Source organism: Pezoporus flaviventris, unplaced genomic scaffold (genome assembly GCF_033815535.1).
Source record: "Pezoporus flaviventris isolate CSIRO_AGI_PZ_B2104156 unplaced genomic scaffold, CSIRO_AGI_Pfla_v1 ptg000050l, whole genome shotgun sequence".
Taxonomy (NCBI): domain Eukaryota; kingdom Metazoa; phylum Chordata; class Aves; order Psittaciformes; family Psittacidae; genus Pezoporus; species Pezoporus flaviventris.
In genome coordinates this window covers 1,813,714-1,957,892 of record NW_026892598.1, presented here as the reverse complement: position 1 = coordinate 1,957,892, position 144,179 = coordinate 1,813,714, and the positions used below count along the sequence as shown (strand labels likewise).

The 144,179-nt window shown below is 39.1% G+C and overlaps 2 protein-coding genes and 1 non-coding gene across 4 annotated transcripts; 2 read left to right on the top strand and 1 right to left on the bottom strand.

Annotated features, from left to right (window-relative positions):
- The first annotated feature begins 43,898 nt into the window (after positions 1-43,898).
- Positions 43,899-115,104, top strand: SRFBP1 (serum response factor binding protein 1). Its single transcript, XM_061468686.1, has 8 exons — positions 43,899-44,116; positions 70,870-70,958; positions 71,904-71,976; positions 91,947-92,018; positions 111,294-111,375; positions 112,540-113,269; positions 113,561-113,598; positions 114,332-115,104. The coding sequence occupies exons 1-8, from the start codon at positions 44,087-44,089 to the stop codon at positions 114,517-114,519; spliced, it is 1,302 nt and encodes a 433-aa protein (XP_061324670.1). The 5' UTR covers positions 43,899-44,086; the 3' UTR covers positions 114,520-115,104.
- Positions 115,105-120,234: 5,130 nt separating this feature from the next.
- LOC133277162 (5S ribosomal RNA) lies at positions 120,235-120,353 on the top strand. Its single transcript, XR_009746097.1, has one exon. It is a non-coding gene; the product is annotated as a 5S ribosomal RNA (ribosomal RNA).
- An 899-nt stretch (positions 120,354-121,252) lies between these two features.
- On the bottom strand, positions 121,253-135,000 carry LOX (lysyl oxidase). Of its 2 annotated transcripts, XM_061468684.1 has the most exons (7): positions 133,678-134,999; positions 133,107-133,215; positions 131,673-131,810; positions 129,344-129,500; positions 126,848-126,943; positions 126,575-126,690; positions 121,253-125,068 (listed from the first exon to the last, which is right to left on the bottom strand). In XM_061468684.1, the coding sequence occupies exons 1-7, from the start codon at positions 134,396-134,398 to the stop codon at positions 125,062-125,064; spliced, it is 1,344 nt and encodes a 447-aa protein (XP_061324668.1). In that variant the 5' UTR covers positions 134,399-134,999; the 3' UTR covers positions 121,253-125,061. The 2 variants fall into 2 exon arrangements, with proteins under 2 accessions (XP_061324668.1, XP_061324669.1); XM_061468685.1 differs by lacking the exon at positions 121,253-125,068 and having other exon boundaries at positions 126,224-126,690; positions 133,678-135,000.
- Between the last annotated feature and the right edge of the window lie 9,179 nt (positions 135,001-144,179).

The window sequence follows — 144,179 nt, the reverse complement described above, 5'->3', positions numbered from 1 at the left end:
AATATCCCTAAGTAACTGGACGTGCTGCCAACGCTGGCTTAGCACTGTACCACAAGCAATTCCTCTTGTCATAAACTAGAGGATACCTATAGTGATGGTAATAAATTAAAATATAATCCTTCAGATGTCTGTTATTTTTCAGATCTCCCTGCGAGGCTGTTTATACAGAGTTCAAACAGAAGCTCTTTAACAGCACTGATATCAACAGCACTGATATCCTTTATGTACACTGGAAAGACAGAAAGCTTGGTCCTCTTCAATTGTCATTAGTCTGCATTTGATTTAGTGTTCAAGTTAATAGTGTTTTATAATTATTTAATTTAAATTAATGAAGTAGTTATACTTTTTTAGAAAACTTAGGGAAATGCTAATGTAGCCTCATTCCTTCACATTAAGTTGAAATTATTTTAATATTAATCAATGCTTATTTGTGCTACAAAAGTCTACTGTACATAGCATTAATGCAATAAACATTTTCAGATCTGCCAATGCAAAAATAGGCATCAGAGAGTTTTTGATACCTTTGTGATTCCCTAGACTCCTGACCAAACCAGATGACCGCTCCTGCAGAGATCACTTAGCATTCCACCAGCTTATAATGGGTACTCAGACAAAACCATCCTAACTTCTACCAGAAACAGCACTTTTCTGTGTTTCCTGTGACCAAAAGCCAAGACACTGGAAGGCCTTACTCTGAGCCAGACATAGATTCACCAGTGTTAGATGGAAGATCTGTTACTCCACCAAGCACCTTACCGCATCTTGGAAACACTACTGAGTGTTTCTCATCCATGCAAAAAAAAAAGGGATGAATATGTCCCTGTTATAAGCCAACAGAATTTGGCACTGGTACACTATAGTGTTCTTATATAATAGAATACAATGCTACCAATTTAAGTGCCCTATGTTAACCATTTGCCATCAGTTGAGATATTTCAAAATAGAAATAGAATGTACCACAAATAAAAGGAAGATATGCTACAGAGAAACTAGGACTCATTCTAATCTGATTTATATAGTATCAAGAGCAGGTGTAAACTCAGTGGAATTATACTAGTATAAAAGTGGCACAGAAGAGTAATTCAGTACGTTGTAAAGAACATACAGTAAACATTCAATGTAATTTGCCACATGATGAATGTACCAATACACTAAGGCAGAAGAACACAGAAAATTGGCTATATTTGGCTGAACTAGTACCAGAGCCAGATGAGGATGAAACAGAAAAATCAGTTCTGTGAACGCTGGGCCATTATAGCTTCCTCAGTAACATAATGACTGTAATCCACTCATGAATCAGTCATGAGTTGTACAAAAAGGCAGCTGAAACTGAGCCCACATCAGAAAATGGCATACAAAAACCAAAATCAAATACATTAACCTTCATAGCCTTTCAGATAAAGATCTGTTAATTTTACAACTGAACAAGAATTATGCAACCAACTACACCATAAACTATGCATGCATGACTTTTCACTGAATTGGCCCCACAGCAGAATGCTGAGGAGCACATTCCAAATTTCATGTATTTGTATATATTTATATATATATACAGTTCATATAAAAAGTTCAGCTACAATGAGCATACTCACTACTGTCTATGCAAACCCTTTTCTACATGGCACATAAAAAGGAGAGAAGCAAAACCAATGCAAAATCTACTAAAGACAAGGTTTTGAAAAAATAGGGTCAGTGAGACAGCAGAGCAGTAGCAACCATGCAATATAGTCAGTGACACTATCATGCAAAGTAGAAAGCAGCAGATAAAAATATCTGACGTGTTGAGCAAATTAGGAGAGCAAGGTTAATACCACCTGAAGATGCTGACAGTGTAATAAAGACAAAAGACTATCTTCAAGCCTAGTGCTGTTGAACACTGATAAAACAGCTAGGGTGAGCCTCTGCTCCAAGAAGTGCTTACAGTCCAGGGCAGTGACGATTTGCTGAAGAAAGAATACAGAATTGCTAAGGTCTTCTAAATGATTTTCAAGGATATAAAAACATAACAAATCTTGTTCTGCCATTGATAATACAGTTTATCAGCTAGTGAGAATACATGAAAAGTGAGGGCTTTAAAAAAATTTCTCAGATTAATTGTTAAATAATGTTACTACAAGGAAAAGGTATTCTAGATTGCATTACTTCAAGTAGGCTGAGAGGCTAGAGAAGGACATAAAGAAATGGTTTCGCTCTGGATAATGGAGTGTGAAAACATGATTAGGCCCAGTTTACACATGCAACTTCTCTTGCATGTGACCTTGTTCTTTGGGGTTTTTTTGAAAGTTATGTACAGAATTAGAACATCATGTTCATAGACTGCAAGAATCATGCATGCTGTAGGCATGAGGCATATTATTAACCTGCAAATCTGTCTGCATGTTATTCAAGCAATTGAGAGGTTTGACAAATCACTTCGGTGTGACATACTATACTTTGTTGCATGCTGGATTACAGCCAAAAATATTTTCTGTTGGTTTTTTTTTTTCAGTTATCTTTGACTTTCTCCACATATGGGACAACTTAATAGAAAGTTAAAAACCAGCTGGCTGTAATCTCCAGGAAATGCATCACTCCTCTGGTGCTGCATAATTAGTACCTTGCATTTGCTAGGCATTCCACAGGAAAATTAATTCAGCTCATCATCAGTGCATTGTTAGCGTGCCGATTCCCCCATCAAAACTTTCAGTAATGTTTTTTAATTTTCCTTCACATCTAGAGGGGTCCATCTCAACCAAAAAAAAACCTACAAGTCAATGCATATTTGTGGGAGAAAGGCAAATTCTTTGCTGCTACAGTTTTCACTGGTGAGAAGGCACTAAGGAATCTGTCAGTGTTTGGGTTTTTTTTAATCTTCTGCTGTGGAAAGTTAATATGTTAATCCTGCTTCATATTCATCTGTCAACAGGAAAGTAATTGAAATCCTGAATCTCCCCTGTCAGAATTCTCTGCTGCCAGGAGGACATGGGAGAGTAAATGGACAACAGACCAACAAGTTACCAAAGCAAGATATCTCTCTTCTGTCTCTGACAACCAGAAGCTCTGTTTTCATCAGTGGGAAAACCATATTTTCTTGTTTCGCCACTGGGAGTTTTCCCACCACAGTCTGCACAGTCAGACATCCTCTTATCAGTAATGGAGGTACATGTCAGTTGCTAGATATTTAGAGAAGGACAGATCACATCACAAGTGAGAAGTGAGGTTATAATACATGCATAAAAAAGCGATTAGGGTTTTTCATTTGATTTTAGAAAGATTATGTGCATTTTATTAAATAAGCTTCTCTGTTAACATTGATTCAGCATAGTGTAGTTTATGTGGATGGAACTGAGCCAATTTACAGCTGAGGACATGGCCAAATGGTTTTCCAGGTTCTCTCATTTCATGTGTCAGAGGGAAATGCTACTGTGTAAGCTGTCAGCTCAGACACCCCTTTGGTGGTGTCGCTAGAAATGTGAGTTGAACACTTCATGATAAACTCTGTGCAACTATGGTAAATCTGCTAATAAAACAGTAAAGTCAAGGTCATTTGAAGAGAAGAGTGACATTTATGGAAAGTTTTACATTTTATTAAAGAAGACAAAATTTGAGCTAAACAGGCATGACTAGAAGCACTAGATGCTAAATAATTCTGTGATTCGGAAACATGAATTAGCTGACACTTAAGGCAATGAACTGTTGAAGTTTTAATGTGATCCACTCTGCCTAGTGCCATTAATTAGAATTGCCAAGACTTCTCTCTCACGTCACATATGTCCATGCAACGACACCCAGCATGACATGGGAAATAACTAACTAATTGCAACTTCTTCTGAAATCTACTTTAACGTCTGTCAAAACTTTTCATAATTGTGATACTTACTTTCGGAAAATGAGTTATAGATGTTGATGAATAGGGCAGTGAAGTTCAGATTTGGGATTAACCTCTGATTTGAATCTACTATGTTGAGATATGATAAGAGCAAGATCCATGAAAATGGTGCACATATCATGGTGGCAGAGCAACAAGGCACAACATACTCATACATCCCTTCTATCAGCAATGGTACATTAACAGTATTTTTTGTCACATAATAATTATTGGGATGAAGGAAGCAATTAAAATATACAGTAATGGTTTTAAAATCTTCCTGAAAGATTTTAAATTTTTAACAGATGCTGACATGCATATTCCTCCTTAAAATTTTCTCAATGTTAAGAAGGGAAAATCAGGTTTGCATATTTGAAGCTAAGAGTACCTTATGTTATTCTGCATTTCAGCTTACACTTTGTTAATTTATTTTGACTAAAATAATGAAGTTTTATACATAATATCTAGCTTTCTCTCTGAAGTTTTAATTTTTTGAACCACTTTTATATTGTAACATAAATGTCAACTAAGATCTCATTTAATTCATTATTGTTCTCAGGAAATCTGCTTCTCTTTGAACTTTTGGTGTAATTTCAAGTAAATCAACACCCAATCCAAAGTAAGTGCTCTAAATCAGAAGTCACATAAAAACTACACAGCAGCTAGTTGTATTTATATGCTATACTATTGAGTTTGTGCTATAGTTATTGCGATATTAACCTTGTGCTCACCAACAGGGAAGGGCTCGTTGGAAATTTGACGCTCCAGGGCAGCCTTGGATGCAGCAATCATGAGATGGTCGAATTCGAGATCCTCAGGACAGTGAGAAGAGCGTGCAACAAGCTCACTGCCCTGGACTTCAAAAGAGCAGGCTTTGGCCTCTTCAGGAACCTGCTTAGGAAGGTTCCATGGGATACAGCCCTAGAGGGCAGGGGGGCCCAAGACTCTTGCTTGATATTCAAGGATCACCTGCTACAAGCTCAGGAGTGTTGCATCCCAACTAGAAGGAAGTGCAGCAGGAGGGCCAGGAGACCTCCTTGGATGGATAACGAGCTCCTGAGGAAAATTCAATTGAAAAAAGAGGCTTATAATAAGTGGAAGCAAGGACAGGCAGCATGGGAAGAGTACAGGGATGTTGTCCGGGAAGCTAGGGACCAGGTTAGGAAAGCTAAGGCCCAGTGAGAATTAAACTTGGCTAGGGGTATTAAGGATAACAGGAAGGGATTCTACAGGTACGTAGCAAATAAAAAACAGACAAGGGACAATGTAGGCCCCCTCTGGAAGCTCTTGGGAGAACTGGCTACAGGATTTGGAGAAGGTTGAGGTTCTGAATGACTTCTTTGCCTCCGTCTTCACTGGCAAAGGCTCTGACCGCACCACCCAGTCTTGGAAGGCAGACACAGGGACTGTGAGAATGAAGACCTTGGGCCCATTGTAGGAGAGGATCTGGTTTGAGACTGTCTTCAGAACCTGAATGTGCACAAGTCCAAGGGACCTGATGAAATCCATCTGTGGGTCCTGAAGGAGCTGGCAAATGAAGTTGCAAAGCCGCTGGCCATCATATTTGAAAAATCATGGCAGTCAGGTGAAGTTCCTGATGACTAGAAAAAAGGGAAATATAACCCCCATTTTCAAGAAGGGGAAAATGGATGACCCGGGGAATTACAGACCAGTCCGTCTCACCTCTGTGCCTGGCAAAATCTTGGAGCAGATTCTCCTGGAAGGAATGCTAAGGCACATGAAAACCAACTAGGTGCTTGGTGACAGCCAGCATGGCTTCACTAAGGGGAAATCCTGCCTGACCAATTTGGTGGCCTTCTATGATGGGGCTACAGAACTGATGGACAGGGGTAGAGCAGTTGATGTCATCTACCTGGACTTGTGTAAAGCGTTCGACGCTGTCCCACACGACATCCTTGTCTCTAAATTGGAGCGACATCAGTTTGATGGATGGACCAGTCGGTGGATAAAGAACTGGCTGGATGGCTGCATGCAAAGAGTTGTGGTCAATTGCTCAATGTCCAGCTGGACACCAGTAACAAGTGGTGTCCCTCAGGGGTCAGTGTTGGGACCGGTCTTGTTCAACATCTTTGCCGTTGACATGGACAGTGGGATTGAGTGCGCCCTCAGCAAGTTTGCTGATGACACCAAGCTGTGTGGTTCGGTTGATACCCTGGAGGGAAGGAATGCCATCCAGAGGGACCTTGACACAGTTGTGAGGTGGGCTGATGCCAACCTCATGAGGTTTAACCATGCTCAGACACCTGGGTCAGAGCAATCCCAGGCACAGCCACAGGTTGGGCAGAGAAGAGATTCAGAGCAGCCCTGAGGAGAAGGACTTGGGGGTGCTGGTAGATGAGAAAATGAACATGAGCAAGATTCAGCGTGTGCTTGCAGCCCAGAAAGCCAACCATATCCTGGGCTGCATCAAAAGGAGCGTGACCAGCAGGTCGAAGGAGGTGATCCTGCCCCTCTACTCTGCTCACCTGGAGTATTGTGTGCAGCTCTGGTGTCCTCAACATAAAAAGGACATGGAACTGTTGGAACAAGTCCAGAGGAGGGCCACGAGGATGATCAGGGGGCTGGAGCACCTCCTGTATGAAGATAGGCTGAGAAAGTTGGGACTGTTCAGCCTGGAGAAGAGAAGGCTGTGTGGAGACCTCATAGCAGCCTTCCAGTATCTGAAAGGGGCCTATAGGGATGCTGTAGAGGGACTCTTCATTAGGGACTGTAGAGACAGGACAAGGGGTAACGGGTTAAAACTTAAACAGGGGAAGTTTAGATTAGATATAAGGAGGAAATTCTTTCCTGTGAGGGTGGTGAGACACTGGAATGGGTTGCCCAGGAAGGTTGTGAATGCTTCATCCCTGGCGGTGTTCAAGACCAGGTTGGACGAGGCCTTGGGTGATATGGTTTAGCATGAGGTGTCCCTGCCCATGGCAGGGGGGTTGGAACCAGATGATCTAAAGGTCCTTTCCAACCCTAACCATTCTATGATTTTATGATTCTATGATCCTTCACAATATGGGCTACCTATTTATTTTTGAAAAATCTCTTTCTGGTTAATACAAAAGATAGGTTTATAAACACTGAAACATAATTTTGAAAAATGGCAGAGAATACTAATATAGCAGATTTTAAAACAGAGAACACCCATGAAAGTGAATGCATTATCTTCCATTTCCATTTTACAAGAGCAATTTTCCTAAAGGATAACAACATAAAAATATTAGCATTTTTCTTGCCTTTTTTTTCTTTTTATCATTGTGTTTGATGTCAGACTTTATGATATCAAGATTCTTCTCTTGAAAGCTTGTCTTCATGGTCTGATTATAATAAAACAAAAAAAAAACAAACAAACAAAAAACCCCCAACTTTTAAGCTTTTAAGTACGAGTCTGGAAAGATACTAACAAGTCCATTTTCTTATCAAAAACTCAGGTACGGGTGAAGTTAATTATATTTTCAGGTTTTGGATCAAATATTTAGGAGCTTCAGTTCCCTTGGTTCTATATGTTAATTCTTTTGTATATTGAAGATAAAGGCAAAATTCCATGTGACTTCAGTGAAGTATTAGAAAATCTCATATAAAGAGATTTTTTAAACTGCTGAAGCTCTACAAATAGCAATACAGAAGTACCTGCATGCTTATGTTAAATACATTGACATATATTAGTTTATATATTTTCCAAATATGTAAATATATCAAACTTTACGTTTGATAAACCATCTTGAATCTTATTATAAAAAAGTTTTTCACAACTGAAGTTAATAAAGTGCCAACATTTCTGGGGGGAAAAAAAAAAAATGCAGCATTTTCCCCCTCTGTAATTCTTAAGCATTTCTTATACCTGCCAAAACAGTACATGGACAGAAAAACATTTAAATTATTATACTCATAGAAAAAGAGTTTACTTTGCATTTTTATTATCATGAAGCAAAACCTAAGAAAATTACTTTAAACTGCAGCATTGCAGTAAGAAAGGTGTCCTGATTATTAAAATAAGACTGCTTTTAGCAGAGGGGAGTAAATGATGAATAGTGATTATCTTTTATCTTTTTTCTCTAGACATTAATCAGCCATTCTTTTATTTTTTTAACATCTCAGCACCATTGTTTCTTTTTTATTCAGTTGTTGAAAGTTTGACTTCTAGTTTTATTTCTGCATTTAAGAAATATATTGAATATTAATAATAACAGTATCAAGGAGGAGGTTATTGTTCACAGAAACAAATAGAATTTGTCCTAGACCAGCTTACATGCAGTCCTGTGTTTACGGCAAGAAGACCTACTTTGGCAGAATTCTGTTCAGAATGAAATGAATGGCATAAATCATAGTTACTACAGTAGGACCAAGTTTTGCCTAAAGTAACATCATATCTTTACAGTATTTTTCAAGTTTTCCAAGAGGACTTATCTTTAAAATAATTAAAGAAAAACTGCTAACAATTATTTAAGGAATAAAAATGTTTTCTTAAGAAATGATAGATGTTACCTGAAGGTATTGTTACAGAAAAGTAATGCCCTTATTAACCATTTTCTGCCCAATAAATCATTATAACTGTGAAATATCTATCATTAGCAAATGATTATTCATTTATTTTCTCACATACATGAAATTACTCAGTTTCACTGTAACTCTATTCCTGAATTTCACCACTATTCTCTGCCACTGAGTATATGTTCCATAACATTATTCTTGAAGTTCTAACATCAGAAAAGAATACGTTCAAGACCTTCTGTAATAATTTCATAAATTTACAGGTTATTGATTTTAGTATTGGATGTAGTTTGGAAATATGCTACTGCTAAACTTGTCCTAGATAATTTTCAATACCTTGATTTTTTCCAGTAAATTTGCATGGCAATCTACTGATCATATCATTGTGAACTTATTACACACCAGTGGATGGCTTATCTGAAAGCAGACAATACGTTTTTAAAAGAAGACAAGGAGTTCAATGTGCAGCTTTAGGTGTCACTTGATGGATGGGAGTAGCTAACATTTAGGAGGAATTCATCACTTCTAAGAAAAATGAGAAGGGTTTAATACCCTTCTTCCCTAAAAGCAAGAAAAGAAGTATGGAATAGAATGCCCTTATGCTGGGCTGTAGTTAAAGGTGAGAATTCTTGCGAAGTGCTCAATCCTAGAGCAAAACTGGGATCACAAGATAGCTTTTATATTCAGTGCTAAGTGTTCATATCTTAATTCACTGATTTACAGACTAATCCTTGATTCTATCACCTTTGCTGCCAATTTTTGAGCTTTGAGATTGAATTTGACTAATTGCTTCATTCTTCACTGAAACTGGTTGCATACAACTTGACAGCTTGATTAGAGATCCAGTGATTTGCTGGGTAGAAACACCATGCCATTGGACTGCATAAGTCCCAAGGGGCACGCTGGACAGAGCTTGGCAGTGCTCCATATTGAGCATTGCAAATTTTAAAGGATTGTATGTGTAAAGAAAATTATGTTTATGAGAACAAGCCTGTAGCACATTTCTACTTCTGGTTAGTCACCCATTCAAACACTTCTGTCACTGCTTCTGCAACAGAAAGGAGTATGCTGACAGCTGTATTTATCTACCAAACCTGCAAAAAGTTAGAATAAACATCATGAATTCAGTATTGGGCAGGAAAAACTTTGGTGTCCAAGAAGAACAGTAAAATTTAATGTAAAGTAGATTTTAAGATTTTCAGCTGAGAAAAAAAGAAGGTAACTACAATGAAAAAAAAAAATCAGTTACAGTAGAGCATCAAGTATTTAACTTCTTGATGATACAAATTATCAAGAAATTATCAATATACAAATTACATCTCCAGCCAACCAGCCACTGAAAATAAATTGTTAGGTATAAATAAACCCGTCTGAAACAGGTATTTAAAACTACATCTGCAATTCTTAGCACTGAAAAACTTCTTAGATTCTTGTTATTATAGAATCATAAAATTGTTTTGGTTGAAAAGGACCATAAGGTCATATAGTTCTAACCCCCTGCCATAGGCAGAGACCCCTCACACTAGACCATGGTGCCAAAGGCTTTGTCTTGCCTGGCCTTGAACACTGCCAAGGATGGAGCATTTACCACTGCTTTTGGCAACCTGTTCCAGTGCCTCACCACCCTCACAGTAAAGAACTTCATCCCTATATCTAACTTCCCCTATATGAACTTCCCCTGCTTTAGTTTAAACTCATTATCCCTGTCCTATCACTACAGTCTCTGATGAAGAGTCTCTTTCTTCTAAATATGTTGGTACTTGAGATGGCAGAGCAGACGTCCCAAAGCAGGTGTTGCACTGGAGAGGTGGCTCAGCCACTGGGACAGATTGTGTCCAGATCCATAACTACCAGACTCGCTGAAGAAAATGTGACTACCATCTGCCAAACGTGGGTCTGGATCTGAACTTCTAACTGAAGATATCGTTTTGCATCCATTGTCATGAAACCTATTCCACTATTACACATGCTTTTTCTAAGTCTACTTCTACTCCTTCCAATCTTCCCCTTTTGGGGTCTGACTGTGATCTTATTCTGTTTCTATTTATTCTTTTGAGCAGCACAAGTTCACTAGCTTCAGGGAAACTGAATTTGATTTATAGTAGTGGAGTTATATTAGACTTAAACCAATGATTTTGACATGATCATTTTCAGTGTTAGACTCATTTTGCAAAAAGCAGATTTTCCTTCCCTCTCCCCCATTTGCTGTCACTATGGCAATAAAATCCAATGAGTTTCTGTAACAGCATGAGCAGGGGCGGGAGTTGGGATGAAAATGTAGCCATAAAAATATTCCTCTTAGCAACAAATTAACTCTGAAGTCATATTACTATTTTATCTCCGTACATCTATCTTTTCTATGCTATCCTTCCCCCAGATTGTTAAAAATGCCTGGTTGCTATTTCTAAACCATTTGATGCATGAAACATTTTTGCTTTGGCACTTTGAAGATTGGGAAGTGCTGATTCAGAGTTCTCAGGCTAATAAATTCAGGTTTATCATTTACATTAGCTCTTTAAGGCACTGTTTTATTACTTCTCGTAATTACAGGAAAGCCCTAAGGGGACCTTGGGTGATATACACAGTATAAATACGAATATTGATTCAGTCAGTCAATCAGACAGGCATTATTTTATACTGTACATCTACATTTCAGTGCTCATCTTTAGCCAATGCAGATAAATAATGCAAAGGGAATTAGAACCATACATATAACTTCTGAATGGCAAGAATAGTCTGAAAATGTAGTACATAATAAACATGCACATGAGAGCAACTTATTAGTAAGATAACTAGTATTCTGGCTTCTGTAGTAATTCTCTCAATCATGCTATGAACTAGATGCCAAATACATTCCCTAGGGGCCAGCTATTCATTCCTTGGCTAAGCAGCAATATAAGTAACATTACTTTAAACATGGGCTGTTTCTCCTCTACTCTGTAACTATCCCACAGTGCTGCAACTGTAGTGAAAAGAGAGCTGGAGTTCAGCCAAAGAGTAATTTGCAAGCCAGTCAAGTGGGTATAACTGCACAGAGACAGGGTTTTTCTTTTTATGCTTTTTACCAAATTAAAGTTAAATACACCTGGTTTCTTAAAATTCCTTCTTTCACTCCTGTGAGCATATGTACTTCCAAGTGACTTTCTTATTTGCAGATCCAGAGATTGTGTAGGAAAATTCTGCATGGTGATAAACCAGCAAAAGATTCAAATGTATTCTTAACTTTATGCACAATCCCGCTTTATGGAATCAAACATTAAGCTTATTTTTGAGAGTGTTAGATGAGTTTGAAGTGAAATATACATGTATAAGTGCTTTGCTAGATCAGATACCAAGTTTTGACATTTCCACTGTTTTCTTGACAAGTAATTGACACTAAAATAAAAAAAAAAAAAAAGGTAAAAATATTGGTAATGGAATATCTTAAATCTGGTTAAATTCTGAATATTACAGTAACCATTCTACTATTCTGTGAATTCCGTTAATAAAAAGCACATCATTGAATTACATTTTCATTGACAGTATACTGAAATGCAAAGTACTCTTTGGAGAGGTCAATTATATTTCACTTTGTTCAATTAAATTGATTTGATTTCTGATTTGACAGTTGTCTCTCATGTCTTAACAACTAAGCCTGCTCAACTGTATCATAGTAGGCAGGCTTTAAAACTGACAGTCTAAAGAACAGAATGTGTATTTTCCATTCAAGCATACACATATTGGCAAATACACAACTCCTGAGATGCAAGATTTTCCAAGAAACATTCAAAGTTACATAGCTTCAGTACCAAAATTAACCTTAATTCTTGTAAATTTTTGTAGCAATTTATATAATTCATACTTTATATAATAGTTCATAACAAGGAGAATAATTCTGGAGACACTCCTATTTGCTTGCCAGAGCTGACCAATGGGTTACAATTCTCAAAATCCCTACAGCACCCAAGTGCAGTCTCAGGTATCCCAAAAACCAGCACTATTCTCCCTGAACACAATTGAAAACTGTCAGGTGTATAACAAATGAACATCATTATTAGCATCATAACTCCGCCAGGATGATTGAACACTGAATAATGCAGAACTATTGTGCATGAGTCTCATTTAAGTCTCCATTTATTAGATCCAGTCTGCCAAAGAACTATTTGCAAAGACTGTATAAACCATTTCTCGTCTGTTAGAAACATCTCTTTACTCATACATTGTTATGAGGAACATTGCAAGATTTCTAATTGCCAATTAGAAGGACAAAGGGTTGGGGGTGAAGGATGCTAGCATAGAAACTTTTCTGTATATCTATCATCCCAAATTTTGACTACTTTGGAAAAATACTCCCAGATTCTCACATCTCAGTTATTTGAAGTATTTAGAGACTTTACATATTCTTCTCCAAGTAAGGCTAGTGAAAATTGAAGATGTTCAAAGATGCAGCCTAGCATTTTATAGGATGAAACTGAAGTGCACCTCACTATGAGAGAAGAAGGCAGGCAGCCCTCTTGGAAACAGGTTATTGTAAGCTAACACCAAATAACACAGCAAGCTTTGTCAGAATGCCATGGTTTAAGCCCAGCCAGTAACTTGCTGAACCCATGACACAGCCTTGTTCACACTTTCTCTTTTTTTGCCTCACTTATAAGCTCTGGCAATTTGCCATGAGACAGTTTAAGAATTTACCCTTTCCTTTGTTTTTCTCTGCCCCTGTGTCTTGCCAGAAACAACAAAATTAACAGTCTGGATGAGGATCACATGGTCACAATGGTGGTAAGGAAGCTCTAGACCATGTCAGCCACCTCATTTTCTATCCTGACACTACACAGTCTGCTCACCTCTTCCACAGCTTCTCCCTCTGCATCTCAACCAGGAGCACCATGCCCTTCAGAGGAGGGCAAGCAATAGAGAATTCCTGAACCCCAAGACCTGGACAGCAATATTCTCCTTTCAGAGCTCTAGCTAGGTCAATGGCTCTGACATGTCAGGACAGCTTCTCTAGCTGGTGCTGCCATCATCCTGGCATATTATCACTGCACCACTGCACAGAGTTAAGAATCCCATGCTGTCTAAAGCAGAGTTTCTAGTGACTTTTACATCCACCCTCACTGCCAAAGTTGCTATTAGTTGTTCCTGCTTGCTGGAGTCCTGTTAACAAGATAATTGCTCCCACACAGCCAGTCATCAGTTAAAGTCTGAAGAAAGACTTTCCCTAATAAAGGTCCAGATGATCAGGAAACACCTAACTGAATCCATCAGATGCAGATTCACTGAGAAGAAATTAGAAGTCCAAATCTAAATGAAGCCAAAAGTAGTGGGGTGCAGCCTGGATCATGCCCCAGGTGCTTGCAGCCATGCTCAGCCTGGTACCTGCCTATCCTGCACACAATGCTGAGCCTTTAATGAGGGCCAAAGTTGCATGTGGGCTCCAGCAGAGCCCATGGTTCAGGGAGGTGCCTGCAGTGGCCTTTGTAGATAAGCAGCCTTGTGCAACTGCCCTGGGTTCAGCAGTACCTGTCATAGTCACTGCACCAGCTACTAAGGAGAAAAAATGACTGCTACTGCTGAACCCAGGACAGCAACTGTTGCCACTCTTTCTCACAGTTAGGCAGATGCAATTGAAGGCCATTTCCAAGATGGTCAGTCGTATGTTGGCTGCAGTATTATGCTTTCCAGGCAGCCACTCTGTCTCTACACAGAGGGCTGCAGTCCTGGACCTGGCCTGCTGCCCGCCTTCCTGTACAAGCAATACTGGTCCTGCTTCTCTATGTGCTCAGGCTTTTGCAGATACACCGCAGGAGGGCTCTGCCCATCCCTTCTCCCATCTCCTTCCTGTCTCGTTCCTGGCCATTTCCTTCCTACCATCCCTGGAGCTGGGCTGGCTATGTGGCAAACTGTCTACATGGCAAGTAAAAAAGTCAGATTATTTTATTACTTACTTAGTGAAGGATGGGATGGGATGATGTGGCTGGTATCAAAAGGAAGACAAAGAGGAGACAAAAGGAGTACCACCTTGGATTGTCAGATCTGTCTCATGGCATTACACTTGGGAGTCTCCTGCTTTCCTCTTACCCAAAGAGCATCTGCATTTTTCAACTCAGACCTGGCAAAAACTTCACTATTTTTTTATTACACCCAACATGGCTGTTCTGGGAAAAATATGCATGAAGCATGGAGAGTTAAACATTTGCCCCTTTTGCTCTGATCATGGTTACAGACAAATTTCCATGTTCCATACAGAAAAAAAGTAGTCAGTACTTTACCATGAATGTGGGATGCCCATTTAGGGATATATATCCTAAGGCATTCTTCTGCAAGAGGTTACTCATGCTTCTTTGTTTCTGATAAATAAGAAGGAATTACATTGGAATTTGCCTTGTTCTAAGTTTGGGAGAGAACTATCTATGTAGTGAATGGACAAATGAACAAACTGGGATGATGCATTCTATTTTAGTAAAATCTCTGCTTAAAAAAAAAAAAGTCTGCATAAAATATTTGTATACAATATTTATGCATAAGTCAAGTTTTAGTCATGATGACTTCTGATGCAAATCATCTGCTAACACTCTACAATGGCTACCAGAAATAGTAGATTAAGGTGGCATGACATAATACCGTTTGGGTAAATACATAATTAAAGGGCACTACAGATTGCAAGAATGTATAAATAAGCTTTAGCAGGTAACTGTGACCAATATACCCCCAGCAAAAGATTAATTGACAAATGATTTAATGCTGATTTTGTGAAGGGTTTTGTATATCAACTTGTGATGAACAAAATACTTGAACAAAATACAGCAAAGTTTCTCTTTTCAGGCTGCACAAAATTATGTCTCCTTCTTGTACATTTGTTACTTAACGTCTCCTTTCTAGAGATCTGATTATTTCTCAAGCCACAGACTTCATGCAGGTCTAGTGATTTTGCCAGATTGGTACATGTATAGCTTCTAATTAGATTCCAGTACAACTAAAACCTTTATAACCATTAACACTTGACAGACATCATTCTCTATAAACAGAAACATGTCAATGACCTGTAGCTTAAGAGCTGATATTGTCTAGGCAAGGTAACAGATTCAAGCATGTTCTTTGCCAGCAAACACACTAGCAGGCAGTGTCCATCTACCACTGATACTTTCAGTGTTTGAATAAAGCAGTCACCATGATTTTAATTGGAAAACACCACCTGTAAAACATCCATATTGCACTGAGGTAGCGGTATCATCATAGCTGGAAAGGGAAAATATGTCAAAACATAAACGCAGTTTCATGGTATGAAAGGCTTTCTCAAGGGTTATGTAATCTCAGAACATATGGAGAAAAAGTACTGCATTCATAATGAGGATCATCGTGTAACTCTTAGTTAGCACATCCACAGCTGTTATAGTCACTTCAATCTAAAATGTATACATTATCTCAAGGACTAAAAACTTTTCCATTGTTTTACTAGGTAAATTAAATTCAGGTGAAAAACATACTTTCTGCAAGACGAGAGGAGACAAGATGGACTCATTTCTACACGGATTTTAATTGGAATTGTCTCATCCGACCAGCTGCAAATAAAGAAATCTGGTCCCGATTACTTCTTTCTTTTCTTATTCTAACTTAATGGTGTTATTTTTAAATGTAAAATTAAAATGCAGTTTTGTTCCAGAAAGGAAATCTGTAAATACTGTTTTATCATGTTTCCCTAAATGCAAAGTACTCTTTTATTCTTTCTGACGAACACCAATAGTATAACCTATCTTAAATGCATTTTAAGCCAAAACAGGTTTGCTGCATAATTTGTATGCTGTAAAGTTACCATTCTGCAACTGAATTAGTCAATACCGAAGATGAAATAAAAACTTATTTGCAGATCTACATTACTCCAAACCACTTCCTGTAGTTTTAACTATGCACTTTTAGCAAACATTCAAGCCACCTTATTTCTGTAAATAAAGAGATAAACCTTGGAACACATGCAGATAAAAAAAAACACACTGATTTACCAAGGCTTAATTTAGAATAGAAGTATACTGAAAGCTACTCAAAATGGAGTAATAGTGATTTGTTCTATGTGGAGTTTCATTCAGTTACACAATTGTAACTTCTTATTTGAGTCAGGTTTATTCAGCAGAGAGCCCTACAATGTCTAATGGCAATTATGACTGCTGGAATCAAAAAAGCCCTGCGTGTTGAGCATAAAATATATCAGTGTTTGAAAACCATAAACAGATATGCAAAATCACCAACAATGAAAACTTATCCATCCATACTTCAGTTCAAACAGCTTGTACTCTACACTTCTCTTTGGGATACACAATCAAATTCACACTTCACTTGGGTAACCTGCAAGGTACCTCCCTGGGGCCTCCCTGCCTTCATTCAGAAGATGCATTTCAGCTCAGGCCTTCAACTTTTGCCTGTTTGTTCCAAGTCTCATGTCTTGCTGACTCTGACCTGCTGACTTGGGATACTGGCTTGGCCTCAGACATGCAACGCTTGTACTTCTCATTCAGCTCACGTTTTCACTTGTGGACTACCCACCATGGGTAAGTAACTATTTACAGAGTCATGTTGCCACAACAAGGTCAGAGTCTAGAAGAAGAAGACATCAAACCCCATAGCTTTGTAGGGAAAAAACTCCACAACTGTAATAAAGGTCAAATAATGCAAATGATAATGCAAATGAGATGAGCATCGATCACATCTTCACACAGATTCACACTTACCATTGCAGCACAAAATGTAACTACACTTATCACCCAATATAATTCCTATGGCTGACTGGAAAATAAGTTCATTTTTTTCTGCTGTGTCCTGGGTTCAGCAGTAGCAGTCATTTTTTCTCCTTCTTAGCAACTGGTGCAGTGCTGTGTTTTTGACTTTCAGCCTGGGAACAATGCTGATAACACCAATGTTTTTAGTTGTTGCTAAGTAATGTTTACTCTGACCAAGGACTTTGTGAGTCTCACGCTCTGCCAGGGAGGAGGGGAAGCAGAGACAGGCCACCTGACCCAAACTAGCCAAAGAGCTACCACAGCACATCATGCCCAGGATGTAGAACTGGGGGCAGTTACCCAGAAGGGCTAGTTCACTGCTTGGTCAGGCGGGGTATCAGTCGGCGGGTGGTGAGTGGTTGTAGTCTCTTCTCTTGTTGTTTCCCTTATCATTATTATTATTGGTGGTAGCAGCAGTGATTTGTGTTATACCTTAGTTACTGGACTGTTCTTATCTCAACCCATGGGAGTTAAATTCTTTCAGTTCTCCTCCCCATCCTTCTGGGGGGGGAGGGTTGAAGGGGGGAGTGAGAGAGAGACTGCGTGGTTCCGATTTATGACTGGGCTTAAACCACAACATCCTGTCATGAACTATTAAAATATTACAACAGGCTATGTAAGTAGGAAAGATACTGTTGTGTCTTATCAATTTTGACAGCTAATGCCAGGAAATATTTGGTTCCATGATACAGTTCTTATTACTTTCTTATTAATATAATTTTTTACCTTAATAAGCTCTCCTTGATCTCTCCCAAGGTCCCACCTCTAAACCTCTACAAAATATCAAATATCTAGGTGTTCCTGCTCCGGCAGGGGGATTGGACTAGATGATCTTTCGAGGTCCCTTCCAATCTCTAACATACTGTGATACTGTGATATTACTGTATGTAGTAAAAATGTAGCAAGAGTTTGCAGTGTTATGCCTTATTCAAACAGAAAGTTTTAACATGCTTCCATAGCCAATAGAGCTTTTTTGTAGAGGTCCTTAACTACAGTCTTTTGCTCCTTCCTCTTCCACATCCAGTCTGTTGCTCACTTTAAACTTCCTCAAAATTCAACATTTTTTGTAATAACTATGATTAAAACTCTTCTGCTAGATGTTGGTGCTCTTCTATAGCAATTGTACTGACACTTATTATTACATTTGTCCCTTTTCAGTGTAGAAAGTCACTGTCACAATCATCTTCCACATTTTCAAATCACAGAGCACCTTTTTTTTTTATCTGTTTATGGACTTCTTATCTCTTTATACAAGAGATATAATTTCTGACTTCTCATAAGCCCATCATCCTCAATTTCCTTCCTTGTTTGTTCTTCCCCAGTCACCTCACTATCTTATCAAAACTTCTTTGCCTGCTTAAGCCTTCATGACTTCTAACATATGGCTTCTACACCAATCCTAACCTACTGGAAAATGCTACCTCAGAGAAATGGGTGCAATAGTACATGTATGATCTATAACTGTCAGTGCATGACAACTAGCCATTAACACAATTCTGCATATTTGAAATATGCCAGATAGCAAATCTGTTCTTCAAATACCCAGAATAGTCAGCCTATTCTCCTGTACCTTGGAAACTGAGTAGGTGTCTTATTTTCTTCATTGCTGCTCTGGGTTATGTAGCTATTTCTTATATCTTGTGTAGATAGAAAAATCTTTGGAACAAGAAACGTACATTTTACTCATGTTGATAAAAGTAACATTTATTGTAGTCCTAAACAGAAACACCCCCTTGAAAGATACACTCTCCCCTGTGACACCCCCTTGTCTTGGGGAAAGAGCTTGCGTGCGCTTGTGAGGTTGGGAGCTATGCCGGGGGTGGCATATCGCTCCAGTAGGGTCTCCCATGCCAGACAGGTCCTAACTGAAGGGTCAGACAAAGTGTGTCCATGGGCAGGATGGGCTCACTAGCCTTTGGGAAACCATCCTAGGAGAAGGACAACTCTAACTTCAAACCCGGGCAGATGGAGCTTGTTTAGCCCTGTAAGGCCATCCATCTAAGAGAAGGATACTCTAACCAAACCTATGACCTGAGGACTTTGCTGTCACCGTCCAAGCTTGCTAGGCCCTGGCAGATAAACCTCAGGTGTAAAGGGTTGGGCCAGTTCCTCTCACACTGTGTCTCACCTAAAAAATCTACTGCGCAGGCCCAAAGGGCTTACCCATACTTGCAAAGCCCTGTAGCGACAGGTGAGGGATGAAATGGCAGGTGATAAGGCGCACTGGAAGCCGCAGACCCAACCCTGCATGCAGGCGGTTGACGACATTGGTCACTTGAGACTGACACAGGGGATGACAGTCTTGTTCAGCAATATCCTGAATGACCAAGCAGACTTTTTTTAAGGAGAGCACTGCTTGCTCCATATGGAGAGAGGCCTAAAAAAGGTGGCCTAACCACAGCTCATCTCCCCCTCCACATGGCTGGCTAGCCATGGCCAACAGGCATCTTCTGTTGCAGTTGATCAAAGACAAAGAGACAGAGGCATATAACTGCCTCCAAAGGTGTGTCCAGATTGACACTTGCATGTCAGAACATCAGAACCATGCTTGATACAGCGAACGGTGAGCATCCTGAGTACCATTCTGCGCTAATTGCCCACGAACTGTCACAACTCAACACGGCCATTGCTGTTCTCAGTGAAGTTCACCTTTATGAGGAAGGCAGCCTTAAAGAATGTGGTGCCTACTATACACTCTACTGGTCAGGCAAATCCAAAACTGAAAGTCATCTTTCTGCAGTTGGCTTCATGATTAAAAACTCCATTGTCTCTAAACTTGAAAATCTGCTGATAGGTCATTCCGATCTTATTATCTCCTTACGCCTTCCACTACACAATAAGCAACATGTTGTTCTTCTCAGCATATATGTTCCAACTCTGCAAGCTGACCCTGCAGAAAAAGACAAATTCTACACTGACCTGCGTTGCCTCTCCCAAAAGGTTCCTATATATGATAAGATCATAATCCTTGGTGACTTCAGCGCCCAAGTAGGTAAGAACAGAATGAAGCCTGAAAAGGAGTACTAGGCAAGCACAATGTTGGTAGCTGCAACGATAACGGTCACCTCTTGCTAGAGTTTTGGGCAGAGCAGCAGTTTACCATCACCAACACTATTTTCCAGCAGAAAGATGGCCTGAAGACAACCTGAATGCATCCGCAATCTAAACATTGGCACCTTATTGATTATGTCTTAGTGCGCCAGAGAAATGTTCACGATGTCTGTCACACCCGTATGATGCCTAGTGCAGAATCTCAAACAGACCACCGCCTTGTGTGTTGCAAACTTAACCTCTGCTTCAAGCCCAAATCTAAGAGGGGCGGCATTCCAAGGAGGAGGCTCAATGTTAATAAACTTCAAATAGCCACAGGGAGGGACAGCTTTCAGGCTAACCTTCAAACTAGGCTTGAAGACCATCTTGTAGATTCTTCTCCTGAAGTGCTTTGGCAACGTATTAAAAATAGCATCCTGCAGTCCTCTGAAGAATCCTTTTGATTCTCCTTAAAGAAAAACAAAGACTGGTTTTATGATGACAATCAGGAGCTCCAGGAATTGCTGACAAAGAAGAGATTTGCCCATCAAGCACACCTCACTCAGACATTTTGCCATGTAAGAAACGCAGACTTTCGTCTTGCATGCAGTAAACTGCAACAGAAACTTTGAGACATCCAGAACAAGTGGTGGCTCAACCTAGCAGAAAAGACTCAACTATGCACAGATTTGGGTGACCACAGAGGATTCTACGAGGCTCTGAAAGCAGTGTATGGGCCCATGTACCAGGTTCAAAGCCCCATACTTAGTGCAGATGGCCAAATGCTTCTTACAAATAAAATCTCCATCCTGAATCATTGGTCTGAACATTTTCAAACACTCTTTAGTGCTAACCGTGTAGTTCAAGGCACAGGAATCCAGCATATTTTACAACATCCGGTGAGAAATGAATTGGATATAGCTACTGAGATGGGAGAGACTCTTAAAGCTATACAGCAGGTGAAAACTGGCAAGGCAGCTGGCATTGATGGAATCCCACCTGAAATCTGGAAGCACGGAGGCCAAGCACTTCACGCTAAATTTCACGAGCTAGTTGTGCATGGTTGGGAACAAGGTAAATTACCATCAGGTTTTCGTGATGCAATTATCATCGCTCTGTATAAGAAAAAAGGTGTAAAGTCAGACTGCTCAAGCTACTGAGGTATAACTCTGCTCTCCATTGCTGGAAAAATCCTTGCAAGAATACTATTGAACAGATTAGTACCTGCTATCGCAGAAGAACTTTTACCTGAAAGTCAATGTTGTTTCAGAGCTAACAGAAGTACCACAGACATGTTATTTGTTCTCAGATAACTGCAAGAGAAGTGTAGAGAACAGAATAAGGGGCTCTATGTAACTTTCGTTGACATTACCAAAGCTTTTGACACTGTGAGCAGAAAAGGCCTGTGGCTGATCTTGGAACGATTAGGTTGTCCCCCCAAGTTCCTCAAAATGATTATTCTGTCACATGAGGAACAGCTCAGCCAAGTCAGATACGGAGATGCACTCTCTGAGCCCTTCCCAATAACCAATGGTGTGAAATAAGGTTGCATTCTCACACCAACTTTATTCACAATCTTCTTCAGCATGATGCTCCAAAGGGCTACAGTAGACCTCGATGAACAAAAAGGCATTTATATTTGATATCATACTGATGGGAGCCTATTCACTCTAAGGCGGCTGAAGGCCCACATTAGGACCCTAAATCACCTTGTCCATGAATTGCTTTTTGCTGATGATGACACCCTCATTGCCCACACAGAAGCAGCTCTGCAGCGCTTAACATCTTGCTTTGCGGAGGTGGCTGAGATTTTTGGGCGGGAAGTCAGCTTGAAGAAGACAGTAGTTCTTTACCAACCTGCACCACAAGATTACCATCATCCCCACATTACCATTGTTGAGTCAGAGCTTAAGTCAGTTCAGCAGTTCACTATCTGGGAAGCATTATTTCCTCAGATGACATGATCGACAAAGAGATAGACAACAGAATAGCAAAGGCATATAGAGCCTTCGGAAAACTCCGTAAGTCTGGTGCAATAAACACCTGAAGAAAAATACAAAGATTAGTGTCTATAGAGCCATTGTACTGTCTATTCTTTTATATGGGTCTGAATCCTGGGTTATCTACTGCCATTACCTGCGACTCCTCGAATGCTTTCATCAGCACTGCCTCTGTACAATTCTAAACATCCATTGGACTGACTATGTGTCAAATGTTACTGCCCTTGAACAGGCAGGGGTCACCAGTATCAAGGCCATATTGCTGAAATTGCAGCTGCACTGGGCAGGGCATGTCTCCAGGATGGAGGATCATCACCTCCCTAAGATTGTGTTTTATGGTGAACTTGCCACTGGCTGCCGCAAGAGAAGTGCCCCGGAGAGGAGATAGAAGGACTCCCTGAAACAATATCTCAGCCTTGACCATATTGACTACCATCAGTGGTCCATCTTGGCCTCCAATCGGGAAACTCGGAGACACAGCATACATAATGCCATTGACTCCTTTGAGAACACACGCAGAATTAGTCTCAAGGAGAAAAGACAATGTAGAAAGAATCATGCCTCATCTATACCACTCAAGGAGACCTTTCGCTGTGCTTTTTGCAACCAGATTTGCCTATCCCACATTGGCCTTTTTAGTCATCAGTGTGCTTGTAGAGAGTGTGGGTAAAGCCCTTGCAGAATCTCCATTCACGAAGCCAAGCCACCATCATTCACACAGATACACTGATTGTGATTATTTACTAGGGTCTTAGTTGAGATCTTCAAGCCTCTTTCATTTGCAGTGAGCTGAAAAGCAAAATTTAACACTCACTGTAAGTTCCTATGCTGGCTTTGGTCAGCATTTTGTTCTGCTATAGAGATCTGACGATTAAGCTGCTTTCAAACTTACATTTTCTATCTGAACCTCTGTAACAACTGCTATAAAATGACTCTTAGCAAACGTCAGGACAGTTTAACAAAATGTGAATTTGTTTTGATGGCCTCTTCTTCAGGATGAACAATGGCAAAATTGAAAAATTATTCTGTCTTAAGTTTCCCTGCTGATACGTTTCCTGTGGCTCACTCTTTCTTACCTTCTAAAATTAAATCATAGAAAGCAAGCTAAAATATAAATCTTTTATTCCAGAAGTGCATATATACTTTTTTAAAAAAGAACCCACCAATTCAAAAAAGTACATGCATTTACTGTCATTTATGTTACTCTGGTTCACTGTACCTCCTTTAACACTTATGCTTTATTACCCATGAAGCCAGTATGTTTTAGTCATGTCTACCCCCTGGGTAAAATTATATTTAATACTGCAACCATTTAATTTTTCACTATCCCCTTCAATTTAATTTAGATTTCACCTTGAATTTTTAATAATGTCTTCCCTTTTACTCATTTGTACTCAAATAAAGGCTGAAAGTTCATTGGCAATGTGATGTCATTTCTTGCCTTCTACCTTTGTTCTTTCATTTTAAACTACTTCACTTGGAGTTTTTTTTGTTGTTGGTGGTGGTGAGTTTGGTTTGGTTTTTTTTACTTTGAAACTGTTTAATATTATTTATTAAAGCTCTCTTTAGCTGGCAATTAATTCCTTGACTCAGGTTCTGGACAAACTGTTGTGGTTTAAACCCAGCCAGACAGCTCGTTCACTCACTTCCTCCCTTCTTGCCCTCCCCCTACTCCCGGAGGGATGGAGAGGAGAATCAAAAAGAATGCAACTCCCATGGGTTGAGATAAGAACAGTTTAGTAACTAAGGTATAACACAGATCACTACTGCTACCACCAATAATAATAATGATAAAGGAAATAACAAGAGAAGAGAATACAACACCTCAGCACCAGCCGACCAATAACTCGCCCCACCCCACCCTACAGAGCACCGACCCATACCTCGTCCAACCCCGCAGTGAATTAGCCCTTCCGGGTAACTCTCAGTTAAATCCCAGGCATGACGTGCTGTGGTATGGAATACTTCTTTGGTCAGTTTGGGTCAGATGTCCTGTCTCTGCTTCCTCCCGGCTTCCCCTCCTCCCCGGCAGAGCTCAGAGGCTCAGAAAATCCTTGGTCAGACTAAAACATCAGTGTTATCAGCTCTGTTCCCAGGCTGAAAGTTAAAACACAGCACTGCACCAGCTACTAAGGAGAAAAATGACTGCTACTGCTGAACCCAGGACACAAACACAGAAAGCTGATGTTCCAGAGTCTGTTTTCCCATTAGCTACTGAAAAGCCTTTTCTACATAATAGTCTTCCTTTTTATTATTTCCCATCAAAGTGAGAAAGCTTTATTTTAATGCAAAATGATGTTTGATGGTGTTTTGGTTAATATGTTTGCTTTTTGCAGTACTATTCTTAGTTTAAAAAAAAAAAAAAAAGAATGAAAGCATAAGGGGAACAATTTGTAGTGGATTTACCTTTTGTAGAAAGGTGTTCTTTGAAAGGAATGATACACTCATTAGATCCTCTGGATGACCATAAAGGTAAAACAAAGGCTGACTTGGTACCTCAGCTAAAAATGCCAAGAAACCTCTAAGATTAGTCAGAATTGAGCAATTCAAAATAAGAAGTAAAAGGCAATAATTCCTTCCCTGCATGAGTTTATTCCTCATGTAGCATATTCAGAATCTACTAACTCAGAGAAAACTGAATGGATTTATGTTCAAATTCATCAGCCAGAAGTGAAATATGCAATCACTAAGATACTACAATTATGTTCAAATAATTACAGGAATTTAAACTTTTCTAAACAAATTGCATGCAGATAGAGAGAAAAAAAAAAAAAAAGGTAGATATAACAGCAGGGGATTTTAATTTTCCAGTACCCATGAGATCATCAGCTATTTTTAAAGTAGTGTCTACTGGCAACGGTAATTAGTTAAAATTGACAAGGTATTCATTGTGGCATATTATGACAGGGAAGAATTTGTATCACACCTCTAATTTAGTACTTCAATATATTGTAATAAATTAGTTTCATCGCCTCAAAAGGATATTTACGTTTCCTCTCTTTTAATGTTTTGTAACTCTACCAGCTTTTCTAGTGCATCAATATTAGTTTTTCTATTTCTATACCATGAAGCTGTTTAGAGGAGTCTCTCTATAAAATAAAATGTACATCTCCTAACCACTGCCTTTATGACTTTTATCTCAATGAACAGCTACATGTCAGATTTCTTCCTGCTAAAGCAGAAAAATCTTGCTGCATAATTTCCCATTTACCTTGAAACACAAGAAATCTTTGCCACTTCAGAAGTACGCATTCCAGGTGTTGGGGGTTTGACTTATTGTTTGTTTGGGAATTATGCAGGTTTGATCTTTTTGCTTTTGCTGGTATTTCTTTTTGGTCCATCTCTGAGAGAGAGAGCAAAAAGAGTTTAGAGGCACATTAAAACTGGCTCAATATTTTACAATCTGTCCTTGTTTGAAGCTATTACTGACACATCATCAGAAACACTAGAGGCCTACCTAAGCTTTACACTAATGCCTCCTAGATGAAATGATTTTTTGAGATACAAAACAGCACAGACAGGCAGCCTAAGAGTAACTACAAGAGAATACTGCATTTAACTTTATTTTTTTTTAATTGGTTTATAAAGAAAAATGTGGTGTCTGACTTTGATCATTATGCACCAGTAGAGGTGGAAGTAAGAATTGTTCTTTCTTTCAACACTAGTCACAATCCCTATTAATGCAAACCCTGTGGAAGTGTTCCAAACCTTATAAATGCTATTTTTAGCTGAGCAATTGTTTGGTGTCCTTAGCTAAATCAGAAGCTCAGCAACACAGGAAATGTGCAATCAAGTGTTTAAGGAAGTTACTAAGACGTATAGACATGTTTTCTGTTTTTCGAAACTTTGAGCCCATAGAGCATGGATACATCTTTGTTCTGGGCCACATTTTTTATTTTTTTAAATAATTCTACAGCTTTCTATGAAAATTTCCACTTAAAAATCTTGATAAATAAAATTCATACCTGTAAAATCACAGTACCTAACATCAGAGAGTTTCTTTTTGGTCTACGCAATAGTGTAACCCAATTATAAAATAATTGGTTCAGTGGTACTTTGTATGATCATTAAATGCACAGGAACATAAATAGGTGGAAATCTCCTTTTGCCACTCATTTATCTTTTTACTCTTTCTTTACCATATCCTGCCAGTGTTTTTTTCCTGATGTCCACCCAGTAACAGGATATGCAAGGAAGCCCATATATCACCTTCAGGAGATTTACACTTAAGAGAAAAGGTTTGAAGTAAGGAAGTAAATCAAACCAACTCTTCTTTCTTCATCTGTGTTCAAAGACAACACCCAGAAATAGGAGATACAGTCTTGAAAGGGTCATCTTCTGATTAAGGCAAAGGACTGGAAGTTAACAAATTGCAATCTTTTCCCTAGCTCTGTCTCACATCCTTAAAAACCTCAGGATGTTTTTCCACATCTTAAAACAATGCCAATAATAACTAACAGCCTGAAAAAATACTACTGAGGCTTTATTCTTAAGAACAATGAAGTTTTTACCAGAAGGCAAAGAAGTAAACAACACTATCGTTTCACATGGAGTGGACTATAAACCATCACATCTAGTAGGATGACCACTTTTCCCTCTGGGAAATTGGGCCTCTCCCATTTTTAACAATTTTTGAAGTATCACTTCTCTGAGCAGAAAATGAGATGACCCTTCCCGATCTCCACAGGATTTTTGGTATTTTACAGCAGTAACACAGGATTATTGACTACTGCTAAAACCATTTAACCTTGTCCACTGCTGTTTACACCCTGTGCAGGTGACTTAATATCCAGTTGTTGGTATAGCTCTACACAGGACAGTATTGTCTTGCTTGCAAGACAATATTGTGAAAAAGAAAGTTGCACAGTGTGAATGTGTATAAACTGATAAATATTTGAGTGTAAAACTAGGCAGATGATATCTATGAACTGACTGGGCGGCAGCTCAGAATTTCATTACTCAGAATTCCATTCCTGAAAATGTCAGCTTCTAGTTAAAAACACTTTCAGACTAAGCAATTATAGAGGAAATGATGTCTACAAATGTTTCAAGATAATTCAAAAAAACTGAATTCTCTGTGTTGGGGCTGAGAGCAGAGGGAAGGGAAAGGAAAGGCTGTGATTCAGTGGTTTTGCATGATTATTGTTGACATGCAAAACTTTTCCATTCAGTGTAAGTACTCACAATGTTCATAGTACAAATATTTCTATAACACAAATTGTATGTAGCCTTTAGAAATAAGTTTCTTATTAATTTTTACTAGAAAGAACATGACTGATGTCAGATCACCAGTTTATACTCAGACGCTGGTGTTCTTGAAGGCTCTTCGATTCAGATTAAAAATTTACTAGAGCCTACCCAGCTCCATATGTTTACAGAATAAACAGTAGTTTAATTAATAAAGCTCATTGGGATTTTTCCACAGGAATGATTTTACCTAAAAACTGATTTTCTGATGTAAAGTCAAAATCAAGTATTTGACTGTGGGTCTCTCTGACTCATGTATTTTACAATGCACACAAAAAAGACATTCTTATTTTTGAAATAACAAAACATTAAATAGCATTTCCCAGGCACTATATTGCACGATGGAAATTATATATCAGGCTTCTATTCCATGTTGACCTAGACTCTCAAAATAACATTTCCCACAATGCAATATAAACTTCTCTCTCTCTCTCTCTGTTTGAACTGGCAGGTATTACATGAGAGAAAAATCTGAATTCAGTGTAGAAAGACCTGGAAAGCAGAAAGGACCCTGGATGCAAAGACATTGAGTAACATGTTCAAACTAGTCTTTTCTCCCCTTGTTGACTGCTGGAACACTGCAATGCCATCCTATACTGGTTTGAAAAAAAAACATAAATAAATCTGAGTGTCTATCTGAACTTCTGTTTGGACAAAACAGATCCTAGCCTCCATTAATCTTCCTTTACCAAATTTTGTGCATAGTATAGTCTTTTAACTCCTAGCATGGATTTCACTTTCTGTATTGGACCACACTGCAAATTCACCAACTTTGCTATCACTGAAATGCATTCTTAGTATCAGAGTATTTCATATTAGATTCCCAGTGTCAGAGTCCTTTCTCTTGGCAGCCCATGAGTGACCTGCAAGCATGCCCTGGAGAAATATCACCTTCACAGAACTCTAAGAAAAATTTGCACTCCTTTAGAAAGATATCCTATATAATTTTATTCTTGAACCCCACGAATATGTAAAGACTCTTTAGAATTTTGTGACAATACTTGTCCCTTTTTTTTTTTTTAATAAAATTCAGACACGTCAGTTTCACTAAATCTTTTTAAGAAACATGTGCCTAAAATGTTTCCTGAACACTTGATGAGATGGGAGATGGATAGCACTTTAAGTTCTTGTCAGTGAAACCTGGACCAATTCTAGCAAAGTGCCATGTCCTGACAGCTCTTTGAAACATCTTGGCTCTTCTGAGGTAAACACTCTTGAAAGAAGGATTGCTGCCCACTGAGTCTTGGTAAGTGATTTTCCTGTGAAGGTTGACTTAGTACAGATCAATAGACTGGCAGATTTATTTGCAGACTACAATCTCTAAAACATCTTTTGGAAACTGAGAATCATTTATCACCCTTTTTTACTGCCTTTCCTCCATCATAAAGTTGGCTAGAGCTTTTCCTGTGAGAAAAAAATGTAGAATAAAAGTGAGTGCGTATTCACACGTCTGGTGGTGCAAAAAGAAAACATTGCAGAGCACTGTTCTGACCACAGTTTCTCATTTTGGCAGCTCTATTTCACAGTGAGGCCCAGCCAGGGCAGGGAAATAAGGGAGTACAGAAAGTTCAAATGAGAACCAGATGTTAGGAAAGTGCTGAAACAACACTCAATGTCCCAACAGCTATTTGTTTCAGCACCCTGAATACCAGAAATGTCATGAAAACATATTATAATAAAGCATATATCATTATGGTGATGGAAATGAATTATAGAATCATAGAATAGTTAGGGTTAGAAAGGACTTTATGATCATGTAGTTCCAAGCCCCATGCCATAGGCAGGGACACCTCACACTAGAGCATAACACCCAAGGCTCTGTCCAATCTGGCCTTGAACACTGCCAGGGTCGGAGCACTCACAACTTCCTCGGGCAATCTGTTCCAGTGCCTCACAACCCTGACAGTAAAGAACTTCCTTCTGTATCTTAAAAAAACTTGAAATAGTATTCTATACTTAAATAATTATTTATGAGTGAACTAATTTATTATTTATGTAATTACATGCTAACCTAACAATACAGAACTAGGTAATACAATTTTGTAAGTTATTAGGCAGCAAATTCTTCTGTAATTAATAGCCAAAACCATAACTGAAATGAGAATCATCAAGTAAATGCTAACTTCCCAGCAGCTCCAGCAGAGTCTTTTTTGACTACTATTTTTTTAGTACCTGTAGAGTAAACTGAATGCCATAATAGTAAATCACTGATTATCATGAAGGCTTTTCTGAACTGGAACTCCAGTTTTACTTCAAAAGATGCAATAGAGACTGACCCAACTAAGGATACTCATACACCATTTTCATCTTTATAGGCAAGATAACTGCCATCTTTACTTAGATGAACACAGTGGTGTCTCCAGTGAGGATCTGAGAGTATATATAGCAAGACAGCTTTTCTATCACACTTATATATACTCCCTGCTCCATACAATATATGACTTTGGGAAGGTAAAATGCCCTATAGAATACTCACTCCTTAATCTTATTCCCTTGGAGGAGGTCTGTGTCATTTATGTGCCATCCAGATGATTGCAGGCGGTCAATTAGGCTGTCTAAGGGGTTTTCAAGGAGACTTCATCCAGTTATATTTTTCTGAAGGGAAGGCCACCTCAATCTCATTACTGCTTGCTATCATACCTTGTAAAACAGTCAAAAGGAGCAATAGAAGAAATATATTTCCTACCTTAGTTGAGCTGTATCCAAATATATATCTATTTCATATCTACATTCATATATTTATTACATTAGGTGAACTGTATTAGAGTATATATCTCACTACTTCATATATTACAAATCTTAAGTTTTGCCATCTTCTCTGCAGGAGTTAAGAGGCCTTTTCTAAAAAAGCTCACACATTTTTTAATCTCCTTTTAAACTAAATTTTTAAATTCTACTTTCTAACTTCAGCCGCTGTAATTTGATGTTGCAATTTTGCTTTCAGCTACTGCCCATCATGGCAAAAACATTCGTAATGACAAATCTCCTACAAAAGACTGCTGCAATGATCACTCTTGGACCAAGTAATTCAGAGTGAATCAGTGGTACTATTATTGTTAGTACAATTCTGTTCCTCACATTTCTTGTTCTGTTAAGAATTAGAGATTACAGATGTGAACTGGTGTTCACATCAAAACCTGAGTAGCAGTGGCTTGTACACAGAAGGATTGATTTTAAATAGTTTTTAAAATTCCAAAGTTCTACCTGTAATTTATTTTTATTTATGAGGATGTGAATACTAAAGTAACCTTTAGAAAAAACTTGGTGGACTTCTTAAAGAGAAGTTTTATGTTCCCAAGGAAGCACAGTAGTTAAGGATGTATATATAAAACTGCTTTCTACCAATATACAAACCTACAAATTCTTCATGAAAGAAAGCAGTTTTACAACTAGGTTCCTCCCTATTCATAAAAACTGTGAAATACACACTTAAGTCAAGATCCTATCTAAGCATTATATTATATTATATGCATGTGTATTTTATATGTATGAGCTTATATATTATATATAAATATTATACATCCTAAATAAACCAGAGCCTAAGTTTTGGAAGAACAGATGTTAAACTTGTAGTGCTAGTGAGTATTTACTTTCCAGACAAAGTTAAAACACCTGACTGGTTTCTCATAACTTTAAATAATATCAAGGATTTTGTGATTTAATTTAATTTTCAAAAAAGTATTTGTAGGTTTTTAATTTACTCAGATATTTCCTGGATCTCAGATATTAAACTCAGCTAAGAGAAAAGAAATCCAGGGCAGTAACATCACCTAATGATACACAAGTGTTAAGTGTTTTGTTGTCTTGAATAAGGGAACTCTTGTGATCTGAACATTTCTTCATCTTGGCCCCACTGTCAAGATTTCCCTTGAAGATTTAAAAAGAAGTATCTCTGCTTAAACAGTGTGAACTTTGAGAAAAATAGTGTGAACTTTTAGAAGGCTATCCCTTCTAGCAGTGCCAAGTACTTGAATAACTCCAGCAGTAGTCTTAATTTTCTATTAAATAAAAGGATTTCAGTATTGACATAAGATGGAGCGTGTGCTTATAAACACTTAAAATCTCCTTTGATCAGTAAATGTCTCCTTCCCAAAGGTGCTTCCAGGTTTTGGTGGTAGAAAGCAGACTATTTATATATTAGTAGGCAAAATTTGTGAGAACAACTATAATACATGATTAGATCTGACTGCTGAGTGATGTTTGAAGGCATTGCTCAGTGATATTAAAAGCTGGATAATTTCTCCATCCACATCCACCTTAGTTAGTCGTTGTATAACAGGAAGCTAAAAATATCAACTTTACGTTTTTACTCTTTCTTGTAAGGGAAAGAAAACACATACTGTTCCAATCCATATGGTATACCCTATGACCCATAACATGGGGCTACTTTCACAGGCTACTATTCCTATCTGTAGAATAACTACACTTCAGACACGACATAAAACCTGCTTATCACATTTTAACTAGCACTTTCATTGATTTTATTCATAAAGCAGACAGAATTTGGCCACTATTACTTTAAAATTTAAAATTACTTTAAAATACTACTTTCACTCTGCTGATTTATGCAGACTGAAGATCCATTTTATTTGGACATCTTTAAAAATATGCTACAAAATGTATCTGAACATCCATGTAAATGGATGTTGCAGGTTTTTGGACTGCCAAGTGATAATAGAAAATAACAAACACCGTAGAATTTCTTCACACAGATTCGTTTTCCTAATTTTAAATCAGCCTTCTGAAAGTAATATAAAATAAGTTTTTGCAAGATTTGTGCATTTTTTCAGCTTTCAAACCATTAGGGGAAGTTGTGACTTCTGCTGCCAGTAGCATGACTCCTCAATTTACTGAACATGTTCAAAAAACGTTTAACAATTCTTGACATTGAACTGACAAACAACAATGGAAAAGGTTTAGTTACAGAAACTCTAAATTATATGCTGCAGGGATGTGCAAATTTTAACAAATTATTTAATAACACATACAGCTGTAGCTTACTTAGACCTATCAAAAAGATTGGGCTAAACTTACTTCAGAGAAGAAAAATGGAGGAAAAGAAACTGTAATTCAGAAACAAAGGGAGAAGAGATTTTATCATTTACTCAAAGTCCAATGGTTAGGACTATTTCTACCTCATCTTTCGCCACAGGCACCAGAACAGCTATTTCCTACTAAAGTATTCTAAACGTCATGTCGGGGTATTTTCCAAGGTGGATTTTTTCTTTTTCAAGTAGCTCCATAAATATTTGTAAAGGATCAGGGAGACAGAGAAACTAAGAAAAACTCTATAACCTCTTCCTTAAGGAATAAAACTCAGAGAATACCAAAACCTGGACTCTAGGCCTTGCTGTACTGAACAGTAAATTTGTATAACTTCAGAAGGCAGCTACAAGATCAATTCATAGAATAATTTTGAAGTTCATACACAAAATCTATGACAACAAACCAAGAGAAACTTCCACTTCTAATGCATGATCAACTTTAAAATTAAGTTGCTAAACCAGACTTGATGGAAATATTCAAATGCCTGGATTATTAATGTTATTCATATCAAGCATCTGAGTAGACTCCTTCTCATGTATCAAGAACCTATATGTTTTTGCTAATATCCAGAGTGGAGAGCGGAAACCTGCTAAATATATCTAGATTTTCATTAAATCAGAAAATTATAATTTATTGCTTAGTAGTGATAATGTTACAAGAGCAATATACCACACACAATCCAAATCAGGGACTTCAGGTGGAGTAGACATCTTGTGAATTGACAACAAAATTATCCAAAGCATCACACATGGCAGCATCTGCGGATTTTTAACCATTCAGACATCCCTTGAAAAAAAAAAAAAATACAAAAAAAAAAATGCTACTTCTTTGAATAAAGGAGTGGTAACTTACTGATAACTTTTCAACAGTCTGACAGATAATAATACAACAAAAGGTATGGCAGGAAAAATTTTTCTTTTCTAGATGCTCATTCAAATGATTCTCTACAGAGTAGGAAAGGTGTGGTAATAATGGGAAGGGCAAAACTGGTGTAAATGACCACTATTTTGAATATATAATCAGATCATTTTGAACTTTTTTTTCTTTCAAGTTTCCAGGTTTGACACCAGGCCACAAAAATAAATCTGTTCACACAGTATTTTCCAGGTTATGTGTGCAAGGTGAATCTCTCCTCATTCCTTTTGTTGCATGGTCCACGGAGGCTCATGTATTACTTTGATGACCGTATAATCACTCAAAAAACCAGCATGGAAATTGCCTTCTGGACTTTTTCACTGATTTTGCATTTTAATGGTATCATAAACAAACTCATCATCTCTAAAAGAAATATCGCCCAGAGGTAGCAGGAAAATTCCCATTGATCAGATCATCACAATGAGACTAATCCTCTGCCCCTACCAAACCACTCAGGACTCTAAAGTAATATTTATTAGTGAGTTTTAACAAGAGACTTGAAATTAATTTGTATAAAAAGGTCTAGCTAAGTAGATTAATTACATGAGCTGAGGCCAAACTCTTTATGTGTGAAGTCTTATGCACAAGGGTGCTTATGTACTACGGATTTTCAATACACCAATTTCAGCCTAGATTTTCTGGTTCCCAGTTATGCTACACTCAGCAATGAGATTTGCCAGTTTAGAACTTCCAGCAGCCCTGCGATTGCCTTACTTGACCCTCATATAAATTAAAGCATTCTGATAGCCTGCTGCCAGTAAAGGCAGAGAAAAACTCAGTGGCTAAGGACTATCTTGACCTTGCTTCCTTTCCCCGGGAGCTTCCATGTCAGAGTGAGGAACACAATCAGAATCCATTATCATCTTTTATTCCCCCTAGAAATTTTACAGAGAAGTCATATGGAGGCTGAGCTATCAACTTTCTATCTACTTTCCAAAACTATTGCACTTCAGAAGACAGAGGAACCAGAAGGACGACATAACCTCCCTTTGGAGGCGAGTGGTTAAAATTTTCCTAATGAAGTAGATAGGCCATGAAGCTGAAAAGCAGAAATTGTATTTCTTTCGTTGGGTTGATCACAAATTTAAGCAAGCCACTTAGAACCTTAGAAATGTAAATTCTTAGATCCTGATCAGTCTTAATATTTCTGCTATGGCTGTCCTTCTCTCTGAAATCATCCTAGAAGTCAGTGCACACCACTGGACAGCAAGATATTGGAGGCTGTGAAATAATTTCACGGTATTTCTTATTCACATATTCATTTGATAATTCCCCTTGAAATATGCCTCATTCTAATTGGAACAAACTGAATATACTTGCTCATTTTACAGGCATGACTGCCATGAATGGAAAAAATATGATCAGGTATTAAATCAAGGTACTACTACAGGTTGTAGGGATTTTGTACATTCATTGGCAGAGAACCAGACAAGATCACTACGTGCATGCATTTTTTCATAAAATAACTGCTATTTATTCAGAGCCTCACAGCACCATAACTGATCAGCCACTTAGGGATATTCACTTTCAGTGACCAGTTTCAGGAGAACTCATATGCACATTTACTTACTACATCAAGCCAGTCATCACTTTCCAAAACTAATAAAAACCAAGAGCCTATAACCAGTCAAAAATACTGTGACTGAATGATTGCCTGCCACAGTTGTCAATGCCTTGGGAGTTTTCTGTTGCAACAGAAGCAACAGAGAGGCCAAATAATTCACTTCGCTCCTCTCCTTTTCTATTTGCTTCAAAAGAGAGAAAATCTACACAGAGCTGTGTCAGCACTAACTCAGCTGTGAGGATTCTGCTGCACCAGCCTTATGAATACCTTGTGAATGAGTTTGTGTAATTTTTTTTTTAATACAAAAGACTTCTGTTTATTCTCTTATGTAGTATCAACGCAAAGTCACAGGTCCAGAGTGCACATATGCACACACAAAGTCAGTGCTAAAAAAAAATGCTAATGTATGATAACTGATTAGCAGGCTTAACAAATTCAATAATGATAAAAAATCAAGGAAGAAGGCAAATAATAGAATATTCTTCCTATGGTTATATAAATTAAAATGCATACGTTAATAAAACTGATATAGCAATAGAAACTTCAATGCATTTGCAAGAGAAAATGAAAACCCCAACAAATAAACAAATCACAACAAACGAACAGCCATTCTGTTACATTCTCACACACTCTGTTTCCAGCTTATTGCACCGTAGACAGGCTTTTATTGCCATAATGAAAGCTAGACCAAGTTAGAACCAAGACCAGATATAAGTAACATAGGCAATTGAAAAAACCAAACCAAAACCAAAAACCCATCAAAAACCCCCCCAGAACAACAAAACTGAAAGAAAAATGTCAGGACAAAAAAAAAAAAGAAACAAACAAAAACAACCCCAGAAAAAATTCAGAAGAGGACGCATAGGTACCGCAAGTATTTATGCCGTAATGCCACCCATGAGTCTTATATGTTCTAGCCTATTCCTCCACTCAGTCTCTACAGAAGTCTATGTTCTGCGAAAATTACATGTCAGAAAATGAAAAATCACTAAACTTCATGAGATTTCCTCTCTGTCCCTTTCTCCAGCCTACCCACATGCCTCTGAAAGGCAACCAGGTGTACTCTTCCCAAGTTTTTACCTCCTGAAAACTTGTGCACATGCTTTGTCTGACCTCAGTGATCACTTGGCTATATTGAGAATCCCACACTCCAATATTCATGAATCCCAGAACACTTCTCTCTTTGTTATATATATATTTATATATAAAGGTTATTTTCCTAACTGGAAATTTCTGAGAAATTCTTTTTAAAACAACTCTGTATTTCTTTTATTCTGATGGTAATACTGTGTCCTGTTTTTAACATACTGACTTAAAAGTTAAATGAGTTTGTTAATGTGCGATTTTGCTAGATTTTCAAAACCAGCCAAATCCCAAAGAAAATTATAATCAAATGATTTCATATCTCACAAATTAGAAGGAATAACCAGTGCAACAGATTAAGAAATACAAGTTATTTATTGATAGAAATTTTGTATATAAATTCCCAGAAAGGATTATTGTTCTCTCTGAAAACACAACAAAATTGAGGCATAAAGTCAGCACACCATAAGTTGCCTGGAAGCTCAAAAATAAGGAATATCTGTGTCTGTAGCATAAATTTTACAGCTGTGATTCCTTTATCATCACTTTCACATCAAACCCACTTTTCTACAAACTAAATATAGAAAATGGTGTGTAGCAATGATGTTATCACTTCAATAAAGATGTATTTAAAGTTTAAAATTATACATATAAAGTCTTCCAAAGTCAGAAAATTATGTCCCATTTTTAAATAGTTTCACAGCAAACATTCAACAATTGCTCTGACATTTGAAAGACACCACGTTTTTCTGTCATTCTGTGGCTTGAAAGCTCAGTAAATTCAGTCTTTGCCAAAGGATCACATATTACATAAACTCTGGGAATATCACATAATGTACTCTTCTGCAGTGATACAAAGCGCTTTTAAGTGAAACCATTTTTGCCAGTTGTGCTGCTTCTACAACCTCATATATTATTAGATTCATTAATTTTTCATCTGTATTTTTCAACTCCATTTACAAAAATATCAAAACACGATTCGGCTAATGCTGCAGCAGTTACAGATTCATCAGGCAGAATTTCCACTACAGACACTTACTCTCGAAGCTACCTTATTAAATTGTGTTTAGGTATAAACATTAGCTTCAGATTGCTTTCTAAGACCAATTGCTTAGCCAGAACCGCATTAAAAAACCCCAAACCAAATCAACAGCCCCCCCCCACCCCGAAAAAAACAAACAAACAAAAAAACCCCAAACCAAACAAACCCCCACAAATCAAAACAAATGACCACAAAAAAAAAAAAAAAGAAAAACAAAGAAATGATGCACTTACCTTTGGAACTTACTACAAATGAATATCCATTGACTGCACTCACATGCCTACAAGTAGAACTAATTACTATGAAGTTTCTACAATCCATTAAACTGACTGTTAATGTACTTTCCTATTCAGTATTGTAACAGATGGCAGGTGAAGACACATAAAGGCATTTTATGAAATATGTATGAGAACCTAAAATACAGAATGCATCTAATATTGCCACTTCTACTCATATTCTTAGCTACCTAAACTTTTTAGAACCTCCCTTAGTTCCGTAAATGATTATGCTCATAAATATCAGCAGCTGTTTCTTTTAAGCCAGACCAGTGAAAGAAAATGTGATAGTTTCAAGAACTACTATGAACAAGTAACTACTTTAAGATGACTTATAATGCATTCTAGACTTCTGTTTGCATTTTTCGATTTTCTTTGGGGACAAAAAAAAACACAAAACCCCCAAAAATCATGATTTTTTTTTTCTCAGTATAAATTTTTTTGCTTTCAGAGGAGGATATGAGTAAGCAACCCTTTTAAAAAGCTTGGGTTAAAGTGCTACAATCCTTTGCACATTCTTGTAAAAATACCTGTTAATTACAAGACTGAAAGAAATTCAGAAAACTTGCACCAACACAAATTTATTCTAGTTTGTCTGTTATCTTCTCGAAACATCAAAACTATCATTAGTATCAACACTGAAACAGGATTCTCAATAATCACCATCTAACAATACTGCACAAATACGCAACTCCAAAGCAGTACTCTTCCAAATTCTGATTACAAAGAACTAATTATCTGTTACCAAACTAAGACTGCCTGAAGTGAGCAGGTTCCACCAGATCACCTTCTTTCCTGTGGGGTTTGACAAGTCCTTCTGACTCGACTCCTCCAAGGGAGGAATCCTTTCTGAATTCTACTCAGCTCACAGACTTAACTCCTAGGATCAGTTCTAAAGGCGAAAAAAAACCGAGAGGTTGATTATTCAGATGCCTCTTGGAATAGACTATGGGAAGCCAATCCCCCAGCTACTTTTGTACGTGAGACTGATGAAAGATGACACTGACTTAAACACTGGCTTTTAACTACGACACAGAGCATTCAAGAAACACACTGTGATATCTGGAATAAATCACACCTGTTTACGATTTCTGACTTAGGTAGACGGTAAATACTAACTACACTCTTCATATTTCTGAGCTTTTCTTCACAACCACAACAGTATCCATGCCAAGATTCATACTACCAAATCAATTTTTAATTGAGGCATTTAAGTTAAGAATCTAGTCACCCTAGACTTCTATTATCCTCAGCAGAAGATCTTAGGTAAGCTCTATTGCTTTCTGGAAGTATCCCTCTGTTGCTCTCTGAAGGAAATGGAAAGGGCAATTAATGCTGATTTGACTCCTGATGAAACAACTTGCCTAAAAGCCTAGCATTGGGTGTGATGAACTTGGGCTTTCAGACTTCTCAATACAGAAAAAATCATGCTTAAGAACATTAAATTCTGGAACAAATTTATGAATTGTCAGAGTACAATTAAACTATAATGCTTTGCTTTACGTTTTCACATAATTAACATTATCTTATCTCTGAGTAATTTTTCCTGCTATCATAAATTCAGCAGTCCTCTCAGGAGTGAAAAATACAGGTGTTGCTTTCTATTCCAAACTCACCCTTCAGTCAGATTCCTCTTTCAGCCTGTCTTTCCTGCTATCTTGTCAGATCTAATCATCAATTAGGCTACTACCCTAATTCTACTCTCCAGCCATTTCTTCCACATCCTTCCTGAATCAACAATGACTGCAGCACCATCCTTTCAAAAGAAATACACTGGGCATTACTGCCCGTATACTGGGCCTTGAATATTCAGATAATATGCCTTGTTGTCTAAGGCATAGTGATTTTGCCTTGAAAGTACAGTCTCTCATATTCACTCATGGAGCCAATACTCTCCTCAAGGTTTCTGTTACCACTTGGGTATTACAACTTGTGCCACACTGTAGTATGTGGCCTTGATTTATGCAGTTCTGTGCATTGGCACTGTATGCATATATTATCTTCTAGATAATTTTCACCTTAACAACTTTCTATTTGCAGCCCTCCTTCTTCATTAAATACGAGCTTTTTTTACTTTCAAGATCTTAATATACTTTCCTAGATACTACCGGCATCAACAGAAAACTGCATACCAACAGTATCACACTGAGGTGAGGGAGCAAGCAGTGTGAAACCTAAGGTCTGCCTCTCACTGCTGCTCACAAATGTGAGCAACAGTGCCATAAAGATCACATTCACATGGCTGCTGGACTACTCAAAGCAAAACAAGCCACAGCCTTCTTCAAATATGGGCAAACAGCATTTGAAACGCGAGAACAGCACTTTTGTGTCTGTACTGTGTATTTACAAGGTAGTATGAAAAGGAGATCAACAATATACTAAAATTCATTAAACTAGGAAATGCAAGAAGGCAATAATCCTGTGTGGAAAACCAACCATTATATGCTCTTCCTTCTCTTTCAGATGTCAGAATTACTTTACTACTTCAAAGAATTTCAATTTCTTAGTGTTGTTTGAAAAAAAAAACATATCAAATGTATTTTGAAATAGGCTTTTTACTGCCTTAGAAAGATTATTAAAATGCTGACACCTGTCTCTCAAGATGTTTTGCTCTATGCTTTTGTGATTACTGCCACCATTCTGGAATACCGTTCAATAGCAAGTTCAGTTGAATACATTAACAGAATCAACTGCTTGTAAAGCAGTTGCAAAACCTGCTATTATCTGACAATGTTATTCCTTTTGTAGAGTGTTTTTGGACTCTCCTGCATTTAAGATTTTAAACTTTCACAAAGTCTTAGCACACCATATGAAAAAGATTATGCTTAACTTGTAAAACGATTCCCATTTAAGTTTCTTGTACATATTCTTAACACAGGGTATGTACATCTGAGCCCAGTTATAGCTGGATCTTATTCCAGTGAAGCCAACATGCTGCAGAATTCTAGTGTCATTATTTCCATAAGCATGTTATTTTGTGAATGCATGTAGTTGCTATAACAGGGGTGATTTAATGACATTAATTCACACCAAAAATCCAGTGAATATGCTCTTTAGAAAAAAGATGTCAGAAAATGCAATTGACCTTGGTTTTAACATATTAACAAGCCATATATGAATACACAATGCATATGGTTAATAACTGAATTATCATATCAAAATGCGAATTATTTACATAACAAAAAAATGAAATATACCTATTTTAAAAATCCCTGGTAGTCTATAAAATTGTTTATGAAATTAGTCATTTTGACTATTATAACAGAATAGAAAAATTGGTTCTTGTTATTGCAGACTCATTTTTCTTACTTCCTCACTTCTAAAAACTGTTGTCTTCATACATGCTTAATGGCTACTGCCTTAGTTATGCTCTTCATTGAAATTTGACATGCTTCAATACGAAGTCAGCACACCACCCAGTTACCAAAGAAGCAGAATTAACTTTGATGTTGCTTCCTGCTTAGCATCCCTTCAATGTTCAGCCACACTGCTAAGCACTTAAATTTCAAAAATATTTTTGTATTAATATTTTAATGTATATGAAAAGTAGCCTAAAAAGATGATCTTGTTGTGAACTCCAGCCTGGGACATGAAGTTTGAATGCGTAATAGACACAGTTTTCTTCTGCAACCCATCACTTAATAATTCCTATATCCTGCTTTCCCTTTATAAGAAGCGGTTTCAGTACTTCACCTGGCTATTTCAGTTGCTTGTTGTGTGATGATGAATTCTTCTCTTCCATATGTAGAAAGCTAAGTAAAAAACACAATCCTACTGTCAGCTAGATCCTTGAAGCTTTGTTATAATAAAAAAAAATAATAATTTCCAATAAAAGAAAGGAGCAAGCCCTGAACAGATGCCTTGGTATCACCGAAAAGAAGCACCTCTTAGAAAAGTCAGAGCACAAGCTGCTACAAGTCATAGAACATCTTCTGGCTTTGTGGTCCTCAATGTCTAGTACATGCTATCAGCACTTGCATTCTGTGAAACTTCTAAAATTCTTAAAATTGGTTCACAAAACATAAACAATTAATTGAAATTGCTAGGATATACTTATTGGCATTTTCAACACAAAACTCGCTTAATGCATATTTCATTACATCTGTACTGTGCATATAAGTGTCTGCAACAATCACACATTTCAGTAAGTACTCCAAAAATATGACTTATATGCATGGCCTCTGGGATCAAGGCCAGATGTAGCTGCAAGAGAGTGCGCACAGCTGCTGCTACATCACATAAGCCTGGAGAGTGCCAAGATCAAGGGAGGGAAGCGGGACCCTGTCATAACCCCCATTTTCCTTGAACAGCTTACCCCTCTGACTCCTCTGTATTGTTCTGCAACATATTATGTCCTATAAATACATGCTATCCTGCTACATGCACACACAAGCAGCTATTCTCAAAGTCAAGAAGATGGTCTGGAAAAATATGTTCAAACACTAAGAAAGCATGCCAAAATATCTGAGTGAATTACATGAAAGGAAAAAAGGTCAGAACAAAGCATCAAAATATGAAAGTGTTATATGGGGCAATGCCTCAGAGCATACTGGCTGTGACAAGCTGACAAGAAAATCTTGACTTAGAATGAATTTAAGTCTGAAAAACAGAATGACAAAGAGCCAATGAACCAGCCATGGTGCACAGTAATTCTAAACTCTGGAAGCAACTGAAGTTTAAAAAGGTGAAGCCAGAAAAAATACACATTTTCATCAGTGACTAAGTAACAAAACCCCAAAACTGTCGGAAGAAGAAGGGCCACGAGTATGTCATCAGGGTCTATGAGAAACTTCCAAAGCAAGTAATTTCAGTGTCCAGAGGAAATGGAAAGAAAAATTGAAGTTATGACCCAACAGGTTGCACAGACAGAGAACAACTCTAACTGATATGAGGCCAGGCTGACACTGGTTGGAGTCAGAACCACAGCTGGCTCCCTGACCCTGCTTTTGTCTTTGTCTTTGCTAAAGTGTGCAATAGGATTTAAGACTTGTATATCTAGGAATTAGTTTTGTATGAAACATTAAGACAAAGGGAAGCACCTCTTTATTTTCCTTGCAAGATCTTTCCTTACTGAGTTTCTGATTTCAATTTTACACTCAGTATATACAATCTAGATATAATATTCTTAATTATTTTAAAATATACTAATGGTATTGAGTGCATCACATTCAATACTGCTGCATATGCAGACATAATCAAAAGATGCTACTTCTCATGTAGAATACTATAGCTGCTTACCACCAGTGGTACTACAGTGGTGGTCTGCTGACTAGGCAGGCTGGGCATAACTGCTCAAGCCAGCGCTTTTTGCAAATCAGCAGCTGTAGTAAATATCTTTCACCTGCCATTAGAGCCAAAGCATTCACATCAACTGAAATCCTGTTAACCTGAAATACAGCTCCAGTTGGAAATACCAGTACTACATTATGAAGGGATGGATTCAAAGTAGTTTCTGTTAGCTCTTTATTGATCCAAATGAAACCTAGACTGCTATCGAGCAACCAATACCACTTTCTGAAACATCCTAAATGTTTCAAAACTTGGAAGTTTTACCTTGATGGACTAGTTTGGCCTGATCCCACTTGCATGCAAGACTGGATAGAAGTCACAGCCAAAGGTAATTTAGCTGCAGTTAATTTACAGGAGATGCCTGAGCATCACTTAGAAATCAAACATTAATATATAATAACATCTAAATGCTAGATCCTGCAGACAAAATGCAGCACAGAGGCAGCTAAGGACAGCTGTATTCGTTTATACTCAGACTTCCGAACAGAATCATTCCAGGCACCACAGTGCCACCCAGGGACCAGCTCATCGTTGGTGCACAACTGCAGAATTCCCAGAAGTTGATTAGTATAAACAAAATGGTTTTACATTTAAAACGATTTCATCAAATATTTTTAAATATTGTCTCAGTTCTTGTGAACACTGGAATAGATAAATAGTGACTTGAAACAATAACTGATTCATTCTCTAGCCATGACAAGACTTGTTTACATTTAGCCATGAGTTCTACAAGATAGAAAAATACCTGTAAGAGTTTACATCAGTCATAGAATTGGGCTTGGGTTGGAAGGCACTTTAAAAATTATATAGCTCCAACCCCCTGACATGGCTGCTCAACAGGTTCTTCTAGCACAATAAATGAAATAACGAGGAAACGTCCGGATAAAAATTCGCCAAACTTTCCAGACTTCGACCGGGCCCAACCTCCACCTCTATTCACCACAGCTACTTAAAATGAGCTGTGCGTGTCGAATTTTACAGAGCTAAACCTTTATTTCTGTGCCAAGTGGTCCCTGCCTTCTGCACGAACGGGAAAATCAGTCTGGAAACTCTAAAGTGGTTTAGAAATGGAAGCTGCCTCGTGTCACGGGGAAAAGGGGGGTATTGGGGAAGAAGCCTGGAGGCACGGCACCATTCCCCGAATTCTCCTGTGCTCTTTTACAGGCTGGTCCCGCGGCTCCAGCTGCAAGGCGAGAAAACTGCGATCCCGGGCTGCTGCTGATGGACGCCAGAAGCGAACCCTCTTGGCCGCCGTTCCCAAAGGAGCAGGGACGTGGGCGGAATGCACTACCGGCCATGGCCGGCCGCGGAGGCGGGGTCGGAGGACCGAGGTCTCAGAGACGTGGCCTAGAGCGGCGGTTCCACCATAGAGTTTCGGCTTGGAGGGACATCTCCGCCGCACTCCCGGCGCCTGCGCGCAGTTTCGCTTCTCGCAGCCGGTGCGACAGCGTGTGGGGAGCGTGGTGGGGCTGTGGGAGCTGGGTGGGGAGCGGTTGGTGCTATGGCCACTGCGCTGAACCTCAACAACGAGGTGAGTGAGATACCTTTCACCGCCTCCTCTGGTGTGTCGGTCGGGCGGGGGAGGCGCGGGCCGGGTGGAAGCCGCGGCGCATGGAGGGGCCCGGGGCACTTGGAGGCAGAGCTGGGCGGCGGCGTGTGCCAGCGGGCCGTGCCGGGCCGGACCGAGCCGACCCTCCCCAGGGCCCGCGTGGCTGCCTGGAGTGGGGAGGAAAGCCCCGGTGTGGTCCCGGCTGCTGCTGTCGCCATGTGGCCTGAGCCGGCTGCCGCCTACTCCTGGGAAGGCCTGCGCAGTGTGCTGGCTCTCGGCGACAGGTCTGTGTGATGAGAGTGAAGATATGCCTTACGAAGATAAACTACCTTTAGGGAGGCGCTACGCACTGGTCGACGTGTGCTTCTCTTCAACATCCTGAAATTGACTGTAGTATCGTTATTGCATCGTGTGAAGTTTTGCAGGTGATTCTAGTAGACCTACCAGAGTCTCAGTTGCCTCTCTCCTGGATAGCAAACACGGTGTTGGCCTATTGCTTTGGAGGTGCTGTTAATGACAAATGACCGGGTTAGAGCTAACCTTTTCCAGTTTTGTTAGAAGTCTGATGTTTCATATTTCTTTCAGATTTTTTTTATCCTTCTCTATACTGTGAATTAAATTAGTTAGGTGTATTTAACTTCTGATGGGTTTTGACTATGTATTTGCAAATAATAGTGTACGGTAAGTGTGACACAACCAAACCAGCCTCTTTAAACTTTTGCTGCAATGCCTGAAGAGTAGATTTCAGTCCTGTTGAATATGTGTTGTATTAGTTTCTGCAGATGGCATTGTGCACTTCCAGGATTCCTAGATAATTTACGGTATGGTTAAAGTTGCTGTTTGTCATCAGCAGAATCAAAATGACAGATTATACAAGCATGCTCAATTTCTACTTATATTTAAGGTAAGCTTCATATTCTAGGCGTATGGGAGATTGGTTTGCAAGTCAAGGATTAAGTGAGAAGGTAGCCTGTTTGTTAGAAAAAAACATAGGTTGATATTACATAAAATACAGGTATATTATAAACTTTTGGTCCTTGCTATTAAAAGTGTAAGGTCAAATGTGAGTGATTTAATATTGAAGTGTGCCAGTGAATCACCAAAGAAAAAAAAGGCATTTTTGTCTTTTTCCATAAAAAAAACGTTTGTTGTTGAAGCAGAGATTTTTATTTTTTTTTTATTGACTACGTTCAGGTGGTGATTCATGTTTTTTCACCGAAGAGATACTTGGGTAACAAGGGATTAGGACAGGAGTATTATTTGACTGAGGAGTGACCTCAGTCTTTCAGAAAGATAGAATACAATGAGTTTCTGTAGAAAAGACTGAAAAAATTGGTAAGGACAGTGAGGACGCTGTTCCTTCTCATAGTTCAAGCATCACGTTATCCTAAGAGGAAACTGAAAGTAAGTTCTTAGGTTTTATGGAGGTGAGAGCTTTCATCAGAGCTTGGTTAAAAAGTAGGCACTCTCTAATAAGTCCATCTGAGATGTGTAAGGTAGTACAGAGACTGAAATCATGGATGTCACCTCATCAGGAGAGGCAGAAGGTTAGGCTGGCTGAGAGTCTGATGGAGGCCTCTTGTGACTAGGTTAAACAATTTTTTTCCATTTCCACACCTGTGTCTTCTCATAAGCACCAGAGCTGTATTAATTACTACAGTGATTAGTCATAATACATGAAATACTTATTTTCTTTACAAATACCTGGATTATCTGCTGTTTATTTATTACTGAGATGCCTTTAAAGAACATATTTTACTGTGTCATGGTTTAAGCCCACCTGGTAACTCAGAACCATGCAGCTGCTTGATCACTCCCCATCTTTTTCCCCACCCTGCTCCTAGAGGGAGGGGGAGGAGAATCGAAAACATGTAACTCCCACATGTTGAGATAAGAACCGTCCAGTAAGTAAGATATAACACAAAACTACTACTGCTACCACCAGTAACAATAATGATAAGGGAAATAACAAGGGGAAAGAATACAATTGTTCAACACCCATCCACCAATAAGCAGCCCGACCTGAGCAGTGATCTGAGCCTTCCGGATAACTCCCCCATTTATATACTGGGCATGACATGCTGTGGTATGGAATACCTCTGGGTCAGGTGTCCTGTCTCTGCTTCCTCCTGGCTTCCTGTGCCTGTCCTCACTGCCAGAGCATGAGACTGAAAATGTCCTTGGTCGGAGTAAACATTACTAAGCAATAACTAAGAACATCGGTGTTATCAGCATTGTTCTCAGGTTAAAGCTGAAAACACAGCACTGCACCAGCTACTGAGAAGGAGAAAGATGAGTGCTATTGCTGAACCCAGGACATACTGCTAAGAAATACTTACCTTCTAATAAAGGTGAAATGGAATTTGAGCATAAATAAAGTAGCAATTTTAGAAAGTCTAATGTTTTAAACAGTTTTCTTTAGGTTCTTCCAGTTTGCTAAAGGGAAGATTTATTGTAATTACAAAGTGGCCCTATTAAGGTGCACTTTTAGCATTCTGCAGTCAACCAGTACTAGGCACCCTACAGATTTCTTACCCCATTAGGCCATATGAAATAGGCATGATGGTACTTGTTGCAGAAAGAACTTTGTCACCCTTGTATAGCTGATAACTTGTTTGTCTTTGCAAGGCCTTGTAAATTCATCTGTATTATATTTTAGTTCTGGTTTTAGTTCAGGTTTTAATTCTGGCAAAAGCATGCTTCTGCTCTTAACTAATATAATGAACTATAATATTCTGTTGTATGATAGAGTCTTAAATCCTAGGATGACAGGTTTCAAGATTTTTTTACCAGTTCATATTTTGTTTACAGGAAGAACAAATAGCTTGATATCAGTGTTTTTCAGTAACAAACCGTTGTCTTGATAAATATTTTAAGTCAAATTACCTTCATTTTCCTTACTTCCTATTGTGTATTTGATACCAGTAACTAAGAAAACAAATAGTTATCAGTGTCCAAAACTTACTTGTTCTGGAGTGTCTACAACATTCTTATAATCTGTATTGTCCTCGGAAAAAGTTGCACAGCATCTGCTTTGTACAGGTAATATATACTTACTTAGCTTATTTCTGAATGGGAAGGATAATTACTTACCGTTTGAGTAGGTAGCATCAGTTCAGTTTAATTCAATGGCAGGAGTTGTTCTGGTGTTAGTGTCCTGCTAAAAACAAACAAAAAACCCCTCACTCTGAATGGAAAGTTTTGTTAGTACAGTGTGAACATGTAGCCTTTGATTCCAGTATTATAATGAAGTAGAGTACATACGTGTTTTGAAATTAAAGGACACTTAAAGGGGTAATGCTTTAACTTGCCACCAATGAAACTTCAGAGTTGAATATTATGAACAATTATCATTTGATTAAAGAGTAGTGCTTCCATGAAGCAACATGCTCCCAGCTGTAGTGATCTAATACAAAGACTAAAAATGTCATACTGTTTAGGTGGCTGTATGAATGGGATCTGAAATTCCTGTACAGTGGTAAGCATACTGGATAAAAATAAGAGGGAATTGCAGTTGTTGTGATGAGGTGAAATAAAACAGAAAAGTATAAGAAGTAATTAATAATTATTCGCTCTTCACAGGATAATTAATTTAGACATTCTATTCATAATTTATCTTTCCATGTAAAGTTGCTTATATTGGTGTAACAGCTTCAGAAACTCACATTACGTTCATTTTTAACAACATTTATTGTGCCAAAAATGTATAAATCTTCTTTTTCTCTAGTTGCATGTATAGCTAGATAATAACAGAAAAAAGCAAGACCTTGGCAGTACCAGTGTTTGGCAAAGTCCAGTAATTTTAAGAAGCCATCATCTTCCTGCTGACAAATAATGTGGTACAGTTTGACTGCATGACTGAAAAATTAGGATTGGAAAAGAGTTAAAAAACACAAACGTTTTTGTAATCCAGACATCCCAATTCCTGTATGGCATTATTGCATTTTTATTTCTGTACCGGAGGAAGAGTGAGGTGGGAGGTGGGGAAAAGTAAAGACTGCACTAAGTTAGAACAAAGTGAAATTGTGAAGACTAGAGTTTTTGAAAACGAAGAGGAAAATGCAGTATTTTTTAAGATTTTCTACTTATCATTTTCAGTTCTACAAAGGAAACATAACTTGTGGAATAAAAATGTTTGATTTTGCAATTATTATGTAGTCATAGAATCATAGACTGGTTTGGGTTGTAAGGGATCTTAAGATCATCTACTTCCAACCGCCTGCCGTGGCCAGGGAGGCCTCACAGTAGACCGTGTCGGCCAAGGCTCCGTGTAGCCTGGCCTTGCATGCTGCCAGGGATTGGCTGCATATGATCAGTGATTTTGCAGGGTTTGCATTGAGCCTAATTGTATTCTCATCTGGTATTCAATTTTATAATTCAGGCTGAAGGAATCTTTTTCTTTTTTTTTTTTTTTTTCCCTCAACTGTTTCTATATATGTTTCCTATTTTAAAAAGCTTTCTAAATTTTCAGGTGTCTTGACACAGAATAGGTTTGGAAGTTAAACTTTTCTGGAAATGCTAGATGGCAGCACATAATCATCAGCTGCCATGGACAAGGGAAGTGTAAAGGGAGTTAGCTCATGTTTAATGTGAAAAATGATTGTTGTTGATCAACAATATACAGTTGAGGGACAGGGTTTGGTTGTGTTGGGTTTTGTTGTTTTTTTTAAATTTTAAAACCTGTACTTCTTAAATGATGTTGTTCCGTTTTTACAGTCATACTCTGCTACCAGTATTACATGTTTACAACAAATAGTTACCTCTCTGCCCTTCTTTTTTCATTTCTTTGTTTTAATTAATTCCTTGTGACTAACTCAAGGAATTAAGCTGCAGAAAGCCCATGAAGCTAATGCATATTATGCCTGTATGAATTGTTCTAAAAATAAGTGTTCTAATGTGTGTCTACCTAAGTGCTGTAACGGCTGAAGCTGAATATTAGTAAGCAAATTTAAATTTTCTCAGAGTTGAGAGGTTTTTTATGTCTGTGGACATACAAATTTAGTTTGCTAAACTTGTTTGGGAATGGAATTGGTATCAGGTGATTTTTTCTTGAATTTATGTTTAATAATCAATTGCATGCATCCAAATTAATTTCTCTCTGTAAAAAATGTTATGAATCTCTTGCTGAATTAGAAAAGATTGAACTTTATTTACAAAGCTGTGGGGTTTAGAAAATTAAAGCTGATGTCTATAAAGTGCTTGTCAGCCACAATTAGAGTATTCTCTTTTTTTTTTTTTTTTTTTTTCTCTAAAAGGTAGAGTGAAGATACATTTTATCTTCAGAGCAGTATGTGTGCACACACATTTTTCAGTTGGCCGAACAAAGTGCAGATTTCAGAAATGTAGGGAGCTTAATAAAGAAGCTCAAGGTGGGGGATTCCAATCAGGTAGTGGTTTGAGTACCGACACTTTGTGTTGTGATGCTCAGGCTCTTTTACTGTTAAGATTTAGCACTGCATCCTGACCTGGTTTGCAATTTAGATGAATGACATAATCAGAAAGCAATCTGGACATGTGGCTGAGGATTTAGGCTGGTGTACAGCAAAGTCAAAGATGGATAACGTGGCTGATTATGAAAAAACAAGAAGAAAGCCATGGGGAATAACTTTAACTTGTGAAGAAAACTGACATACAGCCTCTTAAAGTCTCAAGTGGCAGTCCAGGTTTTATCTGTGAAACTTACCATAGTGCAACCAGAAGTAAATGTGTATTTGTAGATGCTTGTATAAAGCTTGGGTTGGCCTGGTGTAGCATGGGTAGGTGTATTTGTCATTAGGTGGTCAGACACAGCTAAGATAACAAAAGTAAATAGAAAAACAGTTACTGAACTTGAATTTATACATGCCTTCACTCACAAACTGCTGAAAGGCCAACTACATTTTTTAACATTGAAAGGCCTTTCATATAAAGCTTTTTGTGAACAATTGGTTGCTTTGTGGTGTATTAGATGCATGCAACATTCTCCCAAAGGACTGTAATTCTCTGACTGCGGCAGTTGGACTTACTGCTTCTGAAGCTGGGGCTTCTCACTCTCTTTGCTCCTCACGCATTCCCACCACGTAGTCCTGCCTCCCTCTTCTGTGAGCAGAGTAAGTTTTTTGCTAGGGTAGATCTCTGCAACTGAGGTAGCAGGGTCTAACAGGCTGGGAGAGCAGCAGGAACAAGGGACCAGGGATGGATGGGAGAGGCTTGGAGGAGGGGTATAGACAGATGGTCCCTCTTCCACCTCAGTGAGTTGTTCAGTTGGTTTGTGGCACTGATAGTACTGTGGTGTTCTTTGCTACTTAAATGTTTATCTTAAAATTGTGGCTTTTCTATAAAATAACGTTTGGGGAGGGTGTGCAACCACCAAAATCCAAAAAAGGATGAATGTATGATGTGCAGCTATGTTGTCCAGCAGGTGTTTATGTTACGTAAGTTAACTATTTGTCACAGCTATAAGGGCAGGAGAACTAGAGAGTTGAAAGAGGAAAACAAAGGAGCCTTTTATTTGTCTGGTCTTGATAATGTTACATAATGAGTTCATTGGAGAGTGACTGCAAATCAGCTTGAAAGAAAAATCTAATAGTTTCACTATTAGACTTAAATAAGTTTATATTTATTTTTTGAAAATATGACTAAGGGGAAAACACAACTGGTCTCTTACCTGTTTCAAAAGAGCCCTTAAAATAAGTTGCAGTCCAGGAATAAGTAAAGCAAAATGTAATTTTTCAGGAGTTCTATTTCCCACATGAATTAGTGAAATGAATACTTAGGCCTTCTTTCCTGAGTTTCCTTTAAAATTGCATTTCACTATCATGAGCAAGCAGATGTAAGCATTAATATTTTAGTGCATCGTATCCAAATGGCTAGCATTACCTGAGATATGTTTTGATACTTTTAAGTGCATTCCTGGATATTCTTTACCAGTGATAAAGAATCCTAGATGGAAACTTTCAAAATAACAGTGTCCGAGTGCTGTGTTTAAAGTGGTTTGAAATGCTAGGCTGTTAGCCCAGTGAGTTGATGCCCTGGGTTCAGCAGTAGCAGTCATTTTTCTCCTTCTTGGTAGGTGGTGCAGTGCAGTGTTTTGACTTTCGGCTTGGGAACAGAGCTGATAACAATGATGTTTTGGTTTGGCCAAGGACTTTGTGAGGCTCATGCTCTGCCAGGGAGGAGGGGAAGCCAGGAGGAAGCAGAGACAGGACACCTGACCCAAGCTAGCCAAAGAGGTATTCCATACCACAGCATGTCATGCTCAGGATGTAACTGGGAGTTACCCGGAAGGGCTGGGAGTCTGCAGGGTTGGAGGAGGTATGGGTCAGTGCTTGGTCAGGCTTGGGGGGGCTGGGTTATCAGTCGGCTGGTGGTGAGGTGTTGTATTCTCTTCCCTTGTTATTTCCTTTATCATTATTATTATTGGTGGTAGCTGTAGTGATTTGTGTTATACCTTAGTTACTAAACTGTTCTTAACCTGTGGGAGTTGCATTCTTTTAGATTCTCCTCTCTGTCCCTCTGGGAATGGGGGGAGGGCAAGAAGGGGGGGAAGTGAGTGAACAAGCTGGCTGACTGGGTTTAAACCAGGACAGGTGATTCAGGCTTCTCTGGGGAGATGAGATACTTGACCAGTTATCTGGTATTGAACTGAACCGTGAGATGTCCTGCTGCTCATAATACAAAATATCGTGCTGTCTTTCAAGGCATGCATCTGTCTGATGGGAAAAACGCTTCAGTTTTTGTTTAATGGTTTAGTTGTTAGAAAACTTTCTAGCAGTTGAAAAACTTTCTAGTAGTAGTTTCTAGTAGTGTATGGGTTCCCTCAGTCTGAGACGAGTTGAATCTTGAATGACCAGCGAAGTGCACTAATCACCAATACTAACACTAATGCTGGGGTTACTGTCCTTCAAAGACGGGAGATTTTATGGGGTCAGGCGAGCCTGGTCATGTATTTCACCAGTGGGAGCATTTCCGTAGGAAAAGTCCTTGGCAGTGCTCCAAAGGCTGCTTATCCAACGATTAATATAAAATGCGTGAGTTCCCTCAAAGGAAGTACTGGAACTCAGAACTCTTTACCCCTGAGGAAACTCTTCTTACTGGTCCACAGATGAGTTCCCTTTTGTTAGTCTTGGACTTACAAGCCTTGTTTATTTCAGCACCTCTCCAGCATTCTGGTCAAGCTATTCTCTTGAAGTGGAGGCATTTGTCCAGACTCCCTCAGATTGAAGAAGGTCTGTAATGTTAGGCTTTTCAGTCCTCGTAAGTGCCCCAACCTCTAACTGTTCTTCATGTACCATTTTCCCTGGTGGACACTAGTTGTGGCACTGTTCTGAGCTATCTGCCAGTATGGTTAAACTCTGAGAGATGTGTTCTCGGGCAACTTAAGTCAGCTTTGATTCATCTGTGACCACTTCAAAATTATTCTTTAGGTAAAGTGGTTAGCACTTCGATGCTTTTGAAAAAGTACAGGTGCCTAGGATGATCTGTGGTCAGAATTGAAGCTGTGCCTGAATTCTGGCACTCCCAAGATCTGTATACCCCTGACTTGCACATGCTCTTACAAGCTTCCTTGAAGCTGGTCTTGCAGTCTCTTATATGTCACTGAAATCTGTCTAAAAGTCTTTGAAAAAGCATATAAACAAGTTATAAGAACTGAGTAAAAGAAAAAACTGTACACAGTTCAAAACCAAATAGCTGATCTTTTCCATCAGTTTATTTCTGAGTATGCTGGTAAATAACTTTTTTTTCTTTTCTGTAAATTACAAATCTGCACAAAGTTAGAATGCAAGCAGGACTTTGAACTCTGGAATACTTGACAACAGTTGCTTTAGCTCTATGGAAATGCATGTAAAAATTCTTGCATTACTTGTGTCATTAATAATTTTAAGCACAACAGTTTCTTGAAGAAGAAAATTGTGCTAGATTGGGCTTGAATTCTGCTTAAAACAGTTAGAGTGTTAAATTACTGACATTCTTTTACAGACCATATAAATGTCCTAAGGAAAAGGTCTGTTGAAAGCTTATGAGATTTCCAAACTTATACTCTGTGAGATAGAATTCTGAGGAATTGTCGTCTTTTTTTTTTTTTTTCCCCAGGAACTGTTCCAGCAGCTGTTTCTAAAGTTTCTAGAGTTGCCACATCATCACTTATACGAATTTGAGCAGCAAATTCTGATCTCATATTCACACAGATTTTGTTTCAGCAGATTGCTGAAGCAATTAAACATGTCAAACTATGCATTTTTTTGCCTCTGACAATATTGCATACAGCCATTGTCAAACTACCGGACTTCAGGACTTCAGGACAGAAATGAAAACTTTTCCTTAGCTCGAGTGGTTTTTATAAAGTGTGTGTGGTAGGCCACGTAGACTAGTAAGATGCTCACTCTCATAAAACAAAACATCTGTGGTTCCTTGGTGTGGTAGTGTACAGTAATGAAAAAAACATGCAAACACGCTCATGGGAAACTTTGCAACTTTTATTTTAAAAGAACTATGAGATACTTGCCATACACAGTGTAGTGCTTTATCAGATGTAATTTATGGGTATATATCCATACATTAAAATTCAGTTTTTAAAAACAGTTTTAGTAGGGTAAACATGCTTAATTTCTTACTGCTATCATTGCACACATTTGCATTGCAGGGCCTGAAGCTTCCTGCTAAACGAAGAAGGAAACAAGGCTGACATGAGTGTAGAAGGGAGAGAGTGGTGCTGGAGTTTTTCCTAATAGAATTTGAGTGCTTGGGGGACTGTGACTTCTAGAAAGTCAATAGTAATAGTTGTGGATTCATTGAGAATTGCCAGTTGGTATAAAAATTATAAAGTTTCTTTCAGTTCTTTGATGTGGAGGTCAGTAGTGAAAAGCAGTTAAGGGAAAAGTTTTTTAGTTATGGTTTTTAGCACAAAAGTGGCCATTTACTAAATTGAGACTTTTTTGATTATCCATTAAAGGATATAAGAGAAAGAGATTTTAAATTCTCATACTGTTTTTATATGAAAAACAAAAATAGCATTACATTATTGCAAAGATGATTCGGAATGATACATATTTGTTCATATGGCATTTAATACCATGCAAAGCTAAGTACATAGAATGTAAATCAGTTTAAATCAGTTACTTTTTTTTTTTTTTTTTTTTTAATGTAAATATTCTGTTCTTTTTTATTGTGGTATATTTTCTGTCATATGGTCGCATGACTGACAACAGAAAGGCGTGACTTTAATTTTTGTGTTGAGTAAACAGGTCAAAATTGGGTCCATCAGAGTTTGGGTCCATCAGAGTATTTATGTAATGCATCTTAGAGAATTTCCATTTAAATCACCACGAAGTTTGATATCGAGATCCCCATGACAGCAAAAATAAGCTAGCAGCAGTAATTCACAAGTTTTAAGTTTGGGCGTACTATCTAGAGATCTAGTTGGATACATTCAGTTGTGCTGGAAGTACTTTATTGTATGTTTGTAGACTTGTTTGAATTCTTTTTGTCTGCGGTCAAGCAAACATTGGATTTGAAGTAGCTCTCAGCAGCTGAATTGGACAACTATCATTTTAAGATAGTGTTGTATAGCAGCTTGGTAGAGTGAGAAGTTAGATTGCAACATCTTTATAATTGATACAAGAAAGAGTTGAATCTCAAGAATTCTTTTACCTGACTACGAGCAGCAATGAGTAATATTCCAGTAGGAGCAGGAGCTCAGACTGAGGAGTAAAATGTGAGGGACTTTTTGTTTCATATTTTTAATGAGATATATAGAATATTGTGATTTGATATAGATAATATCTTAATGGGTCAAATGTTGGAATTAGGGCTTGTTTTTTCTCCTAAAAAATACCGTGTATTAAGGTAATGTGCAAACGTAAGCAGTGAATCTGGAATAGCTTTTTGTTTGGAAGCTATTTTAGAAAAAATGCCATCTTATGATTTGGCTTACTCAGTGTCCAAATAAACATTATAATGAGAATAAGCCAGTTTCTGAGTATGGCTTGATATTACTATAAAATTGCATACATTCCTTAATTATTTTTTTTTGTGCAGTTCAGAAGTTCATTTCCCTAGATTCTGACCTTGATAATTTCAATAGAGAATGAAAACTAACTAGCAAAATAAAATATGCCAATGGAAAGCAAAACTTACTCGCCAGGGTATAACTCTTAGTACTCTTTAAACTAAAAATATTGAAATAGCATTTATTTTGTCTTGAAAAAGAAGTTCACAAGAAACCCCATGCCATTTAAAGAATATAAATTATTTAAAGCTAATGGTGTAGCAAGGCAAGCAGAAATGAGATTTTTGAGCAATGCATGCAGTGTGTCACTGGCATATAAATACCAGTAAATGCTGAGTATGAATATCTGAGTCTCTAAGTGGTTGGGAGAACATTTTCCTTTGAATTTGTAGCCATTACAATGTGCCAGGTAGATAGCATCACAGTTCTTACTGCGGTAACAGGCTGCTTTCATTATTTTCAGAATTATCTATATCCTTGGTTTCTGCCTAGGGGTACTGAGGGAGCTGGCAGAAGTGCTTGCAGAGCCACTTTTAATCATTTATCAGCAGCCCTGGCTAACCAGGGAAGTCCCAGTTGACAAAAAGTTACCAAATGTGACGCCATTTACCAAAAGGGCTGAAAGGAGGATCTGGGGAACTACAGGCCTGTCAGTCTGAACTTGGTGCAGGGAAGGTCATTTGCAGATCATCTTGAGTGCCATCACACAACACGTACATGGCAGCCAGCTGATCAAGCCATGTCAACATGGGCTTATGAAAGAAGGTCCTACTTCGCTAGCCTGGTCTCCTTCTGTGAGCAGGTGACCCGCTTATTGGATGAAGGAAATGCTGTGGATGTTGTCTACCTAGACTTTAGTAAAGTCTTTGACACTATTTCCCACAGCATCCTCCTGGAGAAACTGGCTTGGACAGACGTACTCTTCGCTGGGTAAAAACTGTCTGGATGGACTGGCCCAAAGAGTGGTGGTGAATGGAGTTAAATCCAGTTGGTGGCTGCTCACAAGTGGTGTTCGCCAGGGCTCAGTACTGGGGCCAGTTCTGTTTAATATCTTTAGCAGTGGTCTGGAGGAGGGAATCAAGTACACCCTCAGTAACGCTGCACATGACAGCATTTGGGCAGGAGTGTTGATCTGCTGAAGGAGAGGAAGGCTCTGCAGAGGGATCTAGACAGGCTGGATCAATGAGCTGTGGCCAGTGGTGTGAGAGCAAAGTGCTGGGTCCTGCCCTTGGGCCACAACAACCGCATGCAACACAAAGGGCTTGGGGAAGAGTGCCTGGAAAGCTGCACTGGACCCAGGGGTGCTGATTGACGGAGCTGAACGTGATTCAGCTTGTGTCCAGGTAGCCAAGAAGGCCAACAGCATCCTGTCCTGTATCAGCAATAGTGTGGCCAGCAGGTCTAGGGCAGTTATCATCCCCCTGTACTGGGTACTGGTGGGCAACATCTCAAATCCTGTGTTCAGTTCTGTGCCTCTCACTACATCAAGGCCATTGGTGCTGGTCTTTATTCCCAAGCATCAAGTGATAGGATGAGAGGAAAAGGCCTCAAGTTGGGCCATTAGAGGTTTAAACTAGATATTAGGAAAAAAAATTCTACACTGAAAGGTTTGTCAGTCATCGGAACAGGCTGCCCAGGGAAGTGGTAGAGTCACCATTCCTGGAGGTATTTGAAAGATGTGTAGATGTGGCAGTTGGTTTAGTAGTGGACTTGACAGTTCTAGGATAACGGGTGGACTCAATGACCTTAAGCATCTTTTCCAACCTAAATGATTCTATGATTCCTCTTCACTGTTTTATGAGACCACATTACAAAAAGTCTGAGGTCGTGTACAGATATGCTAAATGTAGGAAGGGGTGAGTGAATAGAGACTAGTTGTATGAGAAGCTGGTAAGAACTGTTTTAAATGGCAACTGGTTCAAAGAGTAAGTAATTTCATTCAAGGCAAAAAACAGTGGGGGACTGCTGCAAAGGAAATGAGTAGCATAGGAGCAGGAGAGCATAAATTAAATGTAGTTGCATAATATAATAGGAATTCAGATGATATAAAGTAAAAGGACAGTTAAGTGATTGTTTGCTCGTGGAGCAGTTCAGAAATGAGATTGATGGAAGGAAGGGGTGAGCAAGATAGCTGATAATTCTTTTAAATATTGTAGCCATTGGAAATGGTGGGTGGGTAATGAGATGTGTTGGACAAGAGGAAATAGGATGAGGAATGAGAAGGGCTCATAACAAGGGGAAACTTGTATAAAATGCAAGCTTCAGAAGAAGGGAATCCCCCAGTCGAACCACCACTTGGTATGGTGAGAGGTTCTAAATGACTGAACAATAGGTGGGTAATGTGAGAGCACTTGCTCTGTTACAACAAAGAAGATTTTGTAGGAAACTTTGAGCACTGCTTTAAGTTGTTAGTAACTAATACTGGGATAGGTTACACAACTTTTTATAGATCTGGTGTCTTGGCAACTGCCTGGTAGAGAACTAATTGCAGGAAGGTACAGTTTTTAAATGAAAGACTAACAAAGAGAAGCGTCTGTCAGACATCTGAGAGGGATATTTAAGCTCCTTACTCTTACTTTTCATCCTTGTCCTTTTCCCTTATTTATATTTTATGTCATGAAGAAAATTCCAAGAAGAATGCAGATTATTAGATATTTCTGGTTTTTTCCCAAGCATTGACTTTCGCTTGTGTTTGTGAAAAATTCTCTTAATGAAATTAATTTTCCTTTTTTAACTGTTCTTAGGGAATAAAGAACACTAACTGGTGTAACAAGGTAATTCTCTATTCCCTCTAGAAAGAATTCTGTCCATCCAGAAAGACTGAAAAGTAAGTTATATGGTTGTGCTGTTAAAATAATTCACTTGTAAAGCTCTTTTTAGGTTTGTTTTTTTTTTTTTGTTGTTGTGTGAGAGGAAGAGTTCTCACAAGAAGAGACAAGTGGTGGAGACATGGTAGTAGCGATCACCTTAATGGAAATTGTTTCAGCTTGTGAAGTAGTATAGGGAGAGTTGTTTATTCCTTCAAAATGAATCAGTACTGGTGATACATAATCCTATGATGAAAATTAGCTTAAAATGTTGCAAGATTTAGTTTGACTTGTGGTTTACTTCTATCCAAAAGTTAATACTGAGTTTCACTTCAGCAGTGGGAGTTGATATGGGATCTTTCCTTTTTTTTTGATAGGAGTTTTCAAATACCTAAAGAACCTTTCTGCTTTTTGGTTTCCTAGCACTTATTACTCCTCTTACATGTATGGACAAGGATGAATTTTACTGAGAGGAGTTTGAAGGAAAGTAGGTTAGACTTTAAAACAAAAGCTTTAGTTTTCATATCATAATAAGAGCAAATACTTTTGGTTTTCAGTTTTCACAAGAAACAAGCTATACACATATTTAATAGGCAATGTGAGAATTGTGGTATTTAGTTCATTTTTTTTATCCTTCAGATTCACAGGTGGATAAATGATTTAATAGTTCTTTCCCCAACTTGATCACTTCTCAGGTGATGCTGAATTTCACGTTAACAAGCTTGAAACCTTTTTTTCTTTATGATTCCTTTATGCCTGCATAATAACAAATGCATAGTGACATTGCAGTAGATTCTAGAAGTGGATGAGTCCTAGTACAAAGTAAGTAATTGTGTTGAATAATGACAGGTTCACCAAAAAAATGCATTTTCTGTTAATACTAAGATACAAAGATTGTGCTGCTGTAATGTTGCACTGGCTTCCTGTTCTTTCACTTGGTAGGAGACTAGTGTAAGCTAAAGGTAATTGAAGTAACTATAAAATGTATTGTTATACATGAAGTATCTTGCACAGAAGAACCTCTCCTTCTATCCAGCAGGTTGTCAGTGTTCTTATTTGCCTTGAAGCTTCAATCACCAGGTTAAAAATCAGTCGAAAGAACTGCTAAGAATAAAATGTACTATATGTTTAGGTTGCAGAGCCAGTAATGCTTGGCATCTTAGACTTCTGAGTCCAGTTTTCTCTGTCCCTACCATTGTTTTCTCTATTATCCTGGTGGTTGCTCTCTTTGAGCTTTAATCAGTAACTGTAGTTATGGCCCATGTTACCCACCCATTTGGCTGATAAGAATATGTGACTGATATTTATGTCTGGTTCAGAGCCACCAGTGTGTGGTTGCAGCCCAGAAAGCCAACCGTATCCTGGGCTGCACCAAAAGGAGCATGACCAGCAGGTTGAAGGAGGTGATCCTGCTCCTCTACTCTGCTCTCGTGAAACCTCACTTGGAGTATTGTGTGCAGTTCTGGTGTCCTCAACATAAAAAGGACATGGAATTGTTGGAACAAGTCCAGAGGAGGACCGCGAGGATGATCAGGGGAGTGGAGCACCTCCTGTATGAAGATAGGCTGAGAAAGTTGGGGCTGTTCAGCCTGGAGAAGAGAAGGCTGCGTGGAGACCTCATAGCAGCCTTCCAGTATCTGAAGGGGGCCTATAGGGATGCTGGGGATGGACTATTCATTAGGGACTATAGCAACAGGATAAGGGGTGATGGGTTAAAACTTAAACAGGAGAAGTTTAGATTGGATATAAGAAGGCAATTCTTTCCTGTTAGGGTGCTGAGGCACTGGAATGGGTTGCCTAGGGAGGTTGTGAATGCTCCATCCTTGGTAGTGTTCAAGGCCAGGTTGAACAGAGCCTTGGGAGAGATGGTTTAGTGTGAGGTGTCCCTCCCCATGGCAGGGGGGTTGGAACTAGATGATCTGAAGGTCCTTTCCAACCCTAGTTATTCTATGATTCTACGATTCTATCTTCCATATGAGTACCCTGGCACAGCAGGCTGATCTTCTTAAAGCTGGAGATGAGCATCTTTGTTGTCATTTGAAAATTAATGTTGATATTTTAATATATGCCCAAGAATGCTTGCATGCTAATCTGAGACAATATGGGAGTTGACACGCTGTCTGGCTGTGTGATATTGGAGGCATGTTGGGGAGGGATGAATCATCCATGAATGCCAGTCATGTAGTTCCTTTAAAGTGAACTGTAGCATGTAAAGGACAAGTGATTGGCCTGAAGAATGGCACACAGATCCTTGAAATGCACATTTGATCAAGTGCAATTTACTAGCCTGTTATTTTGAACCTCATGGGGCTCAGCAAGGCCAAGTGCAAGGTCGTGCACCTTGGTCAGGGCAAGCCCCAATACCAATAGAGGTTGGGAGAGTACCCCAGAGGAAAAGGCCTTGAGGGCACCGGTGACTGAAAAACTGAACATGAGCTGGCAATGTGCACTTGCAGCCCAGAAAGCCAGCTGTAGCTTGGGCTGTATCAAAAGCAGTGTGACCAGCAGGCTGAGGGAGGTGATTCAGCCTCTCTACTCTGCTGTGGTAAGATCCCACATGGAGTACAGCATCTCAGCTGTGGTGTACTTGGCACATGAAAGACATGGACCTGTTAGGGAGGGTCCAGAGGAGAGCCACAGAAATGACCAGAGTACTGGGGCACTTCTGCTATAAAGAAGGACTGAGAGAGTTGGGGTTGCTCAGCCTGGAGAAGGCTCCAGGGAGACCTTATTGCAGCCTTTATGTATGTGGGGCTTATGAGAAAGCTAGTGACAGACTTTTTAGTAGGGCCTGTAGTGATAGGGAGAGGGGTGATGGTTTTAAACTGAACTGAAAGAGGATAGATTTAAATTAGACATAAGGAAGACATTTTTTACAATGAGTTTGCTGAAACACTAGAACAGGTTGCTCAGAGAGATGGTAGACTCATTGGTCTGATGGGGCTCTGAGCAACCTGACCTAGTTGAAGATGTGCTGGCTTATTGCGGGGGGGTGGACTACATGACCTCTAAAGGTCTATCCAACCCAAACTATTCTATGATTCTGTGAATATTAAACTGTCAAGTGCTATGTGGAAGTGAATGTAAATGAGGGAAGGCAGAGAAGAATATAAAGTTCTTGGTTAGAAGATTGCCAAGGAAATATAAAATGAAATCAGTGCTTTTGATGTGCCCTAAAATAAGGAAAGGAAAGGGGAAAGGAAAAAGGAAAGGAAAAGGATAGGAAAAGGGAAAATCCACTAAGAACTGAAACATTACCTCGTACCGTGTTTTTTCTTATACGTATTGGAAAGGCCTTGAATACTCTAATTAAATATATTTCACTTTTTTTTTTAAACTGCATTTCTTGCTTTAACATTTGTTGATGTGTAATTGAAGCAACATGCACAAATGGTTTTGGTGTGCTTTTAGTAGCTTTTTCCCTTTCTTTAGCTCTGGTGCTTAAACTTGGGGGTGTTCAGAAGCAAGTTTCTTAATGTGGTAAAATCAAAACTCAGTTGTATATCTTCGGGCACATATAAATATTTTTTTCCTTTTGCTTTCAGCTGTTTTGATCTTAAGGGATCAGACTCTCAACCTGCTAGCGTTTACTTGCCGCGACAGGGCTCCACTAAGAGAGGCATCACCATATTGGGGAAAAGGAGGGAGGCCTCTATTTAGTGGGTGTGTGTTTGAATAGCATTATGGATATTTCACAATGCTACGAACTCTTACAGTGAGTTTTTTCACTGGATAAGCTTAGGTGCAATGTTGATCCTTGAGAACAGAATGGTTTGTCTTCTGGTTACTTGTACAAGAACTAGGACTAGAGTGTGTGCTGGCATAAAGCAGAAGTGGATGAAGAAACTCTGGTCTGTCTAGTACTGGTTGTTTAAAGACGTAATCATTTGTTTAAGTGCATTATTGGATCAGGACCAAAATGTTCAGCACCTCGTGGGTTGAAGCCCAGGGAGAACAGTTCTATGTGCTTCATGCTGCTCAGAGGAAAAAGACATAGAATCATAGAATCATAGAATCGTTAGGGTTGGAAAGGACCTTAAGATCATCTAGTTCCAACCCCCCTGCCATGGGCAGGGACACCTAACGCTAAATCATATCACCCAAGGTCTCATCCAACCTGGTCTTGAAGACCGCCAGGGATGGAGCATTCACAACCTCCCTGGGCAACCCATTCCAGTGCCTCACCACCCTAACAGGAAAGAATTTCCTTCTTATATCCAATCTAAACTTCCCCTGTTTAAGTTTTAACCCATTACCCCTTGTCCTGTCACTACAGTCTCTAATGAAGAGTCCCTCTCCAGCATCCCTATAGGCCCCCTTCAGATACTGGAAGGCTGCTATGAGGTCTCCACGCAGCCTTCTCTTCTCCAGGTTGAACAGCCCCAACTTTCTCAGCCTGTCTTCATACAGGAGGTGCTCCAGTCCTCTGATCAGAACTGCACACAATACTCCAAGTGAGGTCTCACAAGAGCAGAGTAGAGGGGCAGGATCACCTCCTTCGACCTGCTGGTCATGCTCCTTTTGGTGCAGCCCAGGATACGGTTGGCTTTCTGGGCTGCAAGCACACACTGAAGCCGGCTCATGTTCATTTTCTCATCAACCAGCACCCCCAAGTCCTTCTCTGCAGGGCTGCTCTGAATCTCTTCTCTGCCCAACATGTGGCTGTGCCTGGGATTGCTCCTACCCAGGTGTAGGACCTTGCACTTGTCATGGTTAAACCTCATGAGGTTGGCATCAGCCCACCTCACAAGCGTGTCAAGGTCCCTCTGGATGGCATCCCTTCCCTCCAGCGTATCAACCGAACCACACAGCTTGGTGTCATCGGCAAACTTGCTGAGGGCACACTCAATCCCACTGTCCATGTCAGCGACGAAGATGTTGAAGAAGACCAGTCCCAGCATCGATCCCTGAGGGACACCACTCGTAACTGGTGTCCAACTCTTTGTGTGTAGCCATCCAGACAGTTCTTTATCCACCGAGTTGTCCATCCACCAATTTAGAGACAAGGATGTCGTATGGGACAGTGTCGAATGCTTTGCACAAGTCCAGGTAGATGACATCAACTGCTCTACCCCTGTCCATCAGTTCTGTAGCCCCATCATAGAAGGCCACAGAGGTGAGACTGACTGGTCTGTAATTCCCCAGGTCATCCATTTTCCCCTTCTTGAAAATGGCAGTTATATTTCCCTTTTTCCAGTCATCGGGAACTTCACCTGACTGCCACGATTTCTGAAATATGATGGCCAGCGGCTTCGCAACTTCATTTGCCATCTCCTTCAGGACCCACAGATGGATCTCATCAGGACCCATGGACTTGTGCACGTTCAGATTTTTAAGATGGTCTCGAACCAGTTCCTCTCCTACAGTGGGCGCAAAGTCTTCATTCTCACAGTCCGTGCCTCTGCCTTCCAAGACTTGGGTGGTGCAGTCAGAGCCTTTGGCAGTGAAGACCGAGGCAAAGAAGTCATTCAGAACCTCAGCCTTCTCCCGAGAGCTTTCTGAGGGGGCCTACATTGTCCCTAGTCTGTTTTTTATTTGCTACGTACCTGTAGAATCCCTTCCTGTTATCTCTAGCTAAGTTTAATTCTAACTAGGCCTCAGCTTTCCTAACCTGGTCCCTAGCTTCTTGGACAATATCCCTGTACTCTTCCCATGCCACCTGTTCTTGCTTCCACTTATTATAAGCCTCTTTTTTCAACTGAATTTTCCTCAGGAGCTCCTTATCCATCCAAGGAGGTTTCCTGGCCCTCCTGCTGCACTTCCTTCTAGTTGGGATGCAACACTCCTGGACTTGCAGCAGGTGATCCTTGAATATCAACCAACAGTCTTGGGCCCCTCTGCCCTCTAGGGCTGTATCCCATGGAACCTTCCTAAGCAGGTTCCTGAAGAGGCCAAAGTCTGCTCTTTTGAAGTCCAGGGCAGTGAGCTTGCTGCACACTCTTCTCACTGTCCTGAGGATCTCAAATTTGACCATCTCATGATCGCTGCATACAAGGCTGTCCTGGAGCGTCAAATTTCCAACGAGCCCTTCCTTCTTGGTGAGCACGAGGTCAAGCATGGCACCTCTCATTGTCGGCTCCTCTGTTACTTGCAGAAGGAAGTTGTCTTCTACACAATCAAGGAACCTCCTCGATTGCTTGTGCCGGGCTATACCGTCCTTCCAACAGATGTCAGGGTGGTTGAAGTCACCCATGAGAGCAAGGGCCTGCGAGCGTGAGGCTTTTCCTATCTGTCTATAGAGTGCTTCATCCGCAGGTTCTCCTTGATCATGTGGTCTGTAACAGATCCCCACAGTAATGTCTCCCATAGCTATATTCCCTTTAACCCTGATCCACAAACTCTCTGTGGACTGCTCACCTGTCCCCAGACAGAGTTCCATACTCTCCAGCCTATCCCTAACATAAAGGGCAACTCCCCCTCCCCGCCTGCCAGGCCTGTCCTTCCTAAAGAGCTTGTAACCTTCCATTCCGACACTGCAGTCATAGGATCCATCCCACCATGTTTCTGTGATGCCTATTATATCATACCCCTGTAGATGTGCCCACATCTCGAATTCTTCTTGTTTGTTCCCCATGCTACGGGCATTTGTATAGAGGCATCTGAGCCGAGCTCCAAATGAAGCTGGCTCATTGGCTGGAGCAGCTGGGATATCTCTACATTTCTCCAGGCATTTATTATAGGTTCTGGTAACTGACTGGGTTTGTTGGGATGGAATGATGCCCCTTCCCCCAACACATCTAGTTTAAAGCCTCCTTGACCAGCCTTGCAAGCCTCCTAGCAAAACTGCTCTAGCAGCTCCACCAGCCCCCAGTAGACCTGGCCTACAAACTTGGGTCCCATGTTCAAGACACCCAAACCCCTGACTATGACACCACCCTTTTTAACCAGTTATTAACCTGGGTAATCCTCCTAGCTTTTTTTTAGGTCCTCCCCTGTACCCTGGAGAATTGATGAAAAGACCACCTGAGCTCCAGAGCCCCTAACCACCTCCCCCAGGGCTCTGTAGTCCTTTATGTTCCCCAGGCTACTACTATCTATATCCCTAGCACCCACATGTATCACCAGAAGTGGGTAATAGTCCGTGGGACTTACTAGAGCAGGCAGCCTCTCTGCCACATCCCTGATCTGTGCCCCTGGTAGGCAACACACCTCCCTTGAGACAGGGTCAGGCCGGCAGGCGAGTGCTTCTGTCCCTTTCAGTGTAGAGTCCCCTACTACTACGACCCGCTGCTTTTCCTGGCAGCACCAGTAGAGATCTTCTTTAGCAGTGCATCAGCCGGCTGTTTCTGGCTCGAGTGCGCTTCCTCATTAGCCCCCTGCAGGACAGCAAAGCTGTTCTGCGTGGAGACAGGGGATTTAGGGGGAAGCCCCTCGCTTTTGGTTGTCCTTTACCTTCTTTTTTTCGTTGTTTTTTTTTTGTCAGTAATTCCTAGCTTCCCGGGTTAGCGGCCTCCTTCTTTCCTTCATGAGCTAGAGGGGAAGGTTGAGGCCCCTGCACAGTTTGGGCCAGGAGCAAGCATTCCTGCTTCCTCTCAGCTTCCCTGACATCCCGCAGCCTATTAACAGCATCCCGCAGCTGAGCGCCTGCTGCAGGAGTTCCTCCACCGGGGAGCACCGAGTGCAGCCCTGCCCATTGTGCACCCTCCCCTCCCCAGACCAGTGCAGGCACTCTCTACACTCCGAGCTCTGCGCTGCAGCCTCCCCTCTCACTCATCGGCTCTGTCTGGGTGCCTACGCTGGCCACCGCCGGGGCAGCCAGAGCAGAGTTCCCGGACCGGGCCCTGGTCATACGACGAGTGCTCACCATCCCGCTCGCCTGCCCGCGCGAACTGCCGCGCAAACTGCCTCGACCCGCTCTGTTTGCCCGCTCTGTTATTGGCGTTCATGCATTTTGGATAGCTGGGGCCACCTGCATAAGTAAACTTTTATCAACTTTGAGTTAAGAATTTAAGACATACTGTGTCTTTCAGGTATTTTCATGTACTAGTTTTTGTACCTAGCAGCATGAAAAAAAACCACTTTTCATATTGTAAATGCATGCAGTTCTAGTATTTCAGCGGTTTTGCATAGAATATATGAAAAAAGTCATGGGCAGAAACATGTTATTGCTTATTTTTTCTCTTAATCTGTTGGATTAATATTTTTTGAAGAATGGTGTGGTGTTTGTTTTTCGGTTAAAAGGTTACAAGTTTTTTGGTTAAATATAGTTGCTACTATAGCTTAGCCACGTACCTTTCTTGTTACATCTACAAATCTTTAGTCACACTTTCCTTTATTTTTTTTTTTAGTTGGCTGAACACTAGCTTGGTGTGGAGGCATGTTGCCTGTACAGACCTCAAAACAAGTGTCAGAAGTGGCCAAGTATAACATTTTATTCTAATGTAGTGTTCCTTTGAGAACTTTGCTGCTGTTCTGTTAAAAATGTGAAGGCAAATACCTTTGACTAGTCATGTGGCTTCTAATGTAATATTGTGCCTATACTGTTATTTCCGCATTGCTTTGTTGCTTTGTGTGTTTTTGTTGTCATCACCAATATGTGGATCCTTCATAGTGTTTTAGGGTTTTGGAACCTAAACCAGATTTTTTTGAATTTTTTTTTTTTTTTTGTCTAAAAATACCATAGGTTTCTCTTCAAGAAACTTGAAAATATTCACAAAAGGTTTTTTTTGCAGCAACAGCTTAATTGTGTGGGAACTCTTAAAGTGACTGTGTTCTGTTACATGTGTTTATCTTGTATCATACACAGTAACAATGTCATCTTAATTTTAAAGGGGTAATGTTAGTAATCACAAACCCTTTCCAGTAAGTCCAGCACTGAGTTAGGCTTGATTCAGCCCCTCCAAAGATTTTTGTAAATTGAAATTAAGTATTCCGTATCTATGATTGAAATACCAGCATTCAAACCAAACTTTTACGGGGGAGGGGGGCGGAGAGGGGTGTGAACTTAGAGATCAAAGATATGATCAAACAATCCTGTGTCAGTTTCTCTCCATTTATTACACCTGCTTGGGCACGTGAAAGGCTTAGACATGATGAGGGTTGGGGAGGGCTTGACCGGACTGTCACACCAAGGGAACGATCTCTGGAAATGGTTATTTACCCTTCAGGAGCCAGAGCAACCTGGAATAGGAAGGCAAAGTGGCTGAAGTTTTTGGTTTCTCCCTTCCTCAGTTTGAAATTCTGGGTTAAATACAGTTGTCATGATGCCTTCAAACACACACTTGTTAGGTGCATTGCTTTCTGGAAATCAACTTGGTTTGACAGCAGTGAGTACCAAGAGGTATGAGCAAAGATCACTTTAGTATAGGTAACAGCATTTCCTGTTATAATCCCCCTCAGTAATATACACTGCTTGGGCAAACGCAAATTGCAGGAGGTGGTTTCTAGGCCTAGTCTGGCTCATAATCTGTCCTGTGCTGTGCTCTCTGTTTTGCCTTTCTCTCTTGAAGAAGCAGCAGCTACTATCTCTGTATGGCTTGAAATGGCCAGTTCATGCCATGTTTTGTGACAGTCCTTACTGTAGGTTGTAAGCTGTTGAGGTGATGGAGGCCTCTATTTGTTTATACTTTCAGCTATGGAGCTTTTTTTGAACTTCATCTTTGTTTATGGTCTATATAAATAATTCTAGTATACTGTGAAATGCACAATGCAGAATGGAAGTGATTTTTTATTCCTAACCATAGCTTTTGAAACGTGCACATGGCTGGTATGTGTTACTACCTAGGCTTGTTTTTTTTAAAATGAGTTAACTTCCTCTATGTTTTCTTTCAGATGTAATAATTTATATATTTTCTATTATTTTATATTATCCTTACTATTTAAGAATTTTAATTAATAAATGTGTATTAATCATCTATAAAGACATATTTGTTTGCATTAATAAACAGTAGTGGCTTGATTAGCTGCAGATAGTGTTTTCCTACAAAATTAAGAAGTGTCTTCAACAAAGGAAAACATCTCTTGTTGCAAGGAGTCCTTGAAGTGGTTATTTCCATTTAAAACTGCAGGCTTCCTGAATATCCAGGAATCCTATAATGCATTCCTATTGATAGAAGAGATTGCTTACTTTGAGGTTTGCCTGTGTTTATAATTATTCTTTTGTATTTACTGCAACCTCTTAAAGTGATTAAAAAATCCTTATTGGCCAGTCAGAAAGCATTGGTCTTATCTTGACTTACACTGGAGCCTTTCTAAGTTTCAGTGCAAAGACTTTTCCTTTTCTTATTATCTTTTCTTAACTTGCTTATAAAAAAATACCTTATTATGAGTAAATATTTGTTACTATTTTTCAAAATCTACCAGTGGTTTTGGTGGGTTGGGTTTTTTTGTTACTGGGTTTCTTTTTGTTTTTTTTTTTTGTTTGTTTGTTTGTTTGTTTTTTCTCAAGAGGAAGTTTACCTTTCTGGCTTTGTAATACTAGAGGTGGATAGTTCAGTGAGTCCTAGGAGCCACCCTCGTGGTTTAAGCCTCATTGTTTCAGGCACACTGTAAATCTAAAGCACAACTTTTTTGATTTCTATCCCAAAGAGCTGACTGCTTTCTTGAGAACTTCGAGTACTTCCAAGAACACAGCTGATGCATACTGTCCCATGTGAAAGAAGTGACTGCAGATTACATAAACTGATATTCCCAGTCTGCCAAAGAGCGAATACCATCCCTCATTCCTGCTGTCATATGTCTATATGGCCTTCATTGGCTGGCAGCAGTCGTGGCTGGGGTTTGGCTCTGTAGGCCCCGGAAACATGCTGTGTCTGTGTTAAAATATTTCTGTTAAAACATGAAAGTATTTTTTGAAAGTTAAATATACTTCGTATTTGGATATGCAGTAACTAATATGTAGAAAATGAGTTATTTAAATCCAAATATATTTGTAGCTTGTGGATGTTTATAATGGTTATTAAAAAAACAAACAAACAAAAAACCACGGACCAAAACAAGCACTCCCCTCCTCCAAAACTTTCTAAGAAGGCATACCCAGTTTGCATCTGAAATGCCAAAGTCTTTAAATGTACGTAATATCTGAGAGTTATTCAACCAGAAGATGCTTTATTCTGTTTCTTCCATTTGGAAGAGCGTGTAATACAGACAGCTGTGAAAATTCTATTTAGTATCTTATAAAAAGAAATGTTTAGATGCTCAGGTGGCAGATGGTGATGTCAGGAATTTTTTCTTTTGAGGAGTGCTGCTAACAGAATTGGCACAGATGCTTTTTAGCATGTGGCTTCTGCTGTTAACTGCAGTAGAAATGCTTGTAGGTAGGCCTATATGGACAGTTATTTTAACTAGGGTAACCTTTGCTGTACCAATCTGAGAACAGGAGAGTAATTTTAACTCAGTCACTCTTCTCCACCAAACCCTTTTTGCCTTTCCCTGTGGGCAAGCACCAGTAATGCTGCCCCAGTACAATTCCCCTTCCTATTTTTCAGGGGAGTGAAGCTCAACAAATTCCTTCTCTGCACTGGCAGAGGTGAGGCTGGCAATTGGTGCGTGCCCCTCTCTAGAAATTGTTTTGCTCTGACACATTCAGCCTTCAGTAGAGCCTGCTGAGTACAGTTCAGAGTACACAAGGTACATTGCTTGTGTTGGTAACCTAGCTGCAGGCATAATCAGGTGTGCAAAATGTGGTGTTTTGTTTGTTTGTTCTGGGTTTTTTTGTTGTTTGTTTGTTTTTAATTAAATAATACACTCTTGCCTTTGTGATCTCTGCACAGTCATACCATACTAGACAAGGTTCCCATTGTAGGTTTGCAGTACTCGTCTGTGAGATCTGAAGATTTATTTTTTCTCTATTTTGGTCAAGCTTGGTGCAGGTTTATAATACTAATATTCCTGGTAGAACTAACTTGATGGTTGAGTCACCAGCAAGCAATCATTTTGATGTTATCTCTGAGAAATTAGGAGATGAAATAGAAATCTGAATTAAAGAAGAGCTTCCTTGAGAAGTAGGTGCCAGCTTATTTTGAAACTTAACCCATTGAATAAACTTAAGCGCAATTTGGCCTTTTGTCAGGAAGACTGATTTTTTGTTTGCTTTAATATTTAATATTTTCTGTTTAACTGTTGAATGCAAAATCTTAATAGTTATAGTAAGATACAGCTGAATAAATAAGAGGTGGTAAGTCGCTTTTGATTCCCTCTATCTCCAAAATGTGTGTTATTGACAAGAAAATGCCTAGGTCTCAGGTTTTCCGTGATGGAATGTAATAGCAAAAGATTCCAAAGATTTGTCTGTGTGTACCATCTTTCTAATAATAATTAGTATTCTTTTATTTTGGGGTGAGAAATAAGACCAAAACTTCACTGTCAGGTTTTACTCAGTACTGTCTACTTTGAAATAAATTTTGGGAACAGACTAATGGGTAGGGTAGGAAGTTAAAAGACTCTGTAGAGAGTTGGAAATCACTTTGATTTTGTATTCAACAAAAATCAATTCAAATATGTAAAAAGATTTTCATATCTTAAATTCTACCCTATAACAATACGTTTAGTTTGGGATTCTTTCCTTAATCTTTAAAGTGTTTCATAATGAAAATGCTTTTATGTATTATATCCTAATGGAAAAGTACTGGTGCTGCTTCACTGGGACAAAAATAAACAAAGTGAAGGCAGAAGGTAAGTCTTTTCAAATCTCCAGCTCAGTCTAGTTCTAAGAATAATATTAAAGTATGGCTACTTAGGAATGTCTTGGTCTTCTGTTTAGACCTCAGACACATTTTTAGACTGTTGGTTGTTCTTCCTCTGGTGTTTATGGAAGCAGCTTGATTTTAAAATCTGAATTAATTTGAACTGGGATTTGGTTAGCAGGGGAATGCAGTCTCTTTTCAAAAATAGTTCTTTTTGTTGAACTAATTTCTAAAATTTATGTCAGGGTAATGAATGTATTGTATATGGAAACTAATCAAGGGAAACAAGGTTTATAATGTCTTCCATCTTTCTGACAGGTTGTGAAGATGAGAAAAGATGTGAAGAAGGCCAGAGTCCTGACTATTCGTAAACTAACCAGACACATCGGGAAATTAAAGTTTAAAAGGTCAGTTTTAAATATCAGTGTTCTTGTTTGTGTGTTCATAAGTGAGACAGCATCTTAATTGTTTTCCCAAAAATGGAGAAGTGGGAGAAACATGTATTACATTTAAAACACAATGCACTGCAATACATAAATTGTTTGTCTTATTTATGTCACTTTAGATAAATTAAAAATGCTAACTAAAAAGCAGCTTCATTAGGCAGAATTGAAATAACATTTTTTACAGGGATTTAGTGTATTGGGAGCTAATCCAAATCACTTAGAGAAACTTTTACAGCACTTTTAAAGGTGTCAGACCTGATCTTTTAGGTTTTTCTGCTGTTGATTGCAAATTGTGCAACCTTTTATCACTACAGTTTTCTGAAAGGCTCTATAAGTGAAAAATATTGTTCAGTTTGCACTTAATTTTTAATAAAAGTATTAATATTTAAACAAATAGTTAAAACAACATTTAGTAAATTGTTTTTAAAGATAACTAGCCTGAAGTAACATATGACATGTCTTACTGACACAATAAAAATACATTTGTTACTATGTTCAAAGTGTAAATTGAGCCTACTTTTCTCCCACGACTTTAGCAAATTTTGCAAAATAAGAAGCAAGCCCAGTGATCTTTTATATTTAAATATTACAGAACTTAAACCGTTATTATATTTGAGACATCAGTTTCTCCTGTGTTTTGTTGATAGGAATTACTGTTGCTGTTTTTCAGTAGAATAACATTTGTCTGTCTTGTTCAGGTAAATCCTCAGTGTTTTTTTTCTCTGTTCAGAGCAGCAGAAACATTAGATTGTGCTCAACTCTTTGCTGGAATATTCGTTTAACAATAGGGGAATGTGCTTATGCTCACTGTTGTGATATTTTAATTTTGCTGTTAAGCCCACGGGGAAATAAAGTGAGCAAAAAAGATTTTATTTTTTTTTTACTGAAGACAGAATTCATTTGCAGGGGCTCCGAAGACTTGAAAGTAAAGAACCAAAAACGAGTTGATAGATTAATAGAAGAAATCCATGCCATGAAGGTAATACCATGTTTAGATATTTAAATATTAAAGGCAATTAATTTTTGTTACCAAAAGCTTTATTTTCTGGTACTGCATTACTGAAACTTAACTGAAATATTTCAAGAGTCAGGTTGGTCATTACTGTAACACTGAAGGAAAATTGTGAATAATTGCATATGTCCATGTTTGCTATGACTGTCAAGGTGTTAAGACAGATTAAGTCTTGATATTTGCAGGCTAAACATGAATTTGTCTATAAATACATGGTGCTTTAAGTTTTTAATCTAACAGTTAAAGTGCAAAACTTAAAGTTCTCTTACTGCTCAGGAGTATGGAAGGCATTTTGTGTGCCTGACAGTATGGTGTCCTCATTGTCAGTTCTCTTATCTCCACACGATTCTATTTACATTTTACTCTCAACTTCAAAATTCTGTAGTAGTTTTGAAATTTTAGCTGCAGGAGACTGATAACACTTGAGTCAGACCTTTTTTTATCTGCAGCCTTGCTGACAGAGTTTTTGTATCTTTGATGTTATAACATGTCAGCATATGCTTCAGAAATTTTGTAACTTTGTAGTGTTTTGCATTGTCATATCTCAGTTTTGATTGATACTCTGAAAATTGTGTATGTTGAAATGAGGTACAAATTCCAGTCATAAGGTTCAAGTATAAAAGTCCTGTATGGGCTAAGGAAGTTGTCACATAAATGCGTGTTTATTTTTCCTTGATGACTATAGTGATTAAGTCACTGTTACTGTTGTGTGTTGGTTTTCTCTTTCCACCTTTCTCTACCCTTTTTTTTTTTTTTCCTCCTTTCTTTTTTCTTTCCTGACCCTTACAGAGACCTTAGTCTTCAAAAGAGCTGCTAACTGCAAAGGCTTCACTGACCTATTTAAACGTGCTTTGTGCCATATTCATTAGGTGGAATCATGGGGATTTTCAGTACGCTGCTTAAAGAGGACAAGAAACTGTGCAGCGCTTTGTTGAAGTATAAAGCACTGGTCAAGCAACATGACAGTCGTATTGAGGCCTTCTGTTTTTCTGGCTTGCCATCAGTCTTGGTCATGTGATTGACTTGCTTGGGTTTTTTTATGGCACATTTGTGTCACATTTATTTGTCTGTTGGAGCATGATGAGAGTTCTGGAAATATCTCTCAAATCATTAGAGTATGCATCATGTGATCAGGAGTGGTGCAGTTCTGATCTTACAAGCCCATGTTTTATACAGCTTCTGTGAGCACTCCAGAGACCGTTTCACTGCAAGATCCATTCTGTACACATCTCCCTCCCAGAAGTATTTCCTTTGTCCAGGTGTAGATAAAATCCTTCCAGGATTGGCTCATGCAGATGTCTTAAATGCTGCTTGCCCTTAGGACCATATTGGCCAAGTACATTCAGGCTGTTTCTTCAGTTTGCGTTAATGTGTGCAGGACATGTGAGTGTTAACTTTCAGAGTGATTGTTAAGGGAGTCAAAGAGCTGAAGGCAAACAAATTTTGCTTTGAAATAGTTTATAGAAATGGAGGAGTCTTCAAAGTGAGCGACTGAGAAGGAGGAAAAGCTCTACCACATCTCAGGCAAATAACTAGTAAATAGGCTCATTTATCTGAAATTATGCTGTAAGTGATCTTTATTGTTAAAAAATGCACCCTTATAATAATAGTAATGATATTTTTATAGCAGAATGGTTGGTTTACATGGGGCTTTTTTGTCTTTTAAAATGAACAGACACTTACTAGCTCTACAGTGTATTTGTTCCTTACACAAAAGAAAAATTACTGTTTCTTATGAATCACAGCCTAAAAAGCAGTAGTTGTTTACATGTTTTTTCAAGACTTGATTTTTTCCTGAGCTTTTCCCAGTTGCCAGAGACAGCACACCTATTTCTAAAGATGCCTTTTTCTGCCATTAGGTAAAAACAGACCCAGACCACCTTTCCCCTACCACATATCCAGGAAAAACAAACAAACCACTTTGGGTGCTCCTGGCATGAGCAAGCTCTTTTGTGAAGGACTTCATGTATTGTGATGACCTGAGAAAGTACTAGAGTAGGACTGCATTTCGCAGAGTGTTTGTTTCAAGCTCAGGGAAGAGAGACTGAAATTCTGGGACCTTGACTCAGTTGTCTGTCTTAATGAAGTTTCTAATGTGATGACTGGAGTTTCTCCTACTTGAGAAAAATATCAGACGGGTTGAAACCACAGTAAGGAAGAATTCCTTTCCTTCTTAAGAATTTCCTATCTGTATTCAGCTGCCTGTAAACCTGCAAGTCTTTTGTACTAGTCATTTACTTGAGGAATCTGTTTCTTGGTTAGCACAGTGTTTCAGTATGGTTGCTGCCACTTTGTGGAGCAACTGTAATCTTTCATCCAGAATGTAAGCAGAAAAAAAAAAAAGGGAAAAAAAATCAATAAATCAGTTGCCTGATAGTGCAACTGCTCTTAAAGGTTGACTGCCTGCACCTCAGCAGGACTTGTAAGGCCTGCTGTCCTTCTGAATGAGACAAATGTGAACTTTCAGGTGCAAGATTTTAACTTCTCTTTTTAGTGTAGATCTTTACTAATGACAATTTGATCTTACAGGAAGGAGAAAATATCTGCTACTATTTGACAACTGTCTTATTGCTAGCTCTGGGGTATGTTTTTTTCCTGTCTTCAAGTAGACTCTAAACACACCCTGCACACTTAATTTCATGGTACATACACTGTTTCCTAGGAGTGGGATAGAATTAGATGCTTACTTCTGAGATTAAAAAGCTGTGTCTGTGTCTAGTTTTGTTTTATGGTCTTTTTACATAATCACAGATGTACAGTTCTGCATATATTGAAAACCTGGGAAGTTTTGGTGCTGGGCTGTATTAAGAAACCTTTTGTTATTTAAATTTGAAAATAGCATATATTGTTGTGTTATTGTTGGAGCAACTTTTAAATTTTGATTCTATATGTCTTTATTGTTAGAATTGGAGATCTAAAATAACTTAATTGGCAAATACAATTAGTACTGTGTCAAACACAACAATTAGAAGTAAACACTGTGGGGCTTCAGAATAGTTAAAAATTCCAGCTACATGGATGCAGGAACTGGGCTAATTGTTTGCAGGATTTCTCAAAGCTATTGGAATAGTACACTGTTTTCTGAGTTCTTCAGACTTTGTTTTGCCAAATCCATATAAAATATTTATTTAACAATTCATGAAAGATGGAGAAAAAGAACACTATGATCCTTCTAGACCTTCTACTATGATACTACTTTTTTATAATATAAAAACTTGCAGGATTTTTTAGTTGTTTGTCAGGCTTGATGGTACTGTCACAGTGGGTTAATTATCCACTGTAAGATACTTCTTACCATATTGAGGAAGCAATGATATTTTTAAAAATTTACTTACACAAAAATAACTGATTGTCTTGTGATTTCATAGCAACATGTAGCTTATCTTGGATTATTTAAATTTCTTGGCTGAAATTAAGTCTTAATACAACTTAATGTGGTTGCTTTGTTGTGTATTCAGGGGTAGTTACTGCCTTTATCTTACAGTGCAAACCTTGGTGTTATGGCAGATGTTGCTATAGCAATGTCATGTTCAGAGGATGGCCATAAATGAAATATGGAAGGAATACTATTTGCAGTGCTGGAAGGGAAAAATGTCTGCCAGTTATTGGGAATGAGCATCATTTAATTAACAACCATTGTTAAATGGTTGGGAAGGTATGTTCCCTATCCTGAAAATTATCACAGGAGAAACAGATAAGTCAGTACAATGTTTTTGTTTTAATATACTTAAAACGCAATATTTATCACAGAATAAGGAGTTGAGTACAAGAGATACAGGAAAAAACAATGCTTTACTCTGAATTTTATCTCAACTTTATATTTTAGCAAGATAGGAACAGAGGTAGAGTTAAGTGTAAACACTAGGAATACTATCAAAATTTTGAAAGCCAAAATGTTTTGTAAAGGTAGAAATTCAGTATGCAGGATGTTTTCACAACCTTTGTCCTTGGAACAAAAATAGTTCCGTTTCTCACCCTTATCACTTTTTGTTCAGGACTGGGAAGCTGATGATTTTTCAGTAGCTCATCTTAAGGAACTTGATAAATCTTCCTTTCAGTATGGTCTTTTTGCATGGAGTTTTTGTATCCTGAAATACTGGGCTTTTTGAAAAAGTTTAGTTTTTTTCTAACAGCAGTGGTTTCTTTTTTTTGTTTTTGTTAATGCTTTCATCTTCTGTAGCCTTGGTTTTGGTTAACAACTCACCATAGCATTGTCTTACTTAAGATTGAAGACTAGTGCACTTTTTTCAGTACTAATTTTTTTGTTTCTTTCTCCTAGCATATGTTTCCAGCAACGGCCTTACATGCTCATAATAGGTAGCTGACTTTCATATTACTGTTACAGAATCTTTAACCTTTACAGGTTTTTGAAAGAATAATGGGAAGCAGGCTGGGAACCATTGGCTAAGAAGCTTTGTGGGAAAGGTCTTGAGTGTCCTGGTGGACAAGAAGTTGAACCTAAGACAAAAAAGTGCCCCTTGTGGAAAGGAATGCTAACTGCATTGTGGTCCAAGGCAGTGGTCCTGTCCTTCTGTTTGGTTATAGAAGCACTGTAGTAAGAGTGTTGTGTCCGTTTCTAGGCTTCCCAGTGTAAGGAATACACGCACATACTGGAGCAGGTCCAGCAGAGGGTCAGGAGACGTCCTTGGATGGATAAGGAGCTGCTGAGGAAAATGCGAAGGAAAAAAAGAGGCTTATAAAAGGTGGAAGCAAAGACAGACAGCCTGGGAAGAGCACAGGGATGTTGTCTGGCAAGCTAGGGACCAGGTTAGGAAAGCTCAAGCCCAGTTAGAATTAAACTTGGCTAGGGATGTTAAGGATAACAGGAAGCTATTGGGAGAACTGGCTACCCTGCCTTTGGAGAAGGCTGAGGTTCTTACTGGCTTCTTTGCCTTGGTCTTCACTGGCAAATGCTCTGACCGCACCACCCAAGTCTTGGAAGGCAGACACAGGGACTGTGAGAATGAAGACCCTAGGCCCACCGTAGGAGAGGATCTGGTTCAAGACCATCTTAAAAACCTAAACATACACAAGTCCATGGGACCGGATGAAATCCATCCGCGGGTCCTGAAGGAGCTGGCAAATGAAGTTGATAAACCACTGTCCATCATATTTGAAAAATCATGGCAGTCAGGTGAAGTTCCCGATGACTGGAAAAAGGGAAATATAACCCCATTTTCAAGAAGGGGAAAATGGATGACCCGGGGAATTACAGACCAGTCAGTCTCACCTCCATGCCTGGCAAAATCTTGGAGCAGATTCTCCTGGAAGGCATGCTAAGGCACATGAAAATCAACAAGGTGCTTGGTGACAGCCAGCATGGCTTCACTAAGGGGAAATCCTGCCTGACCAATTTGGTGGCCTTCTATGATGGGGCTACAGAACTGATGGACAGGGGTAGAGCAGTTGATGTCATCTACCTGGACTTGTGCAAAGTGTTCAACACTGTCCCACATGATATCCTTGTCTCTAAATTGGAGCGACATCAGTTTGATGGATGGACCAGTCGGTGGATAAAGAACTGGCTGGATGGCTGCACACAAAGAGTTGTGGTCAATGGCTCAATGTCCAGCTGGAGACCAGTAACGAGTAGTGTCCCTCAGGGATCGGTGTTGGGACCAGTTTTGTTTGACATCTTTGTCGCTGACATAGACAGTGGGATTGAGTGCGCCCTCAGCAGCCTTGCAAGTGACCCCAAGCTGTGTGGTTCGGTTGATACGCTGGAGGGAAGGAATGCCATCCAGAGAGACCTTGACACGCTTGTGAGGTGGGCTGATGCCAACCTCATGAAGTTTAACCATGCCAAGTGCAAGGTCCTACACCTGGGTCAGAGCAATCCCAGGCACAGCTACAGGTTGGGCAGAGAAGGGATTCAGAGCAGCCCTGCAGAGAAGGACTTGGGGGTGCTGGTTGATGAGAAAATGAACATGAGCCGGCTTCAGTGTGTGCTTGCAGCCCAGAAAGCCAACCGTATCCTGGGCTGCATCAAAAGGAGCATGACCAGCAGGTCGAAGGAGGTGATCCTGCCCCTCTACTCTGCTCTTGTGAGACCTCACTTGGAGTATTGTGTTCAGTTTTGGTGTCCTCAACATAAAAAGGACATGGAATTGTTGGAACAAGTCCAGAGGAGGGCCACGAGGATGATCAGGGGACTGGAGCACCTCCCGTATGAAGATAGGCTGAGAAAGTTGGGGCTGTTCAACCTGGAGAAGAGAAGGCTGTGTGGAGACCTCATAGCAGCCTTCCAGTATCTGAAAGGGGCCTATAGGGATGCTGGGGATGTACTGTTCATTAGGGACTGTAGTGATAGGGCAAGGGGTAATGGGTTAAAACTTAAACAGGAGAAGTTTAGATTGGATATAAGAAGAAATTCTTAATGTTAGGGTGGTGAGGCACTGGAATGGGTTGCCCAGGGAGGTTGTGAATGCTCCATCCCTGGTGGTGTTCAAGGGCAGGTTGGACGAAGCCTTGGGTGGGATGGTTTAGTGTGAGTTGTCCATGCCCATGGCAGGGGGGTTGGAACTAGATGATCTTAAGGTCCTTTCCAACCCTAACTACTATGTGATTCTGTGATTCTATGAAAAAAGTTCTTCTGCTTCTGAAATGAAAAGCATTCCATTAACATCAAAATAATGAGCGAAGACAAGGTTATACTTCAAAGAGAAATGAGAGAGTCTGAAGAAATATAAATTACTCCTGGAGCAAATGCTGGTGTATGTAATTGTCCCCAAGTCAAGACAGTAAGGATGTTGCTTGTAAATGGAATTTATTTCCTGGAAATTTCACTTACACCTGTCTTCCCATATGTACATGTTCTTATCCTTAGAAGAAAATGATGACAACTGTTTTATTATAGCACAAATGTTTTGGTCTTCATGGCTGAGGAAGGAGTGATGAGCCAAATGACAGACAGCTTTTTGGGATGTCTTTCTCAGTATTTATGAGGTCTGAGACTGGACTTCTAGATTGTCTGAATGAGGGAGGAATGGCTAGTCAGGAGACTACGTAACTGTCTCCTCGTTTTGCCCACTTTCCTTTAATATTCCTACCTGCCACATTTTCTCACAGGATTCTTAAAATAGTGATAAGGCAGATTAGTATACTCAGTGACTGAGTTCTGTTCTTAATCTTCATGGCATTTCTTAAGATTTTCACTGATACATTGCTTCCTTTCATGTTTATGCTAAAATGAGAAACCCCATATTTAATACAACTCATTTCCCAAGTCAGTCTCTCATTTTCTCCTCCTGTGTGGTCAGAATATCTTAACTGAGAAAGCTTAACAATCTCAGCATGAGAAAGCTGCACAATATGATACTTTTTTTTTTTTTTTCCATAGATAGCAAGCATAAAAAACTTACTTATAACTGTAAGGAAACCTGGAGAAAAATGGAGGGGGGGGAGAATCCCATACTGTACAGTTTTAGTTTGGAACGAGAAAACAACTGGCAGCCATTCCTACTCTTTCATTTCATTATGATAGCAGAGGTAATGATTTTTTAAATACCAGATATTGCTTTGATTGCATGAAAAAAAATGGGCTGCGTTTGTTAAATATAAAAGTCAGTAGAAATACCACCAGCTTCATTTTCAGGACTTCATTGTTGACAAGATACTTCAATAGAAGCAGTTACCATGTGGTGTTTTTTCTTACGCACTAAATTCTAAGCTACAAAATGAAAGCAGATAACAAAGACAGCTTTTTATTGGATTTAAGACAACTGAAGGAAAATGCTAAAATAGGTTTTAAGTAAAGGTTGTCAATTGCCTTAAAAATGTTGCTTGCAGATGATGAGTCTTGTGTTGGATTCAAAATCAGCTATTTTCACTTTTTTAAAGGAAAACTGGCTTGCAGATGAGACTTTGAATTCTGCATATTTTTCTTTCTTCTAATAAAAATGCAACCTTTGCAGTAGTACAAAAAAACAAATTAATGCAGTCCATATGCCTTAATTTATTTGAAAATTGAGCAGTGACAGGAAACAGTTTTTGTTTTATTGTTCAAAGTAGTGACAGAAATATCAGCATGGTTTGTGCTCATTTTGAAAATATTTATGCGTATTCCAAGTAGATAGTTTGTCATTGACTTCTTTCATCATCCCGACATATATTTAACTTCAGGGCACAACCCTGGGCCTCTTCATTAACCTTCTCTATCATTCATCTGAACCTGAGATAGAAAAGAATGTTTCTGTAAGCGCTGCATACCCTTTCTTTACATTTTGGCCGTTCCATGCTGAGGTGTATTAACAGCTGCTAAATACAGTGGTCCTTGTGAGAGATCTGCGAGGCAGTTCTAGTTAATTTCTTGCTGTATAACTAACTGGTCTTTGTACTTAATTTATTCTGAATAAGCTAAGAAGAATATCTCCAGTTACAGTAGATCTACTTAGTGTGGTGGATCGATACTAAACTGTCTCAGGATTGTTAATCAACTGTTCTTTTGGGGACTCTTTATTCCAAAGAAATATGTCACAGAAATTGGGTCTTTTGTTCTTCACAGATACAAAAGAAGTTATTCTTGAATACTGTACTAAATGTTTTGAACTTACTTCTAATTAGAGAGGTTGCAGGTTAAAAAAATGGAGACCTACTGTAAATATCTTTATAGTCACTTGGAAACGAATTAATTCAGAATGGTGACTGCAGCTGCTATGACTTCTTGTTCCAGTTAATCCTTTTATGTGTAAAATCTTATTTCCCCATGGTTGCCCCCTGCTTACAAAAAAGGGAAAAAAAAATACATTAAATCAGTTCTGAGAATGTAATACTAGTGTAAATATGACTTCAGTGCTGGACAGACTCATTGGCACTTTTACTGAAGAATGGATTTAGTGAGCACATGGATGAACAGGATGAGGAAGAATAATTGTACCTTTAGGAGATGGAAGCCATGCCTTGCAAATGAGTGGTAGTTCTTTGAAGGAATAAGTACATAATGGATGCTCATTGAATCTGTATCTTAGTTTATTTCCAAAAAGCCATTGTCTAGTTTTCACCAAAGCCTATGGCAGGGTTGTTGGTTTTTTTTTGTGGCTTAGCTTGGGTTGTTTGTTCTATTCTGGCTTTTTTTAAAGCTGTTCATGGATATGAATAATCTTCTTTCAGTCACAGAGTTAAACATAGTAAGTCCTAAGAGAGGTGTAGGTGGTTAGCCTTCATAGTTCTGGGAAGCTAACAGTGGAGTTCTCTGGAGATCAGTGCTGGAAATTATTCAGAAAAAGTGAATGAATGACAGAGCTTGATCAGAATTTTAGGATAGCGTAAATGCTAACACTAAGACACCACGAAATGATATTATGAAGCTGACTAACTGGACAATAAAATGACTAAAGAAATTCAGTAGTGATAAATGCAAAGTAATGCATGTTGTGGTGGTGAGAATTACATTTCCAATGGTTCATTTTCACTGGATCAAATTCGCTACTACCAGTAAGGAGGTGGTTTTTGGTGTTGCCACAGGTACCTGTGTGAAAATGCTATATTGGTATGTTGTGTCTTCAGACAGAATATAGTCTGTTCCTATTTAAATCGATTGTTTTATCATACACTGCATAAGTCTTTCTAGTGTATTTGGAAAGAAAAAAAGGCTGAGGGAAGAAAAGAAAAGCTAGTAAAAGCATACAGAAAAGTGTCAAGAATGATCAGAGGTATGGCATAGCATCTACAGACTGTGTAACAAAATTGCGATAGGATTCCCCAGGATACAAGGTGAATTATTGATGTTGGATGTTTACACGAATCATGTATTTGTCCTGGATAGTTCTTTTGCACTTTGTATACCAATACTTTGCTTTTAGCAGCCATTTTTGAAATCTGCAGGTATAGAAGCAAAAGAAAAAAATCTTTTTTTTTCATGTTTTGTTGCCAGATCTCTTCTTTCCAATTTTACCCCTCACCTTGAAAAAATAAGATTGCAGGTTTGTCTTGCTCAAGTTTCAAGATCTCTGGGAAAGGAGAAAAAGTAATGTATTTATTTCCAATGACGCTTTAAGAAAAGACTGCAGGAGGAGTACTTTTCCTGGAGATAAGTGCATAGGGGGAAAAGGAATGAAGGAAGGAAATTTTTTCTCCATTGTGTCTAATCCTAGAACTTTACCCTCTCTGGAAGCGGACAAAAAGGGGCTGTGTATATGTGTGGCTTTGTGTATTCATGCTCTTCTACCTCTTCCTACATCTCTCTGTGTTCTTCTGTTTTCGTTATTCATTTCATTTCCGTATCTATTTCAAACCAGAATCTAGTGGTGGAGATTATTAGCTGGATTGCACCTATTTGTCAGTCACTGTGTTCATTAGGAACACTGTGAGAGAACAGCACATCTCTTTTCTGATTGCTTTGGTGGCAGTGTTGCTGGCTTAAGCTCCTGCTGGAAGAAACGAGGCCAAATGGAGGAGACAGCTTTCTGTTAATTGTGCATAGCGTCCCCTTCTGGCAAGTAACACTGTTTTTCTTTAAATTTTTAGAAAAACAGTTCATCTGGCAACCAGCTATACTGGCAATGGTTGTAAATACCAGGGATAGTAATTCCAGACCAAAGACAGTTCCAGCCAACACAGGACTGCTTGGAAATATGTTAACCCTGAAATTGCATGTGGTTATTATTTTAATATTAGAAGAGCAGTGTGGAGCAAATTGCCAGTACAGAGTGAAATTGTACTGGTGCAAGTGAGCACTGACATTCAGAGTTAGAAGATGTTTGAAGAAAAAAGAATATTCAAATAATGGTAATTTTGGCATCATCGTGCTTGCTGTACTGAATAATCCAGTAAGCGTCTTCTTTCCTTTTTTGTAACTTTTCTTTCAAATGCTTGTAATTGACATTTACATTCATAGTACCTTCTACTTCTGAAATTGTCACAAGATTACAGGTTTCCTAACTTTTTTTTTTTATATGTCCTGTGATGAAAGCAGTGGCTGTTGCTTCCTGAATGTGGCTTCTGAATCAGATGAGAACCTCCAGAATTAAACAATTCATTTAATCTAATTGACTAAATAAAACGCTGAGTTCACAGTGTTCATCTTGGTAGACTGATGTAATTGCTGGCATTTGACTTGCATACCTCTTGAAATATTAAATTAGTTTATAAACGTGGCAGAAAAGAGCAGTCTATACTTGCTGAATAAAGTTCGAGTATTTTACAACGGCTTAAACTAGTGATGTTAAGTCTTCTTTTGGGGAGTTGTTTTTTCATTTAGTTTTGTTATTATACTGCATAAATAAGTAGTCTTTGCCTCAGCTGTGTGCTCTGCTTTTTAAGAGAGCTTGTACAGCATAGCAGAGTAAGGATATTTAGCTAGAGGAAGGTAACCATTTGGACAAAATGATGTTCAGAGGAATATTGTGTAGTTTTGTTTGAGTATTTTAATAACTCTAATTTTCCAAGGAATAATAAAAAGCAGAAAACTATAAAGTTCTGTAGTGTGAAACTTAGTAGATGAAAACTCACAGGTTGACATTGAATTTCACTTGGATCTAAACTGAGACAGCAATACTGTAGACATTTAGTAATGTTTAAAATTGGTGCCAGCAAAAACCTGACACCAGTGTAGTTTACAAAAGAACAACTGCTAAGCAAGTTCCACTCGAAATACATTCTTGCATTCCCAATGATTAAATTTTGGAGTGACTTTTTTTTTTTTTAAACAAGATAGTAATAGTTAATTCATATCAAAACCAAATGCCAAATATTCCTTTAAAATAAGATATTTCTACAGCTTTCATTTCTGGGGGAAGTTCTGATAATTTCCTCTACTGACTTACTTGGGCTTTTTGTTTTAAAATGAGAATTAAGTTTTACTATTTTTCTTTAATCTGTTCTGTAGTACTCCTGCCCAAGTTGTTATTAATCCAACAGGGCTGATAATTAATGGTTTCAAAGAAGGTTATTTTTATTTTGAGAAGTCATTTACTAAAATAACAGGCAGGACAAACCAGTATTAAATTCTATAAAGCTTTCAAAAAATGTAAGGCAATTGATAAAACATGCAAAGTCATTAAAAAAAATACATGAAATTTTCTTCAGTGTATACTTTAGGAAAATGTGCAACAGTACAACCCTTTCTTTTTATGCTTCCTTTTTGTAATACAAAATCTAGGTATTCGATAAGTGAAAAATACTATAATTACTGTAGGACATAATAATAATCTTAAACCCTAATGATACAGGGGAATGTATTTAAACTATAATTCACTTTGTCTGCAATTAAAGAGAAAATGTCTCCATTTCCACTGAATAAAACCTCTGGTTCAGTATGTGATGATATAGAATCAAGTCATCCAGTCAGGCTTCCAGGAAAAGCTTTGTTGGCTAGACTGATGGAACAAAAAAAGATCTATGGAATCTGGTTTTGTTGTGGTTTTGCTTTCCTGCAGTTGTCTGTTCTTTATGACACAGGTATTTACAGTAAAACTTAACTTCTGTGGAAAGCTAAATCTGTGCATCTGTGTACTTTGAAATTTTATCAAACCACATCACTACAGTGGTCAGTTACTATCTTCTGTGGTCTCTGTTAGCACCCAGTAGAGTACTGTGTATTTTTTTTAAGCTTTACATGTTTGTGTGACTTAGATTTTTGTGTCCATCTGTAGTTTAAAAAGCAAGGGTTTATGCCAATGAGGTGCCAGCGAGTCACCAAAGAAGTCATGACAGTAGCTCCCAAATAGATTTCCTCACTTTCTCTATCTGGAAGGTGCAGGCTGTGGTGTAAATATGCACAAACATTGAAAATCCTCAGTTTTATCTTGCCAGGAAGAACAGGTCTTTAGCTTCTTTTTTTCCCTCTATAATTTAATCACTGGATGGCTTCGTGTCATAACCAGTTTGTTCTCGTAAGTCTGCAAAAGATCATTCTGAGCATAAGTAGTCTTTGAGTCTTACTGTAAATAATACCATTATGAAAGTACACAAAAATATGGTATCTTCAAAGCAATGAAATAAATCAGCCATGGTTTACCTGAAAGTTTATATGCTTTTCAAAAAGAAACTAAATCCATGATAAGATTACAAGTTTTGTTTCGTCTATGAAGGCCTGTTTTCAAGAAATGCAGTACTCTAACTGGTTATATCAAACTGATTATGAAGAAAAAGTGACACACTTTTCCCCTGACAGTTTATAAATCTAAATCATTTGTCAGTTACATATATACACACACATACAGACACAAGAATTTGTACAGATGTAAGTCTCGTTAGTGGGCCACCATAACAAACTAAATGGCATTCTGCCAATGTAAGAAAAACAAACCACAAAACCAACTGTCCCCTCCCCCCCTCCCACCAGGCTGTATCTTTCCAAGCTCCCATTTTACCAGATGAGAAACCAAGATTAATACTATTGCCAGGAGGGGAATTTGGATAAAATTCATAAACAAAACAGCAGGACAGAAAATTTAAACTGGTGAGTAAGAAAATCTGATATTGTCTAGTTAAGTGTGACATAAACTTATTAATAAGCTTATTAAACAGATTAGTGCTATACCGAGATGTCTGTCTTATTATAAAATAGCTAATTTTACCAACAGAAAAAGTTAAGCACTTTCAAGTAGCTGGCTGCCTTTCTGCCAGGACTTACCAACTATTAACAGGTCACCTCTTAAGCCCCCTTTGAGTAATTAAATGTCCCAAACTTCATCTACCACGGAATGAAAATTTGTCTCTGTGTAACCTTTTAAAGTCTTTTCTGCATTTGTTCTCATTTTATAACCAGGATTTTTAACATAGGAATAAAATGGGTTGCAGTATCTGTCTTGATAATATCATAAAGGGAGAGAACTCTCATTCTAGACAAAGGGCCTATAGCCTTTCTTGCTCCTGGAAATTTAATCTTCCATTTGGCTTTACCTTTTTCCCCTCAACAGAAGCCAGGCAATCCAGGTCACTCTCATCTTTATCCATCACCTTTAAGCTGCGTGAAATCCTGCCAGAGAGGTCTACTGATTTGTCTCAAATTTCTCTAACTGTAACCTGATGTTTGGTAGACTCAGAACGCTGTATTTGCTACTTGTTTGTGACTGCATCTTCTGCATTAAAGATTCAGACTTTCGTTTTAATGAGTTCCTGCTTTGTTGACTGCAACAATCCCCAAATCTTATTTATTTCTTCTGGCCGAATGACGTCATGAGAACGCCTGAATGATGTAACCACACAATTTATTTTACTTAGTGCTAAGAAATAGATTGGATAATCATTAAAATGTTCCAATAATAACAATAATAATAATACATTCATTTAAATGGATATACTAACACTGCTGGATACCAAAACTCCTTTTGCTAGCTGCCACTAGAAACCTCTTGTCTGTGTGCCCATACATTTCTACTAAAAATACAGCACAATCTGAAAGCATAGCAAGTAAAAACCATAGTTTTTTCATATGGAATTTGATCCAGCATTTCAGCATTTCACGTCTAAAGATATCTGCCGTTACCTCCTGATGCAGCAGACTTCAGACACTTTATGTTCATCAGAGTTGATTGATCCTGTCACAGGTCTGAATTTGATGACCAGAAAATTAGGAAGGTATACACACTGCCAAGTCACTTGTTCAGAATACTAGTGTCCTTCAGGAGTCAAGTGAGTATCTAAATACCTCGATGCTAAAAGCTTTCCTTTTTTTTTTTTCTTCCTTTAAAAACAGTTACTAAGAAACCCCCCAAAACCCTGCACTCACCAATCCTAGAAATAGGTCTGTGCACCCACTGGCCCATGCAGCTTAAATGAGGACTTGCTCTTGGGTGAACTATGCTTGGAGCTTAGGACAGAGGATGTGCTATGAAAATTCAGTGTGTCAGCTCCTCCAGTTTACAGAATCCTGCCCATACTACACATAAGGGCCTTGCTATGCCTCCCAAGTTAAATAACTTAATTTAGCAAGTTAGTGCTAAATTTAAATAAAATGCAAGTAAAAGCATTTAGGTGTAACACTTGAAACAGATACACAAAGAATTCTAAAATGCTTAGGTAAAGAAATGAGAGATGAGATATGCTGAACCTACTCAGCATATCAGATCTCTGCCTTGCCCAGGTTGACTCACCATTCTTCCTGGCAAGGTTTGGGGCTTTTTTCCTATGCCTTTCTCTGCACTAAGGAACCTAGAAAAATGACAGGAAACAGCAAAGTCAGACTGAATGCTGTAGAAAAAAATATAAGAAACTTTTTGAGAAACTAGTCTCAAACACCTGTTCAGGGGTACAAATTATGATTTTTTGGTATGGGTATTGTTTTCTGCTTGTATATAACCTGATTCTACTACCTTTTTTTAATAGAAATCCCTCCTTTTTTAAAGACAGAAATCATGTTATAAACATGGTGTGTACGGAGTGATTTCATAAGGAAAGGCTCAACACTCATACAGCTAAGAGAATGTGAAAAATGAGGACAATGAATTAAATTGTATGATAAAGTTAGAAGGAAAATACTAGTCAAAACAAAATTGAAACTGAGTGATTTTTTAATGGTGCGAGGAATCCTAAATTGCTTCCACAGGCCACTACTGGCAAACTTTTTTTTTTTTTTTTCCTAACTCTTGAGTCATCTAAAACTGCGTTAGACACCATAGCTGGGAATACATTTTATGTGAATAATCATCATTTCTGAGATGTGTCAAAGCCTCATCCAGTCAGAGTTTTTTTATATCTTCCTCAGTATAGCATAGGTAGTGTCGTCTGAGCAACCATTATCAATGTTGGCATGAAATCGTATTTTCCAGATGCCATTTATGTTTGGCATATTTCTGTCCAATATAGCCTTGCCTTTCTGTGTAAGGCAGTTACAATTTATATAAGAAGTTCATCATTAAAAAAGAGGTAACAACCACAACAAAAAAGCCCTGCTCTTCTAAGTTTCTGTAAGTAGTGGGGTGAGCTTACTGCCTCTGGTACTAGATGGTGGTGTAGAGCTGCATGGTTGCCCACAGCTACCTCTTCTGCATGCCACCATATCCCTTCTTGTGCCCCAGCACTCCCTTTTCCCAGCTCAGGCCAGTCTTTGTCCGCCCATAGTTACTGACTATACAGGACACATAGCACTGGCATTTCAGAAAACCATCTGTGCCCCATGTTACTTACTACACATTATCTGTAAGTGTAGCAGCATTTGCCAGCTAGGGCACTGGTGCCATCAGTGCTGGTAGCATATCTGACAGTCATTAGCGCTTGTAATTGTAGTCTTTTTCCCACAAAGAAAACATTGTCAGCAAACAGGGGGAAAGTGTATACCCAAATATAAAAGTATCTATCCTAATACTTGTTTTTCATCAAGCCTTAAGGGCAGTCAGGACTTTATTTTGATGGCTTTTTAAGAAAAGAAAAAAAAAATTGAGGGTTGTTTAAAATGTTTGCCAGAGATGAGTTTGTGTGTGTTGGTTGGCAGGGGAGCTTTGTCTGTATTGACGTAGTCTTGGATTATTGTGGGATGGATACTTCGTAAAGTAGCATACTTACCTGGTACCTTGTATTCCCTCTTCTCTTGGAATGTAACATCTCATTGAACTTGGAGATGTACTGGCGCAGGATGTTACGATACCAAGTATTAACATGATTTCAGAAAGCAGCTATGATACATGAGAGCATGTGGAAGGTGCTAAGATTAGTCTTCATTATTAGCCTCCAGTAGTGGACCTTTCAATGCTGAGAGGATAAGTAAAGGGGGAAGGAGTGAACAAAAATGCGGAGGAGTAGAGCTAGAGGACAAGGGATAACAGAGACAGTGACAGACAAAAAGTCTCCAGCACTATGTAATGGGCTGTTAGAAAACTACTGGTATTGCTCTGGGGAAGGTGAGCCTGGATTTTGCAACTGATAAGAATGGGAAGCAATAGGAATGTGAGGATTTTGAGGTACGGGGTGCCTGTGGACTATGCAGAACAATGTTGAGGGAGCATAGGTGGGAGCAGGAATTGGAGGGGCCAGTCCCAACTGGTGCCAATCAGTAGACTGATCTGACCATGTTTTGTGTCTGATTGCCAGTCTTTCATCTTTTTATAAATCTTTCTGTGTAATCTCACTCTTTATCCTGTGTGTGCTAGTGCTCTTAAGGACTAGGTCCCATCTATGGGGAGGACTAGCATAAGTGGATACTGAGCCAGCAGCTGGAATCAGACCTGGAATGTAGGTGCCGTGAGCCTGCAGTGTCAGCAGCAGGAAGCGTTGAGGATCTTGGTTCCAGCAACAGGAGCAGCATTTATCCCAGCTGGGGAGGGCAGGGACAGTATGTGTCCTCAGTGCAGCTGGGTGAGATTTACTTGCTTCAGTGGGGCAAGTGAAGCAAATGAGGCTCTTGGCACAGCATCTGAACTGGGACCACAGTTCACAACCTGTGTGTTTGGTGCCTGCTACTGATGGGGCCAAGCAGAGTGTCTGTACTCTCACATGGTTTTATCCCACGTGTGTGTTTCTGACTAGTGTAATTCACTAGTTCAAGTTGAACTAGCAGTTAGTGGGAGGCACTGGGTCTGGGAAGGGATGTCAGGTGGGCTGAGGTCGCTGCTGGTGTTTGGGAGGAACGAGTGAACATGACGTCCCTTTAAGACAAGAGTAGCTGTAAGTGTGAGGGCATGTATCTGCCTGGGTAGCAGCTTGCTTCCAGCCAGCAAGTAGGAGGCCCAAGAAATAAGTGAAAGGGCTCTGGACCCAGGCAGAGGGGTATTAGATGGACAGAGATATATGCTGTGCTGATACTTGAGAGATCCATAAATGTGCATGTGCTGGTGAATCTGGAAGGGATGGGAAGGGGCATACTTCCAATCCCGACCACATGAAAAGGAGAAAAAGGGCTTGGGTGGCTGTACTTAAGTTCTTGTGAGTCCTGGGTGTGTTACATGTGGGTGCTGTCAAAGACAGGATCTTGTCTGTGGCAGCTAGCTGCATGGCTAAGCTTCACAGCTGTTTGAACTTGCCAATAAGAAAGCAACTGCCACATCTACAGAACTCGGATGGATACCTCCAAGTCCTTGGATGCACCAGGCAGGGCTCCAGCAGCAGGACTGGGAGAATCCCTGGACTGGTCCTAGAGATGCTGGAGGTGGCAGCCACTTAAACCATCCTTTAACATAACATGTGAAAGAAGATTTCATAATATATATTCAATACAAGGGTTCTTTTTTTGAGTCAGGGAAAGGTCCATTTATTCCAATAACTGGACTTACATGGCCGTTTTTACAAAACCAGATGCTGCTAAAGTCTGTATATAAGTCAAAAATGCTTGTATTGCCTTAAATCTAAGAGAAGTAAATTTGGGGGTTTAAGCCTTGTTCTGTATACCAGGCATTTCAGTGAAGCTCCATTCATGACTTCACATTCCAGATTGTAATTCTTTCTCCATTATTATGCATGGTCCTGCATTGTTAATGGAATTCTGTAATATTGTCATGCAAAAATTAAATCTTTGACATTCCAGTATTACTGAAGTTTGTCTGCCTTCAATCTGAAACAGGTTGTTGCATTTAAATCCTAAAGAGACAGGAAATAGTTTAATTTGGGATGGAGATTCTATAAATTATCTTTTAAAAAATAAAAAAATAAAGCAACAGCTTAATTTAATGAATAATCCTGGGTTCCATAGCTGCCAACATAACCAACTATGTGACAGTCAGCATGTCACTTAACTACAGTGTCCTGCTTTCACCATCTGTGAAGTGCTTTGGGAAGTCATGGAAAACTGAATCATGGGTCTTTTCCATCTCTAAATTCTGTTAAGTCATCCAAATGTCCATCTGCCAGTAGGAGATTGTTTCCTACATCCACCAGTGTTTTTCCAATCTGGATTCTGTTCTTCAAGTGATTGGGCTTCCACCAGTACCTTTGGGAGATTATTTTGCAGACTTTTAGACCTCATTATGAGGAAGCTCTTCTGACATTCACAAAAATAACTTTTTTTGGTCTGTTAATTTGATTTCGACTGTTCCTTTATTCCCATTGTTACATGCTTGCTTTTAGCTGTAAGACATGCAATTTATGCCACACCTTAAAGATGTAGGTACAATGCAGACTCTCTATATGGTATCTAACATAGAGAAGGAAGGACAATATAAGATTTTGAAATGCAAGGTATGACCATCTATAAGAAAGTAAGCGCCTTAGTTTTTCCTAAAATTTTCCGAACATTACATCTACGGAAGTCTGCAGGCTGCTCTATATTTTATATTTAAGTGTTCACTTCTTTCCTGGAGTTTTAGAAATTCAGCAAACAGAAATTTCTTGAGTTGTTGAAGTATCACCATCACTGTGATATAGGCTAGATCTAGGTGAAAGCTATCAGTCACTAGGTTTCTTTGTACAAAGTTTGTACAAATTTTTTGATTTTTCAGAACTATGAATGTGTGGAAGTGATTTGGGCTCTTTGTAACTTTAGTTAAACTGCTTTTAAAATAGCCATCTGGCAAACAACTGGTATGTAACTTGATTTATTTGATGCAGTGCCCTAGGAAGAAAATGCAATATTCAGTGAGTTCAATTTGATAAGGTTAATAGGGTATTTTGTAATACAACGTATATAAACTATTTATTTTAGAACAACAAGAAATCAGTTATAGGGACATGTTTTGTAAAATACCAACTTTTAACAAAATCCTCTTGTCCAGGATTTTTAGTCTTCTGTTCCAGCTGCCAATGGAAATGGTAAAGTCTGGGAATGAAAACTGCATGTGTAGTCACTCTTCAGAGAAGAGATTTTTTTTTTTCTTCCCCGAATCTTTTTTATTGTCTTAAACTTGTATATTCACATATGTTAATGATTTCTAATAATAGCTTCAGAGTCTAAGGTGTGGGGCATTTGGAAGTTTATTTGTAGCACAACAACACAGGCAATGTAAATATTTCTGTAAATGATACCACCTTTCTGCATATTTTGCTGTTGAAAATCTCTTATTACCCTCAGTAGTAGAAGGTATTTCGTAAAGTCTGATTATAAGAAGAATAACTATATTTTTTGTCTACAGGAATTAAAGCCAGATGAAGTTACCAGACTTGCACTTAGGACAGAAATTAATTTTGAAAGTGTCTGCAAAAAGGTAAGGCTTTTGGGTTGTTTTCTTTTTTTTTGTTCCCCTGCTTCTGTGAATGTGAGAGCACTCGTTACACTCCTTAGGAAATGGTACATATGTGGGTTGGAGTACATGCATTAGCACAGTGTGTTCTGTATGTCATATTGCATTCTCATTATGACCTTACTTTTCTAAGGAAATTTATCCACTAGGACATATTTACAAAAAATTGTATATCTCTTTAATAAAAGTGGCTTGTCATCTAGGCTGGTGGGCTAATCCTTACTAACTGAAATAGAATACCAGGAAACATAACAGTGGAGTTTGAGACTTTATAAATAAATCTGTTTTGTTTATATAATACATATACATGGTTCAGTTAGTATAAGTAATTTAGGCTTTCAAAAACATTTGGAAAAAAGGCTCTAAATACTTTTAGATGCAGAGAGAATTTTCCACATGTTAACAAAACATGACAAACGCTAGCTTGAAATAAAGGTGGAATTTTAACATCCCTGTGGCTCATTAACTTCAGTGTGATGTGTCTCCTAAAGCCTACTGATGGTAGATCATTAAATATTAACTAATTACTGATATCTATAAGAAATTAAATGAAGGCATACAAGTGGGAAGTTGCTTGATGGAATAAGCGGTAATTGAGGTTAAGCGCTACTGGACACGGCAGAATTGAAGAAGAGCAGAAATAAGTACTGTTTTAAGGGATGTGCTGCAGAAATTATGCCAGAAAGCAATTCTAAGTCAAAAAATATCAGCAGATGAAACTCTGTATTTTTCCTCCACATTATCCTAAATTTCTTTGGGAATAAGGACTCCAGTGAGTCCTCCACTGAGGGAGTCTGTATTACTTATAGTGCATAGACTATTTTTTGGTGTTTAACTGGGTAATTTCTTTCTATAACGGCATCATTATATAATGATATATAATTGCAAAGCAGAGTCATGTGTGATGTAGTTCAGCAATTAGCATAGCACTTAGAAGGATATCCATGCTTCATGTAAGCAAAATCAAGTTAATAGGAAAATATTATAGGAATGTGGTATTTCTGGAGCAAAATTTGGATGGAAGCATCTTACTGCTCTTCCTTCTCTTAATGTTAGAGTGAGGAAAAGGTCACAGTTATGCTAACATGGAGCTAAAAAAGCAGCATTCTTCTTTAAATTTATTTGACCAAGATTTTCAAGTTTGTAAGTGAGCTAGTTAGAAACTGGTTACTGTCATGTTAGAAATGATGCAGAAGTGAAGAGTCTGGACATGCAGGGACATACAGAGAGGGATTTTGTGCTTGAGGAGGGATGCTAAATTCAAATAGATTTTTTGTCACTTCCTGTAGGAGTTTCTTCTGGCAAGAATTTGAATACATCAGGCTTATGCTGGTTGCATAAAGCACAGGAGCCCTAAAATGAAATAATTGATGCTTTTGTTTTAAAGAAGTCAACAGATTTACAGTTGGAATTTTATTTTCTAAGAGGAAAGTTTATTCCCAAGAACATAAAAAAAAAAACAAAACAAAATGTACTACTAATCTTACTAGTTTATTTTGTCCCATTATTTGTGATGTATTCAGAAGTATGGTTGACTGACTGTTTTCCATGTTTACTTAATGTAGGTTTTCATTTAGCTATAAGACTTGTAAACAAATACTACAGATATCTTCATGGAATTGATTTTGGTTTTAGAACTGTTACTTCTGGTATTTCCTGCTGCTGGTCCTGTTTTCCAGTGGTATGAAACTCTGTTAATCTCATATTTTGTAGGGAATGTGTCTCATGTTTAAAATCAAGTTTATGGATGGGTACTGATGCTTTTTTAAACTCATAGAGGGTTTTTATCCTTACTGCAGTAGATCATGTAATTGTTACAGTGCTATTGACAAGTGGTGGCTAAGTGAGCATAACTTTATTGGTTGGCCATAGCATATCCCCAGATGAAGGCAGCATCCCTTCTATGCTTTAACAAAAGTTAATTTTTCAATGTATTATTTCCTCTTTTCCCACAGTTAGTTATTAAGCATACAATTTAAAAAAAAAAAACTGATTTACTATACCTAGCAATATTCTGTAGGAAACATCAAACGCAGACCACACTGTTTACCTTTTTATTAACTTGAGTTTCAAAATATTTAAAGGAAAACATCCTGTGGCTGTTTTCATTTTCAGGAACAGTTTGTTTTCATTGATAAAAGGCAGTCTGCTTTTAATTCACTGTGGAATGCTGAATATTAGTTTTGCCTAGTGGACACGTAGTCAAGATACTTAATTCCTTCTGCCCACTGAGATTTTATGTTCCATTACTATGTTTCTCCAATACTTTTCAGAATAAGATAGCAAATTTTTCTATTTAAAAAAAGTTTACATAGATTTCAGTCAGATAGAATACAGTTGTGCTAAGTGTTTAGCAAGTGGCACTCTAACTTAAGTTTGTATGATTTAGCTGTCAATATTGCTATATTGATGGTTGCTAATAAGAAAATCAGATTTACGATAGTTGCAGTGTGAGTTAGCAAGAGTCATCAGCCACATAACAGCAAGGCTTCTTTTTCTAATTTTCATAAATGTTACATGGCTTACAATGTTACTGTAAGGCAAGAAGCAGAAGGTGAACAGTTGTTCACTTCTGCTGAAACAATTTTAATCCAATTTAATACTGCTGTGGCTGGCATCATTGCTATCAACATGTGATAAATTCTATTGTAAAAATTGTGATGAATGTTGTCATGCAACTTTATCTAGACTTCATATTGTTGGTGCTTAGTTACAGCTGTTGAACAGCAGATCCTGTATTGTTTAGTTTTTGACTTAAGGCTTTGTGCACTTTCTGTACTGTCTACAAGAAATACATTTTGCCAGCCATTAATAAAATCAAAAGCATGGAAGGTCTGTTGTCCAATGTTCATTTAAACTGGTCTTTCTACCTGTGCTTATACTTTGAAGTGTTCCTTACAGCATGTATACCTGCACTGTTGCAGAAAGCTTGGTTCATTACACGCCGAAATTACAAATTGGAAACTAATCCTAAAACTGCTGTTCATTACAAGCAGGAAACTGACTTGGGAACTGACAAAGGTCTTAACTGTTATCTTCAACTTATTGCTAACATACTTTAAAGTAACTTGGATACATTAAAATAGGCAGGATAGATAGGTTAATATGTATCAATATTTTTACAGTATTAGAGAAATTATGTGCTGTTTCTCCAGAAAAGGGGATGTTGGTCTGCCTGAGGATACCTTCATCGTAACCACAGTTGATTGCACTATTCTAACAGATCTTGACTAACTTACTGTAGCATCTTTAGTTATTCTTCCAATAAGTCTTTGGTATATAGGACATAAGGAAAAAAAAAACCAACCCTGTGTTCTAAACACTGAGAATGACAAAATTCTGCTCCAACATAATGAAGCTGCCTAATACAAGCAATGATCTGGGGTGCTATCTTGCCGTAAGCCAAAATACCTCTTATTTTTTGCTAGATAGTAAAGTCTGTGTACTTCAAAATTATCAACTTTCAGATTTAGGGAAGAATGAGTGGGGGAGATTGAAACTGCAAAGGGTTATTGTATTTTTCTTTATGTGAAGAATAGAGTAGCAGTGTACGTTACTGTCCAAGCTTGAATTGAGCACATGCTTCTGACTTGCAGAAATACCAACAGACATTTCCAGATGATAAATACATCCTCAGTTTTTTGCTTCCAGATACGTTCTTCACGTAACCTTAGTAGCATAGGTTTCCTTTTTTTTGCATGAAGATGCAATCTGTGGTCCCTGAGAAGTTTTTCCTACTAAGTCTTGTACTTTTCCACGTTTTCCTACTAAGTCTTGTATTTTCACCTCTTAACTTCAGTCCTGTCATGTTTGAATCATGCAGATGCTTGTCTGAAAAAAGGATCTTGCAGAGCAAACTTTGAATATCTTCTGAGCTTCAGAGGTTGTTGGGGCCATGCCACATCCCTCTGTGGCTCAAGATTACTGAAAAGCTTCCCACAATTTCTAAGTGTGTTGAGAAATTCTTCTGGACCAGAAATCCAGAAATGTAAGCCATTACTAGCTATTAAGAGCGCTTTTTTTTTTTTTTTCTTTTCTTGCTAACGTAAGGCCTAATAAGGACAGCTGGACTTAACATTATTTTGGAGTGATAATATTAGTGCTGTCTAGTCCCAGGTCCATGTATTTTTAATGGATATCCAGAGGCTGTTATGCTACACTTAAAGTTCAGGGGTGAGTGAGTTTAATATTCAGGTCTCTTTATCTACATGTCTCAAATGAATTTGGATCAGGCGACCAGCTAAAATACTAACAGTAATAAGAACTGTTTTCTATGATGCGAAGCAATAGAACTCTCATTTGATACATGTGAGAACACCCTGTTTACCTCCTAAACTCCTCTATGAATTCACTGGATCTCTGGTGCAGGACTAAGGAAGTCCTTTAGCAAGAAGGACATGAGAAAGAGGTAGAAGGGTATTTCTGCCCAGGACAGACAAAGATAAAAAGCGTGACAGAGCTGATTATGCATTACCTTTGTGTCTTCCAAAGGAGTATTTGAATCACATTATCAAAATAGCATTTCTCAGATTCATATCACCTTTTTAAATTCTGCAGGTGATGGCGTGAGGTTGGTCTCTTTATCAGTCCAAAATCTCTCTCAAATCAGCAACCAAAAGAAGATCAAGGACAGGGTAGTCACCATGCTTGTGCTGGTTTATGATGTTCTTTGTAGATTTACACTGAAATCATATTTCACACCAACAGTCTATGAAAGGCAGTTTATTAAAGTCTGAGTAGAGCTTTTGATTTAAACACATCTGCATCCTTGGAGGAACAGTCATATCTGCATTTTCTAAACTTAAAAATATAAAGGTTTCTGTTTTAGCTGACAATCCTAAGTGTATACTTGTGATCTTCACCTTTAAGATGTACCTTCTAGTAGAAAATACATAAAACCTCTGTTTTCTCTGTGGATTTGATCTGAAGAAATGCACAAAATCATAAAAGGAGCCTGATGCAAAGTCTCTTGCAGTTTAATTGAAGACTTTCCATTAACTTCAGAGGCATTAACTTCAGAGGCTTTGGATCAAGCACAAGAATAGTTGCTGTCTTTCGTTTGGGCTTTGGGGGATTTTTTCTACAACCTCCTTCCTTCTCTCCCCCAAGTTCCCCCTGAAGAATTCTATTCACTACAAAAACTTCCTGATTAAGATAGATGTTATTATTGATATAAAACGTCTACTTCTGTTGTTAGTGCCTCTAATAGCAGCATAACTAGATAATTACGCATGGATTTTTAACATTCTTTGTTTCTGAAAATATTTAGTATGCAATCCATAAACCATAGGGAGAGAACTACTGTATAAATCAGGTTTTTGTGTAATATTGATGTGATAGCCCATTAGCTTTGTATAATATGCTTCTCATTAATTATTTTCACTTCACTGTTTTGTGGTTTGATTTTGTCAATGCGGGGGTGAATGGCTGGTGGTTTTTGAAGAATCCATAAAAACTGCCATCTAAACCGTTGCTGTTACACTCTTCTTAAATTAGAAATTACTTATAGACAATCAGAGCATAATTGTAGGAAGAAAATGTTGTTACTTAATAGCTTTTAATAGTCACATACCTGGACTCTGTTAACACTCTCCATCTCATTCCTCCTGTCAGGCCCCTTTCTAAGTATCAACTATTGGAAACGTCTATAAAATGAATTTATTAATCCTGTAAGTCCAAAGATGTTTCCATTCTCCAACTGTGTGTTTATGCTGAGAACAGTATTTATTTTCCTACACATTAAAATGTTATATCCTTTCTTATTTCAATATGGAAATAAAGGTATGTCATTTGCATTTCAGATACTAGATATACTTTTCTCTATGTAATAGCTGCATCTGTCAATATCTTACGTTTTTGGAGATCTGTTGCATTGATTTAATAGCACAATTTCCTGTAACACAGGCTAAAATAATTGATACGATGCTGGGAATCAGTGTTGCAACATTGAATTCTTTTTGTCCTGGGCATTTTGACTCTATTTGAATGGAAGTTACACTGAATCTATGAAGCCACTGTTTCCTGAGAATTTTCCATGTCAAGCACCAGATGTTAACATTAAACAGAAACGTCTGTGGTCTTCGTCAGACTACTGACAAAGTGAAGAATTTCACATTCAGGTGTAAATACTTTCTCTGTGTGATGGATTGGTTTTTGTTTTCTTTTCCTGAAAGTTCCTCATCTTCCAAATGCGAACACTTGAACTGTGAGCAGTTCAGCATGTCTTTTATATATACTCCTCTATATTTTAGAGCCTAGAGTCCATTGCTGTGATTGCAACTCAGGTTTTACATCAGTATAAGACTGTCAGTTTTTGACAACTCTCTTTCCACTCTACTCCCACCTACTACTCTACCCAATTGTCCGTCTGTCTGCTAGTCCAGCCAGGGCCATTCATTTCCCAGACTTCCAATGGGAGACTTCAGTCTCCTGTCTGTCCTGTGTTCTGTCTATTGCGTTCCCACCTTTGGGTGGCCGTTCTTCACACACACTCTATCTTTTGCTTACTCTCTTTGTGACAATTTGTAGGTCTTTTCTTCATTAGTCCCTTTGCATTCAGACTAAGCTGCCACACATGTACCTCGGTAGGGTTGTGCCACCAATTGAGAGCAAGAAGGTAGACCAAAGTTACCACCATCTTCAACAGCTGCAATAGCAGTAATCCCAGTTTAATTACAGCTCAGATTTTGTCCATTATGGAAAGAATCTTTTAAAAATTTGGTATTGAAATAAACAGCTAGTAACTTTGGCAGTTTTTCACAGATGTACTGTGTTTATCTCTGACACATAAAGGCTGTCTCCTGTCAAATTTTATATTACTGGTTCAGGGATTTTTTTTTACCACTCATTTGCATTCCTGTGAAGCTGTATTACCTGATTTTGTTGCCTGGCTGAACTGACTGTTCAAGATTAAAATACAAGACTCAAATTCAAAAGCGATGTGATTGCTTTGATTTGAATATTTTAATTTCATTAATTTGGTGTGTCAGACCAGAATGTGGGCAGGCCTATTGTTGTCAATAAAGCTTACTGGGAGTCAGTTCGCTTTGTGCTTTCCTACGGGAGGGGGGGGAGGGGGGACACCAGTTTAAAAATGTAGCATAATAAGATCTCAAGGTTTGGGCTGTGTTTTGGTTTAAATAAAGTAAGGTCCAGAATCTGCTTGGTGTCCTTCTCCACAGTATTGTTCAGATTTGCATACAGTGGCCAAAAGGCAGGGCAAAGGTCCAGAATCTCAGTGAATGGGTGAGAGCATGATATAAAATAGAGAGATCCAGGTGTCTGGGGAACCTTTGGTGCAAGAGAAAGCTGGAGAGGAATGGTGAGCATCATAGTCAAACTAGTACCAGGCAGCTTGGTCCAGTAAAGAGTGAAGGTAAATCAGACTGCCTGCAGTGCCAGCTGATTGGCACCTCCAATGCTAAGCTACAGAGAAAGAGTGTAATTTATGAATGCTTTCATACCAGCCCTTGAACCTAAAAAGTTAGCAGAGGGCAACTAGGATACTTGACATGCAACATCATCACAGACAGAGTAGGTATCTTCCTTCCACCAGGTCTTCAACAGATGCAGTCTTTACACGGATAACGGGGTAGGATGTATGTGCATGGTGGCGCTGTGTTGGGGAGCACTGTATTTTAAGTCAAACAGCACTCTTGCTCATTACAGGAAATGAGAAGCACTAAGAAGCCTTTTGAATGGAAGTTACAACTGTCATAAAAATTGGGTACTACAAATGTACTACAGCCTCCAGTGAGAATTATGGTAGCAAACAGAAAATGTTAACTGAGATTGGAGAAGCTACGAATTTAGGATGGATAATAATAGAGTTTTCAGTTACCTTTAACTCATTTAGGTATTAAAGATGGAATCTTAGAATTTCATCCTTTGTATGCATCCATAGGGTAAGTAATCAGTTTATAAAGTTGATCCACATGAAGGGGAAAGGAGGATATGCTCAACGAAATAAGAAAGGAGAGTGTTTTCCTGCTAATCCTCTATGTATTGGTATTAGTACCTATTGAGCAATTGCAGCCAGGGTTACTGGAGGTGGTTTTAAAAACATTAACTTCTAGCAAGGGTTTTTTTAGTGTGTGTGGGAAACCAAGATCAGTGTACCACTGAGAGAAAGGTGGCCATTGTTCATTGCTGCTTGATCTTGTTTTAAGAAGCACCATAGAGTTGGCACTGAATGTAAGTGCAAGAAGAGAGGATGTAAATTAGAATATACATGAGTTTAAATGTTTCATTAGTTTGGTTGCTTAGAGGACTTAAAGTGTCCAGATGACTTTAAATGTTATATTATACAATTGTAACCACTTATTTTAAGGGCTGAGAGCTGCTCACACATTACTAACTGGAAAAGCTCTTTTTGCATATATGCTTTTTAGTGTGACTCAGAATTGCATTACAAAATCATGGAAAAAAAATTACGTTCTTGATATTTCTAAAAATGAAAAACAACTGCTGCTCTCTTTTGCTCTTATTTTTATAAATGAAACTATCAGTTTTTCATTATATGTCATATAAAAATGAAGTACAAAACTAGTCTGATTTCTTCCCCTCTTTCCTATCCAGATCTCTTTTTAAAGTGTTGCAACTCAGAATTAAGAAAATAAGATTCATTAAAATAAAAGCCTAAAAAAAAAAAAAAAAAAAGGCTCTTCAGCTCAGTATGCCCAATCAGTCTGTTAATATTGGAAAGTTAGATGAAAAGTGCTGGAGGCACTATTGCTTGAACTTTTAAAAACAGAAAGTTAGGTGTTCTTACATTAGTGGAATTCTCTTCAAAAAAAGAAAAGAAATTCACCTATTTGAATGTCAATGAATGTAGCTGCTAGGACTGGCTACATTAGAAAGGTACAGCTTGGTAAGATGAGAGCATAAGTTTACATCATATTGCCCCTCTATGGCAAGATTACTAGGTAAGAGAATGTATGGGAAACATGAGTAACTAGTCAGTTAGTGAAAGTGTAACAGCATTCAATTTAAAGGGTGATTGTCTAGTTTTTCTTGGGTTTAGCATTCAAATAACTGCATAATGATTGAAATGTTTGAGTGGTTACACATTAGGGAAATTCTGCATGCCAGAGTTAAGTAATAATAATGTAATGGCCCAGAAGATGGCCAAGAGCCTCTGAGCATAAAGGTGACTGTTCTGTGTGCCATACAGTGAAATACAAAATGTGAACATCCAGGATTTCCATGTATTTTACATCCATCATCTTCTGATATGCTCAAGTAATATCAGGGCTTCCATATATATCTGACATGTGTTTATCATTAAAATAAGTTTTGAATGCATATACTCCCTCAATAAATTTAATGATGGAAAATTTTGATGCCAAAGAACTGGTATGTTTATCTCAGATGTTTTAATAGTTTTTTTGGTGAACTGAATTTCTATTTCCATTTTCTTTTTCAGAAAGTGGCTGAAAAATATATAGATTAAAAGAAATCTGTTTTCAGTTGTGCACACAAATTGCAATGTGGTATGCCAAGAAACTCAGTCTTGTTTTGAATAGCATGGCCTACCCCTGGTTAGTGTGTGCAGCATTTGTAAAGTTAAGTCATCAAGTCCCTGGCTTTTATATTTAGATCCTTCAGCAGTGCTCTGAACTGAAACACATCTCTCCCAAGCGTTTTATCTGAAGACACTGACACCTGACAACAGTTATATATGGATATATGTGGTATATATGTTTGTAAATGTAAAGTTCTGAGAAAGACAGGGTTTGTTGGCAGGCATAAATCTTTTATGTTGTAAATTATCTAAATATACCTGATTAAATAGGAGCTTCATTTTCAAGCTCTCAAATATTAGTTGGTTTTGAAGCTCTGCCTCTGTTTTAAATTTTAAGATCTGAAGTATGTCTATTTTCTCTGTTCTAAACTGTCTTTCATATGTGCATATATATATGGTGCTGTATCAGGTTGCATCTGACAAGTGATAATTTCAGTTTGAGTATCCGTTTTACATGAAATATTGTAAGGATGTCTTAAGATTACATTCCTGGGAGTTTGGTACAGAGTTTTGTCAGCAGATTGACTTCATAAAGATACTGGTGGGTATCTCAATTCTGAAACTTCTCAGGTTCATCCAAGGCAGAATGCTGTCAACTTCTTGGCCCATTAAATAGTTTTAATAATATGGAGCTCATCCCTGTGTCTGTTTATTTACAACCACGTGCTTCCACACAGTTTTTGGACAGGCCCGTCATTTGCAGCTGGATCTTAGGAGCTCAGATGCATTCAGGTTGTAGCAAACTTGGAGAGTTCTGTTTCCTGCCCGGCTTGCAGCACTGCCTGAGTGTGGGTGGTCTGTGCTGTGTTTCTGTTCTCATTTCTATAACAGATAATTACTCAACCTTTAAAATTATGTTTTCCCAAATAGTAGTTGTTTCAGATTTCATTTTGAGATTAGCCAGCATAATTCCCTGTTTGGAGTAAATAAACAGCTGCCTATTTTGAGTCTCCAGACCCTCGTTCTAGATGGCTAGTTACTAGCAAAAGATCTATCGACTTCATTTTTCTGCAAGTCAGCTGTGGTTTCAGATCTGATATACAGTGGTTGTCAAACTAATTTATGGGCAACCTTTCCTCCAAATTTCATTATGTTCTCTGAAAAGGTCTGTCTGAATTTTATGGCTAAGACCTTTCTCTTTGTATTGTTCACAGCTACTGCCTGTTATCCAAGATGCATTTTGTTTCTGTTCCCCTGAAGTACATTTTTTGTTTCAGGTTTTCTGTTTCGTCATGTTTAGCTTTCCAGTGTACTTTCTTAGTATGATTTGTCCACATCATAGACATATTTTTTCTGTAGCATGATGTTCAGCATGCTTCGATTGTCTCAAAGGCCAGCAGAGGTTTCAGTGCTGGTAGTCACAATGAGTTAGACTACAACTGGGGGGGAGGGAGTTGGCACAGTGCTCCCTTAATGTTCTCTTGCATAACGTTTAGAAGTTAACATTTTTCTCTTAAAAAATGTGTGTGTTGATTTTGTGGGATGCCAAACTATACAAATAGTATAGACATTTTCTTACTAGCCCTGGAAGAAGTAAGGAAGAGTTAGCATTTGAGCTGTCCACAGTCTTGTTTTTTCAGCTTATACCTAGAGTTTACCCTGTTCTCCATGAGGAGATAATTAAGAATCTATGCCTGCTTTATTCTGGATTTTTTTGCTCTGACTTTTCTTTCTTGAGACAATTATAGGAGTTTATGCCAAGCTATGCTGTAGTTCCCTGTGGTAGTTTGGGATGAATTACTCCATTTCAACTTGACTATTTACCTATCTGAAGACAAGGAATTTACCTCACACTTGTACGGTTGGCTAAATTAGTTGTGACAGGGTAATCCAAAGAACTTTACCGACTCTTTTATGTTCCAGTTAAATATGGTCTTCTAATACTTGTGAAGTGCTAGGCTTCCTAAAGAGCCTTTGAACTTTTTCAGATGCTTGGATAATAGATATTTTTTATCATGCATGCAGCAGCAATTGTTTTCTGTTTGAATTTATGGTCTATTTTGAAATCTTATTTTAAAACAGGAGGAGGCAATGGTTGAAATAGTTTATACTTAATAATTCTTTTTGATAAAAGACAAGCCAAAATGGATGTTGGAGTGTAGGTAAGTGCAAGTGAACAAATTATAGGGAAAAGAATAGCTTTGGTCCAGACCTACAGATTAATTCAGAGCAGTGTATGCACCTTGATAGTATTTAGAAGACTGTCATGCTGTCCCCAGATCCTGGATTCAAGAGTCCGGAAGGTCCGTGATGAATTGACAGTCAGTGCTAATGCTGTCAATGCAACGTCAGTTAGATTCTCCAGACCTCTGCCTTCTATTGTGTGCAGTTCTGCATTTGAGAAGGTTGTCCAGCATACACGCCATGTTGCTACGGGTATTCAGCTTCCATAATGCTGTATATGAGGTTTGCATGAAAAGGTTTTGGTAGCAGAGGGACTATGGGGGTGGCTTCTTTGAGAAGCTGCTAGCAGCTTCTCCACGTCCGATGGCACCAGTGTCAACCAGCTCCAAGTCGGACCCACCACTGGCCAAGGCCGATCCCATCAATGATGATGGGAGCACCTCTGCGATAATGTATTTAATAATGGCAGAAAGTTACTGAGCAGAAGTGGTTGCAGCCAGGGAAAGGAGTGGGAATATGTGAGAGCAGAAGCTCTGCAGACACCAAGCTGTTTCTTCACCAGGTTGAGATGGTGCTCCAGGCACTGGAGCAGAGAGTCCCCTGCAGCCCATGGTGCAGCCCATGGTGAGGCAGCTGTGCACCTGCAGCCCATGGAGGACCCCACACCAGAGCAGGGGGACTCCTAAAGGAGGCTGTGACACCATGAGCAGCCCACACTGAAGCAGGGTGCTGACAGGAGCTGTGACCCCATGGAGAGAGGAACCTGAGCTGAAGCAGGTTTGCTGCAGGACTTGTGACCTCACAGGGACCCACACTTGGAGCAGCCTGTTCCTGAAGGGCTTCATCCCGTGAAAGGGGCCCACACTGGAGCAGTTCATGAAGAACTGCAGCTTGTGAGAAGGGCTCACATTGAGGAAGTTTATGGAGGACTGTTTGCCATGGGAGGGACCCACAGTGGATCAGGGGAAGAGTGTGAGAAGGAAGGACCGGAAGAAATAATGTGTGATGAACTGACCACAGTCCCCATTCCCCTTTCCCATGTGCTGCTGGCACGGAGGAGGTAGAGAATTTGGGAATGAAGTTGAGCCAGTGAAGAAGGGAGGAATGGGGGCAAGGTATTTTAAGATTTAGATTTTATTTCTCTACCTGCCTCTGATTTGGTTGGCAATAGATTAAGTTTTCCCCAAGTCGAGTGTGTTTTGCCTGTGATGGTAACAAGTGAATGATCTCTCCCTGTCCTTATCTTGTCCCACCATCCTTTTGTTGTATTTTCTCACCTCTGCACAGCTGAGAAAGGGGAGTGATAGAGCAGCTTAAGTGGGCAGCTGCCCTCCAGCCAGGGTTAACCCACCACAGGTTGCAAGATAAAAAAGGTAAATACCAAAATATTTTCGTGGTTGAATTACCACAGTAACAGAAAACAACATAAATTAATATAAGCTGTAGCAATGGTTGAAAATAAATGAAGAAGCCAAAGGGGACTTCAGGTTTACTAATGTATCTTGAAGTTTTGTAAGAAATTTTCAAGTTTTTCTGCTCTTGTTCTTTTACAAGACATTGTCCTGCTGAGGGTTTTTCCAAAGGCTTTGAATCTGTTAGGACATACATTTTACCTTCAACTGGAAATTATTCATCAGTCTATTTTAAAAACTGCATATAGCCCAATAAAAAAATGTTGCAACTTGCATGATTTCCCAAGATCCATACCGAATTAATTGCTGTAAGAGCTTCTTAACCTTTCTTGCTAACTAGGCATGTATAGCTACTTCTTCATAATACCTGTACCATCATTTTGATGTTATGTGGAAAATTGGGAAAGTTGAGTAAAAGCTGAGTAAAAGTTGATTATAAATCTGGCAGGTTTGGGCTATCCATTCCCATTGTGGAGTTTGAAGCATTTAGTGCTGATGTTTCTCTCCTTTGAATGCTATGGGATTGTTCTCTGTTATTTCAGTATTTGGGAGAACCGCTCACTTGTAAACTGTTGCTGTATCTAACAGAGACCAGTTTACTGCATCCCCTAGTTGGTCCATCCTTCTATTGTCAAAGCAAGACACAGTCAACAAACAATCTCTTGCTGTTGGATGCAGAGAGACAACAGAGCTACCACGAGTGATAGCATTAACCGGTTGCTTCTCATAACAAAATCTTCATGTCTGATAGCCATAAATCATGTGCTGTATGTCTCACAGACATAAAGGAAGGGGGAGAGCTAGCAGCATTTCACAGTCAGAAAGTAACTTTTCTCCAGGGTTGTATTCCAAAGCAGTATGAGGTCATGGGATGGAGTTGGGTGGCAGCCATGATTTGGCGCCTTCAGCTACCCTGTGACTCCACATTAACCACATCTGCTATTATGAAGGGCAGCTGTAACTAGTCAGAGCTCTAGGAGGAGCGTGTGGATTAACAGGTTTTCTGTTGGGCTTTTTGTTTGGAGTTTGTTTTGTTTTTTTTTAGTAGAGAGTCACTTCTCCTAAGCTGCTACAAAGGGTATTGTGATGATATCTTGTTTTGGCCCAGAATTGGGGTTTATTTTTATGGGATTTTATGCTTACGCTGGTTAACATTATCACTGCCATTTTTTTTTGCTTAAAATCAGGCTGTTACACTCAACATTAAACTACATTTCCCATTAGTTTAGGAACTTGAGTATGATTGATTCAAGGTTACTTTTTGTGTCATAGGTTTTTTTTACTGAGTACTTGTTAGTGGGGTCCCTGAATGTCTCTATTTGCATGTCATTAATTTAAATAACTGAGCAATGATCTAAAGTGACAGATGCAGGGCCACCAGGCATTACAAGCAGCACTGTCCTTACACCTAGCTGAAATTATAGTAGTAGTCTTTGCAGTGGTACACTTTTCTGGTAGCAGTCTTGTTGCTGGTGAGACCCTTTCATAAAAAAGTCAATCGAAAAAAATAGAAGTATGAGCTCTTCAGAATCGTTTGTGTTGGAAGAGATCTTAAAGATCATCCAGTTCCAACCCCACTGCCATGGGCAGGAGCACCTTCCACTAGACTAGGTTGCTCAAAGCCCCATCCAACCTGGCCTTTTTTTCCTATTATTACAATTATAGAAGAGAGAGTATAAACAAAAATAGATTCGAACATGAAGAGTAACTGGAATGAACCAATGATTTGAAGTCTCCTTTTCATGTTCCCAAGTTAATCCCAGGTTTCTGACCTTTTATTTTTCCTGATGCTGTCGTCTTAAGCATGGTAATAAGGTATTCCTATCAACTCCTGCCCCAAGGCTCCGATTCAAGACACTTGAGTTTCTTTTTCTCACTTTTATCGCCTGCGATTGTATGAAACAGGTACTATCCACAAAAACATCTCCTGAGGTTTCCATTATGCTGCTGCTTCGTTTTTGGCTTTGGTTTTTTTTACCCAGTTCTGCCAGCCCTCAGAGCCATTCCATATCTCAAAACTTGCATTGTGAGTCTCTCTTAGTAAGTTTATAATGTCCATACTCTTCTCAGTCATTGCCACATAGTACAGTTTGTCTGTGTATGTGTGTTTGCACATGAGTAAGTTACACATCTGCTGCTTTATTATGGTATGACTGACAGGTTATGTTTTGAGGCCTGTGCCTCTCTGAGCACATCTGATATTCAGAATGAAGAATGCCTGTTTATGCAGTTTTGGTTCCTTTTCATTCTAAGAGATTTAAAAATACAGTGAAATCAGTTAAATGTCTACATGGAGTTTAATGAAACGTAGCAGTGATGATAGACGTTTTTACTACTATATAGGGAAATAATGCATCACTTACCAAGATAAAGTGTGAGGAGACTCTGACTTTCAGGTGGTTCTGTATGTAGCCTGCAACTTTTCACTGAAAAGTGGCTGTGTACTGCTCAGTTGCTTTGTTCACTTCGCAGCACCTTAGTTGCACACTGAATGAGTTCCTAAGGAAAGTACCTAGGACATTCTTGAGTGAAAAAAAAATAATAGTGTAAAATAATACAAGAAATAACAAGAACATGTGAAAATAAATATGTATGATTCCAGTGTCTTTGTAATTAAACATAATGGGGGCAGTAGGAGGCAGAAGGGGTATATGCTATAAATATAGCTGATGTTTTTCTGTTATTTTCTGCCAAGGTTCTTATATACTGGAAAATACTTAAGAAAAAATAAAGTGAGCATTGAATGTGCCAAAAAAGCAGAAAAATGGGAGATTTTAAAGAATGTGTCATATTGTATGTTTGTTGGCTACTGTCAGTGTGAATAGTGTTTGTATTTTGCTATAAGGAAAAAATGTGGTTATTCCATATGGATTGGCATGTATAAGCTTAAACCCTTTCTATAAATATACGAATTAAGGGACACCAGATGTTGCACAGAAGCTGCTGCTGCTTTCTGAACTTCATGGTATATTCTTTCAAAACCCACAGGAAGTAGCTGAGGGGAAAAGTGTATTAATTAAGTTCAGAAATAGATTTTCCAGCTATAGAACAATCTCCAAAGAAAATACCATTTGATCTTAGAAATGTGAGCTTGCTGTCCCAGGAATCTGGTGGCAGCCTGCAGCACTGTCACATGGGGATCAAAATTCAGATTTCAAGTTCTCAGAGCTAGGCTAGCCCCAGAGTAAGCCACTCTGTGGTCCTTGGAAATGAACCCATCTTTTGACCCATCTCCTCTGGCCAGTGTTCGTAGTTCTGTAGACAGTCTACAGAGAAAATATTTTTCCAGTTTTTCTTGACCTGAAGAAATAGTAATAGCAGAGAATTCAGGAGAAAGGAAAGTACTCAATTTCTCAGATGCTCTGCACTTCAAATATGAAATATGATTGAACACACCCTGGATATATTTTGTAGGCTCTAGAACTACAGCAGAAGAAATAAAAATGGCATTTGCTTTTGCATTGGTTGAGGAACAAGATTTACATTTTGCAAACTAATTAAATGGTTTTGCATTTAGAAGTACTGGCTCTGGTGTAGCTGTAGTGTCATCTTCTGTTCCATTTCCTTCAGACCAGTGCACTGAAAGTGACTGTGTTGAACTAGTAGTTGGCACAAAGCATCCATCTCTATGCAGTGAATACATAAGTTTATACTAAATGTCAAAATTCTGCTGAAAGAAAATGCACATGCAAACAAGTAAGATCCCCGCTGAGAAATCTTATGTCAAGCAAATCAGTTACCTTAAACATGCATTGCTGATGTATTAGGTAGTGTTTGTGTCATGGTTTGACCCCAGCCAGCAGCTAAGCACCCAGCAGCAGCTGCTTACTCACCCCACTCCTGCAGGATGGGGATAGCATCAGGAGAACAAAAGTCAGACAACTTGTAGCTTGAGATAAAGACATTTCAATAAGTGAAGCAAAACCGTGTGCAAGCAAAGGAGAATAAGAAATTAATTCACTACTTCCCATCAGCCCCTAGATGTTTAGCCACATCACAGAAAGCAGGGCTTCATTTCATGGAACAGTTACTTGAGAAGACAAATGCCATAACCACAAACATACCCCTTTTTCCTTTTCCTTGCCTTGAGCTTTTATTGCTGAGCATGACTTGATACGAAATGGAATATAGTTTTGGTCAGTTCATATCAGCTATCCCAGCTGTGTTTCCTTCCCCCTGGCTGCTTTTTGGGAGGGCAGAGTGAGAAACAAAGAAGGCCTTGGTGTTGTGCAAGCAGTACTCAGCAATAACTGAATCATTGGTATCTTACATGTTAGGGAAAAAGGACTCATCACACAATCAAGGAGTCACATTCATACCAGCTGAGAATTTAACTACAAGGTCTCATAGTCCCTTTGTGGTGGGTGGCTCTAGTGAACCAGTGAGTGCTCCATATTGACTCCATAGGCACAAACACACACACACTCAATGCAGACTTTTTTCCCTGTTTGGCTCAAGTTTAGGATTCCCTGAGCAGACTCCCAAGCAGACTAACCAGCTTTTCGGTACATTGGTAAGAAACAGCTTAAGCTGGGTGCCTCCGTAGGCACCCTGAACAAAGAAAACCATGTAAGGGCAGTTATACCCTTATAATCTAAACTACCCACTGCTCTTGTGACAATTCCAGACAGAGGTAATATTAAGGTCTGGGGTCTTCCTGTTCCTCAGTGGGTCCCTTCATTCACTCCAGGCAGGTGATTTCTTATCTTGAAGATTGTACCTTCTGCTGACAAGCGTAGTGGCCTTCCTCGCTTCCTTATATTCCATCATGAACCAGCACTGGGGCCTCCTTTTACTTAACTAGGTTAAAGTTTACAGCCTGCAGCCTAAGGCTTGAGTGCCAATAGCTACTTACGCTAAGTAAATCATGCTAAGTGATCAGTATCCTTCATTTCTCTACATTATCAACTCTAAAATGCTTTAGTCACAAATCCAAAGCACAGTACCTTCTTGGCCATTATGGAGAAAGTTACCTCCTTCCCAAGGCAAAGCCTGTACAATCTCCACCCTTTATTCTCTGCTGTTTACATACCTGTGACTTGGGCTCATCAGTTGCAGTGTTTGTTGAGGGCAGGAGAGATAACATGTTCTGCTGAGTTGCTGGGCACCAAAGTCAGCTCAGGTTGGGTCACAGGGCTCTTACCTGGTTCTTTATGAGACTCGTCAGCAGTTGGTTCGTGTGGCCTCTGCTGTGGTACTTACTGCAGCATATGGCTCAAATCACAAGTAGCAACAGTTGAGAAATACATCCATCATAGTACCAGTAGGAGAAAAGGAGGAAGGTGTGTCTTTTCTCCTCTTTCCAAAAGAATTCCACTGGAGGCTTAAAGAAATCTTCCTGCTGAGTTTGTGTTTTGCAAACTTTTTACACCTCCTTTCCCTCCCTTCAAAAAAAGACAACATAGCTGTCTTTGGAAAAGCCTTAAACACCTCTCATGTTGTTCTTTAAGCAGAGTGATGACACTTAATCTGAAAATGAGGTAGCTTTCATAATGTGCCATACCTGTGACTTCTAATATATAAAAGGAAAAGTCAGACATAGAAGCAATTCCTACTTTTCTCCTTTTTTTTTTCAAATTAAAGCATGAAGATCATGTTTGTTCTTTGAATCAGTCTAAAAAGTTTTGGTATTCTGCCACATCAAATTCAGGATTGTTTGTCTAAAAGATCAGGTTCGCCATTGCCTCTTAAATATGTTTAATGTATTTTTCTTCAATACCTGCTGTGTCATTTTGTCTACTTTCATGGCATTCATACTGCACTTCTTGCAAGCTGCTTGTATTCTTTCATGCAGAATGTCTTCTGCCACTATGGTGTTCTTTATTCAGTAGATTCATGAATTTGCTTTACATGTACAAGAAACAGTGAATGTAAAATCAGTGTGTTAACTCTGAAAGATGTGTCTGTTATGCTTTTAAAATAAAAATCACATTACCCATATTCAGTACCTGAGAACAGTTTTGCTTACATGTGTGCTACATTTCTGCCAGTATTCGGGCAGTCACATTTTTCCTCATTTTGAATGAAAAAAAAATCAAATATTACAGTGTCATAAGCCTTTCCTCTTGTTTAGTTAATAGTCCAGAATTACATTAGTGTGTATTGTAGCATAACTGATACAGACCTGTATAAGTATCCACCGTTTTATTGACTTTGTGCCTTTGAATTTATTTTGTAAAGCCAAACTGTACTGCAACAGAGCGAGCCATTGCAAGACTTGCAACACACCCCACCTTGAAACCCAGATTTGTTGAACTTAAAGGTATGAAATATTACATTACTTGTTTTTGACTTCAGTAACTTACTGGTGCGTTACCTTGTTCCTATATATTCCTGACATGAACAACCAGTATAAAAAGAAAACTGAATAACATCTGTAGTAATTACCGTGACTAGCTGCAGTGAACCAAGTGTTGCAAGCTTGTAGTCATTTATATTGATTAAAACGAGTTTATTCGTGACAGTAGGCTATATGACATTTAAGAGTATAGGACCTGATAAGTAGGGCTTATAATGGGAACTGAAAAAATTCTAAAAATTTAGTGGATATAACAGAGTATCTCTAAATTAAATAAGACTGAATTGGCAGTAAGCACAGTAACATGCAGATAAAAAGGCAAAAGGAGCACTACAGGTGGGTTCCCAAAAGCAGCTAAAAGGTTTTGCAATGACTCCCTTAAACTTCCCTGGAAACTGTCCCCAGAATCCCTAGGGAATCTGTCCTTTAGGTTATCTCCTGTTCTCTTTAAACTCAAATTTTCCAACTAAAATTGATGTTGAAAAGGAGTCAGGTACAAATACCCATTTCATTATATCTGAGCAATTTAGTTACTATTTGTTTGCAGTTTTTACATGCAAAGAAGTGCCCTAAATAAACATGATTATCAGCTACAGATTATTTGCTGTTGGAAGAGTTCAGAGTTAAACCCGAGTTTAACAGTGTATTCAGTTGCAGATAATTTCAGATTTGCTTCCTGGCTTTTCCTGACCACCCTGTACCTGGGTTATCTTTAGAATCAATCATAGACTCAACTAGGTTGGAAAAGACTTTTAAGATCATAAAGTCTGACCATTACCCCAGGACTGCCAAGTCCACCTCTAAACCATGTCCCTAAGGGCGTCTGCATGGTTCGTGAACATTTCCAGGGTCAGTGACCCCACTGCTGCCCTGCGCAGCCTGTTCCAATGCCTGATCACCCTCTGTGAAGAAATTTTTCCTAATATTCAGTTTAAACCTCCATGACACAGCTTGACTCTGACGTATTTCTTGTCGCATGTGTTCAGTAAATGGTTGATAAGGAAATTCCATTTCTGCTTATCTTGTGGAACATATTTTAACTTGCAAAAGTGTTTTATTATATTAAAATAATATACATAAACTCATGTGTAGCTGCAACAAAAGATTTTCCTTCTGTCCTTTGTATAGCTGCTGTAAAAGCTTTTAAGGATGCAAGAAAGAACCCAGACAAAGCCACTTATTCGAAAAAGGCTACGTCAGAAGAAGAGCCTAAATCAGCACATTTCAATAGCATTGTGGATGACCAGGCTCTTCAACTAGCTCAAAAACAGCAAGGATGTGAACACAAAACAAAAAATAGTATGAACATAGAAACTGATGAGGTTGCTGAAGAGCCCTGTGAGAGTGAATCTGAGCAGAAAGCTGTAGAAATTAAGAGAGCATGTGTTCTAGAAAAATCTTCGTTTCAGGCAGTAGAAATGCAAGCAGTCAGCCAGAATAAAATGGGAAGGAAACTTGGCTATCAAACAAGGAAAGAAAATACAAGCTTGAACAAATTAAATGCAATAAAAATTGATGATAGAGACCAGAAACATCCTAATGAAGAGGAGTACTTTGATGATAGTACTGAAGAGAGGTTTTATAACCAGTCATCAGATTCTGACACTGACAGCAATGATGATTTCTTCATTGGCAAAGTAAAAAGAAAGAAAAAGTTAGCAGCAGTTACTGCTCTTTCTTCAGTAAAAGCAAAGGATGGACTTCAGAAGAACATAGTGAAGAAAGAAAAGAACACAGTGGCTAGGGCAGAGCAATATTTGATCATGGAAGAAGGAAAGCCACATGCAAAAGCAAGCAAGCTAGAATCAGTGTTCTGCAGTTCTTTGTCTGCCTCTAATCAGAAATCTCAAAAGAGAAGGTAATTTTTTCTCATTGTTATGTTCTCTATTTCCTCCTTTCTTCCCAGTAATACAGATGACTGTGATTTTTATTAGCCCTTCCCAAATAAGAAGGATTCCTGAAGAGACCTAAAGTAAATACTTCTATTTTTGCTTTTTATTAGCAAAGAGAAATCAATATATAAGGGGTTTGGCACATTTTGCTGGAAAAATCATTGCATGAGTGTTTTGGTGATGACAGTTCTTTAGTCACAAGTGTTTGTTATCTTACAAGACTATTGAAAAATCCTAAATTCTCTTTTTATTTTTAGAAATACAAAAGACCAGTCTCACAAAAATGAAAGAACAGGTATGTATTACTTAACCTGGTAAAGTTGTAAGAGTAAAAACATCTTGAGATTTTGTTGCCTCTGCAGTCTAATCATGATAGGCTGTGTTTTGTTTCATTTCAGTTTTGTAGCACACATTTTAACGTTTGTTGTTAAAATAGTCAAATTGTTGAGCTTTCATTTTAATCTGTTGGTATCATTTACTATTACCTGTTTTTGAATATTAGACATACTTAAAGTAGGGTTTATACGGGAAAGTCCCTTCCTGTCTGACTTCATGTTGAGTAGTTAGTGTTACCCATGCACAGGAAAAGGTGTCAGATTATGATATTTAACAAGTAGTTTATCTCTTGAGTAGTTCCTTCAGTAGCTCCTTCGATATTTTATTCCATTTATAGTATATGGTACCATTTTTTAATTCATTGGCTGAAGGGTATCATTTCAGTCATATTGAGTTACACTGTGTAATATCTCATTGGTTTATGTGAAGAAGAGAGTTGAGACTGCTGAATATTGGTCTACACAAATTTTGAATGCAGTCAGTAATAATAAATCTTAAATATCTGCAGTCTACCAAGTGATAATTTACTGGGCTGCAAGGTGAGGAAATGTTGCTGTGAACATTCAGAAGAATGTGTTCTCCATGGCTCATTAAGAATTTGTTGAAAATATCTGCAATTCCAAGGCAGTTTTAGCATATTTTCATGAAGGTTCATTATATAGTTACTGATTTATTTTGTACTTCTTGCACAGCTCTTTATAAAAAGGAACCACAGTTCAAGAAGCAACCATTTGTAAAAGCTGCAGGTGTTAAATGTGACAATAAGCAAGCATTTTTGGAGCAGCCTCTTCATCCATCATGGGAAGCAAGCAAGAGACGCAACGAACAAATGTCTCAAATTACAGCATTCCAAGGGAAAAAGATTAAATTTGATGACTAAACTATATGTAAATTGACATTTTGAAAGAAGATTCTTGCAGATTTGCAAACCATGGTATTTTCTTATGAAATAACAACTGCTGTTTGAACGCTTTTGCTATGCTGTCCTTATCCTTTGCAACCTATAGAACAGCAACTGCTAGAACTTATCATCTGTTAATAATGAAGATTGCTTCATTTATTCAATGGACTGTTGATTAATGTGTGTTTTATTTGTTGCTGGTTCGTAAGTCCCATTACATAGTGCCACCATTTATGAAGTACACCCTAACATGAATGAATGGTTTTTAGGAACATCATTTGTGCCCTGTAGGAATAGCTCTCTGGAGCTTTTTCTTAGTGTAAAAATGTGCTTTGAACTATGTGAGGACTTGCATGTCAAAAGAGGGGAAAATACGAAGTATTTAGGTGATTATCCTAGAACTGTATTATCAAGTACATCTCAACTGATGCAGTTGAAAGTAAGAGATTCTTAAACAGACTTTACAAAACATGAATATATCAGGTATCTGGAAAAGCTGGTCAGTGGTATGCATGATATGAAAATTTCTGGAGAGCAGTAAAATAGTGGCCTGTAAAATTGTCATCTCTATCCTTTGATTATATTGCTGATTTGAAGAACTGAAAGAGTGTCTGTAATACTGTTGCCGTGTTGGATGTATCTGGATACTCCAGCATCTCTGTCCTGCAGTTTCTGAAACAATGCTAAAAAACTGAAGGGTCTTTGTACACTAAGAAACATTTCACCTTTAAGTACCATTCTGAGTTTGGGAGTTTTTTTAATTGGGGTATGAGGTAAATTCTTCATTGTATTTTTCTTCAGGGGCTTTTCCCACCACTTAACTGAAACAAGTTCTGAACTGGTAATTTTTAACAGTGTTGTTTATTTACACAATCTTCCATCTTTTATAAACTTCAATCTTTCATAAATTAATTCAGAAATTTGGTAAGTAACTGCAGTGGATGTAAGATAATATGCTCTAGAAATCATGTAGCATTCTATAATGCCTAAGAACAGTCCTACATCAGAGCCAGAGGTCTATCTAACCTAATAGCTTCAACAGTCAAAAAGGGATGCTTTAAGCATAGGGATAGAGGAAATACACAGTACATCTTCCACATCCAACTCACCAAGCTTACAGTTTTGTTCAGGGACATCTTGTGATATTGTAGCTTATTGTGTTTATTAATCATCAATGAATTTCTTTTTTGCCGATTTGTCTGCTCTTAAATCCATGGAAACTTACAAAATCTGTTATCCCTGAAGGTGTAGAAGTCCTTCAAAAAACTGTTTTTCAATGTCTTGGCAAAGAAGGCCAGCAGCCTCCTTGGCTGCATTGGAAAGAGTGTGGCACTGGTGAGGCCACATCTGAAGTGCTGGGTCCAGTTCTGAGCTCCCCAGCATATGAGGGACAAGGACAGACTGGAACAAGTCCAGCAAAGGGTGACCAAGATGATTAAGGCCATCAAGTATATGACATATGATTAGAAGCTGAGAGAACTGGGACTGTTCAGAAGAGAGGCCTTGGGGGTGGATCTTGTCAATGTGTGTAAATATGGGGGCAGTGAGCAGTGTAAAGAAGATCAAGGCAGACTCTTCTCAGTGCTAGTGAGTGGCAGGACAAGAGGCACTGATCACAGATTGAAATACAAGAAATTCTGCTTACACAATAAAAACTCTCTGTGAGGGCAACAGAGCACTGGCACAGGTCCCAGAAAGATTGTGGTGTCTCCATCCTTGGAGATACTTGGAACCTGACTGGACACAGTCCTGAGTAACTGTCTCAAGGTGACCTTGCTTGGACAGTGGGTTTGAACTAAATGATATGCAGAGGTCTCTTCCTACCTCAGCTACTCCTTGTGGTATGTAGGATTAGGACTAAGTCAAGCAATGACTCTCCAACCCTCCGTGGCTCCGTACGGGAGTTACTGGATGTGTCTAAAACTTGTAGTCACTATGTAATAGCCCAGTGTATTCCACCTGGGATGATGTAAGAGTCAAATGGCCAAACCTACTTTAGTTGTTTTAATGTAAAGTATTACTCTGTTGCTGGTATGGCCACCACTATCTCTCCCCCTTGCAGACTTTACATATTAATATTTATTGCCCAGCAATTTCTGCTCATTCTGTCATCAGATGTTAAATCCTTGAAGGCAAAATGTTCCAGTCGGTCCACTTTGTATTATTACCTAGCATGTATTTACCCCACTCAGTTAGGCTTACTTTCCTGCACCCTAAACAGATGTCAGTATATGTGTTATTCTCCTCCTGAATGGCATTGCTGCTCAGAGGAATCAGAAATTCAAATAACCTTCCATTTCCCATGCTTTTTCTTAGTTTTATTTTCACTGTACTGTATGGAATAAGATGTAAGGCCAGAAACTTCAAAATAAAAAATGGAAACATTTGTACTGTGGTTTTGTAGGAAAGGATCATATTTTGTGGAAAAAGCCGTGCATTTACCTGCTATATCCTCTTTAAGTTTTCCAGATGCTAATCCTTATGGCTTTCAATAAATAAGTATTTACTTACCTACGCCAAACAGATGTTTCGTATGTGACTTACCTGGTTCCAATAAAAGGCAAGAAAAAATCCTTTTGGTATATGTCATCAACTATAATAAGTTTGTCATGGACATCTTACCTTTCTTTTAGCAGATGAGCACCCTAATGCAAGAGTTGATTCACATTAAGCACCAAAAATTTGAAGTTTGCAAATAGTCTGAGGGCAGGAGGTGGAGGGGAAGAGCTTATGTTCTAAAGTAATTTTTAGCATGTGCTTAGAGATCTAGGAGCTTTGGTTTATCTTGGCATTTGAGTAAGTTCCTTACTCCATTCTTACAGCTGTAATTTGTGGCCATAGAATTCTTCCTGAAGGAAACCTGACTTAACAAAAACTTCTGTTTTCATCTTCTAAAGCACTTCTGAGCTCTTACTTTAAAGAAAAGAAAAAAAGATAACATCACTGAACATGAATGAGAGAAGAGAAATTAGTTAGCTGGCATTGCTTCATATTTTAATGGGTTACTACTACTTCTAGCTAATGCTTAGTGACTCACCTGGATCACAGCATTAATGAACTGTGCAAACAAGTGGTGATGCTTGAGAGAGACTTGATAATATTTTTAATGTGTAACTGGGCAATTTTTTTACGAACTGATAAACCCGATGAACTTGCCCAGAGGTTGTTGATAAAGTTTAGAACATTTTCTCCTCATTATATCAAGATAACATTTTCAGTATGTACATGATTTTAATATAACTTGTATCTGAAATACTGTTTAGACGGAGAGCTCTCACAAAATACTACACATTTATTTTTACAGTGATATGGAAAGTTATTTCATTCTGTGATTATTAGATTTACAAAGCTTTCAGAATCCTGTTCTCCACTACCGTACCGTAGAATAAATGTTCTCAGCTAGGGTACATACTGTGAGATACTACTAGACTGCTTCAGGTGCATGACTTTTTCCTTCATACTTAAATAACAAAACAATCTCAGATTTTTCAGTGTCTTTTAAGAGAGTTGATATTGATTTAAATGTGTTGGTTCATAGAACCGTAGACTAGTTAGGGTTGGAAAGAACCTTAAGATCATCAAGTTCCAACCCCCCTGCCATGGGCAGGGATACCTCATGCTAAACCATGTCACCCAAGGCTTTGTCCAACCTGGCCTTGAACACTGCCAGGGATGGAGCATTCACAACTACCTTAAGCAACCCATTCCAGTGCCTCACCACCCTTACAGTAAAGAACTTCCTCCTTATATCCAATCTAAACTTCCCCTGTTTAAATTTTAACCCGTTACCCCTTGTCCTATCACTGCAGTCCCTAATGAAGAGTCCCTCCCCAGCATCTTTACAGGCCCCCTTCAGATACTGGAAGGCTGCTATGAGGTCTCCACACAGCCTTCTCTTCTCCAGGCTGAACAGCCACAACTTTCTCAGCCTGTCTTCATACGGGAGGTGCTCCAGTCCCCTGATCATCCTCGTGGCCCTTCTCTGGACTTCTTCCAACAGTTCCATGTCCTTTTTATGTTGAGGACACCAGAACTGCACACAATACTCCAGGTGAGGTCTCACAAGAGCAGAGTACAGGGGCAGGATCACCTCCTTCGACCTGCTGGTCATGCTCCTTTTGATGCAGCCCAGGATGCGGTTGTCTTTCTGGGCTGCGAGCGCACACTGAAGCCGGCTCATGTTCATTTTCTCATCAACCAGCACCCCCAAGTCCTTCTCTGCAGGGCTGCTCTGAATCTCTTCTCTGCCCAGCCAGTGGCTGTGCCTGGGATTGCTCCGACCCAGGTGTAGGACCTTGCACTTGGCATGGTTAAACCTCATGAGGTTGGCATCAGCCCACCTCACAATCATGTCAAGGTCCCTCTGGATGACATTCCTTCCCTCCAGGGTATCAACTGAACCACACAGCTTGGTGTCATTGGCAAACTTGCTGAGGGTGCATCAGCCCCACTGTTCCTTGATTTATTTTGTTTTTGGTTTTTTTTTTAGAGAAAGGTGCACTATTGATAACACCAGTTTAAAGATACCTCAACAGGCATAAATATTTCTTTCCGCAGTTTTTATTGACTGATTAGATCAGGAGAAATAGGGCTTGATTGAAAATTCAGATACAGCATTACTTTCTTAATTGAAAGTGCTTGGCTGCTTTGTAATTGTTGACTGGTGATGTTATGATACCAGGCAGGTGATCTAATGTGAAAATGAGATAGTAGAATAGCAGGTAGAAGATACTTGAAAACTAGGAGATGCTTTATTTTCAATAAATTTGAATATACTTTCTTCAGTAACTGTATTAATTTTTACTGCATTTTTGTATTTGCATGGCTTCTGATCCACACTGAGTTCTGCACTCTAGGGATAGCATTTACAGGAATTTTCAGTTTGAAGCTCTTAGCTCCAAGATGTAGTAGTATAGAAATAATTTTGTTAGCTAAATTATAGGAACATCATCACAACATTGTGTCTAAAATAATTTGACACTCTATGAATTTTAAAAGATATTCCATCCATTTTTGTCTCTATTTACTCAAAGCCAAGAGTGCCATTAGTTGGTGTTTGAGTGTTTAACAACCTCTTACTAGACTGAAGATTCCAGAGTTTGAAGCATGATCTTCTGCATTAATCCCTCAGTGCAGGGACAAGAGATGCTTCACAATTCAGCCTATTTCATCAGTTTAGCATACAGATTGAAGAGGCATCAAAGATGTTGGTTTATACTGTAAGAATAACCAATAACAAAGAATAAAATGGTTTTGGAGTAACTGAGTGTTAGGCATGTTAGTCAATTTTCTAGAGTTGATGACTTTCTACTACAGACTGATCAACTGTTATTTCCATGATAGAAAGGGTTTGGAGCAGAAATTCTGAAAGTGGTTTCCAAGTGCCTGTTCCTGCAGAGACAAGCCTATATGGTAAAGAAATCTTCTATCCAGACAAACCATACACTGTGCTGTTATGCCTTCACATGTTAAGCTTTTGTGTAGTGTGAGATGTAATCCATCATATCTTGCAACTTTTTCTTTCTTGTTTCTAAGTTCTGACAATTTTTCTGAGACCATGTCAGCGTGATAGAATCTTCTTCATTTTTGTCCTGGGTTCAGCAGTAGCAGTCATGTTTGTTTTTTTTTTCCTTTGGGAGAAGGAGTCGACCCAGCACTTCCCCACAGCAGCTACACCACCAAAGTGGTGTCTAAGCCTACGGCCACACCACCCTGAAAACGCCCGATCTCGTCTGATCTCGGAAGCTAAGCAGGGTCGGGCTCGGTTAGTACTTGGATGGGAGACCGCCTGGGAATCCCGGGTGCTGTAGGCTTAGACAATGGGATAAAAACCTTAGCCCAAGCCCCACACTTGAAAAACACTAATACAGCAAATACCGGATGGACGTAAGATATGATATACTGAAACTGTGAGATCAAGAGGAAAAACCTTGAGAGCCAATAAATCAGCATTGTGACGAGTGACTACCAATCCAGTCAGATCTGTTCTTATCTCAACCCCTCGAGCCCCACGTTGGGCGCCAAAAAGAACTGTCGTGGTTTAAACCCAGTCAGGTAACTTGTTCACTCACTCCCAGTGACTGGTGCCGAGCTGACAACAATCGAGGTCCGTGTCCCCCCCCCACCGGGGTTCTCCCCCACTCCCGGAGGAACGGGGAGGAGGATCGAAAGAGTGCAACTCCCACGGGTTGAGACAAGAACAGTCCAGCAACCGATGTACACAAATCACTGCTACCACCAACGACAACAATGATAAGGGAAAATAACAAGGGAAGAGAATACAATACCACCGGCAGGGAAGACGAGTTCCACCCGGAAGCCCCTGTCCTTCCGGGTAACTCCCAGTTACCCCCCACCCCGGCCATGACGTGCTGTGGTATGGAATACCTCCCTGGCTAGCCCGAGTCAGGCGCCCCATCTGCTTCCTCCCGGCTTCCCCTCCTCCCTGGCAGAGCATGAGCCTCACAAAGTCCTTGGTCAGGGTAAACATCACTTAGCAACAACTGAAAACATCGGCTTCACCAACACTGTTCTCAGGCTGGAAGTCAAAACACAGCACTGCACCAGCTAGCACAAAGGAAAAAAAAAAAACAAAACATGACTGCTACTGCTGAACCCAGGACAATTTTCTATAGTTATAACAACTTTAAGTCAAAGGTTTCTCATTGAGAGATGGATCTGGCCTATGCATTAAAAATAATACAACAAGTAGAACGCTTGAAACAATTTATTCAAGTCATTTTCACATAAACTTGCAACCATAATACGGGCATGTAACACAAGAATATGAAAGTGCAATGAAGAATACAAAGCTAGTGCCTGAATATTATAAATTAAAGCTCTTCAGATAAAGATGCAAAGTTACTGAAATTAAGACTCTTGGAAGAAAAGTGAAGGAAGTCATGAAAAACCTCCCAAAAAGTTGAAAAAACAAGTGGCATTTCACTGTATCTGTAGCACTTAGTTGTATAATAAAAACCTCCCAATAGCATACTCTTTGGTTTTAATTCAAGTTAAAATCTTTCAGCACCTCTTAGGATTTGGAGAAAATTAAAATGCCTTATCGGCATGAGCATGAGACACAGGATAAACTACCTTTCAATGTCTCCTTTATGAAATTCACCCTGCTGGTTTTGAATGAGTGCACTGCAAACAATGCACAAGTGACTGTAGGAAGGTACCTTTGGTGTCTGCAGTCATTCGACACTGCATAGCAAACTTTGGAGCAGAGAGAAAATGAGTAGACTTTTACTAACACAAAAACATCATCTACACAATATGTTGGTTCCATTGGCGACCAATCTGTCATTTTGTTACACTTTGTCTAAAAATATGCATATATCAAATGTATTTCAGGATTAAAAAAAAATATGTAACAAGCCCCTCCTTTAATGATCCTGACATACAATAAGTTCCTTATGTGCAATTTTTATCTAAATATCTGAAACGTGGGAGGTAATTGCTTCACACACATTTTTATTATTTGGCTTTAAAAATTAAAGTTGAGACTGCAAGACAGAAAATTTATACTAGAATTCTCACAAAAATTTAAATCTGATTTTACTCCCACTGAGATGAAAGGCAAAAAGCCTCTCGAAGATGATTGGAATAAGCCCACTGTCTGTTAAAAAGGATTCCAAAATATAATTTGCTTCATAAAATAAGTTTTTTTATCAAAACAGCATTTATAAATGTTTTTCAACAAAACTGCACAAAACATAATCCCACAAATATATTCCAGTATGAAAAAAAAGTAAATTAGGTAGCTAGGTCAAAACTGCAGAACCAACACACTGAAAATACTGGTTGGCACTCCCCAATTTAGAACTACTTTCTACATGTTATATAATAAACTCTTGTACAGCATTGTGATTTACTGTAATTAAAAGGGGAAGTTAAAATCACATTCCTTCATTTTTTTTAATCCTAAAATCCCTCCTTTTTCTAAATAGACTGTTCATGATATCTTGGTCAATTTTTATGCTATTGTACATCGCTTATGTCATGTTGCTTAACACACATTTCAATAGAAATACAATATTTTGCTATGGAAAAAAAAAAAAAAGCTACATTTTTGTAGCTCCAATATCCCCAGTATTCAAAGTCATGGCGTTCAACACCTTTCTGAACCAGGCCATTCCCACTGAAAGGACCAAGTCCACTATTACAATCTCCTCCGCCTGCACCGATGCTCAAGGTCCTCTGGCTCCTTGCTGAATTCAAGTGGAGTTCTGCAAGTAGTTTGGGTATAGACATGTGAGCAGGTTACTGCCTCCTGAGTCAAGGGGTAAACTCAATTTCTCTGGCTGCTCTGTGTCCAGTTAATGCGGTCTTATCCCACATTCAGCACATTATCAGGCACAATGAGGTACCAGCAAACAACCTTTTACCAGGAAGTAGCTGGTGCCCACAGCCTAGCTTCCATTACAGTAGCTTTTGTGTCCATTGCCCAAGCTGCTGTCAAAACTTTCACCCCAATTTTGACCCAAGTCTTTAGAAAGGTGAATGCATTTGCATCCCTTAACCCCTTTAATCTTAAAAAATCTGGGCTGAGATTTCAGAAGCCTAGACTTTAAACAGACTCTTATTTTTGCAGACATATTGTAATAAATGGCTTTCTGATAAATCCGTTTCCAAATCTTGCTTCTCTTTGTTGCCCATACTGGTGGAAATGGATCTCTCCGCATACAAAAAGAGACTTGCAGGTATAAATTATATTAATTCTGCACCCACTCCCAGTGCTGGGTAGTGATCACTGGGTTGCTGTTTCTTAGATTATTTTTAAGTATGCATACTAGTTGTGCAAATTTTTAACCAAGTTATTATGATAGAGGTGAAAATACTTTATAATCATGAAATAAGCTTAAATATGTAATGAAGAACAAGTTGATCTTAAAAGTATTGCAATAGTTCATAAAACTATCAAATCCATAGGGTTCTATTGTGTATAATACTTACAAATACTGCCTCAGCTATTCTCAACAGTGACAATAAAACCTCTCCATACTCTCAGACTTTATTTTTTCACCATGCCAAATAGCACACACATTTTTCGGGGTTTTTTTAAAACGTAATTAGATTTCCATATTTCATTAGGTGTTTTGAACTGCTGATTACACTTAACCAATGCCAATCAGTATTTCTAGGTCCCTTTGTTTCAAAAGTAGATCCTTCCTTTTACATGACCAGAAGTCTTCTGAAAAAAAAAAAAACAACCCACCAGATCCCCTTGTGATATGTTATTTCACAGTTTAAAAACAAAATCACAGCTACTGTAGCTTACAGCAGGGTGCACTGCAAAAGCAAAATAATTTGGGGATGGGAGGATGAGTGGTGTGCCCAGCACCAGTTAAGCAGTTCAGCAAAAACTTTTAATTTGGGCTGGAAATTTTTCCCCCTACAATGTTTATTTGGTTCCTGAACAGCCTAAAGTAGGATGTTAAATACATTGACTTTTATTCTCCCTCTATATATAGTATAGTTTCAACCTGTGTTTGAATACTGACATTTTTAAAGTCAAATACAGTACTTAAGGGGGAAGCAGGTAGTAGGCTTTTTCACAACAAAAACTTAGATATTCTGACCTACTTCTGTTGGTGGTGCCACCTGAGTTAGTTGCTTATATTATTTTGATGGTTAACCTGTTCAAGCTGGATGTTTTTCACAGATAACTATATCAGGGACTCTTCATCTCCAAGAGCCCTTGTCTTGACAGGTATTTATTTGTATCCACATTAAGTTTGCAGAATTCTTTTAAAAGCCCCACCTTGAAAAATCTCTTGAACATAGAAAGGTGGCTAAGTTCTTTAATTTATTTCCACAGATGAAAGATTTCTTTCAAAACCCCATCTGTTTTTTTACTTAGAGAAACACTTCTAATGTATTAGAAATGTAAACATAACTTTTCTTGCAGGGGTATAACTGATATATATATATTTATATGTATTTCTTTGCTATATGTTAATATTCCTTGAAAACCGAACAGACTTTTCTCATTCAAATCATGTCCTAGCAAATTCATTTTAATGGTACTGTAGCATTACTCCTAAGCTTTTTTTTTTTTCATTCTGGTATTTCTTAGATAGGTGACATTAGTACTTTCTATTGCATTTAATTCATTTTACATAAATTTTCACTATGTTTTAAAATGTTCAACTCATTCATCAATAATGTTCCCACTGAAGTCTATTATCATGTAAACTCCAAATTTTCAGGAGTTAAGGAATGCTCATGTTTTTATGAATGAGTTAGATTTTCAAAATATAAAGTATCTGTGCATGAATCACCAGTTCCACACATTTCAATAGTAATAAAAGTAATGCCAATTAAAATGCTTAAAATCCAGTTACAGCTTTGGTTGAGAAGCAGCTGAAGTGCTTCAAAGTCACATAAGGTGTGTGGGTGTATGTGTGTATGTTCTGTAGTTTTGCTTGTATAGTGTTTGCATCCTAGTTAAGTTTATATAACGATACTTCAGTTCAAAACATTTGTCATCGTCTCATCCATTTTTTTGCGTCTTTCTCAGTATCTGTTGGGAGAAAAGAAAGAATGTGAGGCAGATGAACACACAGGAGTTCCTGCTAAATACCTTTTTTTCAGCTTGAAGGTGCAGATCAACAAACAGTAGCAGAAATTGTGCTTCCTCACCCTGACATGATAATATTTACAGGGGTATGATGGGGAGACTAAAGGTTAGAGGCATGAAGCAAAAATTTCCCTTCCATGTGAATGTGAGTAGAAATGGTGTTCCTGTGTTCCTAGAAGTACCAGTTAGTCCTCTTACAGGCAAATGCTTTAAAAGCTCCTGCCACAGGTCCATCAAATATGATTGCTCATGACTTGCAGGATACCTGGTTTTTTAGCTTTGTTTCCTACAAGTCTGACAACCACATGGCAAGAACAAAGAGGATCTTGCTGAAGCCATTTAACTTGTTTCATTTGTGACCAAAATGTGATTATAAATACAGATCTCCACACTGGCATGAAAAAATGTTTCTCATTTTAGCTTCATTTAACTACTGGCTTCCTAATGCGGCTAATTAAGCAATAGTCACATTAATTTGATATGTTTGTTTCACTGATGCTGTTATAGCAGACTATAATGATCATTTACTTACTTTTCATTTTCTGCTCTGGAATTTATCTCCCATGAATCTCCATACAATGTTAATACTCCTTATGCAATCCAAATGAAACCACTTGATAAATATTTTGTATGAGCAACTCATGTGTTACCCTGTTACAAAAGACTGATTGCTTTGTGTGTATGTGTGCTTCACAGATACTAAGCTACAGCAGATCTGCTATGAGAACATTAATGAAATGAATTCACCTTTTGGAGGGAAAATAGAGGGCATAATTGTGGCATTTTTTCAGCTTTTGAAGAACTAAGCTGTAAATGGGATGTGTCTGGAGGAACTGCTTCAAAGAGGATGGCTGCAAGTGTCAAAAGCAGCAGCAGCAAAGTAACATACACTCATCGGACTTTGCAGAATGTCTTAAGAGCTCTCTAACTGCTCCAGAGCTCTGTGTGGGTGGTACAAATGGGTACTGAATGAGCACAGAAAGGTTTTAGTGCAAATACTAAGGCAGCGTGGACTAGAGGTAGTTACCTAGCAGCCCAGACAGCAGCAGTTTTGAAAGAGTTATATATCCTGATGGCATGATGGCAAGAGCAAAAATTTTCTCTTATGATTGCTTTTCTAGACTAGATCTTTAAAAAGCAGTGCTAGCCCTCCAGAAATAATTTAATTACCAGAGGTCAGGATTTGAAAGGTCTGCAGTTGTCAAGAGCAAAGCAACTGTTCCCATCATCCTGACAAAAAAGACCTTTGAAAAGCACCATCTGAATCCTGAATTAACACACTAGATACTGAAACCCAAGAAACAACTTACTGAAGAAACTAGTATCACTAGAATTAATGGTGGAAGTTATTTTTTCCATCTAAAGTAAATGCCTAAGCTTTATATATCTGTTTGTCAACTTTAGTACTATGAATACAAAACAGCTGCAAAAACAAAGGAATGTACTTACGGTGAAATTGTGCAGCCAGAGGCATATGCATGGTGGCCTGTGTAGCGTATATCACAGCGTACAATATTGTTGGAGTAATCGGATTCAGGTACCAAATAGCTGGGATTTACGCTGACCTTAAGGGAAGAAAGCACAGTGTTGTCTAACAGGTTTGAGCTGATAACTTATATTCACATTGGCATAAGCATATCATTTGCTTCTTTAAAAAAAAAAACAAACAAAAAAAAATAACCACGAAAATATCAAAACCTCCCCACTGCCAAATACCCATACCTTCAGAATGTAATTTCCAGGTTTTACGTCTGTAATATCAATCCACTGGCAATCTATATCAGCATTGTAAGTGTCATAGCAGCCAGGGCTCAGTCCCTAAAAATACGAAGTTAAGATGGATGTAAAAAAATCATTAGGAATAGTAAATTCTAGCCATTAGGGGCACTCAGATCGAAGTTCACTTAACCATCACATTTCAGTAGGAAAATTAGCTTAGGAAATTAGGCTTATTTTTTCTTGGCATTTTACTTGAATATCTAAACTAGAACATGAAAGTCTAACATATCACTTTATAGACAGCACTATATTACTCCTGCATAAGAAACGCCTATACTATTCATACTTGTTCATCTGTGAGATAACTGTATTTTATCTATATTGTCACTTGTCACAGTATTCCTTTTATGTAAATATTGTGGATGCTGTTACTGTTCTTTATGAAAGATAAGAATAAAATTAAAACTGACCAAAGGCTGGACTTAAATATCTGTAAATCAGAAGTAAATAGCTTTTGAGATCCTGGAGTACCAGCTTGATCACCATGTTTGATCCTGTCTCTACCCTTAGAAATGATGCAACATTTTGCTATGGATGTACTCTGCCAAAGTGCCATCTTTGAATAGTAGAGGGTAGGGCCACTTTTACATTGAGTTTTGCACAGAAAAAAAACATCTCTTCAGGCAGACAGTGACACAAGAATCTGAGAGAACTGAAAGCCTTTCTTCCAGATGAATCTTTTCTGCATTTTAATGGTTGCTATTAGGAACATCAGTAAGAATCTCATATAGGAATATATCGGTGGTTTAAATCTGGTGTCTTTTAACTGTGGCTGATACAGATTGCTCTGTGCAAAGCTGAAGTGTTCTGGCAACACACAGAGTGCAAAAAAACCAAGTTCTGCAGGAATTCCCTCTTGACCCAGCTGGTGATCAGCTCAAACTCTCACATGTATGTGCCAAGTCTGAGGCTGGAGGAAAGTTTTACGGTACAATTACAAAGCCCTGAAATATGGGCTTCCAGTGGAAACGCTGACACAGCCATAGATTCTAGTGACACAAATACTCCAGCTGTACAATATGTATGTTGCTTAGTTAGATGTCATAGTCTCCAGAAAGAGGAAAGATATTTATAAAACCTCTTCAAAGCCTTAATGTATTACAGATCATTCATTATATTTAAAATTCAAATGTGGACATGTCAGTCACTGAAGCATAGCTGTCATTTCTCTGTGATAAAATAACTACCTCCTAGATTAAAAACTGCAGGATAAGGGATACAAGTTTATGTGTAAGTGTGGCCACATTGAGTTAAACCACAGATCCATCAAGCTCAGTGTCCTGTCCCTGACAGTGATCAGCAGCAGATGGCTGAGGAGAAAAGAACATAAGAAATGGGATGTATAATGTCCTTTACCCAGCAAAATTCCTTTTACCAGGCATTTAACTGTATTTAAGATATGGGGTACCATTAGATTTTTGTATTTAAGAGCCTCCATTACTTTATTTAATTTTTTTTGACACATGTAGATATTTTTGTTCTCTGCAACATCCTATGGCAAGGCATTTAATTCTTTATTTGTATGTCAAAAGAGCTCTCCTCTCTGTTTTAATGCTGTTGTCTGGCAGTTCTTTTGGATATCCTTAGACTCCTGTGCTGTGAGAAACGGTGAATATCAACAATTTCCTCTTTCTATACAGGACCACTCAAGATTTGGTATTTTTTTCTGGTTTTCCAAATGGAATTAGTCTATGAAATCTCTTACTGTGGTAGCTATACTAGACTGCTAATCATCCTCGTTCTCCTAGGGTTGTTTGGTTTGGGTTTTTAAGCTTTTCTGTAGCAGTTTCGAGAAGTGGTGACCGGACTCCATGCAGTATTTAAGGTAGGAGTCTATCATGGATTTGTATCATATCATAATGGTACATTTAGATTTTTTATCTGTTCCCTTAATGAGCTCTAACACCTTGGTTTACTTTGTATACAACCCATCGTAATTGTCACATGGCTGCCATTCTCTTCAACAACCCTCTATACATGCATAAAGCTATGATGTAAGTTTTCTGTATTGGACTGCCAGCCAGAAGCTACAGGTATTAAGGGCATTCAGCAACTTGCAGCCTCATGCTCTGCAAGGGAGAAAATAATACACATGAATTCTGCCACCAGCCAAGCACACTGGAAAAGACTTCTTCACTGACTCTATCTCAGGTTTCCTTTAGCTCACTTCACCTATAACCACAAGAACTTGTGATGTGTTTTAATACCATTCACTTACCAGTGATGCTAGGCTAGTAAGTGACCCTGCATTTTAATGGGACATCCACATAGCAGCACTTGGGCAAATTGTTAAAAGTCTTCAAGTTGCTGTGATGGAGAATTTCAGAGCTAGTTAGGGCATCAGATAATTTAGGCCAGGAGGTGATTGGTAGAAAAAAAATATCCAAAGATAAATTAGAGAGGGAAAATAAACTTGGTTGTCTCCAAACCAACTCTTACCTGTGTATGTGCTGTACATGCATACCGTCTATAATACCCATAATCACAGGAGGTATCTTCAAGACAGAAACTTGCTTTGTGTCCTTCAGCAACTTTTCTGTGTGAGCTTGCATCCAGCAAGTCATAGTGGCTGAATTCATCCATGCTGTGATAATGTCTGTTAAACCATAGATACTTTATTAAAGATGGATCAGATCTTGTCAATGACATTTTACAGATTCCTAGTTGATCTACCTTCTGTTAGACATGGTGAAATTTTATTTATTGCACAGAACTTGTGTGGTAGGATATTTCCTATTACCAGACATCTGGGTAAGTTTTATTTCCTTTACTCCAATTTTCAATGACTATAAAATAAATATATAAATAAATAATAGATTTTAATTTGTTAAGGGAAAGACTCTATAGCATCATTGTTTTTCCAAAATTTCCTGTTTCAGCTTTTTTCCAATAACAAGTATTAAGTAGTTCATATTTGAACTGTACATCTTATAACTGCCCTTAGCCAGAGTTTCACTAGGAATGCTTACCTTACATTCTGTAAATTCCAGGGAAGTTTTCTACTTGATAGTAAAAACTCAACAATCCATTTTCACATTCCCATGGCCCTCAATCAATATGATACATTCATAACATTAGCAAAAACAAATCTGCATAAAGAAATCACCTTCTGTGTACTGGCAATGCAGATCTCATCTGGCGTCAATTTTTGTAGATTATTCTTAATGTAGTCTCTTGTTTCAAAAGTATATGTATTTTGGATCTGGGCACAGTGATGCATTTTTCTTGTTGTCACACAGATTTCTAGTTCCTACTATGAACTTGGAACAGCTATTATTCTCTTAATTTCACTTTTTCAAACACAAGGAAAACTAAACTTGTACCATCTACCTGCACAGATGTCTGTGCAACATCTGGCTACTGTTATTTACAAATGCCTTCAGCTGAAGAGTTATACAAGAAAGATACAAATAAACAGAATTCAAATGTATTGTTAAAATGAAGCATGCATGTCAGGAACACTAAAAGTGGTCCTCAGATGATGATGACTGAAGCCTGATGGCTAGCCAAACTAAATGGCAGTTACAGTTCATTTCCAAATGAGCTTGTTTCACTCTCATGGAATTGATCACAAGAAATGCATTTTTTTAATTATTTTTTTTTTTAATGGGCAGTGTATTTTCTGTCCAAGAACTGAATCAGCACTGGAGACACTTTGCATCTAGATAGTGATCATGGCAGAGTAAAACTGCTTTTTAACAAATGGAAGATTTCAGTTACTCTCTATCCATCTCATTCATCTATCAATTTTGTAAGCACCAGGGTTAAAGGGTTTTTTCAGTGGTGGTTTCTTTTTCAGGGGTGGGGTTTAACGAAAGTATTTATGAAAGCTTTTTTGTTTGGATTGATTTAGTTGTAGCTTTTTTATCCTCACAAGATTCATAAACTAGCAATATTTGTCTTTTTTTTTTTAAAGAATTTGTTGTAATGATCCTGATTTTTCATCCAAAGCTTAAAGCCTCTGAAGCTAGAAAGAAATATTTCGTTGTCTCTAGGGGCCTTTAGATCAAGACCACATTACATATTATTTTTTAACTAGAATAATACCCATAACAGCAGAATTGTATTTGAAGTAAAGTGGGAGTAAGGTAAGCGTTCTATTGGTCCTGCTAAAAATAGCGAAAATTGGGCAAACCTGCAAACTGTTGCATGTGAATTTTCTGAAAAGGTGCAAGTCTTCAGTGTAACCTGCTCCTAAAATGCTGGAAATGTTCTACTACATTTGCCTTGCCATGTTTCCAGCAATTCTGCTATTTCTAGGGCAGTACTGCTATTGAAAGTATCATATGAGAAGGATACTGATAATGGGATCAGTCATCTCAGTACCTTCTTTTTCACATTGACCAGACCATTCATTGTCAAGAAGTAACCCATTAAATTTAAGTCAAGAAGTATGGTTCAATGTTTACAATGATATATTATAGGGAACATGTAGTAAAGGTACATTTTAGGGTTTGCACAGTTATTTTACCATGATTAGAACTTCTATTTGCTGATTCCACTTATATGTAACTGGACTACAATCAGAAGAGAAGGTGCCGGTGCCACTGTCAAAACTGATTTGAGCCTTGTAATTATAATGAATTTATACTTGTGAGAGTTTTATACTTATGAGTAAGCTTCTTATCCATTTTGGTTTCAGGTGGCTACATAGCTTCCCCCTGGCTTCCCCCTGCTTCACTGCAGCTTTAGAAAATATCACCTTTAGAGTGGCAATTTGCTAGTGAAAAAGATAATTAGAAGGTACCATACTGAGCACTTCACTCACTGGTGACAGCTGTGCCACTCCCATGAGTAACGGGGTCTGCTGGGCAGAAAATCTGACGTGCCTTGATTCTTCACTCTTTGGGGGAATCTCAAGAGCACCCGATTGTCATAGTCTCTAACATCTGCTCGATAAGCTGAGCTGTAATAATGCAAAAAAGAGATGTAAGTATATGCAAGAAACACATTAAGAAAATGCCTTATGTGGTCTCGGAAGTAACTGATCTTTTCAGCCTCCGTAAAGCTCATACGTTGAAGACACACAAGAATGCCACATGGCGTACTCAGAAGTGTCTGGTGCCAGACCGAGACCTGAATAAGATTCAGATCTGCTTCTAATAATGTAAATGGAAGTTTGACCACTGACTGTACCTTTGAAGCAGACTGTCTTTGAGGCAGGCCACCAGTTAGATGTAAAGTTGCTGATGGTACTGATGCACCAAACCCACAATTTTATTAATGGCTGTTAACCGAAGGAACTCTGTGTGTAAGATCACACAACAGATGTTTGTTTCTATTGGAAAAAATATGCATATGCCTTAGGCTTTATTTCCCTATTTCACATAGCCTTTATCTACAGTATTTTAAATACTGGAATATTTTAATCAATTGGTAGCGGGCAAGAACATTTCAATTAATATTCACTGTAAGATTAGCATAAAAAATACTGCTTCTTATGCCATGTTTTCTTTTTCCATCAAGTGAAGAAAGAGCATGACCCTGGAAACAGCCTGGCATCAATTAATGGTGCTGGTAAATAAGTAAATCTGTTTTGCATGATAAGGTATCAAACAAGTTAAAATTTTAAAAACAGCTATGTTGATCTCTTTCCCATCAAAACAGAAAAAAATCCCACTTTGCCAACTGGACAGGACCCAACATAATAGAAAAGCCATTATTCCAACCCATTAAAACACTTTGAAACATTTTTTTCAGGGAGATTTTAGTCTTAAGAGTCATTACAAGGCACAGGCCCAGAAACAATTAGCATTTTATAATTTAACTTGCGCTGGTAAGAATAGTTTTTGTTTTTTCTTTTTTCTTTCTTTTTTTTTTTCCCCTATTTTCAATGGAGTAGAATATGAGCCCATTGGATTAGAGACATGGAATGAAAATCACCAGATTCAAATGGATGTTTTTAGGTGCCTCCATTTTGCAAAATTCAGGTATGTTCAAATGAGCTTGATAACAGAAATGTGCAATGTAACTTTTCATAAAATGTAGGTTCTTCTGTGGTGTGTGTCTCTCTGGTACGGCTCTTATGTGCGCATCCCACCATCTGTCACAGGCTCGTAAGAAAGTTACAAACTGGGGTACGTTTCCTGGGCCCTCCAGCCTCTCTTGTCTCCACCCTCAACCAAGTCCTTAGGCACTCTTGCGGTGGGTGCAGGAGCACAAGAGCCCACCGTCAACAGGCAAAAGCTGGAGCTATGCCTACCTTGCCAGGCAGTTCTCCTCGGCAGCACATCTCAAGTTATACATGGACATCCTCTGGACATATGTGGACGCCTGGATGTAATAGGGATCCGGGACTAAGTCAGGGAGACCTGCAGTTCATCAAACCAACCACATTAACAGCAAGATCAACCCAGGACACGTCTGCAAATTCTTGGCTTCCACCCCAATTGTTAGAAGCTGTCGCTTTGCTAAAGACCCTGCCACCCGTTAAGGCCGCTCTCCCTCTTGCTCAGGTCCTTCGGCTTTTCTCAAAGCCCGCACCACAAGCACGACGCACAAGGCCCCTGCGGTGGGTTCCCCACCGTCCCACCCGCACGTCGCCCTCCCCCCACCCAGCCCCGGCGACCGCTCGACCGCTGCCTCCTGGGATCGGGCAGTCCGGGAGCCCTCCAAATCCCTTGCTGGGTCGGGTTTTGCCCGGAGCGAGGGGTTGGCGGAACCGCAGATCTCGCACCGTGTCCCGGCGGGACGCTCCGGGCTAGCACAGCGGGGCCGGGGCCGGCGTGGGGCACGGGACAGGACGGGACGGGAAAGTAAAGGCAGGCTCTTACCATACTGGAAGTAGCCGGTGCCATAGCCGGGTCGGTACCTGCTGCCCTGCCGGGGCCGCTCGTAGGTGTCGTAGTAGTTGTAGTAGGGGTTATCGTCCGTGTACTTGTAAGGGTTGTAGGGGTCGTCTCCTACCATGACATCTTCCCGCCCGGATCTGAAGCTGCTGAGGGGAGGCAGGTCGCCGGCCCCAGTGCTGCTCCGGCTGCCGTCGGTCCCGGTGCCGCCGCCGGGGCTGGTGGAGGTGCCGGGTCTCGACGCCCCAGACGATCCGCTCCCGGCCACCCCCGTGGCCGCGGGGATAGCGGAGCTCTGGCTCAGCGGCACGGGGGAGGCGCGGCCCCCGGAGGGAGACTGGTAGCCCGCTTGGAACCAGTGCCGGGAGCCGGAGCTGCCTCGGCTGCCGGCGGCGGGCTGGGTCTCCGCGGCTGCTCGAGCGGCGGCTCTCCGCGGCAGCGTGCCGTTGTTCCGCAGTAGCAGGATGGGGCTGCCCACAGCCTCGGCAGCCTGCCTGCGCCGGGGGGGCTGGTACTGGGAGCCGAGACTGAGCAGGCTGTACACCTGCCCATTGTTCTCCCACTGAATCCGCTGCCTCCAGGCGGCGGGGGGCGGCGGGGGGTCCCGGCGCGGCGGCGGCTGCTGGCAACCGGCAGGCCACAAGCAGCTCCAGTAGATGCAAGCATGGAGCTGGGCGAGCAAGAGCCCTGGCGGCGCGAAATGCATCTTCTCCTCTTTCCTGGGTACCGGCGGATGGGAGAAACGGGCGAAATCGGGGTGGCGAGCAGAGAGAAAGGGGCGCCTTCCTGGTCGGGACTGGGCGGAGGGAGGAGAGGCGGGGAGTGTGGGGAAGCCGGGGGGAGCGTACTGCGCCTCTGGAACGGTTAGGTAGCCAGAAGGGGTCTCAAGCGCGGCAGCACCCGGGCGGTGCCATCGGGCAGGTCAGGTCGTTAGGAAGGAAACACGGCCCGGGGAAGGCGGCGGGAACGGCTTTTCTTCTCGCCGGTATTTATAGGCGAGGGGATGCGAATAGGGAGCCGGAGCAAACAATCAGCCTCTCATCGTCCTCCGGCCCGCGCTGATGTCTGGAGCGAGGGAAGGAGGAGGAGGAGGAGGAGAAACCAGGGGCTTTAAAACTCGCTGGCACGCTCTCAAAGTTACACAAGCCCCGCTGGCTGCGCCCCCGCCATTTATTCACGTAATGCGGCTGGAAACGTGCGGCCCTGACAGTTCCCCCACGGCCGCCCCCCACCCACCCCGCGCGGGGGAACAGGGGGGACGGGGCGGCGCGGGATGGTGCGGCGACGGCGGCTGGGGCTCCCCATCCTCCCGCCGCCGATCCTCCCCTCCTCCCTCCTTCTATCCATCCATCCATCCATCCGTCCGTCCGTCCGTCCCTGCTGCCCCCCCGCGCCCCTATCCGCGCCGAGCCTGCGGCGGGCGGGCGCGCTCAGACACACGTAGTCCGCCAGAGTATGCGGTGGAGCAGCGCCAAAATATGCAAAGGAAAAATGCTATTAGCTCATCAGCGCTGGAGAGACTAGAAACGGGGTGGCGGGGAGGGGGAAGGGGCCGCTAGCGAGAGAGGAAACATATTTCTGGAAAATGTGCTGGCCAGCAACTGTCTCCCGGGCTGGAGCAGCTGCTGGGGACCTTGGTCTCAGCGCTGAGTAACAGTCGGATCGCCTTAATGACCTCTTAATTAGGAGAAAATCTCCATCAAATAAACTCTTGACTATTGACTTTTGGGTTTTCTGTGTATGAGTCACACGATAATTACGCTGGAGGTGCTGCTCCCGGAGTAAGATTTCATTGAAAAGTGAAATTTCACATGGGAGAGGCTTAGCCCACTCACCAGAACAAATAAACCTGACTGGGGCAGCGTCTCCCCAAAACCATGATGGAGAAGAGGAGCACGCTGTGGCCCGAAAGCCTCTTCCTCCCTTTCTGCTTTTACAAGAGTTCATTAGCCCTGTGTTTTGATAAGTCCAATCACCCAGCAAGACAAACGAATTGAAGTCCATGGATTTCAGCCAGAACTCATTTTGGGTGTATTTTTCCAAGGGCTGTTTGCTTATGAATCCTTGCAAAGGAATGAAGGAGAGTACACAAAAGTTCTCCTTCACCAGAAGTTTGGTGGTGAGGGTATTTCTCAAGCTATTCTTATCAAAGGCCATCCGTCAAGGCCAGAAGAAGTTTTTAAACTCCCGAGGTAGATGCAAGGCACTTTCCTGCTGCTGCTTGCTTCCCCAGGTCAGGTTGGCAGTTTGCAGGCTACTGGCTGAGCAGATAGGTGCCACTGCATTTTAATGCGCTTGGTACATTTTCCTGGCATTTTTGTTATATTGCATTTTATTGTAATTGAATATTACTTAAAGTGCTAGCGGGTCGGAGGCTGTGACCAGTGACTGGCAGCGACTGCTCATCGAGCCGGGCTTCCTTACTCTGCTTCTGGTCTGGGGAGACCTGTGCTGCAGGCAAGTGTGCAGCCTAATGGACTTCCTTAAGAGGTGTTCCCTTCCCTGCAGTCTCCCTAACAACCTGGAGGGTTAAAATCGCTGGGGAATCAGCAGTTTACTGTAAAAATTCCCAGCCTGGAGAACACTGAGGAGCACAGGCCAGGGATGCATCAAAGAGAACAAAGTCTTCTTACTTGGCAATAGCCCCAGTAGCAAAGTGGGTGCTTGTTATCACTGTTAGCTGTCACCAGGATGGTGGGGACTATCTGCTGGACTGAGCCCCCAGGCAGGACCAGTAACTGGTGTCTTTCCCAAGCGGTTTGTGCCTTACATTCCAGTTAGTCCTAGTCTGGGCAGTTTGGTACAGAGGTGGTTGGGTTTGGGTTCTCTTATTCACCATATTAGCAGGCTTCTTTTCCGTTTGGTTTTTCTTCTTGTGGCTTAAAATATTATTCTCCACTTAAAGGTTTGACTGGAACAATCAGTGACTAAGACTGAGTAAAATGGAAAGGTTGAAGATAGGGAAAATGCAACACTGAAGGAACAAGGTTTCTGTCTTTCTAATCTTCCCATAAATCTTACTAGTGTTACAAACAGCAGGTTGTTGCCCAATGTGTGACATTAGACAATGTTTCCACACAGTGGGATTCTGGCCATTTCTTTTTTTTTTTTTTTCCTGATTAAGTAACTATTTTTCGTGAAACTGGAGAAGTCTACTCCTGCCCATTTATCAGTCATTCACACTGTTTGCCTTTTTTCCATAGCACGAGTTTAATTTGTTAATTAATTTAGGTTTCATAAAGCATGAAAAGCACTATCAGCGTCCCTAGAGAGTCATGTCCTTCTCTTATCATTAGGTGCCTATGTCCATTGAACTACTGTCCTCTCTTCACAGGTTGCCTAATTATACATAGCTTTAATACCTTGTATCTGCCCAGACTGTCAAAAAGCCCACTTTGTGTCTGTGACCAGAGTACAGAGGTGAAAATCTTCGCAATACCTTAAAAGACTTGTAAGCAATGTCAGGTACTGTGATTGCTTTAAAAATACCCTAAAAACTAACTGTCAAGTACTCTGGTATTAAGCTTTCTCATGTGGTTAATACAGTTCTGACACTAGATCACAGCTAATTTACTTAACCTACCTCTTTCTTAGACTACCTCTTTCTCTTTTGGCTGTTGTGACTGGTATGCTGGGGTACTAGTTGCACTGGAGACTTTGATTTCTGCCACCTACAGAAATACAGTCAGTCTATGTCAACTGAGAAATTATATTTTCCCTCACCAGGTATCAGTAAGTAATCACAGTAATTTCTCAAAATCTAAGGTTAGGAAGTATTTTATATTTTAATTTAATTAGTAGATTGTTGCAGCCCTCATTCAAAGGAAATATGTCTTCCATGGAATGTGTAGCATTTGGAGTCCTCATGGAAAAAAGATTAACCTGTTCCTCAAAAAAAAAAAAAAAAAACAACAAAAAAACAACAAAAAGCCCTAAACAGAACCAAAACTATTTGAATTTGGCATGTCTGAGTACATGTCCTAAGAAAGATATTTGTGATTGAAGGGTTGATTGTTGAGGAGTCACTATGAGAAAAAGCTTGAAGAGTAGTGGTTGGTTTCAGCTTTCTGTATCTGTGAAAATTTATTTTACTCATTTGAGTTATGGGTGAGTAGACAGAGAACTCACTCTGATTTTTCTGTTTTTGTGAACATTTAGTTTCATCCAGATTATTTGTCTTGTTTTGCAGTTTTTAATTATAGTTACTATAACTTGCCATTTTTTCATTCAAATATTCAAAACTGAGTAACTTTGTTGAACAGTAGAACACTGGATTTTTCTGAAACACAGGTCCGGGTATTTTTATTTAGAAACTCACTTGTCAGTGCATTGGATTGAAAGGTTCCCAATTACAGCGAATTCCCCTTAATGGCTGGAATTAAGATGTTAAAATAAGGCTTACAGCATGTGAACTTCACTAGAAACTAAGATCACTGACTATTTTCGATTCAGGTCTGTAAAGACTTCTTTTAACAAACCGACTTAATTAGAGACCAGGGTTATAGACTTTTTGTGACAGAAGTTTTTTAAGTAGACTGTATGACTTTACTGTCACAAAAGTTAAATTCTTCTAGTTAAATTTGACTACCATTTATAGGTCTGATTTTAAAGTCTCTAATCAGGCAGCTTTCTACAATCCCAACCAAGTGCAAACGTAAACTTTCAGGCTTTTTTTTGTGCTCCAAATTTATAAAGGAACATGTAGATTTTTGTTGCTTCAATGGACTTGCTATTTTGTTGAAGAAAGAGAATTGTTAGAATTTGATTAGTTGGTAATGTCCTCAGTTAAAAATTATCAACCAATATGCCATCTGTCCACTTTCTAATAATTTTTTTTGGGGGGGGGTGGGGGGGTGGGTGGTCTATCTGCATTACAAATTAGCTTGTAGTTTCTTAGTTTTATATAATCTGGGTAGAGTTACTGTATTGTGCATATCTATGCCCAATGAAGGAAATTTGGCACACTTGTCTTTCTCTGCAGCATCTGACAGCATATCAAGAAAAACAGCTACAGGACCTGAGATAGCTGTTGTTCTTTTCTTTCATGAGACCTCGAGACAAAAGCCTTCTGATGTCAGCAGGGTTTTTGTCAAGTCAGGCTTTTGCAATGAGATTTTAATAGCTTTAAGTTTAGAGGGTTGATTGTGGATAAATCTGAATATGAATGGTTTCACAGAATGCAGTTACATAGTTTCCTATGTGAACCTAGGTTTTAAAAAAAATTGTGAAAATTAAAAAGCCTATCTCTTCTTCAATTTATAGTGTTTTGTCTCTGAATATTGTTTTGTAACTTTTCTGTTTGCTTTTTGTTGGCCTCCCAAAAGTTTCTATAACAAGTGAGATTTCTAAAAAGGTTGTAAGAAATAGATAAACAGGCAGCTACTGCAGATGCAATCAGAGAATTTGGAAATCCACCGAAGTTACTTCTTTTCTTACACATCAGCAGCTGCAATGAAAGCTTCCTCAACTGCTGTTTTGAAGTATTCGTTGCAATGGTATGTAAATTACACGTAAAAATGAATAGAAACTCAAGACACTCAAAGTAAAGAGCCCACTATCTGTGCACTAATGCCTGTGATAAGTACTAGTTCCTTTAATTTAGCAAAGGTGATTAATAAAATTCATATTAGATTTGTACAGTGCATGTGTAAACGGTACTTTACTGTTTATGGAGTTCAGTCCTGAACTGTCCTCATAAGCAGAGCGTGTGCTCAAGAACTGCCTACCCTCTCAGACACAACTACCGAATTCCGAATTTTATTGAAGTTTTTTAATACTGTGAAGGGATTATCATGATAAACTTGAAAGACCTAAGTAAAATCAGAAAAAGCAAATATTTGTGTTCCGTACACAGGTATGTCTTCACTGTGGCAGGGCTCCAAAATGAGTCTTCCATTCTGTGCATTTTGCACAAAAGCAAAAAACCCCTCAGCTAGTAAGTCGAAGCTGAGGAAGACTTGAGAAAACAATTAGTATTTAATGGAGGCACTCACCAGACTGTTCTGATTAAGAGCACTATGTGTGAAGGGAGAGGAATGGATAACATTTCACATCTATCATTTTCCTTTCCTCTTCAGTGGGAAAGAAGTCCTTGTAAATCTTTCACAAAATGGAACACTCTCCAGGGTTAAGGTAAGAGCAGAACATGTTGGCAGAAATTTTGGAATATGATTTTAGTATGCATCTTATCAAAGATAGCTAGTGCGGCAATGCTATCTCTAATACAAAACTAACTTTGTAAAAATAGCAATAAGAGAGCATTTCATGGAGTTCTAGATTCATGTTTCCTGGTTTCCACTGGGATAGAGTTAATTTTCTTCCTAGTAGCTGGTACAGTGCTGTATTTTTGCAGTCAGCATGGGAACAGTGTTGACAACTCATGGATGTGAGCAATCAGCTGCATGATACTTAGTTGCCATCTGGGTTTAAAACTACAACAATTGTATCTCATTCTTCATACCTAAATTGCTTGCTTTACAAGTAGATACAATTCTTAAATCTCCTATGTACCTGGATCTGATAGCTCTTTTCCATCTAGTGTACAGCATCTTTGTCTTCATAACCATACCTGAATTTGCATGGCTTTCACAGGGATGGGTAATTTTATTTGTAGAACTTCAGTGTCTGCTGGAAAAATACCAGACAAGAGCCCACTTCACATCCCAAGGTGAATTCTCATAACTGACATTAGAAAAGACTTCTGTGTTATGCTGATAAGGAGCATACAAAGGCTCAATTAAAATAGCAATCACTAATGCCATTCATAATGCAAATGTGAATATGTAAAAGGTAGAACAATGATGAAGGAGATAAAGAACTGGTACAGGAACGCCAAAATCCCTGTGACTAGGATTTTAGTTGCTACTTTGTTTTCACTGAAGAATATGTACAGACTAAACAGCAAACTCACACCTTTGCATTACAGGAAACGTTTTAGAGGTGAGTATTGAGGACACTAAATACAGTTTGAATTCAAAAAGAAATAAGGGAAGTATAAAAAGAGATGGATAGCCCAACTTCTCCACAGTGACATCTACTTTAGCAGGTCACAGAAACCTGACAAAAGGCCTTCTTACAGAAATGCAGGCTCAGACTTCTAAGGTACCTTTCAAGCCAAGTTCCCACAGAAAAACAGTGGAATTTGGGCACCTATCAGCCCTTAATCCCTCTTAGATGTTTCCAACAGTCTTCTACTGTATCAGCTGTTGTAAAAACATAAATGTCTGATCAGAGAGTAAAAATTTCTAAAATACCCTCATATTTGCAACTCAGTCTTGGTTCCTAGCTTGGTATTGGCAAGCAAATATTTGATATTATTAAGACACATTGGCTCATTTTTACTTATGAGATAGTTATGCATTGAAGTTTCATCTGTGAACCCTGAAACAGTTTTTCAGTGTGGATTATGTAAACAGATGTGGTGCATTCTTCTGGAAGCTATGGCAAGGCATATGGATGACAGAGAGGCAATTAGAGACAACCAGCATGGCTTCGCTAAGGGCAAAATCCCAAGATCTGCAGTCAACAGTTCAATGTCCAAACGGAGATCAGTAACAAGGGGTTCCTCAAGGGTCCATACTGGGACAAGTACTGCTAGATATCTTAATTAATGACACAGATGGTGGCACTGAGTTCATCCTCATAAAGTTTTCATCTGACAGCAAGCTTAATGTTGCAGTTGATTTGCTTGAGGGAAGGGATGCCATCCAGAGGAACCTTCACAGGTTTGAGGAGGAGACCCCTATGAACTTAAGGAAGTTAGCAGGGTCAGTTGCAAGGGTTGGGGCAATCCTCAGTATTGCTAAAGACAGGGGGATGATGGATTTAGAGTAAATCTGCAGAGAAGGACTTGGGGACAGTGGTAGATGAAAAACTGAACATGTCCCAGCAATGTGCGCTTGCAGCCCAGAAACCAACCATACCCTGGGCTGGATCAAAAGAAGCATGACCAGCAGGTCGAAGGAGGTGATCCTCCCCTCTAACCTGCTCTCGTGAGATACCACCTGGAGACCTGCATCCAGCCCTGGGGCCGCCAGCACATGAAAGATGTGGACCTTTTGGAGCAAGTCCAGAGGAGTGCCAAAGAAATGATCAGAGGGCTGGAGCACTTCTGCTAGATGGAAAGGCTGAGAGAATTGGCATTGCTCAGATGGGGACAATTTACTGTGACCTTTCAATACTTAAAAGGGGCTTAAAAGAAAGATGGAGACAGACTTTTTTACCAGGGCCTTTAGTGACAAGACAAGGGCAATAATTTTAAACTGAAAGAGAGGGGACATTTAGGTAGGACATATGGATTCATTTTTTTACAAGGCAGGTGGTGAGACACTGGCGCAGGTTGTCCAGAGAAGCTGTGGATGCTTCATCGCTATAAGTGTTCAAGGCCAGGCTGGACTGGGCTTTGAACAACTTGGTCTAGTGGAAAGTGTCCCTGCCCTGGATAATCTTTGAAGGTCCCTTCCAAGCCAAACCATTCTGTGGTTCTATGAAAATGGATATATTTCCCACCCTGAAACAAGTCAGCTTACATACAACAGTGGAGATACACCAGTTTGCCTAAACTGATGATCTGAGCTGGTGAGTGTTTCTTGGCTGCCAAGCATTTCTTTCTCTAGGCATAACTAAGCATAACTATTCTAGGAAGAGCAAAAAAAGTAGCGTCTAATTGAATGAGTCTTGGGAAGAACTGACTTTATTTATTTACCTTCCTTATAAAATGAAGAGAACACTAAGCCTATTGAGAAATTGTTCATATCTTTTCCAGGTACATGATCTTGGTCACGTTGTCTTTCCTCCTTAATACTCTCTTGTTTTTTTCCAAAAGTTATGTCCTTTCTCAAGCCAGAACCTAAGCTCTCCACGGCAGGGATCATGGCTTCTATGTACGGGCTCAGTGATGCTCACATAGGGCACTATGTACGGGCTCAGTGATGCTCACATAGGGCACTCAGTCTGACTATTACTTTTGGCCACCTTTGCAATATGAAGAGCAGCACTGAATACAGAATGCTGTATTGAACAGATGTGACATTTAGAACATGCAAAAGCCCTCCTGCCGCTGTGTGTATTCGTGAACAAAGCTGACACTCAGCAATCCTGACTCAAATAAAACACCCATGGTGGTTTTTGCTTGGTCTAAATTTCATCATAATATTTTGTCTTACATACCAATATTGTGACCTCTTTTACTATTCTGCTGTACAGTAGATTCTTTTTGAAGTACATTCCTAATTAAATTCCTATTTTCATCCACAGGTAATTACCAGATTTCACTTTAGGTCTTTTCATTGCTTATATGATTGGAGAAATTATTTGAAGTACAACATTAAGTCATGCAGTTAGATTGAATGGAATGTTTATAAAAAGATGTTGGAGGTATATAAGGGCAATGACTGTAATATTTGCTTTACCAACTCAGTAGAAAAGAGATGTAATTAGAAAGTGCTTGTTTGGCTTTAATGAACTGAAATAAAAGTTGATGCTAAATATTAGCTCCACTCAAGTCGAGCTTCGTAGAGGAAGCCAGAAAGAATTTCTCCGAAAAGCCATGAGAAATCAATGAGGAATAAAAAATTCTTGACTTGGCAGCACTGTTTTACTCACTGTCATGCATCTTTTGAGGAGTAAAGAGAAGAGCCTGAAAGAACTCCTATAGGGCTTCTCTTGGAATCATACCAGCAGAAGAGACCCTGTAGGAAGAGAAAACCTGAATATAAGCTCTTGGCAAGTTTAAGAAGCAAAGATACTCCTTGAGGAGCATGACGCTTACTGAATGTCTGGTTCCAGAACAGGTGTTTCCCCGACTGACACACAAGGAACAGTGTGTCTGGATTCACCTTTAGTGTTGTGGACAATATTCTACTGAATGACTCCCATGAAAATCAGTTAAGTTACACCAGGGTAGGACTTTACAGCTGAGATTAGAGTATTTAATAGGTCTGTATCATGTCTTGCGATGTATTTTTTAAAGAACAAGAATTCCTCCAGATACTGTATTTTCCACATTTTTAATTATAGCTTTGGCTTTGCATTTCACTTAGCATTAAAATTAGAATGGTTTCCAGCACAACCCTCTTGTTGTAAAACTTTGGCTAACTAAGGTTTAATTTTGGCTGTGGTACGAAGTAGGAGCAGAGTGCAATTTAAAATGGCTGAATTAATTAAGAAGGGCAAGATACTGTCTTTCTCAAACTACCATTTGCCTTTCCATCATTCCTATACTGTCCTTACAGATTAGTATTTACCAAAGATTAACAATAACATGTAATAACTTAAGTTTGCATTGCATCATGGAACATTCAAGACCACAGAGGAGTCTAGTTGGAGGCCTGTAACTAGTGGAGTGCCTCAAGGGTCAATACTGGGACCAGTATTATTTAATATATTCATCAGTGATTTAGATGAGGGAATTGAGTGTACTATCAGCAAGTTTGCTGATGACACTAAGCTGGGAGGAGTGGCTGACCCGCCAGAAGGCTGTGCGGCCA

What these genes read in the sequence shown, in the direction of transcription:
- SRFBP1 (XM_061468686.1), top strand. Translation starts at nt 44,087, where the DNA reads ATGGCCACTGCGCTGAACCTCAACAACGAG. An exon ending in GGGAAATTAAAGTTTAAAAG is followed by an intron (nt 70,959 to 71,903) that starts GTCAGTTTTAAA and finishes ATTCATTTGCAG; the next exon opens with GGGCTCCGAAGACTTGAAAG. An exon ending in AAGAAATCCATGCCATGAAG is followed by an intron (nt 71,977 to 91,946) that starts GTAATACCATGT and finishes TTTTGTCTACAG; the next exon opens with GAATTAAAGCCAGATGAAGT.
- LOX (XM_061468684.1), bottom strand. Translation starts at nt 134,398, where the DNA reads ATGCATTTCGCGCCGCCAGGGCTCTTGCTCGCCCAGCTCCATGCTTGC. An exon ending in GAGGAGAACTGCCTGGCAAG is followed by an intron (nt 131,811 to 133,106) that starts GTAGGCATAGCT and finishes GCATTATTACAG; the next exon opens with CTCAGCTTATCGAGCAGATG. An exon ending in CATGTACAGCACATACACAG is followed by an intron (nt 126,944 to 129,343) that starts GTAAGAGTTGGT and finishes TCGTATTTTTAG; the next exon opens with GGACTGAGCCCTGGCTGCTA.